Below are 144179 nucleotides of genomic sequence, written 5' to 3' on the forward strand. Positions count from 1 at the left end.
AAAATGAATAAATAAAATCTAAAAAAAAAAGAAACTATAAAAAGTTCAATGTCAGACAGTGCTACCTAATACACAGACAAAATGGGTAGACAGAAAAATGTGACCCAAATGAATCAACAAGACAATTCTTATAAAAAGAACTAAAAGAAATGGAAATAATCAAACTACTAGATGCAGAGTTTAAAATAATGATTTTTAGAATGCTCAAGGATCTTAGATTAACAATTGATGGTCATAATAACATCTAAATAAAAATATAGCAAACATAAAAAAAAACCCCACATTGAAATAATAAAAAAGAACCAGTCAGAAATGACAAATACAATATCAGAAATGAAGGCGGCATTAGAAGGAATCAACAGCAGGCTGGATTGAATCAGCGATTTAGAAGACAAGATAAACATAAGCACAGAAGTAGAGCAGCAAAACAAAGAGATGCAAGAAGACTGAGGATTCTCTAAGAGACCTCTGTGACAACATGAAGAGAAACAACATCCACATTATAGGTGTTCCTGAAGGAGAAAAGAACGAACAAGGGATAGAGAACCTGTTTGAAGAAATCATAGCTGAAAACTTCCTTAAATTGATGAAGGAAAAAGTCACACAAGTTCCAGAAGCACAGAGTGTTCCATTAAAGAGAAACCCAAGGAGGCCTACTTCAAGACACATCATAATTAAAATGCCAAAATTAAGAGACAAAGAAAGAAACTAAAAGCTTCAAGAGAAAAGCAGTTAATTACTTATAGAGGAGCCCCCAGAAGGATGACATCTGACTTCTCAACAGAAACACTTGAGGCCAGAAGGGATTGGCAAGAAACATTCAGAATGATACAAAACAAGGACCTACAACCAAGACTACTCTCTCCAGCAAGGCTATTATTTAAAATAGAAGGAGAAATAAAAAGTTTCCAGGATAAAACAAACAAACAAAAAAACAAAAAAAAAAGTTAAGGAATTCATTACAACCAAACCAGTACTGCAAGAAATGTTAAGGGGCCAGCTATAAAAAAAGCAAAGGAAAAAAAAGAATTTGAGAAAAAGAGGAATGTAGATTTATGAATAAACTGAGAACAAATAAGTACATGTCAATAATAATCTCAAATTTAAATGGATTATATGCTCCAGTTAAAAGACATAGGGTAGCTGCATGGATAAGAAAACAAGAACTGTACATATGCTGTCTAGAAGAGACCCACCTTAGAACAAAAGATACACATAGACTGAAAGTGAAATGATGGAAAAAAAGTATTTCACGCAAATGGAAATGAAAAAAAAGCTGGGGTAGCAATACTTATATCTGACAAAATAGACTTTAAAAAAAAGTAAGGGCTAAAGGAGGTCACTACATAATGACAAATGGAGCAATCCAACAGGAGGATATAACCATTATAAATATTTATGTGCCTAATATAGAATCATTTAAATACAAAAAACAGATTTTGATGAACATAAATGGTGAGATTGACAGCAATACTATAGTAGTAAAGGTTTTTAATGCCCTACTAACATCAATGGATAGATCCAGACAGAAAATTAACAAAGAAACAGTGGCCTTAAATGACACACTAGATCAACAGGATTTAATTGACATCTTCAGAACCTTTCACCCCAAAGCAGCAGAATATACATTCTTTACAAGTGCTCATGGTACATTCTCTAGAATTGACCACATATTAGGACACAAAACGAATCTCAATAAATTGAAGAAGATTGAAATCATATCAAGCATCTATTGTGATCACAATGGCATGAAACTAGAAACCAACTACAATAGAAAAACTAAAAAACATTCAACCACTTGGGGGCTAAATATCATGTTATTAAATAATGAATGGGTTAACAATGAGATCAAGGAAGAAATAAAAAATTCCCTTGAAACAAATGAAAATGAACATAAAACAACTCAAAATTTATGGTACACAGCAAAAGCAGTCCTGGGAGGGAAGTTTATAGCATTACAGGCATACCTTAAGAAGCAAGAAAAAGCTCATATAAACAACTTAACCCTACATCTAAAAGGACTAGAAAAAGAAGAAAAAATAAAGCCCACAGGAAGTAGAAAGAAGGAAATAGCAAAGATCAGAGTGGAAATAAATGACATAGAGGCTAAAAGAACAATAAGGAAGATTAATGAAACCAAGAGCTGGTTCTTTGAAAAGGTAAAGAAGATTGAAGAACCTTTAACCAGACTTATCAAGAGAAAGGATGCAAATAAATAAAATTAGAAATGAAAATGGAGAAGTAATAACTGACACCACAGAAATACAAAGGATTGTAGGAAAATATTATGAAGATCTATATGCCAAAAAATCAGACAATTTAGACAAAATGGATAAATTCTTAGAAACATATTATCTTCTAAAACTCAATCTGGAAGAATCAGAAAACCTAAACAGACCAATTACAACAAACGAAATTGAAACAATTATCAAATACTCCCAGGAAACAAAATCTAGGATCAGATGGATTCATAGGCAAATTTTACCAAATAGTCAAAGAACTAACACCTATCGTTCTCAAGCTATTTCAAAAAATTCAAGAAAAGGGAGGAATTTGAAGCTCCTTTTAAGAGGCAAGCATTGTCTTTATTCCAAAACCAGGTAAAGACACTTCAAAGAAAAAAAGCTATGGGCCTATATTACTGATGAACTTAGATGCTAAAATTCTCAACAAAATATTAGCAAACCAGATCCAGCAATACATGAAAAAAATTGTACATCATGATCAAGTGGATTTTATTCTGGGGAGGCAAGGCTGGTACAATATTTGCAAATCAATAAGTGTGCTTCATCACATAAACAAAAATAAAGACAAAAAAATCACATGATTATATCAATAAATGCAGAAAAGGCATTTGATAAAATCCAGCACCCATTAAGGATCAAAATTCTCAGCAAAGTAGGACTACAGGGAACATACCTCAACATGATAAAGGCCACCTATGACGAACCCACAGTCAATATCAAACTCAATGGGCAAAAATTAAAAGCAATCCCCTCAAGGCAAGGGTACCCCTTTCACCACTCTTTTTTTTTTTTTTTTGTATTTTTCTGAAGCTGGAAATGGGGAGAGACAGTCAGACAGACTCCCGCATGCGCCCGACTGGGATCCACCCGGCACGCCCACCAGGGGCGATACTCTGCCCACCAGGGGGCGATGCTCTGCCCCTCTGGGGCGTCGCTCTGCCGTGACCAGAGCTACTCTAGCGCCTGGGGCAGAGGCCAAGCAACCATCCCCAGCGCCCGGGCCATCTTTGCTCCAATGGAGCCTTGGCTGTGGGAGGGGAAGAGAGAGACAGAGGGGGGGGGTGGAGAAGCAAATGGGCGCTTATCCTATGTGCCCTGGCTGGGAATCAAACCCGGGTCCCCTCGCACGCCAGGCCGACGCTCTACCGCTGAGCCAACCGGCCAGGGCCAATCACCACTCTTATTCAACATAGTTCTGGGAGTCCTAGCCACAGCAATCAGACAAGAAGAAATAAAAGGCATCCAAATTGGAAAAGGAGTAAAAGTATCATTATTTGCTGATGACATGATACTGTATATAGAAAAATCTTAAAGTCTCAGTCAAAATACTACTAGACCTGATAAATAAATTAGGCAAGGTGGCAGGATATAAAATTAATATTCATAAATCAGTGGCATTTTTACACACCAACAATAAACTGTCCGAAAGAGAAATTAAGGAAACAATCCCCTTCATTATTGCAACAACAACAAAAAATAAAGTACCTAGGAGTAAATTTAACCAAAGAGGTAAAAGATTTGTATACGGAAAGTTATAAAACATTGATGAAAGAAATCAAGAAAGATACAAACAAGTGGAAGCATATACTGTGTTCGTGGTTGGGAAGAATGAACATCATTAAAATGTCTATATTATCCAAAACAATCTATGTATTCACTTCAATTCCTATTAAAATACCAATGGCATACTTCAAAGATCTAGAAGAAATATTCCAAAGAAGAACACAAATAGCCTCAGGAATCTTGAAAATGGAGAATAAAGTGGGAGGTATCACACTTCCTGATATCAACTTATACTATAAAGCCATAGTAATAAAGCCGTCAGAATGGCACTCATTAACAAATCAACACACAATAAGTGCTGGTGAGGATGTGGAGAAAAGGGAACCCTCCTGCACTGCTGGTGGGAATGCAGACTTGTGCAGCCACTGTGGAAAACAGTATGGCATTTCCTCAAAAAATTAAAAATGGAATGTTTTTTGACTCAGCTATCCCACTTTTAGGAATATATCCTAAGAATACCAAATCACTGAATCTAAAGAAGATATGCACCCCCATGTTTATTGCAGCATTGTTTACGATAGCCAAGATCTGGAAACAGTCTAAGTATCTGTCAGTGGATTAGTGAATTAAAAAGCATTGTGGATTAAAATACATAATGGAATACTATGCGGCCATGATAAAGAAGGAAATGTTACCTTTTGTGACAGCATGGATGGACCTGGAGATTATTTTGTTAAGTGAAATAAGCCAGGCAGAGAAAGACAAATATCATATGTTCTCACTTATATGTGGAATCTAATGAACAAAGTGAACTGAGGAACAGAATAGAGGCTGAGGCAGAGTCACAGGGACCAGAGGGACAGCAGTCAGAGTAAAGGAGGATGAGGAGATAGGATCAGAGAAGGTGAAGGGATTAGTGAAATTATATACATAGCACAGGGATATAGATAACAGGACAGCAAATCTTAGAGGGAAAGGGGGAAGTAATAGTTAAGGGGAGGGGAGTAAAGGGGTATAAAAAGGGACACAGGATTGTGGGGTGAGGAAGTTATATTGAGTGGAACACTTGAATCCATCTAAATACAATAAATTAAGATCAATAAAAAAAAGACACTAAAAGCTGGAGTATGCCCTGGCCAGGTATCTCAGTTGGTTAGTGTCATCCTGACATGCCAAGGTCGTGAGTTCAATCCCCAGTCAGGGCACATACAAGAATAAAAACAATGAACGTATAAATTCACTGAACAGAAAATCATGTTCTCTTTCTTACTTTTCTCTCTTTCTTCATCTTCTCTCTCTCTCTCTCTCTCTCTGCCTTTTTCTCTAAAATTGATTTTTAAAAAATTAAAATCTGGAGCAGATTTTGCAGCCAGGTTTCTGTTGGCTACTTTGGATTCAGTTCGGAGTGGGCCTTCGAATAAAACATGCAATTTACAAGTGCCTGCTGACTACCTAGGGGCTCCTTGCGGTGGGTCTTATCAAGAAAAATAATTTCCAGAAAAAACACTGACTCAGCTCTTCCCCAGAAAGCAAAAGCAAGGTTAGTAGCACAACCTGAAATTTATATGATTATTAGGGATAATTTGCACTTCAGTGTGAAAATAATTTTTTTACACATTCGGAAATAAACCAAGATATTAAGAACAAAACATAGCCTCATTGCATTTTTGAAGAAATAAAACCAGTTTTTCAAATACTTTGTAGATAATGAACATTCAGGTAATTTTAATTTTAATATGATACCTGCTACCATGTTATATATGATGATAAGAGAGTGAAGTTAATAATAACATAACTACACTGTATTACTCAAGCCAGGAAAATTTCTAGTGCTCACCATAAATTGTGTATGTCCCATCAGTAACCTGGCATAAAAGAATGAATGTCTTTGTCCCATCTCTCCATTTTGCAAGAATATATTTTGATATGTAAAAGGTTATTTTACTTTTGAACAGTGTTTTTAATGAATATTTCTTAAAGAAATACAGCACACAAACATACTCTGCAGGCTGTAAATTACAGTCAATGGCCTGCCTGTGAGTTCATGTGTACTTTCTGAATATATGGGTTTGTCTGATTGGGTGGTTTAAGTACTGTCACCTGTGGCTGTCACAATTTATTACAGTCTTCTTTATTGAACTATGTGTCTTTATCTCCATTTCTGCTCTATTGCCTTCTTTTTGTGAAACTTGAAATAGAAAGTATTTAATTTCACACCGTCCCATACAGAACAGCACAATAACCTTGAAATCCTGATGTCGAATGGGTCACTTTCTCTGCTGAGAGTTTTTGACTGCTGCCCCGTCCTCTTCCAGGTGTTCCAACACACAGTCCTCAGTTTCATTCCCATATAACTTAGACTGTAACACTCAATTCTATATCATCCTAGCTTTTCTACAAAAAGTATTTTATCTTGACCCTCCTAGACGAACAATTTAAGTTATACTGCTGCACCCCAAACATTTGAACATTTAAATATTTGAAAAAGAGAACCAACATTTCAGATAAATTTTTAGTGTAGGGAAGCCTGCTTTCCGCAGGGATTGAAACACTTTATGTTTAATATCCTATTACTTAGGGCAGACTTGAAACAGAGACGATATAAACCATCATGGTTGTGAGGAATTAATTTGAGAATAATTACCTTTTTTAAGTCATAAAGATTCTTGGAAAGATTATCATGGTGCTAACAGCTTAATGACTACAGCCTGAATGAAGAAGCAAGGATCATTCAAATACTGAGTCCCAGAAAATAATACAATAATGGTTAATTGGGTTAATTCTTTTTTAAGCAACTGGCCATAAAAGAAAAATAAATAAATAAGTAAATGAAATTACCAGATCAAGTCAGATTTTTGACAGTGCATAAGAAAATAATTAGCTGGATATTTTACTCTTAAATGGAAAGCTTTGTAGACCTAACTTCAGACATCTATGGGATGCACAGCTTCATTTATTTTTGTTTTGACTCCAAGCTCTGGTCTAAGATTTCCACAGCCTTTGTCTTGAGTAGTTATGTTGGGTCACGTCTCACAGAGACTTGCAACCTTTGGTATATCTAAAATATAATGTTTTATTTTCTTTGAGGAAATCATGGCCTTTGTGAGACATGCTCATAGGGTAATGAGATGCTCTTTGTATTTCTTGTCAATTGGCAGCAAAGTTAATTCCAAAACAGAAGTTCCAAAGAGCATTTTGAATAATGGGGGCTTTGTTGGAAAAGCACGCAGCCTCTGGACATGACTGTCTTGAAGAAAAACCTTTGTTTGTTATTGGATATTCTGATATATCCTGTGGCAAAACCAAGCAGGACAGCAGAAAATCAAGCACACATCTGGTCTCCCATCTATGTCAAGTGCTGTGGGCTCACAGGAAACTGAAGATAATATAGTTTTCTGCAAGATGCTTTGATCAAAGTATTGGGGAAGTGGGCTTGATAACTCTAGTCTAGGCCACTAGTGAGATAAGCCTGCAGCCAATGAGAGGGTCAGTGACCTGAGTGGTCAAGGAGGCTCAGCAAAAAGGTCAGGTAAAAGACCCTGGTTCCTCAAATCTGACTTCAGCTTGGGTTTATAAGGTGAAGTTAAAACGTGGATCCCCAAGAGAACCTCTGTGGTCTACGAACCTGGAGGCAGGAGAGAAGAGATGTGTTGAGGGCAGGAGAGCTGGGAAGTAGAGAGGGAGGGCAGCTCTCCAGGACACTGGCCACCAGTGAGTGTCACCAGCACAGCAGCCAATGTAGACCTGAGCATTGAACTCTGTTGCAATGTGTGATCATGGTTACTCCATCAAGTTCATTTCAAATGGTCAATTCTTTCTCTTTTTCTTTAAATCAGGGAAAAAGGGAAGAATAATGGCTGGATTTTTCACCAGGACTCAGCGTGGAAGGACTGGGCCGTTGGGAGGCATCGCTCACATCCATCTCTGTTTCCCGACCCCCTCGGCTTCCAATCTTCTGTCTTTGAAGGGAGCAAGCCCACAGGAAATCAGGTTTGCCTGTTTCTTCCACTGTCCTTTCTCCCTGAACACCTGAGAGGTGAAGAATGTCAGACGCTGATCCACACCCGAGGCAACCGGGGTGCCTTCTGGCTTTGCTGCTGCTGCCTGCTGCCATGTGTGCTTTTGGGAGGAAGGTTGTGGAATTAGGGGAAAAGGCTCAACTCAGAGGTTGCTGAGGGGTCACCTGGCACAATGCACAACAGAGGCTCCCTTTGTGTGCTTATTAACATGGTTCCTTCTTTTTGAGTCTGAATTCGAAACTGGTGAACGAGCCCAAGAGAGACTTTAAGTTTCAGATCATTTTATTTTTTTCAGCAAGGGGTTCAGTTGACACATTAACTAGGTCTTGAGACTTTTCTTGGAGAAATGGTCCTAAAACCCAGAAGCGGATTACGGCCGGTTGAGGCCCAGGGCACAGAAAACAATATTGGGCCCCTGAAAAAAAAAAAAGAGAGACAGGGAAAATAAAAATATATGTTAAGCATATTTTTAAATAAATAAAAAATATTATGTACTATTAATGTTAAAACTGCACATATGAAACCAAACCTGGTGTCATTAGAAAAAAGTGTCAAGTTGGGGTTTTGCAGGGCCCTTCAGAAGTTGTGGCCCAGGGTGCACGCCTGGTGCACCCGTCATTAAATCCGCCTCTGCTGGAACCCATCTTGGAGTGAATGGTGTGATCCCGCGGCTCTAGGATCCACACGGGGCTCCTGGCTGTGCTGTGATCCTAGACGGGGGCGGAAGCTGAAGTGTGGTCAGAGGACAAGTCCTAGGACCGCCCAGGTAGCACGGGGACAGCGTGGGGGACAGCGTGAGAGGCAGGAGACGCGTTAGTGCTGTCGCTGTTAGGTGTGGGATGTGGACCAGCTCCACCTCGTCCATAAATCCAGGAGCTTAGGATATTTTGGCTTCATGGACTGTCTTTAAATATTTTTCTCTTTCATACACCCACATTCCTAGCAGCATGTTCACAATCACCAAAAGGTTGACAGAACCCAAGTGTTTGCTGACAGATGAACAGAGAGACACAATGTGGGGTCTGCAGACAATGGAATACCACTCAGCTTTCAAAAGGAGGGAAACCCTGTCCCATGTTTCAATGTGACTGAACCTCTCAGACATTATGCTGAGTCAGCAGTCACTAAAAAGGACAACACCTGTGTGATTCCTCTCATATGAGGTTCCTAGAGTGATCGAATTCAAAAGCACAGGAAGTATGTAGAATGGTGGGAGGGGGAGGGGAAATTAGTTGTAACAGGTACAAAAGACAAAAAAAGTTGTAGAGGTAAAAGTTGTGATGCCTGCACAACAATGTGAATGTTCAAAATGCTACTGGACTGGACCTTTAAAAATGGTCAGAAGGGCCTGACCGGGCGGTGGCGCAGTGGATAGACTATCGAACTGGGATGCAGAAGACCCAGGTTCAAGACCCTGAGGTCGCCAGCTTGAGCGAGGGCTTATCTGGTTTGAGCAAAAGCCCACCAGCTTGAGCCCAAGGTCGCTGGCTCAAGCAAGGGGTTACTCGGTCTGCTGAAGGCCCACGGTCAAGGCACGTATGAGAAGGCAATCAATGAACAATTAAGGTTTTGCAATGCGCAATGAAAAACTGATGGTTGATGCTTCTCATCTCTCCATTCCTGTCTGTCTGTCCCTCTCTCTGACTCTCTCTCTGTCTCTGTAAAAAAAAAAATGGTCAGAAGGGGTAAATTTTACCAAATGGTCCACTCACACATGCCTGCTGACCCAAAGCAAGACAGATGCAGCCTGCCTGGAGGAGGGCCAGCTGAGCTCACATAAGAGGGGCAGGCTTCTCTAACTCATCCCTAGTAATGATCTTCCCGTAACAGTAAGTAGACCAGGAACAGACCCAGATCAATGTAAACCTGAGCATCAGGGGAAATCCGTAACATTGAGGTTTGTTGGGAGGAAGTTTTCCTTAGGTTACTGTCGTTTTGTGTGTGTGTGTGTGTGTGTGTGTGTGTGTGTGTGTGTGTGTGTGTGTGTGATTCTGTGATTTTTTTTTTAGAAAATAAAATTTGATGGGGTGACATGAATCAATAAGAGTACATAGGTTTCATGGCATTTGAACTGTTGATTGTGTTGTATACTTATCACCCAAGGTCAAATCATTTTTAATTTTGACATGACTTTTTGTGTTAAACTCAATTTTAAATAAATTGATGTTGTTGGAAATACAAAGTGAAGACCCTGTACTCAAATTTTAGAACCCAGGTCATCTCTGGGAAGCGCTTTGGGGTCTGCCACCCCAGGGTCCACTCCCTGTTACTACACTCTGTTAGACGCCATTGTCTGAATCTTGCCATCTTTATTTCTGTAACCAAGTCAAATGCTTACCCCCTGCTTTCCCTAAACAGAACCTGGAGGGCCCTGGAGCTTGGGCTTTCTGTAGTTGGCTCTTCGTTCAGTTTGGGAAGAAACTAGAAAATGTCTCTATCATAGGCCCACCTGGAAAATGCTGTGCCCTTTCTCTGAAGCACACTTGGCCTGTTTGGAGCAGAGGCACACAGACAGGATGCCCATTTATCTGGCTGTCTCCTTCCTATTCCACGGCTCCCCTCTCCCTGACGGACGGCTGAAGCAATGGCCACCACAGAGGTGTGAGTGTGGGGAGCATGGCTCACGTCTCCAGTCAGTGTCCCACATGGCCAGGTCGTAGGGGAAGCGCTGCTCGATTTAACATGGTACATGCAGCTCGACTTGTGGGCTGCTCTGTGTCAAGAGGAGCAGCTAGTTTGTTTCTATTTATAAAAGGATCCATGTCTTGAGCAGTATACTGAGAAAAGGAAAATATGACGTTAGAAGGTCCAGTGATATCCTAGTAACTTACCTGGGGTCTGAGAAACAAAACCTGTATGCTGAATTAATCTGGGTATTTGTAGTACCTTCCAGTGCTGAGGGGCAGAGAAAGGTAAGATTATCTCCTGTCAGATGGCGGTGCTTGCCAGGGGCTCTCTCCTTTGACTTAGCATTCTCTGTTGAATATAAGATTACTATAGTTTTGGTTAATGCTGCTTCCACCTAGAATTAGGAAAGAGTTGACAAATAAATATGGGGGATATTTACTATAAAGCCATAACAGTTACACAAGTTATACTGTTCAAACCTCCCCCATGCTCTTTGAAAATAGCTATTATTACCAACATTTGAGGAAACGGGTGCTCATGAAGACCAAGGGATTTGTCCGGAATGTGTACCCAGCTGCAGCCCAATGGGGATTGGAACCCAGGTCTCTGGGATGCATCAGAGCAAAGAGGAATGTGGGGTTTGCAAAAAGTAAAAAACACACATAGGTCTATTCCTGTCTGGGTTTGCAAGAGAATTCTGGATGATTAGCACAGTGCCTCCTCCAGGCTAAGGGAGGTGTGAGCTTTGTTCCATTCTGGTGTGCGTCACTTCTCGAGGAGGCCATTACATTCCTGCCCTATTACTGGAATATTCCCCATCCCCTTTCCTTTGGTTTAATATTGTGACTTCTAAACATTTCTCCAGGTTCCTCTCTGATCTAACATATCCAAACATCGACGTTCCTGGGCATCGACATCATGATCTCTTTTGAGCATTTGTGTTGAAGTGAACTGGTGTCAGCCGGAAATAATCTTTGAAAATAATAGTGGGTGGCCACCATTTCACATTGTCTCTTTAAATGAACAGACTCTTTCTGTTTCATACAATCTGGTCCAGGTCAGTGTGTCCCGATATCCCACACATCAAACCCCAGGATCCTGCATAGGAACAGCGCTGCCTTTGTCTTCCAATTAGTGTCTCTGCAAACCAGCAGGTTTGCAGTGGATTCCCTCCAAGGTCTTGGCCAGAAGTGATTTAACTTCTGTCTGATGACTTCCTTGCAGTGTCTCTTAAATTGGTGGAAGAGGCTCAGTTGGAAGCAACTCATGGTTGTTGATTTGTTTTCAAGATTGATTTGAAAAGCACTAGAGGAGAACTCACCTAAAAGTGTAAATTAGAGTGAACAAATTTCAAAGAATTATCTTTGAAAGATGAGCCTTTACCATGCTCTGACCAACAAGGAAGGTCCCCAGGCATCCCCTCCTCTCGGAGTTTGTTTTTCATCACAAAAAACTGCGGCAACGCAAGCAGTTGATGAAAACCCAAGATGTGTTTTTATCTTTTATTTGCCTATATTCCTTTCCCTGGAATCCATTCTTTTGGGGGAAAAAAAAAATAACAGGATGGCATTTCCAGAATTACTGCTTTTCCGGAATGCATCTTTAATATGCTTTCCGAAGTGAGATGAGCAGAGAGGAGGGCAAGGAGCCACAAATTATGCAAACCTTCCCACTGCGACTGAAAAATTTGGCTGTGTATAAAAATTGTCATCGGTAATTGCAGAGTCAGAGTGAATTGTGGCCTGGAGGCACTCAAACAGAAGGTCTAACGAACCTCGTGTCTCACAAAATGGCACAACATACGGCCTGTTAAGTTCAAAAAAAGAAATGCTCAGCTTGCCACCGTGAAGCCGCAGCCATGCTTGGGGGTGATGGGACGTGACCTTGAGGGCTGTGTATGCTGCCTTGCGCCACGTCCACAGTGAATTTAGAAACAAAAGCTGCTGCTATCGGGCACAGCCACTGAGTTCCGTCGTAGACATCTGTTTGGAACTGGAGCGTCACTGGTATCACACAGCTGAATCTGCCTGGCTTAAATGTAAATGACAACTTTGTTTCAAACTGGGCAGAAGTTTGACTTCCACTTCACACCTTGGTTGTCTAGCCTGCCGAGTGGTGGCTAGAATCACTGAAACCTGTTTCAAGCCCGCATACAGCCTCATACACACCCTGAAGTTCAAGATCCTGAGAGCCGCGGAATCAACATTTAGGCTCGTGTAAGAAAGCCGGTTCGGGCCCTGGCCGGTTGGCTCAGCGGTAGAGCGTCGGCCTAGCGTGCGGAGGACCCGGGTTCGATTCCTGGCCAGGGCACACAGGAGAGGCGCCCATTTGCTTCTCCACCCCTCCGCCGCACTTTCCTCTCTGTCTCTCTCTTCCCCTCCCGCAGCCAAGGCTCCATTGGAGCAAAGATGGCCCGGGCGCTGGGGATGGCTCTGTGGCCTCTGCCCCAGGCGCTAGAGTGGCTCTGGTCGCAATATGGCGACGCATCGCCCCCTGATGGGCAGAGCGTCGCCCCATGGTGGGCGTGCCGGGTGGATCCCGGTCGGGCGCATGCGGGAGTCTGTCTGACTGTCTCTCCCCGTTTCCAGCTTCAGAAAAGTGAAAAAAAATAAAAAAAAAGAAAGTCGGTTCGGGTTGTGGTACCAACCTGGCGGGAATTTCTTCTTTATATAACTAGACTAAGCACCAAGCAAAATAACAGTTCTCGACAGCACAGAACAGCAATGTGCGATCCCAGAGAATGTGCCCCGTCGGGTGTGAATTCCGTGAGGGCGGCGTCTTCAGGACTAAGCACAGTGCAGAGCTGTTCCTGCTTCGCCTCTGCTTTTCTGGAAATGAGTTTCCATGCACATTTCTGTTGATTTTCATCCTTTCTACTTCGAAGCAGGGAAAAAGAGACAGCTTAGAGGTATAGTCTTTGAAGGCTGGATGGAGCAGGTGTCTAAGATGTATGCTCAGGCCACTGCCGGCCGAGCTAGGCCACGTCTTAGATGGTAACAATCACGGGCCAAACCCACGTGAAGGAGAGGATGAAGTGGACCCTGAATAAAAGTCCCATCACATTGGCGGAGAAACTCACTTATTTATACAATATTGTTAGTGTCTTTTTAAGCTTGATTCATTATGTTGAAAAAATTTTACAGTTCATCAGAAGACCAGCTGTAGTTTCTGTGTCTTCTCAGTGAATAAAACCACCAACAGATGGAAAGACAAGAGATTAATGCTTATTATTATAAAATATAAGAATTAGCAGCGATTTCTAGGAACCGAGATCTTAACTGTTAAAAAAAAAATCCTAATTACAATGTCCTCTTGACTGCTAGAACTAGAAATGAAGAGTAATGGTGGAGGCAGGGTAAGCTGCCTGGTGTCTGGTGCGTCTTTATGAGGACCCTTGAGTATGAAAGTAATGATTAAGTGAGGCTCGACCGCAATAGCTGTGCTGCACCGCATTCCATTCAAATCACATCTGTCCAAGGCTTTACATTCAAGTATTATCTTCATATCGATTTAACAAGCCTGTCGAAATGACAACTTGTGGTAATTCTGGGTTTTATTTCATTTTATACTTTAGTTGGCTGGTGGGATTTTCGTAAACTTGAAGTATGGATGTGCAGTGTTTTATCCAGGAAGATGCTATTGTCCATTTTAAAGAGACAGTGTCCGGGTAGGATTCTAGGCTCCTTTTTTTTTTAAAGTTCAGATTAGGGGTAAAAGCAGAAAAATGCGGAGGCTCTGTGACCTGAAAGTGCAGAACAATCTTTCTGTGGTTCCTTCCTCCCGTGGCTCTTCTTTTTTTTTTTTTTTTTTTTTGTATTTTTCTGAAGCTGGAAACCGGGAGGCAGTCAGACAGACTCCCGCATGCGCCCAACCAGGATCCACCCCGCATGCCCACCAGGGGGTGATGCTCTGCCCATCTGGGGCGTCGCTCTGTCGCAACCAGAGCCATTCTAGCACCTGAGGCAGAGGCCACAGAGCCATCCTCAGCACCTGGGCCAACTTTGCTCCAATGGAGCCTTGGCTGTGGGAGGGGAAGAGAGAGACAGAGAGGAAGGAGAGGGGGAGAGCTGGAGAAGCAGATGGGTGCTTCTCCTGTGTGCCCTGGCCGGGAATCAAACCCGAGACTCCCGCACGCCAGGCTGACACTCTACCACTGAGCAAACCGGCCAGGGCACGTGGCTCTTCTTATAGATGCTACTCTTTATGTCTGCGCCTAGGGGAGTGGCCAGCACACAACGTGCACACAGTGCTGCCGAGTGAGTGCACGGAAGATAAACACGTGAACACAGTGCCCCACTGCCAGACAGGCTGAGCTGTTAGAATTTCTTACACCGAATTGAAATTCTTCCCTAGATCTCCCCGTCTTGCTGCAAAGAATGACTCTATTCCGCCTCCTGATCAGCAAGCCTGCAAATGCTCAAGCCGATCTTTCCTCCTTGAGGCCACAGACTCTGAGTTCCTCAGACTGTTCCTGCTGGGAACATGTTCAGACATGTTCCAAATCCTGTTCCTTCTCCGTCAACTCACTCAAGTTTTCTTTGTGTCCTCGTAAGTTATTTCAACTCTGTGGGCACTGTGTATGTGGATTGGACCCAGGAAGGCATGGGTTCCAGGCCAAACTTAGCCTTTAATGAGTTGGAAGTGAAGTCTGAGAGGAGAGGACAGACCAGCATTTCCTGAGATCTATTTTTTTTTTAATGCATGAAATTGGGGCAATGATGATTGAAAATTGTGTATGTGGAATCCCTGCAGATGGTCTAGAGTAGCAATTTTCAACCTTTTTCATTTCATGGCACACATGAACTAATTACTAAAATTCTGTGGCATACCAAGAAATAGACTTTTTGCTGATCTGACAAAATAAAATAGGTATAATTTTTGACTCATCCACACTGGATGGCTATTGTTGTATTGTTGGCTGTTGCCATTTTAAGGGAAATGAGGTCTGTGTCCTGGCTAGATAGTCAGCTATTGCATCTTTTAAAAATTCTTGTAGCACACTGCTAGAAAATTGATGGTCTAGAGTAAAATGTGCTCAATTAACTTCTGTCATAGACAGACCTAAAATATAATAGTATTTTTATTATTTGTTCATATAACTGGGCAAGAAGTTCCACATGGGTGGGTGTCCCAGTAGAACCCCATCTCTATGTGCATCAGGAGTCCCAGAAATGATTTCCCTGTGCAGTGGGACACTCCTGCTTAATAGCAGGGCTAGCGGCTTTATTTGAGACTACTCTTGAGGCAGCTATAAGGAATTCTACTTATTAGTACAGAGACCAATTGCCACGGGAGGAAAAACATGATGACACACAGTTAGTTGCAAGAATCACACAGGCAGTTTATTACACACAAATCCTTAAGACGTGCCTGGGTACAGCTTAATGGGGCCCCATCACCATGCTCCTCTCAGCTGTCCTTTGTCAGAGTGGCAAGGAGACAGTCTACATTCAATGTTGGAGACTGTACAACTAACTAGCTGGGGGCCCCTTGGCTTTAGAACCTTTTTCTGGCACATGCCTTCTAACAGGTGTTAATCTATGAGATTATCACATCAAGCCACTTTTTGGAAGTTCCTGGCAGGGAACCCTTTTTAATGTTAATCTACAGATTATCACATCAAGCCATTTTTTTTTTTTTTTTGGTATTTTTCTGAAGTGAGAAGCAGGGAGACAGAGAGATAGACTCCCGCATGTGCCTGACTGGGATCCACCTGGCATGACCACCAGGGGGCGATGCTGTGCCCATCTGGGCTGTTGGTTGCTCCATTGTAATGGGAGCCATTCTAGCACCTGAGGCAGAGATCATGGAGCCATCCTCAGTGCCTAGGCCAACTTTGTTCCAATGGAGCCTTGGGTGTGGGAGGGGAAGAGAAAGACAGAGAAAAAGGAGAGGGAGAAGGGTGGAGGAGCAGATGGGCATTTGTCCTGTGTGCCCTGGCTGGGAATCGAACCCGGGACTTCCACATGCCGGCTCAATGCTCTACTGTTGAACCAACTGGCCAGAGCTCAAGTCACTTTTTATCTATATATAACTTCACACAAACACTAACTGGGTTCTGTGCAAAAGGCATAATATGCCTATCATAACTCTATACACTAGATTATCTCCCACCCAGAGGGTTTAGCCTTATTCAATTGCCTTAATGGCTTTTTTTTTTTTTAAATAAATTTTTATTAATGGTAATGGGATGACATTAATAAATCAGGGTACATATATTCAAAGAAAACATGTCTAGGTTATTTTGTCATTAAATTATGTTGCATACCCCTCGCCCAAAGTCAGATTGTCCTTCGCCACCTTCTATCTAGTTCTCTGAGCCCCTCCCCCTCCCCCTAACTCTCCCCCTGTCCTCCCTCCCCCCACCCCTGGTAACCACCACACACTTGTCCATGTCTCTTAGTCTCATTTTTATGTTCCACCAATGTATGGAATCATGTAGTTCTTGTTTTTTTCTGATTTACTTATTTCACTCCTTATAATGTTATCAAGATCCCACCATTTTGCTGTAAATGATCTGATGTCATCATTTCTTATGGCTGAGTAGTATTCCATAGTGTATATGTGCCACATCTTCTTTATCCAGTCTTCTATTGAAGGGCTTTTTGGTTGTTTCCATGTCTTGGCCACTGTGAACAGTGCTGCAATGAACATGGGGCTACATGTGTCTTCACGTATCAATGTTTCTGAGGTTTTGGGGTATATACCCAGTAGAGGGATTGCTGGGTCATAAGGTAGTTCTATTTGCAGTTTTTTGAGGAACCACCATACTTTCCTCCATAATGGTTGTACTACTTTACATTCCTACCAACAGTGAATGAGGGTTCCTTTTTCTCCACAGCCTCTCCAACATTTGCTATTACCCGTCTTGTTGATAATAGCTAATCTAACAGGGGTGAGGTGGTATCTCATTGTAGTTTTGATTTGCATTTCCCTAATAACTAATGAAGCTGAGCATCTTTTCATATATCTGTTGGCCATTTGTATTTCTTCCTGGGAGAAGTGTCTATTCATGTCCTCTTCCCATTTTTTTATTGGATTGTTTGTTTGTTTGTTGTTGAGTTTTATGAGTTCTTTGTAAATTTTGGAAATTAGGCCCTTATCTGAGCTGTTGTTTGAAAATATCATTTCCCATGCCTTAATGGCTTTTAATACTATATCCTAACTTATTTCTATATATCTTCTATACAGTATTTTTCTATATTTCTATATATTTAATTATTATAACACTATATTACTTTAACAGTGGGGTAGGGTTGTGTGTCTATGAATTGGGTTTGTGTGTTCCCCAAAAATCCGTATGTTGAAACTTAATTCTCATATTACTTGGTGGTATGAGGGAGGAGTACTAGGGAGGTGATTAGGTCAGGAGAATGGAGCTCTTATGGATGGAATTAGTGTCCTTATAACAAGACCCCAGGAGTCCTCACTCCTTCTCTCACGTGAGGATGGGAGAGAAGAGGGCATCTATGAACCAGGAAATGGGTCTTCACCAGACACCAGATCTACCAGAACCTTGGTCTTGAACTTCCAGCTTCCAGAACTCTGAAGAATAAATTTCTATTGTTTAAGCACCCCTGTCTATAGTTTTGTGCAGCCTGAATAGACAAAGACAGAAGCCAAACTCCTACAGAGTTTCAGGGACTGAGGTTGAAGGAACCTGTGCTCTTTAACAGGGGGCCTCCAGGGTCACCAAGGACGACCACCCAGTCAGCAAGGAGGGGATAGAATGGAACAGAAGAACGAGAAAAGGGGACTTTTCTGTGCCAGACGTGGACATCGCATCTGTTGCTTGGAGTCCCGTTCCTGTCTAGGACTCATAGGGCCTTGTGGTGAGACAAGGGAACCAGAGGAAAAGAATGAAATATGATACACCAAAATTTCTAGTTTACCTCAGGGAACTCTATTAAATTAGATAAAAGTCTCACGTTATGTTGTAGTCACATTATTTTTGGACCACGTTAGATTTGTGGACATGTTCACAATCTGAGCGTGTTTTTCTTTTTTTTAATGTTCTCTTCTGAAATTCTGGGCAATAATTTTTAAACTAAAAAGTCTTTATTGTTATCCAACTAAAAAAAAGGAACTCTAATAATTTGAAAAACACATGAAAACCTGCAAAAAAAGCCAACGTCATTCCACTACATAAAGGGGTAAGCTAATAGCTACCTTTGGGATAGCATGAAGATTTTAGATACATGAAAAAAATTGGACCAATTGGTTTCTAGGGTTAGCCATATTTGTCGACATTTTACAGTATAAATATTACGATTATTTTCCTATGCAAATATATACATTTTTACCCAACATGGATCACTGCCTTTGTATTTTGTGTGGTTGGCTTTTAAAATATATTATGAACTTGTTTTTCTGAATTATATTCATTTTCTATGCCAAGCAACAAACTACCATAGCCTCGTAGCTTAAAACAGCAACCGTTTTTATCTGATGGTCTCTGTGGACGCGGAGTCCAGGCGCGGCCTCCTTAGGTTATGGTCTCAGGGACTCAGGCTGGTCTCCCTGGAGCATGTCCTCTCCCAAGTTCATTTGGGCCGTTAGACAACCAGGCTGCTTCTGGCTGTAAGACCGGGGTCCCTGCTTCTTGCTGGCTTTTGTCAGTGGTCTGCCTGAGGTCCCCGCCACTCAGCTGCCTCTCTGGGCAGCTCGTGTCTTCAAAGTCAGCAGACTAATTCCTGTTATGCTTTGAATCTTTAATTTCAGGAAGCTCCTTGTCACTCTGAAGGGCTGAATTGATTAGGTCAGGTCCAGCCTGGAGAACCTGCCGTTTGATAACTTCAAAGTCAATTGATTTGAGACCTCAATTACACCTTTAAAATTCCTTAACCTTGGTCATTTAAAGAAACCTAATCACAGGAGTGAAATCTGTCACACCTACAGGTTCAGGTAACACTGTGGGGTGGGGGGGCCTACACAGTCTTACCTCAGATGGGAGTGGGATACAGGAATCTTGGGGCCATCAGAGAATTCTGCCAACTACAGTCATTAATCTTTTTATGCCATCTGCAATAGCTATCAGTCCTGTTGGCCATAGATCTGTGATGACTCCCCTCCTGGGCACGGGGCATAAACAATGGCAAGTCCTTGTCCTCTTGCTGTGAAGTGTGGCAACCTGAGTTTCTTTGAGCAGAGAAAAGAGAGATGTGTGTTGCTTCAGAATGGAAGACTTAAGTACCAGCGAGGGAGTTAGCAATGTTTCCTTTCTTTCTGGCACAGCGACCAGGAATGACTGAGCGGGGGCTGCGTTGTTCTCAGATCTGCATGACTGACGCGCAGTGGCCTGTCACTGGTCTGTGATGGCATGGACACCAGCAAGAAATGATCTGTGTTGTTTGAAAGCATTAAGTGTTATGTCTGTCACAATAATAAAGTTTTTCCTCTTGTCTTAGATTCACGACACATTTTTAATAACAAGTAGAATTTTACATACATTCTTGCTAACAGTTGCTGTCCTAGTTTTGGTCCAGATTCCAACTTGTCCAAATAATTTTGAATCTGATTCACTCATCATCTTAGCAATGCCTTTAGTTTTGGGTCACCTGAGCATTGGCTAAGTAGCCTTAGATGTCTTATTACAAATAATGAACACAGATATTGATGATGACTGGGTCACTGACTGGGTCTCTGCCATGTCCCTAGGTAGGTGCTCAAATGACAAAGAGCTATTAATCACCAACCCAGGCACCATTATTCAACAGAGCCATGTAAAAGGGCACAACCATGATTTACTGGTTGAAAAAAAAATAATAGCATGTTACTGAAATAAAGATGACCTGATAAAATGAAACCACAGTATTATGTCATGACTTCTAAAAGTATTATTTTTTAATTTATTTTTTTCTTCTTTTTCCAAGTGAGGGAGAGGAGATAGACTCCCGCATGAATCCCGATTGGGATCTTCCTGGCAACCACTGTCTGGGCTGATACTCTGCTCATCTGAGGCCCAAGCTCACAACTGAGCTATTTTTAGCACCTGAAGCAGAGGCTCCATGGAGCTATCCTCGGTGCCTTGGGCCAGTGTGCTGGAAATAGCTTGAGCCATAGCTGCAGGAAGGCAAGAGAGAAAGAGAGAGAAGGGGAAAGGGGAGGGGTGGAGAAGCAGATAGGTGCTTCTTTCATGTTCCCTGACCGGGAATTGAACCCAGGACATCCACACGCCAGGCTGACACTCTATCACTGAACAACTGACCAGGGCTTAAAATTCTTTCTTTTTAAGGTTTTATCAGGGTGTAATTTATATGTCATGAAAATCACTTCTTGTGTCCATTCAGTGTCTTTCATGTCACTCCGCACCTTCTCAGTTCCCTCCCCACCCCCTCAGTTTCCTTCCCACCCCCTTCCAACTTCTTCCAGAAGCTCATTCCCTGTCTCAGCATCACTGAAGGCATCTGTGACCTTCTCACTCCTGGTGCCCATCCTTGGCGTCTTCCCAGCAGACTCTCCCACACTGCATGTCTTCCCAAATCTCTGCTTTCCAAGACATTTCCCACCTCACACATCCTTGAACTTAAGGGTCATTGAATCTATTTTATGAGGCACTTGCATCAGTTCTCCATCGTCAACTACAAGACTCAACATAGCTTTGCTCTTTCCGCTCCCATTGCAGTTGTCCCCGTCCCCAACAACCTGAGATCAAGGTAACATTCATGGAATTATAAAGCTACATTCACCTCCCTCCCTGTCCCTCTCTTTCTATAGGATTTCATATGTATGGTGATCAGCAGTGTGAGATTCCACCAGACATGTGAATACAAACTTAGTAATTGGTTTTCAGACACGCAAATGGTACAACCAGTCAGATGTGAGGTCAGTACATGGTCTCATTTGCCCTGGGCAGTTTGAGTTCATGCCTTTTGTCTCAGGGTGTTAACTTTCCCTCTTTTAGATGACAGTTTGTATGATCACCTTAATCTAGGCCTTAGATTGAACAAGAAAACATCCGCTAATATCACTAAAACATTCAACAAACCCTGCTGCCAAGTTGGAAGCAAGCGGGGAAGTAACTGGACATGGCAGACCTTAGGGTGAGCACACCCCTGAGCAGGATAATACGTGGGGAAAGGTCCAGTTCGGTCGGCGGGACGGGCTCCTTGTGCTTGTCATTCACTGGGGACATACCATGAACAAGTGCCCACATTATCCCACACAGGCTAACTGACACCTGGTGGTGAAGAGAAAGGCTGGAGGGCTCACCAGCTCTGATTTCTAGGGTAAGGTGTGTCGTCTTGTCACACTTGCACACCCAGCCCAGATTAGTTAAACGACTTGTCCCCAGATCCAGCAGCTAATGAGGGGAGATGGGATTTAAACAGATTCCAAACCCTCTCTTTTAACTGGTATGCTGTTCTGAAAAAGGAAACCCATTTATTCTGCGACTTCAAAGGAAAACAAGCTCTGAGCAGTGGATGCCATGGTGAGCCCCTGAGCTCTGATGGGAGAATCTGTAGAGCAGAAAGCTGTCCATAGGCCCTTTGCCCAAGTAGTCAGGCGGGTTTGGCTGAGACATGTCAGGGCGTGGTTGAGCGAAGCAGAGATTTATGGCTAGAGAAAAAATTGACTGTGACCTGAGTGCAAAACTTGAGTGACAGGGAATCAGGTAAGTGGAAGAAGTGCCTGCTCCCCACAGCCATGGGCAGTGGCTTTGGGCGCTTCTGTCCCCACGTTGGCCACTGAATAATACAGTCCCTCTGGAAGGCCTGGTGGCTACCAGGCTGTGGGGAGGGAAATGTCACAGAAAACAACCTGTTACGTGAGTCCACACTTGCTATCCACAGGCAACAACGCAAGGTGTAATTCCATCATCCACCCTAAGTTTAAATGTGAGGATGAATCAGGTTGCATTAATGGATGGGACCAAATGTTTTGCACCAACTCTTCCTTCTGAAAACCATCAGGTCCTGACAAGCTGATATCTATCTGGAATGCTTAGATTCGAGGTTGTCATCTGTAGGGCTCATAGCTGAAAATGCAGATGTAAATAAAGAGGAAGGTATGGCCCTTTAAGCGAGGAAGTCAGTGGACATGGCTTCCATCCTAGGGCATTTACAGCTTCACAAAGCACAGAAGCACAGGCTGACCTGGGAATTGGCAAGTGATTTTTCATCTCGGCATCTTCCTTTCAGGTGGGTTAGAATCTCCACTCAGAGTCTTCTCCTTCTTTTTTATTTGAAAATCCAACGTATTGTAAGCATCAATCAAAAGTCATGCTTTCTGTTGACTTAGCTCCAGTCCAAATATTATATTGACCATGTTTATAAGATTTGATTTTTTTTTCTACCAAATAATAGAATTTCCCATGCCATTATCCATAGTACGTGGCTTAGTATTTTGGTTGATGGATTATTTTTACTTGGAAAATTATCCAGACATATTTAAATGCATTTAATCAAAATTCCCAATACTCAGAAGCACAAGGGGAAAGATCTATTTCTTTCAAACAAAGTGCTTTGGGGAAAAGATGTGAAATTGATTTTACAGGTGACTACCAATGATCTGGATATTTCCTAAGTTGTTTTTAAGAACTTGTCTTTTTTTTTTTTTTAAATCAGTCTTTGAAAAGTCATAAGACAATATGACACCTCTCAGTGTATGAGGTCTTTGAAGAGAGGGAGTGTGTGTACATCAGTGACAGGAAGGTACATAAGAAGTAGGATTTGTTGTGGGGACAGAGAGCCTCTTTCACTAGAACATGTACCTAAATTCTGTAATAGAATATGGATCTTAGCATTAGCTCTGAAACTTAGGGCCTATAGGTCTTTACCTGCATGTAAATCTGCTTTCCAAGGGAATTGTCTTCCTTTTCTCTGAATTACCCCACTAACCTAGAGGTTAAATGACAAAAAATATATATATATATATATATCAATCATACTTTATTCCCGGGTCTCCTCTAGGAAGACACTGACCTGGACCAGAGTCCTGCCATTTCCTGCCCTGACAGTGGGTGTACCTCTGCTCACCGCACCGGGTAAGATTTCTGCTTCAATGTAAAATCAAGTCTACTCTGAGCACATCAAGACCATCTCTAGGCAAATTGGCACAGTTGGAAACTGCACGGTGGGCCAGTGTTTCTGTTGTGTGTGGGGAGTAAGTGCAGTCCAGATGGAGGGCCAGGGAGGAATGGCCCAGGTGCTAGAGAGTCAGGAGATGCTCAGAGGGTCATGTGATACTCTGAGAGTCAGGGCATGCTCAGAGGATGGAGGGATGAGACACCGGGTGCTGCTGCTGTGATCATTCTTCCTAGAGGATGTATGATATCTCAGGATATTGGGAAATATTCGGGCATAGCATGGAGTCCTGGGATGAGAAACACCTGGTCTGCTGTTAAGCGTGGTGTGACAGAGGGCTGATAAACACTTTGTTTCCTGCGTTGGTAACTGTCTTGGTGGTGAGACAATAAGGCATGAAGGAGGAGATAGGAAAAGGTACATCTTAAATTATTATTATTATTATTATTATTATTTTTATAAATAATTTTATTTTTTTAATGGGGTGACATCAATAAATCAGGATACATATATTCAAAGATAACAAGTCCAGGTTATCTTGTCGTTCAGTTACGTTGCATACCCATCACCCAAAGTCAGATTGTCCTCTGTCACCTTCTATCTTGTTTTCTTTGTGCCCATCCCCCTCCCCCTTTCCCTCTCCCTTTCCCCCCTCCCCCACGTAACCACCACACTCTTATCAATGTCTCTTAGTTTCACTTTTATGTCCCACATACGTATGGAATAATGCAGTTCCTGTTTTTTTCTGATTTACTTATTTTGCTTCGTATCATGTTATCAAGATCCCACCATTTTGCTGTAAATGTTCCGATGTCATCATTTCTTATGGCTGAGTAGTATTCCATAGTGTATATGTGCCACATCTTCTTTATCCAGTCATCTATTGACGGGCTTTTTGGTTGTTTCCATGTCCTGGCCACTGTGAACAATGCTGCAATAAACATGGGGCTGCATGTGTCTTTACGTATCAATGTTTCTGAGTTTTTGGGGTATATACCCAGTAGAGGGATTGCTGGGTCATAAGGTAGTTCTATTTTCAGTTTTTTGAGGAAACACCATACTTTCTTCCATAATGGTTGTACTACTTTACATTCCCACCAACAGTGGATGAGGGTTCCTTTTTCTCCACAGCCTCTCCTACATTTGCTATTACCTGTCTTGCTAATAATAGCTAATCAAACAGGTGTGAGGTGGTATCTCATTGCAGTTTTGATTTGCATTTCTCTAATAGCTAAAGAAGATGAGCATCTTTTCATATATCTGTTGGCCATTTGTATTTCTTCCTGGGAGAAGTGTCTGTTCATATCCTCTTCCCATTTTTTTATTGGATTGTTTGTTTGTTTGTTGTTGAGTGTTATGAGTTCTTTGTATATTTTGGATATTAGGCCCTTATCTGAGCTGTTGTTTGAAAATATCATTTCCCATTTAGTTGGCTTTCTGTTTATTTTGTTATCAGTTTCTCTTGCTGAGCAAAAACTTCTTAGTCTGATGTAGTCCCATTCATTAATTTTTGCCTTCACTTCTCTTGCCTGTGGAGTCAAATTCATAAAATACTCTTTAAAACCCAGGTCCATGAGTTGAGTACCTATGTCTTCTTCTATGTACTTAATTGTTTCAGGTCTTATGTTTAGATCTTTGATCCATTTTGAGTTAATTTTAGTACAGGGGGTCAAACTGTAGTCCAGTTTCATTCTTTTGCATGAATGAAAAAGAATTTTTCAGTTTTCCCAGCACCATTTACTGAAGAGGCTTTCTTTTCTCCATTGTGTGTTGTTGGCCCCTTTATCAAAAATTATTTGACTATATATATGTGGCTTTATTTCTGGACTTTCTATTCTGTTCCATTGGTCTGAGTGTCTATTTTTCTGCCAATACCATGCTGTTTTGATTGTCATGGCCCTATAATAGAGTTTGAAGTCAGGTATTGTAATGCCCCCAGCTTCATTCTTTTTCTTTAGGATTGCTTTGGCTATTCGGGTTTTTTTTATAGTTCCATATAAATCTGATGATTTTTTGCTCTATTTCTTTAAAAAATGTCATTGGAAGTTTGATGGGAATTGCATTAAATTTGTATATTGCTTTGGGTAATATAGCCATCTTGATTATATTTATTCTTCCTAGCCAAGAACAAGGTATATTCTTCCATCTCATTATATCTTTTTCGATTTCCCTTAACAATGGTTTATAGTTTTCATTATATAAGTCCTTTACATTCTTTGTTATGTTTATTCCTAAGTATTTTATTTTTTTTGTTGCAATCGTGAAGGGGATTATTCTTTTGAGTTCGTTCTCAATTGTTTCATTGTTGGCATATAGAAAGGCTATTGACTTCTGTATGTTAATTTTATATCCTGTGACCTTACTGTATTGGCTTATTGTTTCTAGTAGTCTTTTTGTGGATTCTTTGGGGTTTTCGATGTATAGGATCATATCATCTGCAAATAGTGATACCTTTACTTCTTCTTTTCCGATATGGATGCCTTTTATTTCTTTGTCTTGTCTGATTGCTCCAGCTAGAACCTCTAGTACCACATTAAATAAGAGTGGAGAGAGTGGACAACCCTGTCTTGTTCCTGATTTAAGAGGAAAAGCCTTCAGTTTAGTGCCATTTAATATGATGTTAGCTGATGGTTTATCATATATGGCCTTTATCATGTTGAGATATTTTCCTTCTATACCCATTTTGTTGAGAGTCTTAAACATAAAATTGTGTTGTATTTTATCAAAAGCCTTTTCTGCATCTATTGATAAGATCATGTGGTTTTTGTTCTTTGTTTTGTTGATATGGTATATTACGTTAACCGTTTTACGTATGTTGAACCATCCTTGAGATTCTGGGATGAATACCACTTGATCATGATGTATTATTTTTTTAATATGTTGTTGTATTCGATTTGCTAGGATTTTGTTTAGTATTTTAGCATCTGTATTCATTAGAGATATTGGTCTGTAGTTTTCTTTTTTTGTGCCATCCTTGCCTGGTTTTGGTATGAGGGTTATGTTGGCCTCATAAAATGTGTTTGGAAGTATTGCTTCTTCAATTTTTTGGAAGACTTTGAGTAGAATAGGAACCAAGTCTTCTTTGAATGTTTGATAAAATTCGCTGGTATAGCCGTCAGGGCCTGGCCTTTTATTTTTGGGGAGGTTTTTAATGGTTTTTTCTATTTCTTCTCTACTAATAGGTCTGTTTAGGCTTTCTGCTTCTTCTTGACTCAGTCTAGGAAGGTTGTATTGTTCTAGGAATTTATCCATTTCTTCTAGGTTGTTGAATTTAGTGGCATAAAGTTTTTCATAGTATTCTACAATAATTCTTTGTATATCTATGGTGTCCGTGGTGATTTCTCCTCTTTCATTTTGGATTTTGTTTATATGAGTTCTTTCTCCTTTTTCCTTGGTAAGTCTTGCCAAGGGTTTGTCAATTTTGTTGATCTTTTCAAAGAACCAGCTCCTTGTTCTATTAATTTTTTCTATAGTTTTTCTGTTCTCTAATTCATTTATTTCTGCTCTGATTTTTATTATCTCCTTTCTTCAGCTGGTTTTGGGTTTTTTTTTTTTTTGTTCTTCTTTTTCTAGTTCCTTAAGGTGTGAAGTTAAGTGGTTCACTTGGGCTCTCTCTTGTTTGTTCATATATGCCTGAAGTGATATGAACTTCCCTCTTATCACTGCTTTTGCTGCATCCCATAGATTCTGATATGTCGTATTGTCATTAAATTATTTTTAATAGAAGGGATTATTTTTTATACCTGCAAAAAATTTAAAAAATAAACACCACAGTACACCTTTATATAGACACACATAGAGTATATTGTTTGGATTTTATTCTATAAAACATTTTGTAATGGTTTTCCTAACATAAAAAGGATGTCTTCATCTCACATGTATGAAGTTTATTTCATAAAGCACAAGTAAGTATACATAATCATTGTCACCTTTTTGTCTATAGTTATGACACATGCCTGTTTTATTTATATGTGAAAATTCCTTTTCAGTCCTTCAAAACTATCATATCAATTTCCTGTAGAATTCCAAAATTTGATTATATGCCCATCATCTCTTAAAAATTATTTTTTGAATTTATTAAAACAGCTTCCTGCTATTTTATAGTTAACCATATTTTTGAAGCGAAACTAAATCTCCAGAGAAATGCACGTAAGTGTTAAACTATAGATGAGAAATATGTGGGATTTGCCTGGCTATCCATATTGTCTTAAAAAGTAGAAAGGATTAAAAAAAACCTACTAAAGAGACATTTATGATTTAATGTGCACATTGTGCGGCCTGCTACAGACTATCACTAAAGACTTCTCCCACACGCTGGAATCACCGGAGGAAGCCGTTTGTGGTGTCACAGAAAGTCTCCCCTTCCTAACACCCATGTAGTTATTACCTGGTGTCTGAGCTTACAAATGGTGAGCCCATGAGAACGTCATTATGGATCCACTTTTCTTTATTCTCTTGACAGAATTGTAACTACTACTGCTAAGGAATCTGTGTGTGTGGAAGAGGGTCTATAAAGGTTTTATACCTGAAGAAGGCAGAGGCATCGGAAGATGGGTTACCCTGCCAGAATCGGAACTCAGTTCCCTGTTCTCAACTTGTTTTCACAGACTCACCTCTGGGTTCATTTCCTGCCATGAATCAGGAGAGTCAGAGTGAGGTCAGCTTATGCTGCGAGAACTTGCAAATTTAGAAGCCAAAGGGAAGAGTTTCAGTGCAGTTAACAGTTTAAGTCATTCTCAGGGTAGTGCTTTTTGTGGAAATGATCATGGTTTTTAATATTGAATGTCTCTGTAAAAACAAGATATTCAAAATTTATCATTTATTTAAAAAAGTAGTAACAATGGTTCTGTTAGACTCCCATCGTAGTGCCTGCTGGCCACCTGAAATGAAGAAGAAACTGTCCCAAGGCCACTGCCCTGTTCAATGCTGGCTGTCTCTTTGAAACTCTGACCTCTGCACTGGTGTCTCTGGCACTTGCTTGGAGCAGGTCTCCAATGCCACAGTGTGGACGTCAGACTCACAGCTCTCGCATGCCTCCTGGACTCCAGCAAGGGGCTGAAGTGCCTGAATTCTCATCAACAAGAAACACTTTTTTTTCTTTCTGTTTTCCAGACTCTGGAGATTTAGATCAACAATGGAATTTTTTTTTTTTTTTTTTGGTATTTTTCCGAAGCCAGAAACAGGGAGGCAGTCAGACAGACTCCCGCATGTGCCCGACCGGGATCCACCGGCATGCCCACCAGGGGGCGATGCTCTCTGCCCATCCGGGGCATCACTCTGTTGTGACCAGAGCCACTCTAGCACCTGAGGCAGAGACCACAGAGCCATCCTCAGCACCCGGGCCAACTTTGCTCCAATGGAGCCTCGGCTGTGGGAGGGGAAGAGAGAGACAGAGAGGAAGGAGAGGGGGAAGGGTGGAGAAGCAGATGGGCACTTCTTCTGTGTGCCCTGGCCGGGAATCAAACCTGGGACTCCTGCACGCCAGGCTGACACTCTACCACTGAGTCAACCGGCCAGGGCCTCAAGAATGGAATTTTGAGAGGTTTTTGTTCCCCCTCTAAATTGAACCCAATGGACTGTTGTAAATCTAACAATGGAAACAATGACATTGATTTCTGGTGAGAAAAACAATGGCCCCAAACATTTTTACAGCACATACAAGGCAGTCATCGTGATTGGCCCATGACTGTGCTTTCCTAGAAACTCATCAATCTGAATGTCCCATGCTCCATATTCTTACTATCCCTGCTTCAATGAACAGTGTGCAATTTAACTTGGACTAGAGACTTTCTAGGAAATATATATACACATACATATTTCCTAAAGTGGGGTCATTTATCTGGACAGATGGGCATGAGATCTGAACACATTTTGCATGAAGGCTGGAGTATAGGGTGGTTTTTTTATATATAAAAAGAGACTTCTTGTAAAAAAATTCACTATATCATGGGGGAAAACACCATCTTTCACCCATGCGTTGCTAAGCTTTCAAAAAATCACTGAGAACAAAGACCAGTGTGCTGATGTATTATCTTTGATTCAAAGGCTCATCGTTCCATAGAGTTGAGTTCAATTCCAGTTAACTTTTTATCTTAGCAATTTGTAACACAAATTTGGAGAAGAGAAAAACAGTATTTATTGAGACTGTGTTTAGGCTGGGATTTGACAGAGGCTAAATCACTTTACTCTTTTGTTTCTCTCTTTCAGAATTACAGTGATCAATATTTCAGTTGGGGAGACAGACACAGAGACAGTGAGTGTGAAGGTTGTGTGATCAGCGCTGTCACATGTGCCTCGTGGTAGCGGCTCAGAACCATAGGTGCTATCCCATTGTGCACGGAGAAATTGCAGACCTCCAGGAGATGATTCTATAGATAGACTGCCATCTGTGTTTTTGTAAATTTTTATCTTAGCCTGACCAGGCAGTGGCACAGTGGAAAGCAGTGGCCTGAGATGTTGAGGACCCAGGTTTAAAACTCTGAGGTCACACGGTTGAGCGCAAACTCCATCTGGCTTAAGCGTGGGCTCACCAGCTTGAGTGCAAGGTAGCCAGCTTGGACATAAGATCATAGACATGACCCCATGGTTGCTGGCTTGAGGCCCAAGGTCACTGGCTTAAGCAAGGGGTCACTGGCTTGGCTAGAGCCCCTCAGTCAAGGCACATATGAGAAAGCAATCAATGAACAATTAAGGTGCCGCAACGAAGAACTGATACTTCTCATCTCTTTCTCCCTTCTTCTCTGTCTGTCCCTGTCTGCCCCTCTTGCTCTCTCTCACTAAAAAAAAAAAAAAATTCTATCCTAGACACTTGGTCTTCAGTTGCACTCTGGACAATGGAGCTTTTTCTGACAATTTTCTGAGCTGCCCTGTTTCTGCTCTTGGTCCATGCTCTTCCCCATCTGAGTTCTCCTTATCACCATTCTCCAGTACACATCCCAGTCTTCCTTTATGGGCCAGGTCAAGGGCCAACTCCCCACCGAAGTTCTTGAATTTCTTCAGGTGGAATTAATGATCCTTCCCAAGATCACAAAATCATTTTCCTTTATTACCCAAAATTCTCTGTTCAGTAAATTGGTGTGTATGTGTCTATATAATTGCTTCTGATGTTATAATTTTGGGGGGAGAAAAATTGCATTTTATTTATATGTAATCTTTGCTTTACCCATTATAATAGCTTACACTCAATAAATGTTTTGAATTAGCTTTCTAGTTGATAGTGTACTGTATTACAGTAAATTAGCTTTTTGTGTTTTCAGAGATATTGGAAATAACTAAGGGCTGATTAATTTAGGGGTACCACAATGGGATATAAAGCATGTGTTCTAGAGAAATCTCTATAGCATTTAGCACATAAATATTGATAATTCTCTATTTTTTATTGAAATATAGTCTTTTATATTAATTTCTAAAAGGCTGCTCCTCACCCAATATTCATTACAACTATTGAAAATCTTAAAATTTCAATAGAAAGTTTTCCTAATTAGGCTAAGGACACATGCCATATTTTAACTCTTTACACAATTCTTACAAAACAAGGTAAGTTCTTTATTTCTGTTATCCCAGACATACCTTTGATCATTTTTAGCCTAATGTTCAGTCATTTAGTCAGAGTGACAATGGCCAGCCATAAAAATAAACTTTGTTCTCCATAGTGGTGATGATTTAATATTGCAAGGATGTGTGAGATCAGATCTGAATCTCAGATCCTCGAGCCTTAAGGATCATCTAGTTGAGGCCTTCTGCGTTTTATAGGTTTACAGGTGCAAGTGCATTGTTTCAGTTTCCATGCCTGATGTTAGCATTTGTTGCTCCCAGCCCTACACTGTTGTGGCTATTGCATATCCTCACACAGTATGGTGACTTCCTGAAATGTCCACAACCACTGAAATCATCCCTTACGCCAGGTCTGTTCCACAGAGACAGATCGACAACATGCATGTCACCAGCATGTGGAAACCAGAACCAAGCACTTCCAATTTCATACACAGTAATCTTCCTGGATGTTATGATCCCTGGGTCATCCTGCCACCTCACAACATGGAAGAAAAGCACAGACAGTGGTGTCCACCTCTCTTTTTCAGTTCCTCCCTCTCTCCTTCCCCCCTGTGACATGCTCTCTTGCTCACTGAAGGGTTGATGAGCATGACACACTAGCCGTTCTGTTTCTAAAAGTGCATACACGCACCAGCAAATCTGTCTGTAATACACAGGGAATCCGAACTGTGTCAAGACCCTCTCTGAAGGGCCTGTGATTTTACCCAAATTTTAAGCTAAGAGGTGAGCCTGCTGCAGTTCATGTGTGTTGATGGAAGACGCAGGCCTCTGAGGATGGAGACCAAGGACTTCATGACTTGCAGCAGAGCAGACACCATGAACTGCATGTCTACATTGGCCCCACGTCCCTTAGGGATGAAATAAGGGAGGCCTAAGAGCAAGTGTGTGCCTGGAGGGTTTGTGTCACCACTGAGGAACTCTGGGTTTAGAAAACTTCATTCTTTCACAGTGGTCACGAGCACACCTGCTCCACTGTGCCCTAGAGAGCAACCACGTCTCTAACCAATAGTTGTTGTCCATACAAGCGTCCTTGAAAACATAGTCCAGAACCAAAGGTGTCACAGGACATGTAGAGATGGGAGAAACCCTTGGGGAATTCCCTCCCATCCAAGAAGGGTGCACATAATCCTGAGAGTTGGTTGGTGCATGCAGCATGGGTTTATTGCCTCTGGCTCATGACTGCATGCTGTTTTCACCTAATGCAAAAATAATTGCTATGCAGAATATAATTACTCTAAAGTGCTATACAAATACAATTGGCAAAGATGACATAGCAATGCCCAGTGTTGGTGAGAGTGTGAGAAACATGCACCTACATGGCTGGTGTTAGTGTAACTAGGCACATTTTTAGCAGGCAAATGTGTCATTAGGCATCAGAAGTCATAGTCTGGATTTGACAAATGCCCTAATATTTTTTTTTTCTCAAAGAAATCAATACAAATGTGAACAAAGACAGAAATATTTATTAGTTATATTTCTTATAAAAAATAGAAACTGCTTAATTATAAATAAAAGGCAATGATTTAAGGAAATTAGAGTTCACTCATATAAGGGATGACTATATAAAATGAAAACTGTGTTATAAAAGAATTCTCATTACCATGGTAAAATATTCATAGTTATGGGCCTAGAGGCTACAAAACAGCATGTACCACAAATCATAATTTTAAAAAAGGAAGTGCATAGCTTTGTGTGCATGTGGGGATATCAATGTGGAGTTACTAAAAAATTGCATCCTAAAATGTCTACATTCATGGTGGTTACAATTGAAAATTGAGACTAGTAATTATTTGCAAATAAATTTGTTTCCTTTAAGTTTTCTGGGTTTTTTAAATCCATTTTCGATGTTATTTTTCTCTTTATTGTGTATGTAACATTTTATAATGAAAATATGCATGTCTTTTCACTTTTAACTCAGACCTTTTGAGTGTAACCTAGAGCCTCTTCCCAGCATAGAGAATAGGACGGGTAATTGTCCCGGATTGCTACATGATCAGTTATGACACACCTGTGAGTCAGATACTGTGCTTACATCACACCTCAGCATCCATCTTGGGGAGAAACATGGTGTTGGACAAAATAAATTAATAAAATAAGCTAATAACAACATAAGCTAAATATAAAAATAAAAATTTATTTCATAAATGTGTTTTCTTCATCAGGGAAATATATAAATTATCTGCTTCTGATTAAATTATTGATAAACATAAAATGTATAGTACTTTAAATTTGAATATTAAGAAGAGAAAATATAGTAACAGTTGTGTATAAGTTTGACTTTCACATTGAGAATAGAGTATTTTTACTTCCGTGGAGTTCTTCTGTGGAGAATGTTTGTCAGTGGTAGCTAAGAACTGTCTCCCTCACCCCATCGCAGAAGTTACAAAAGCAAACTAGTTTAATTTAAACAATGTAAATATTTGAATTTTACATATTAGACAGTTATTAAAAGACTCCTACTTTTCAATATCATGAATTTTAATTTTAATACACATTTCGCCATACCTTTGGCCTGTATACCAAATTCAACATATTATTTCTTTAAAGCTATCCAAAAATTATGTGTACTCTTGAGTAGTTAACTCGAAGTAAATAAAACAGTGTTCATGACTTGGAAATATTAAACTTTGCCCTACAGTACAATTTTTCAAATTAATTTAAAATACCATTTTAATAAAATGATTTATTTAAATAATAACTTTAAATCGCATTTATCTCATGCCCAACAAAAACTGATAACATTATTTTTAAATTCCTTACTTCGTTCAAAAATTCTATATGATTTTGAAAGAAAGATCTCATCATGAATACGAGACAGAGAAGGCAAGTATGTTTGGTGTATAGTGGTTGAATCAATATTTTGAAACAAAACACACATCCCAAGTACAACAAAGCCTCATCTACTAAATCTCCTTGTTGTTTTATGTGTGTGTGGGGGGGGCCGATGTCTTTTCTTTGCCCTCCAGATGCTCACTGGTGCCTTGTTCCCGCACTTTCTGCCCCCGGAATTGGTCCTCTGATGACAGCCTACCTGCACACATGTGATGGTCAGTCCCGCCGTGTGGGAGCATGTATTCCATAGAAACCCAAACATGCTACAGTTGGTAGATTTTTCCCTCTTCGAGCCCTGAGTCAGTAAACATTTACCAGCAAAAGGCCCTAATTCATATCTATAATCAACACTGTTACAGACATTATCAAAAATTATCAAACTACTGTTTGTGTCTGTGTTCTGTGTGTGTGTCCGTGAGTATGTACGTGTGTGTATAAAATTAAGAGGGAGTCGGCCCTGGCCGGTTGGCTCAGTGGTAGAGCGTCGGCCTGGCGTGGGGGAGTCCCGGGTTCGATTCCCGGCCAGGGCACACAGGAGAAGCACCCATCTGCTTCTCTACCCCTCCCCCTCTCCTTCCTCTCTGTCTCTCTCTTCCCCTCCCGCAGCGAGGCTCCATTGGAGCAAGGATGGCCTGGGCGCTGGGGATGGCTCCTTGGCCTCTGCCCCAGGCGCTAGAGTGGCTCTGGTCGCGACAGAGCGACGCCCCGAAGGGGCAGAGCATCGCCCCCTGGTGGGCAGAGCGTTGCCCCTGGTGGGCGTGCCGGGTGGATCCCGGTCTGGCGCATGCGGGAGTCTGTCGGACTGTCTCTCCCCGTTTCCAGCTTCAGAAAAATACAAAAAGAAAAAAAAAATTAAGAGGGAGTCATGGGAACCACCTGCTGTTGAGAATCCTCATCATTCTTCTCCAGGCAGAAAGCAATGTTTGATTGGATGGAGTTAAGCATGCGGAACATTTTCCACAAGTGAAATAACTGATTGTTATTCATCGGTGTATTAACTCAAGTGAACTATGGGGTCAACTGGAAAACAGTGAAAGGAAGGGAGCACTCTTGAATATTTACAGATTTACAGCAGGGAAACCGCGGTGTGGAGGTCACCACATCCATATTTCCTGACTCAAATACAGTTTCCTCTTCCCCCCAATTCAAGAGTTTGAAAGATCTGTACCATTGTATCAATTATTTGAAAGACTATGTAGACTGTGTACAGTTGTTAAACTGTGGAAAAGGACAAGGCAAACATATCCAAATCCAAATCTTATTATTAGTGATTACTATTGAAAATACATACCTAGAACAGAAAGAGGGATGATTCCTTGTTTACCCCATTAACACTGAGGCATTTAAAAAAATTAATATCCTTGAACATAGAACAAACAAGTAGAAACTGCAAGGCTTTTTGAAGTCACAGTAATGTGCTTAACAAATAAAGCCGTAAATCCAGTTCAAGCCTTCCTCCTGGGAGGGGAAGCCGAACGGAGACGGAGCCCAAACAGATGGAGCAGGGGCTGGCAGCGGCTGGATGAGGGGAGGATCATATCACTGAACCAGAATAAATTCCTGCCTAAGCCCGAGGAGGAAACTGCTCGGAGAAAGAGATATAGAGCCAACAGATTGCGATTGGAAACACACAGACGCCTGCTTTCTCTCCACATTACCAGAGGCAGTGGAGGACAAAATTGTGCTGTGAGCTCTGTCAGAGACAAGGGATGGTACCCTGCAGAGCTGCAGGCCATGTGAGGGCCATCCCAGGGAACTGAACAGCTGGGCCACCTTGGAAAGCTTAAATGAAGCCACATCCCGAATTGCACCACGCACCCCGCTGTCCCATGAGCCAGGACAGCCTGACATATGGTGTGTGGGCACGCAGGCCCTTTTATACTGTAGCTCCTTACGCCCAAACTAGGAGGGATGTGGAGCTGAAATGTGTTAATTGTCTTCTGAGCTTGTTCCTTTGGGTGCTAGGAGTGATGTGGGTGAGAAAATGTGTTCGGTTGTGTGCAGGTTTAAATCACACCACATCAATAGACGTTTTGATGGCTGAGGTGTGAGAGACGTATGTTTTTGCATGACTTAGCATACAGCTAAGTTTTTGAACCCCCAAATATACAGAATGTAGATCTGAAGTTTATTTCGGCATGAATGCAACAACTGAACATAACTTGGAACCATTTACTTTCAATTGAAAAACTTTTGGATTCAAAGCATTGAGAAATATGGTCTAATTAAAAAAAAACAAAACAAGAGGCTGTCCTTACCCTGCTAAAATTATGTATTCTGCCATTGACAACTATATCTTAAATAATATTATGATTCTGTTCACTAAAATCCCTGACATTAAAAAAAAAAAAAAAACCAGTATCTTGGTGAACAACAATATATTTAAGACTCTTCCAAGCATATTTGAAAGTGAAAGATGCTGTTAAGTTAGTATTTTTAAAAAAGTATTTTCAAGAAGCAGAGTCTGACAAAATGAATTATGAAACAATTTGTTTTAAGTGTAAGATAGTGAAATAGCCTAAAGATTGGGAAGCCACACCACACAGAGGCATTAATTGACTGCAGTAAATATCATCCGTAAGGTACAGAGCAGTCCATGAGGGGAGTGTCATACACCTATCCGTTAAGTATGATTTTTAATGAAGTACAGCATATACACAGAAATGTACTCAAGTCATCATCACATAGCTCATGCATTTTTCAAAACTGAGAACTCCCACATAACCTGCCCTTGGATCAAGAATTAAAATATTTTGGCCCTGGCTTGTTGGCTTAGTGGTAGAGTGTCTGCCTGGCATGTGGAAGTCCTGGGTTCGATTCCCGGCCAGAGCACACAGGAGAAGTGCTCATCTGCTTCTCCACCCCTCCCCCTCTCCTTCCTCTCTATTTCTTTCTTCACTTCCAGCAGCCAAGGCTCCATTGGGGCAAAGTTACCCCAGGCACTGAGGACGGCCCCATGGCTTCCACCTCAGGTGCTAGAATGGCTCCAGGTTTAACAGAGCAACGCCCAGTTGGACAGAGCATCATCCCTAGTGGGTTTGCCGGGTGGATCCTGGCCAGGCGCATACAGGAGTTTGCTTCTCTGCCTCCCTGCTTCTCACTTCATAAAAACTTAAAAAAAAAAAAAAAAAGAAATAAAATATTTCTAGTTCCAGGAGTTATGCCTTGTGCACTATTTAGACACAATATCCACTTTCTGGGATAGCCTGGACCCTGAATTCTGACACTGTATGTAGGTTCTTCATAAAATCTGCTCCTCCTGGGTTGGCCATTCCTGTGACAGGACACAGTGCCTATCATATGCCCAAACTGGGCATGCCCTGTGCTGTTCCGTCCTTAAAACACCCTGTGAAGTAGAGATCATTATTGTTATCTGCACTTCATAAACAAGAGAACAACGTTTCCAGTATTTAAGGACTACTGTGGCGATGGCAGGAGAGGCTGGAGACTGCCTTTTGCAAGTTGCAGGACCTCACACTAAAGATGGCTCCTTGGGTGTTACTGATTTCCACAAGCATTTCCACTCCTACAGAGCTTTCATTTCTTTGCGAAAAATATTTCTCAAGGTAAGGCACACAAGTTCAAATATTGATTGTCATAGCACCTGCTTTCATAGGTATATAATACATCATGTAATGCTCATCAATTTTATGGCACAGTTGTGTTTGGAAACATGAGAGAATGCATTGGACAAGGGTTCACACATGTTGAATCCCTGTAGCACCAAGTCCCTGTTACCAGTGGTGACATGTATGCACCGGGACATGCAAGACTGGTGGGGAAAGCTCAGTCTCAGAAATGAGAATGATACATTACAGTCCCCTCTGAAATCTGGGGCAGGATTTAAAAAAGTAAAAATGTTGGCCAGCGAAGTGAGTGGTCAGTTCTCTTAGGGAGGATGTGGTTATATTCGGAAAGATTTCAGGGGAAAAAAAAAGAAATTAGTGTTTATTAGTTCTGGAAAGGACAATAGAGTTAAAACAGAGTGCATCTGAGGCAAAGCGATCAGCACCATCAGGCATGGAGCAGCGTGTGGGGAGCTGCAGTGTGAGGTGAGGAGGAGGTATACAGGAGGTCTGCGCTGTGAAAAGGTGGCCCATCTGAACTGAGAGACAGCCATGGCAACAAAACACAACATCTGAACAGATGCAAGTAAAAAACTGGTGACACCTGATAGAAGACTGGAGTTTGGGTCACAGTGATGCACAGATGTTAATCTCTTTGTTTTGACCAACACACCATAGTTTTATCCCGTGTGAAAATTGGGGTGAAGGGTGGGTGAAGGGTAAAAGGAGCTCTGCACTATTTAGGCAACTTTTCTGTAAAACTAAGTTGATTCTCAAGCTAAAGATTTATTAAAAATAAAAAGGAGGCTCAAGTGTCAAAGAGAGAACTTCTCCATCTTGATTCTTGCTCTTTCCATTTCTCCTGGCAAATGTTTGCTCCGGGGCCACTGGAAGGGGAACAGCGGCAGAATGAACCCTTTACTGTCAGGCAACCAGGAGACTTTGCGAAGGAAGCTGCTGGATCCCCATGAGTCTGCCCCTCCCACTTCTCTCAGCCTCTGCCCCAGGAAAGCAAGTCTTGGAAAAGAGCGGGGGAGAGCGGAATGCCACAGACTGCGGTAGGGGTTAGCAATGAGAATATATTTCCCACAGTTCTGGAGACTGAAAGTTCAAGACCAAGAAGCCAGCAGGATTGGCTTCTTGTGAGGGGTCATTGCATTGTCCCCATCTGCCTTTCCTCAGTCTCTCTGGAACCTTAGGGTATGGATCTCATCAGGAGGACTGCATCCCTCATGATTCTCACCTGAGTCCAGTTACCGCCCACAAGCCCCATTTCCAAATACTATCAAGTTGGAGGGCAGGTTTATTACCTGAGTTGAGGGAACACGATTCAGTCCATAGCAAATAGTATAATGCATCTTGAAACCGAGATGAAATGGGTAATATACATGGTGAGGCAAAAGTAGGTTTATAGGTGTAAGTAAACAAAATACAGCGATTACTCTTTTATCATTTTTTATTAATTATTTTATTATTTTCCATACAAAAAGCCTGCTTTTGCCCTAGAAGTTTGCATATTGCCACATGCCATTATGTCTAAGAACTAACAATTATGAAATGTATAATTAATTTAGGTAGCACTCTGGAAAAAAAGCACGAGGGGACTGGATGGCAGAAGGTGAAGGCATTAGCCAAAAGATTTATACACAAAACATATAGACACAGACAACCAAGTGGAGATAGCGAGAAGGAAGGGGGAGTGGAGGTAAGGGGAGGAGGACAAAGGCAAGGGGAGTGGGGACTGGAGGAGATTTTGCTTGGGGCAGAGGGTGCAGAGGCAGGGTCCGCTCTCACTTCTCCTTTCCATGAGGACTGCAATGTGGCAGCCCCTCACGCTGCCACAGGGGCTGTGGGATGCAGCCATGTTGAGTTTGTGGAACCACAGACAGAAGACGCCATTTTACGTGTCTTGGTTAATGGGGCAGGCGAGCACTAAAGAAACCCAATGGAAGAGTCCTGCGTTTTTGTTGTTGAAAAAAGTGAAGGTTTTTCTCCTTTCCTAGAAGCCTAGATTTCATCTAGACTTTTTATGTTAATTAGGATTGATGTGTTACACAACTTACAATCAGAAGCCTAGGAAACCAAGAAAGATGATTTCTATGGTAAATATATTTATTTTAAAAGCAATATATCTAAAAAACAATACTCTTCAACTTTGGTTTCAGAAGAAATAAGCAACAACTAAAGTTGAAATCATAACCATTGATTTGGTATGGTAATAAGAACCTAAGCGCTTACCCTTATATCTCCCCCTTATTAAATCATGAAGACTTTAAAAATAATCTGATGTTTTGTCAGAGATAGGGGAGAAAGAGTACCTCTAAAATGAAATATTTTCTCAACTATTATAAAGTAGTTATAATTTATTAAGAAATTCAAAAGGCTTGTGTACAGTGTGTATGTGTGATGTTGTGCATGCGAGTGTGTGGGCATAAGAGAGATCCAAAACTAGGATTTAAGAAAACATATTTTAATGCTCTAATATACTTAATATTTTTGTGTTTTTAAAAATAGAGCCTCTTCATTCCCCTCCAACAAAGAATGTTGTTTTATAACACATCTTTAGGAAATGAGATGTAAGATTTTACTAAAGAGATTATGTTGGCAAAATTAGAGTTGGGGCACTTCCAAGTTCCCATAGGGAATATAATAAATTCTCAAGAGAGATGACCTTTTCACTTGGAGTCAGCAATTTGGCTACCATGAGAAGTCAGTGGATGAAGAATTACACCAAGAACACATGAAATTTAATAGGCAAAAACTCTACCAGACCATTATGAAATGTCAGTGAAACACTTTCTTCCTTAAATCAATTATTGTAAAAAAAAAAGAAAAGAAAAAAGAAACTCAGTTTTCTTTGCTTTAAAAAGTGTGTCTTAGAGCAAAAAATTGTGTCAGCTTCATATAAAACCTATATTTTTTATAAATACAACGGTTTTTAGGGAGCATATTACTATCAGCTATGATGATAATCTTAATCATGATGTGCTGCGTACTTTGCATGAACTTATGTTAATCTTTCCATCTAACAATTTAGGGAGGCATTATCATCCCCATTTTTTAGATGAGAAAACTAAGGTATACAGAAATTAATTTGACCAGGATCAGACTAGCAGTAAATGTTAAAGAAAGAATTCAAAATCAGGTCTGTCTGATTCTAAATCCAACCTCTTTCTTCTATATCATTGAGATTCAGTTTGGGGTCAATAGTAAAATATAGAGGATCTGAGGAAATCTAGGATATTTAAAGTGAGAAAGGAAATTCTAGATGGAGTAAAATACTGGAGGATTATTTAGCCAATATATAATATATATATATATATAATACATGGAAGTACATTTACTTAATGCTGCCTAAATGTCACTTCTGTTTAACTTTTTATACATTAAACTGTTCATGTTATGTTTTTTGGCTACCAGAAGGCAGTTGCTTATATATTTATATATATAAGCACATAGAATTTTATACGTGTTTTAGTAATTATCTTTGCTCTTTTGATGGAAGCTATATAAATGTTTTTATATGTGTTATTTACACAAACACACTTATAGATATTACATTGTCAGGTGATGCTATTCATCTTCCAGAATCTTATCAAAAGAAAGTGCATTCATTACAAGAGAAAGAAGGCAATAAACATCAGTGTGGACGTGGTTTCAATAGAAAACTCCATTTCTTTGAAGATAGTTCAATCTATACCTTGGGCTAGAGGACATAGCTGAAAGTTAATATATCCACATTATAATAAGATAGGCCATTTAAAGCAATTTGACGCTCCCTGAGTACAGTCAAATGACTGTTAAGATTATGAAACTGGTTTTGTCTTGCCAAGGACAAATGAACAGCCCATGACTCAACCAACTGCACTGTTTCGTTTAAGAATGAACACCTCTCCTCCTGAATCATTAGCTTATAAAACTGAAGACAGTTTTCTTGGCAGAAATTAATTGAGGTTTCAGATGAGCTGGAGTTGATTGGGCTAAACTATTGCAAGGTTTTTGCTTTCCTTAAGAAGGGAGAAAATGCTTAAGACAGGCTCTAATGAGCCAAAAAGCACATTGAAATCTTCAGTATTATGGATATCATATCATGTTATGTTCTTACATAACAGGGTGTGTAACTAAAATGCTCATAAAGGAAGATAAATAGGATGTTAAAAAAACAAAAACAAAAAAACCTTGATTGTTCTAAGAAAAGAAAGAAATGAAAGAGTAATGATTAAAGAACAAGTAGGACAAAATCAAAGCAAGATGGTGGACACAGACCATTGACATGAAAGTAAAGGACCTCTCCTTGCATGCTGGCCTGCTCTAGGACCAAGTAGAGAACATGCAGGTGGGCCTGAACAAAGCCTCCCAAGGATGGGTCTATGTCAAAGGCATGGATCAGGGGTTCCCAAACTTTTTACACAGGGAGTCAGTTTACTGTTCCTCAGACCATTGGAGGGCCGCCACATACAGTGCTCCTCTCACTGACCACCAATGAAAGAGGTGCCCCTTCCAGAAGTGCGGCGGGGGGCCGGATAAATGGCCTCAGGGGGCCACATGTGACCTCTGGGCCATAGTTTGGGGACGCCTGAGAAGGAGCTCCCTAAGGCCAAAGCTGAGACAATCCAACCAACAACAAATGATAAATATTTATGAGACCACTTATTAGTTAATATAAAATAAATAAATAAATAAATAAATAAATGGGAAAGTAAACGAGTCTTTGTTATATGACAATTCCAAATAATTTATAGATGCTCTACCCTCAGGGAGCTGGAGCACAGTCTGTTCTCCTAAAGCAGAGGCTGTGAAGGTGATGTCCTTTCAGAGGGAACACTATGGAAAGGGGTGAGGGAAGGACAGTGACCTCATGGTACAGGAACCCAACTAACAGTACTTGGTGGGGTGATCAAGATTAGCATCAATGCTGATAAATCACGTTGATAGTACTCTTGAGGGATAGCATTTTATCTGCGCAGTCTTCCTCCAAAGAAACATAACCTCAGTATAATCATGAAGAAAAAAGGATGGTCCAGGCCAGTTGCTCAGTGGTACAGTGTCAGCCTGGCATGTGGAAGTTTCAGGTTTGATTCCCGGTCAGGGCACACAGGAGAAGTGACCATTTGCTTCTCCACAGCTTCCCCTCTTCCTTTTCTCTCTTCCTCTCCTGCAAACCAAGGCTCCAACAGTTAGAGCAAGTTGGCTCTGAGCGCTGAGGATGGCTCCATGGCCTTGCCTCAGGCACTAAAAAAGAACTCAGTTGCTGAGCAACAGAGCAACAACTCAGCCTGACAGGGTAGGGGAATTGCCAGGTGGATCCGGTTGGGGTACATGTGGGAGTCTGTCTCTCTGCCTCCCTGCTTCTCACTTAAAAATAAATAAAAAGAAAGGATGAATCCCAATTAAGAAACATTCTACAGAACTGTCAATGTCATAAAAATAAGGGAGCTCAGAGAAACTAACAAATCACAGGAGCCTAAGGAAACATGACTAATGTGATATTGAGAGTCAGAGCACGGGAAAGAAAAAACATTAGGTAAAAATTAAGGAAAGTTGAATATAAAATATAAATGTTAGTTAATACTAATGTACCAATAGTTCATTAATTATATTAAATTCATTTTAATATAAGGTATTAATAATAGAGAAAACTGAATGCAGAGTCTATGTGAACTCTTTATACTACCTTTTCAACTTTTCTACAAATCTACAATTTTAAAACAAAATGTTTATTTAAAAAAATATCTACAGTGCCTAAATAAGAATTCATCAAAAATTATTATGCTCAATAAAATATTTAATGAACAATGTATCACTTATATGGAACCACTTCATATATATATATGAGAAGAAATATATCAAATGCTATTGAACAGAAATCTTGACTGAATGCTTTAATACCATAAAATAAAGAGTGTAAGGATATTTTAGTATCAGAAAACAAAGACGTTAAAAATAAAAAGCTAAAGAGGAATGCTTAAAAATAAAGGCAGTCCTCAACAGGAAGATACAGCAAATCTACATTTGTATGTACCTAGAATCAGAGTTTAAATTTTCAAAATATAAAAACAGTGACAAATTTTCAAAGAAAAAATAGACAAAACCTCAGTCTAAGCTGGGAACTTTAAAACATCTTATTCAGAAACTGATAAAATAGGCCCTGGCTGGTTGGCTCAGCGGTAGAGCGTCGGCCTGGCGTGCGGGGGACCCGGGTTCGATTCCCGGTCAGGGCACATAGGAGAAGCGCCCATTTGCTTCTCCACCCCCCTACCCCCTCCTTCCTCTCTGTCTCTCTCTTCCCCTCCCGCAGCCAAGGCTCCATTGAAGCAAAGATGGCCCGGGCGCTGGGGATGGCTCCTTGGCCTCTGCCCCAGGTGCTAGAGTGGCTCTGGTCGTGGCAGAGCATCGCCCCCTGGTGGGCAGAGCGTCGCCCCTGGTGGGCGTGCCGGGTGGATCCCGGTCGGGCGCATGCGGGAGCCTGTCTGACTGTCTCTCCTCGTTTCCAGCTTCAGAAAGAAAAGAAAAAAAGAAAAGAAAAGAAAAAAAAACAAAAACAAACAAACAGAAACTGATAAAATAGGTGAATAAAATATATATGACTATAAAAATTTGAAAATATACTAATCAATTTTATCTCTCTTACCTGTATATCTATATCTATATCAAGACTTTCACTATACTCAAACAACTAAACACAAATATAAAACAAGCCTTAACCATTTCCAAAGGCTTTAAGTCATACAGAATAAGTTCTATGAACACAGTGGAATTAAGCTAAAAATGACTAAAGGAAAGGTAACTAGAAAAATTCCAAGTGAATCACACTTATAAATAATCCATGAATCTATGTAACCCAACAAAATGCATATCAGAAAATATATTGAGCTAAATGATGTGAAATATTATGTTGGATGAGTTAAAAATAGTGCTTAAAAATAATTTAGAATATATATTTTTTAAAAGGTTGAGAACCAATGATTCATCTCCCTTCTAAAGAAGACAAAAGAAGACCTAATTAAATTCAAAAGAAGAAATAGAAAGTAAATCTTAAAGTGACTGTATGCATCAACAAAACAGAAACTAGTTATACAATAGAGATCTACACAGTCAGAAGGTGATGCTTTAAAAATATTAATTACTAAGCTTCAAAAATATTGTTTAATACAAGAAGAGAGACAAGCTAATTATCAATTTCTGGAATAAAAGAATAAAACAAGGCTACAGATCTTAAAGACAAGAACACTGTATTAAAAAGACTGCATGAGCAACACTTATTTGTAATATATTTGAAAAATTAGATTTAAGTGGCCAGGGGATAACATGAGGAAATAAAACATATAAATACAGGAGAGGAAAAAATAAAAACCCCAGCATACTAATGAGGGTTCAATGCAGGAGCACTCTCTGGTGAGGAACAAGCTCTGTCCAAGGGGAAAGGCTGCCGCCCACCTGATGCCCCTGCCAGTGACCTGATGCTTGGGAAGATCTGAGCTGCCGGGGACATCCTTCTCACCGTCCCACACATGATGGGCTCTAAGCAAAGTGGACTCCACTGTTCTTTAAAACAGGGCTCCTCCCACTCGCAGCTCCTGGTGTTGGGGATGATTTGCATGAATGTGACAGTCTCCTCCGTGGATCACAGGCACTGTGCCTGCTAGATGCAGTCAACTGGAAAATACCTTTCGAGACACTGTGGTGGGCCTCCTGGATGGATATTCCAGCTTTGGGAGCCCTGACCTGTGACACCCTATGTACAAAAACAGTGCTCACAAGGTAACTTTCCAGACATCACTGTACACTAGCAACCAGGTCAGGCCTCCTCTGAGCTCTTCTTGCTGTGGCTGGAATCATGTCCATTTGATCAGGTGCTGTGTTCTCAAAGATCTGCAATGGCAAAGTGCCACAGACTTGAGGCTTAAACAACAGAAATCTGTCTACTCATAGTTCTGGAGGCTGGAAACCCAGGATCCAAGTTTTGGCAGGTGGGTTTTCTCCATAGCCCTTCTGGTTGGCTCACAGATGTCCATTTTGCGCTACTCACACAGCTTTCCCTTGTGTTCATGCAACACTGGTGTCTCTTCCTCTTTTCATATGAGCACCAGTCATGGAGGATGACAGCCTCACCCTCATGACCAAATTTTTCCTTATTCACCTCTCTAAAGTCCCTGTCTCCCATCACACAGGGGAGTAGGGCATCAGCATAGGGATTTTACAGAACACAGTTTAATGCATGATAGGCACCAAGAGCTCTCTGACCACTTCAGTCAGGTCATTTCTGGGATGTGAAAGATGCCAGTCCACCAATGGTCTGTCTCTAAGCGTCTCTGTGCTCTAAGTACAAAAAACAGTCCAAATGACCATCAAACAGTTTTGTTTTTAGAGACAGGACTTGGTTGTAGATGGGAAAGGAAAAAAGTACTACCACACCCAGTTATGAAGAATACAGACTTTAAACACTCTACTAAAAATCCACTTGGCAGAATGAAGTAAAATTTAGAACTTTGCATGCTTTTTAAGTCAAAATGATAATTACATTTCCAAGAATTAATACAACTCTCTTCAAATGAACACAATCAGGGATATATGTATTAATTATCTACTACTTTCCTATAGACAACATAAAGATTGATAATAAATTATATGTAGGAATATATTTTGGTAAGCACATTGTTATATATATTATATATTTCACTCTGGAATATCCTCATTTGCAATTTGTTAATATATATAATAATGGTTTGTGGGGGAGGGAAGTGAAAGAAACAGTGTGTTTAAAGCAGTGTTGTAATATGAACTAAGAAGTCAACACATTTAAGAAAATGCATTTCAGAGAAGAAGTGTTTGCATTACACAGTGTCCATAGAGAAGAATTTTTTGTTGTTGTGTTGTTGTTTTTAAGGAAGTGAACTAATAAGTGTGGCAAATGTAAGTCTAAAGATCAGAAAATCAATTACTTTTAACAGAGACATCCATTGTTTTAGAAAAATTATCAAGATAGTTACGAAAAAGTAGAATAACCACCCACCTGACTTAGAACAATAACTTTCAATGTAGATACCATGGAAGAAGATGTATTGTATAATGCAAATGGTATTTATCTTTAGCCTAACTACGGCTTTATAGAATTAGGGGAAATACACTCCTCAGTATTTAGAATTTGAATTGCTTTCCCCACATGATTTTATTTCAGAACACAAGATTTCAGGACAAGTATTGTAAACTAGGGGAATTACATTGTTTAAGCCAAAAAAAAAAAAAAAAGTCTGAGCACATCCTGTGGATATGGGTGGGCGTTTCTCCTGAAGGAAGTGGTCCTTCTCACTGGCCTTCCTGCCCGGAAAAGAACTGGTGTTTTAGGAATATAGGGAGAGAAAAAATACCCTTTCTGAGACCAAAAGGTTGAGAGCTTCATGGTGCAGAATCTCTTAGTCATATGTGGGCACAATAACAGCTGATGCTCTGACACATGGAAGCCATCAGGAGAGCACGGTTTAGGTCAAGATCCTGTGAGTCATCACTGCTTCGCTGATGAAATGCCCCTCTTACTGGTGAGCAAGGTCAAGTCTCCTGCTCAGATGGACACTCCTTTCCCTGCCTGCTGTTACTGAGGGGGCTGGTGAATGTCTTACAGCCCACTCTGAGGGTAAGATGGGAGCCTTCATGTGTAGTATTTGCCACTTGCAATTCCCACCACGGCCAAGTTTAATGCTAAGCTCCATGTTGAGAAGGGGAGCAGCTGGCAGCCAGCAAGAGCCTACTGGTTTCTAGGCACAAGAAGCCAGAAGTGATGGAGCAGCCACAGCTGACCGAGAGTGTGAACACAGCTGAGACCCCTGGAGAGGCACCTGCTCTCTGAGAACCATGATCTCTAGACCCCAGAACTGAATTTACAGGAACAAGCTGTGGCTGGTTTTCTCAGTGGTAAAGCATCAGCCCAGCAAATGGATATTCTGTGTTTGATTCCTGGTCAGGGTACACAGGAGAAACACTCATCTGCTTCTCTACCTCTCTCCCTTCTCCCTTTCTCTCTATTCACCTCCCATAGCCATGGCTTGACTGGTTCCAGCAAGTTGGCCCCAGGTGCTGAGGATTGCTTTGTGGCTTCTTCCACAGGCACTAAAAAAAATGGCTTGGTTGCTGAGTAATAGAGCAATGGCCCCAGGTGGCAAAGCATCATCTCCTAGTGGGCTTTCCAGGTGGCTTTCCAGGGTACATGTGGGAGTTTGTCTCTCTGCCTCCCTTCCTCTCACTAAAATAGAAAAAAGAAAAAGAATTTTCAGGGACAAATTTCCTGAGTGAGTCCCAGAATGAGGTAATATGGGCTGCTCCTACCTGTGCTCCTTGGTTCCTAGACCTGTGTGTTCTACCTTGGGGGATATGGCACCAGGTCATTTTTATGATTTAGAGTGCATACAGCATCCTAGCAAATGGGTTCCTATTTCTGCAGTCTTATCTCCAAGTCTGTACTGTAGGGGTGCTTTCAAAGCATTGACCTATCATGCCGTCTATTTGGTAGAACCAGTGGGTCCCTTGGGCATGTGCCCATTGCTGCATCCCCTTTGCTGCATAGGGGTGACCAAGAGGGCCCAGCTGTCCCTTTCAGCTTGACTAAAACTCTTTTTTTTTAGGTGAGAGGAGGGGAGATAGTGGGCAGACTCCAGCATGTGCCTGACTGCAAGGTACCTGGCAACCTCATTTGGGACCGATGCTCAAGCACAGAGCTATTTTTAGCACCTGAGGCTGATGAGCTCCCATGGAGCTGTCTTCAGCACCTGGGGCCAATGCTTGAACCAGTTGAGCCACTGGCTATGGGAGGGGAAAAGAGAGAAAAGGGGAGGGGGGAGAAGCAGATGGTTGCTTCTCCTGTGTGCCCTGACTGGGAATTGAACCCAGGATGTCCATATGCTTGGCTGATGCTGTATCCACTGAGCCACTGGCCAGGGCTGACTAAAGCTTTAGACAGGCTCTAGGCCCTCACCTCTCTTTTCTTAGAGCACTTACTTTAGAAGACTTGTAGTTAAAAATTCTTTCTCAGTTCCTTTGACATGTAAATGTTTTTTAAATTTTTTCTTGAAAGTTTTATACCCCAAGGATGTCTTTCTAAAAGACCTGGAGCCATTCTTTTGAAAGGTCATCACCCAGGATGTTAGAGCCCTGTCTCCCAGGCTGTGGGAGAGCAGGGGCCCAACTTCTAGGAAGGTCACTTAGCAAATATAGCTGTTTAAATGCAGAGGGAAACGTTAGCAAACTCAGGAAAAACTCAATGTGTCTGACACAGCGCTAACCAACCTCCCCACTAAATATCCCCCGAGTCCTTCCCCACGAGCTCAGTGCAGCCCTTAGAAACTCCCGTCCTGTTTCAACACAGCTGAGTTCTGACAGAGCTTGTCTTCTTTCCTCTGTTGCAATGGACTTGGAAAATTCTTCCTTGGCTGTTTAACTGTGTTCAGTGCAATGTTTGCTTCCAAGCCCATCTTCTGGGAAACACTCTGTAAGTGAACCTAACTGTGAACTTTTGGATATTGGAGCCAGCTGAGGTCCTTGAGGCAGAAGAAACCTATCGTACTTGGGATAAAGGGATCCTTGATCCTTCCAGGGTAGGATGAGTCTCTTTGTAGCACAAGGGAAGCTCTTATTTATTTTTTAAAAATTCTTTATGCTTTTAATTTTTGTTTTCCTGAACTTCTAAAATGAGCTTCTTATCATTTCTAGTTTTACTGGTGAATAAGCATTGTTTCAAAAAATGGACGCATGAACCATAGTATCTTAAAGTGGAAGGAAATGCAAGATTGCGGAGATGAATGCAATAACAGTATGTACAGAAAAACAAGCAAACCAAATATTGAGTGATTTCTAAGTTGATTTCCTGAATCCCTGATGCTGGCTGGTTCCCACAACCTCCAGTTGTAAATTAAACATGACGTGATGTGCTTTCCACCGTTCTCTGGCTTTCTGAAGATCTCTTTCTTCTTATTAAAGAAGGGTAACAATTGTGTAATAAAGCAGATCATTAGTAGATTATTTCCATAATCAGTTTCATATATATATATATATATATATATATATATATATATATATATATATATATATATTCTGAAATGATGTGCTGGTTTTTCTCCAAAGTGAATTGTTATTAAAAATTCAGAAATAGATGAAAAGTCTGGAAAGCTCTTATTCCCACCAACTCGTTTTCCATCGGTTTCCTGAGGGGAGGATCCAGCCTGTGGAAGGTGTGGGCTGAGTGTTTCATGGGAGAACTCCGACATCCTCTGAGGTCAACATATTATTGCCATTTTCAGAATCACAAAAGTATGTCTTATGAAAGGAGGAAACGGTCGGGCTCTCCTGGCGGGAAAGAATGACTGTCTCTCCACACTTTCTAGGCCTAGGCTTCATTCCAAGCTTTGCCATCCCCGTCAGGGTGCTTGTAGGCATGCACTTAGTTGTACAGCTGCTGTTTGCCCACCTAGTAAGCTGTTACACTCTTGTTTGCTGTTGCAACCTATTGGGTGAATCTTCCCTGAGGCTCTTGCAGCACCCTCTTCCTGCCTTCAGACAACACTTGGTCGTCTAGGTCCTGTTCCTCACACAACCAGCGCTTGTCTTGAAAAAAAATCCTCCATAATCCTTCCGTATGCCTCTTCATATGTTGCCTCCACCTCCCTAGGCCATCAGCAATGTGGGATGGACCGAGTGAACAGTAAAACTGCAAGTACTGGGTTTTCTTCAGTGGAGGGGCATGGAGCCTCTGGTGAGTGAGTGAACAGGCTTCCCCTGAAATCCTCCTCAGCCAATTTACCTGAACCCAAACCGGAATACAGGTAGTGTTTCGGGAAATTTATTTAACCTTCCATAATGTATATCTAAAGTTCTATGCAGAGAGAGGAAAAATCACCTGTTGTGTCTAGTCAAAATTATTATTAAAATTATCTATTAAATAGATAAATGTTTGCCCATAAATCTACTAAATGGATAACTCTGATCTTGCCTAATCTTCCTTATTGGAGAATAAAGAGAGGAATGAGGTAGGTAAGAAATTTTCCCAAGATCCCATGAGGATGTTGTGGGCAAACAAATGTAGAACCTAGTAGGCCTATTGATTCCTTTCGCTGTCAGAAAAACCTAGACAAATTCTTCCTCTTAAAATGAAAGATGGAAATAACATGTACAGTAATTATTTGGTCATCGACTTATTGTTTTTATGAAACTCTTCATATCCTTTAAAAGGAACACTAGAAAAAATTACTACCTACAAAGCTATTTCGAATGGCTATTGTAATCACTCGTCATCTTAAATAGAGAGCATGATGTTACCCAGAATGCCTAATGACAGGTATTCTCAAGTGTTGACCTAGAAGTGAACCTCATCCCTCTACAGTTTCTGTAACAAGAATTCTAATTTCTAAAGCCTGGTATTCAGGTGGCAAAGATGAAAACATAAGTTAGATTTGGTGTAGACTTCCTTGAAAGTAGAAGTTAAATTATTCTTATGTGGAAAATTCTATATCCATTAACTCCCCTTTGGTTTTATAAAGGTTCCATTTGATTTTATATATTATTTGGAACTCCTTAATAATCTATCAATACTATAATATTCAGCATTGCAAAAAGATTCATCTAATAATGTAAGGATCTTCTCACCACATTGGTTCCCAAAGGCTTCTGGTGGAAGTGTCTTATTGTTTGTTACATAGGCTACTATGGAGTGGTCTAGCTTGGATTTAGTGGTGGTTATAAGCGCAATTATCAAATGAAGATAAATGTTCCACTCCAACTGGTGAAACATTTAGAAGAGAAAGTCAATGAGAATCAAAATTATTTTAGGCATAATAAATATTTTTCAAGTTAAGGACAGAGCAGGAAAATAAAACTCTCTTATTTTTAATCCATACCTGAATTAAAACATATCTTTGTTGATCATATACTGTAAGAAAGGCCATTGAGCTAAGTGTGGTAGGGTGTTCAAAAATTTGTGACAATCGATCATCATTTCCAAGAAGAGAAAAAACACTGAAATGTACATTGGAAGGCTGAATGTTACTATAGTGCCCCTCATAGTGATAAGCAATGAACTGAGCTGTGCCTTATCGACAAATTGTCCCAGTAACAAAAAGTTAATTTTAAAAGAATCTGTGATGAGGTAAACAAAAATGATTAAAAATGAACCAGTTAAAGTCAATTCAACTCAATTTAAAAATTTATTTATTTTTAACACAGTTGATGTAATTAAAAAAACCCCACCTCCCTCCCACCTTGAGGCAGGGATTTCATTAAAATTCTAACGGACATTTTTCTGTTTTAAGCAGAGATCCAGGCTTTATCTGCAGTTGGTAGGGTCCTGTTTGCTATTTTGCCAATGTGGCTCTTTTCACATGCAAATCATTGCTAACATTTCTAGTTTCATTACCAGAAAAGATAAATTCTTTGAGGTAGTAGATGAGATGCAGATAGGATTAACATTCTAGCTTTCATCTTGTAGGGTCAAACCCTGCAAATTCCTAGGTTAGACAAGCAGGCAGGACCTCGCATTGTAATGAGGACAGAAATCAATCCCACATGCCTGGGACAAGAGCGGCCAGTTTTGGACTCAAAGAACAGGGGAAGGCTTCAAAGGCTGTAATCTCCAGAGCACTTTTAGCTTCCTAATGACTTTATTGAACTTTCTACTTCCTTCTTAAGTAAGGATTGTTTCTCCTTACAAATGGCTTTCACTAGGGGACGTATCCTTTTTACCCTCTGTTCTTGGGAGAAACAACTAGTATTCTAAGTGAATTGTCAGGAGAGAAACCTTGGAAAACTGTCACACAGGCGGCTAAGTTGAGCCCTTAGCTTTGGCGTGGCTGATTTACTTTGGTACCTGAAACAGTACAAGAGCCTTTAATCATTGGTTTCAGTTACCATTCATTACCGAAATTCTGCTTGCGCTCAGCTTTATTTGTAACCGTTCATAATCATGACATTCCAGCGTCCCCTTCCTTCTGGCTTACTGCTAATTTTAACTTCTCATATATTTTAATGGAAGGGGAAGAAAAACAATCATGCTGTCCTGTGTTCCCATGGCAATGTGTCAGACATGGAAGAATAAAGAGGATAGTATGATATTTAAGAAACATGATTGCTGCTTGACCAGGTGGTGGTGCAGTGGATAGAGCATTGGACTGGGACAAGGGAGGACCCAGGTACAAAACCCAGAGGTTGCCGGCTTGATCACGGGCTCATCTGGTTTGAGCGAGTCTCACCAGCTTGAGCCCAAGGTCGCTGGCTTGAGCAAGGGGTCACTCGCTCTGCTGTAGCCCCCCCAGTCAAGGCACATATGAGAAAGCAGTCAATGAACAACTAAGGTGCTGCAACAAAGAATTGATGTTTTTCATCTCTCTCCCTTCTGTCTATCTGTCCCTCTCTCTGTCTCTGTCACAAAAAAAAAAAAAAAAAAAAGAAAGAAAAGGAACATGATTGCTCATTTGTGTAAGAGGGATGTCATGTTAAGCTTCTCTTTAGATAAAAAACTTTTGTGCAAAGTAAACTCATAGGAACACAACAGGACGAGCTGATGGAGAAGATATTTGGGAATTGGGAGCATGACTTTCCCTAGCCACACCCTGCCCCTAACCGTCCTCTCCACCTCACACTCACGATGGGGCAACGGCATGCTGGCAGGCAGGCTGTCCTGACATCAGTCATTAGCCGTCTTTAGATCCCTGCAAGCCCAGGCCCTTTGGTGAAACGTCACATTTGCATGGCAGGTGCTCTGGGTGGACTGTCCCCTTCTCTGTCAGTGTGGTGATGCTACTTGTAAAGGGACAATGGCCTGCTGAAGTCTCAGTCCACTGTCTCCTACCTTCACCCACAAATACATGCATCTGAGATGCGCATTCTTCCTTCTTTACAACACTTCCATGATTTCCTTTCCTCGTTCAAATTTTTAAATCTTACAGTGTTGCTGGGTCTGACCTGGCCACTGACTGCCTCCCTGAATTTCTCCTAAGCCCCTCATTGCCGTGTCACTTCACTGAGTTGATTGACGGACAGGAAAGGCACACACAGAAAGGTTACAATCTGACACCTGTGACACTGTCACCATCCCAAGACAGTAAGCTTCTAAGTAAGATCATCTCTGAAGCTTTGCACCATCCTCCTAGCTTCAGTCCTTCCCTGGGAGACCCATGACAAGCTGTCTGTCATACAGGTTAGTTTGTGCATGCCAGAGTGTCATAGGAATGGATCGCTACAGTGTGTAGTCTTCCTTCTCTCACTCCTTCAGCATAACTATTATGAGAACCACCCTTGTTCTTAAGTGAATAAAAGATTCCTTTCTTGTGATCTCTGGATGGGATTCCATTGTAGCAATATGCCACAAGTCTTTATCTATTCACTTGCTAATGGACAATTTGGTTATTTCTAACTTTTGACTATTTCAAATAAAAGTGCTACAAATATTTGTACAGAAGTTTTTATATAGACATATCTTTCTTCCTGGCAGAATACCAAGGAGTCAAATGGGAAGACAATTCATTAGAAGTGAGCTTGGCATTTTAAGCTGGTCACCTGTTTTCTGGAGGGGTCATTCCATTCCTTAGGTGTGCATGAGAGGCCACATTCTCACCAACACTTGGCACGGTCTATGAGGTAAATTTAGACATTGTCATAGGTGTGTTGTGGAATCTTATGGCTTTAATATATTTTTGCACTAATGATGCTCAGCAACCTTCCATGTGCTTCTTTCAAATCTAATATATATTCTTTGACAACATGTCTGTTCAAATTTTTGGCCATTTTTCCCCCTTGTTTATGGTTTGGTTTCAAGTGTTCTCTATATATTCTAGATGCAAGTCCTTTATCATATCTACACTTTGTAAGTAATTTTTCTCAGTTTGTGGTTTACATTTTCATTCTTCTACTCATGCCTTTCAAAGGGCAGATAATTTTTAACTTTAATGAGGTCCAGTTTATTCTTTTCTTTTATACATTTTGTTTTTGACATTATATAAAATATATAAGAAATCTTTGCCTAATCAAAGGTCTGGAAGATGTTCTCCTATACTTTCTTCTGAAAGTTTCATAGTTTTAGGTTTTCTATGTAGGTCTAGGATCAATTTTGAGTTAACTTATACACCTGGTGCAAGGAATTAATTAAATTTCACTTTTGCATATGGATATTCAATTGTTTCAGTATCACCTATTGGAACAGTATCCTTTCTCCACTGAATTGCCTTTGTATGTTGTTCAAAATAATTTGTCTATATGTAATTGTACCTATTTTTAGACTCTATTCATTTCTATCAATCTATCTATCGATGCAAATACCATGTATATTGATTATTATTATTATTTTTTTTTACAGAGACAGAGAGAAAGAAAGAGGGATAGACAGGGACAGACAGACAGGAATGGAGAAATGATAAGCATCAATCCTCAGTTTTTCGTTGTGACATCTTAATTGTTCATTGATTGCTTTCTCATATGTGCCTTGGCCATGGGCCTTCAGCAGACCGAGTAACCCCCTGCTCGAGCCAGCGACCTTGGGTCCAAGCTGGTGAGCTTTTGCTCAAACCAGATGAGCCTGCGCTCAAGCTGGCGGCCTTGGGGTCTCAAACCTGGGTTTTCTGCATCCCAGTCCAATGCTCTATCTACTGATAGAGCACCACCTGGTCAGGCAATTATTGTAGTTTTATTTTGTCTTAAAATCAGGTAGTATTAGCCTTCACAGCTTCAGACATTGTTCTTTTTCCAAGTCGGTTTGCTTATTCTAGGTCTTTTAAATTTCACTATGAATTTTAAAACCAGCTTTTAAATTGCTAAAAAAAATGCTGCCGCTTTTAAACAGTTTTATTGCATTACAATTTACAAGGCATAAAATTCACACGTGTCATGTGTGCAATTAAAAGATTTTAAATAAGTTTATACAGTTGGACAACTATCAAATTTAGTTTAAAAACATGTTCATCACCCCAAAATATCCCTCTTATCTCTTTGCCATGAACTTCCTTTCCCACCCAGCCCTAAGCAAGCACTAATTTTTTTCTTTCTCTCTGCATTTGCCTTTTCTGGATAATTTATATAAATGGAGTCCTACAATGTACAGTATTACATCTAACTGCTTTTGCTTAGTATGATATCTTGAGGTTATTCCATGTTGAAATACGTGTCCATATTTCATTCTTTTTTATTTCTTGATAGTTTCTATTCTATGGATGGCCAGATTTAGCTTACCCACTAGCCTACTGATGAACACCTGGGTTGGTCCCGTGTTTTGGCATCTAGGAAACGATGCTGCTGTAAACATGTGCATGAAAGTCTGTGTGTAGATGCATACTGCCATATCTCCTGGGCAGAGTCCTAGAAAAGCAATTGATAGGTCATATGCTAAAGATCTGTTCAACATTTAAAAACATAGATTTTATTTGTTTATTTATTTATTGTGACAGAGACAGAGAGAGAGACAGACAGAGGTACAGATAGAGACAGATAGACAGGAAAGGAAAGAGATGAGAAGCATCAATTCTTTGTTGCGGCTCCTTAGTTGTTCATTGATTGCTTTTCCATATGTACCTTGACCGGTGGAGAGGGGCTGGGGGGGCTACAGCACAGTGAATGACCCCTTATTCAAACCAGCGATCTTTGGGCTCAAGCCAGTGACCATGAGGTCATGTCCATGATCCCATGTTCAAGCCAGTGATCCTGCGCTCAAGCTGGATCAGCCTGCGCTCAAGCCGGCAACCTTGGGGTTTTGAATCAGGGTTCTCTGCATTCCAGTCCAGTGCTCCATCCACTGCACCACTGCCTGGTCAAGGCATAGATTTTACTTTTAAGAGCAGTTTTACGTTCACAGCTAAATTCAGCAAAAAGCAGAACGTTCCTATAAATTCCCTCCCTGTACACATGCACAACCTCCCCACCATCAACATCTCCCACCACAATGGTACATTAGTTATAATCAATGAGCCTACATTAATACATCCTCGTCATCATCATCCAAAGTCCACAGTTTAAGTGTGAGTAGTGTGTTCTGTGGTTCTGAGAAATGCACAAGGACGTGTCTCTACACTTATATTGATTGTCATACGGAGTATGTTCACTGCCTTGGAGTCCTCTATGCTCCACCTGCTCAGCACTCCCTCTTTTTCAGCTCCTGACAACCACTCATCTTTTTCCTGTCATCATGGTTTCTCTTTTTCAGAATGCCATAGAGTTGGAATTATACAGCATGTAGCTTTTGAGGCTGGCTTCTTTCACTTAGTAGATGCATTTCAGAGTTTTCTTAGTCTTTCTAGGCTTGATAGCTCATTTTTTTTTATCCCTGAATAATATTCCATTGTCTGAATGAACCATAGTTTAGTTACCCATTCAGTTACTGAAGGACATCTTGGTTGCTTCCACATTCTGGCAACTATGAATAAAGCTGCTATAAACATCTGTGTGCAGGTTTTTTGTACAGACACCAGTTTTGAACTCATTTGGGTAAGTGCCAAATAGTGTGACAGCTTTGATTGTACAGTGGTATGTTTAGTTTTGTAAGAAATCACTCAACTGTCTTCCAGAGCGACTGTACCATTCACATTTCCAGCAGCTGTGAATGAGAGTTCCTGTTGGTCCATGTCCTCATCAGCACTTTGTGTTTCCTAAGATCTGGATTTTGGCTATTCTGATGGGTGTGCAGTGGTATCTCATCATTGGTTTAATTTTCATTCCCTGATGACCTATGATGTGGAGCATTCTTTTATAAGCTTTTCCCATCTGTACATCTTTTGTGGTCAGATGTCTGTTCTGGTCTTGTGTCCATTTTTAAAATCAGGTTTTTAATTTTTTTTGTTGTCAAGTTTCAAGTTCTTTGCATATGTTGGATAAGACTTTAATCAGATGTGTTTTTTGCAAATATTTTCTCTTAGGCAGTGGTTTGTCTTGTGATTCTCCTGATAGTGTCACCTAACAGAGCAGATAAAAAAAATTTAATAGTGCTCAGTTTGTCAATTATTTCTTTCATGAAAATAAGCAACTCGACTGTTTTAGCCAAAAAATCATTGTATAGTCAAGGTTACTTAGATTTTCTCCCCTCTGATCTCTAGATGTTTTGTGGTTCTGTATTTTAAATTTAAGTCTGTGATTCATTTTGAGTTTAGTTTAGGGACACGTGTAGATTTGTATGCCGACACCTGCCTTTAAGCCAGGAAAGAAGGTCACACCAAAGCCCGACCCCAGCATCCTGACCTCAGACTGGCAGAGAATAAGTGTCTTTTGTGTAATTCACTCTGTGTCCAAGTCCACACTAAAACACCATACACTTATGAGGCATTATCATCCCATCATCAGAGAAAGAACCTCATGATTAAACTCATGGTCCACTATACCATCCTGTTTCTGTTTCTATTAACCAGGATCCACTTGGTTCTTACAGACAGAAATTCAATTGAAAAGAAAGAAAGAAAGAAGAAAGAAAGAAAAAAAAGAAAAGGAAGGAAGGAAGGAAGGAAGGAAGGAAGGAAGGAAGAAAGAAAGAAAGAAAGAAAGAAAGAAAGAAAGAAAGAAAGAAAGAAAGAAAGAAAGAAAGAAAGAAAGAAAGACTTAAAGCAATAAAGAAACCAATTGGCTTAGGTAACCAGAAGCCTATGGGAAGGCTGAATTGTGGGGTTTGAAAATCCTGTTAGAATTCCATGTTTCAGGCCCTGGCCGGTTGGCTCAGCGGTAGAGCGTCGGCCTAGCGTGCGGAGGACCCGGGTTCGATTCCCGGCCAGGGCACACAGGAGAAGCGCCCATTTGCTTCTCCACCCCTCCGCCGCGCTTTCCTCTCTGTCTCTCTCTTCCCCTCCCGCAGCCAAGGCTCCATTGGAGCAAAGATGGCCCGGGCGCTGGGGATGGCTCTGTGGCCTATACCTCAGGCGCTAGAGTGGCTCTGGTCGCAACATGGCGACGCCCAGGATGGGCAGAGCATCGCCCCCTGGTGGGCAGAGCGTCGCCCCTGGTGGGCGTGCCGGGTGGATCCCGGTCGGGCGCATGCGGGAGTCTGTCTGACTGTCTCTCCCTGTTTCCAAGCTTCAGAAAAATGAAAAAAAAGAAAAAAAAAAAAAAAAAAAAAAAAAAAAAGAATTCCATGTTTCAGCTCTGTGTCACTGATGACCCATGCCTGCAGAGGCCAGGTGGGCACAGAGTAGCCTTGCCTGCCAACCTCCCAATGTCTTCTACAGCCTTCCCCACATCACAGGAAATGCCTGAGCACTGCACTTTCCTGAGCTCCTTGTCAGTGGCTTCCTATCTGGTTCTTACAACCAGTAGCACAGTTTCAGCAGATTTCAAAGGACTAAGAGAAGAAGAACCCCCATGCCCCTGCTGTAGGCAGATGTATGGCAGAGAAAGTCTGCAGACGTGGGCTTTGCTGTCAGTGTTCACGTGGCCCGTCAGATAAGCTTCATTGTGGCCACTCCCAGCATCTGAGAGCACCAGATAGCTTCCTGCAGATCCCACATTTCTTATTTCCTGAAATTGAGCAAGGACTGTCTCTGACCTGTGCTCTCTAGCCCTTCTGAAGGTGCCGCCAGCCCCTGATAACATGCCAGGGACACTGCCGCTTGGGAGGCCAAAGAAAATTCCTTTCCCTGATAGAACACTGAGGATTGCAATCGAACAATAAGCCCCTTACAGCTGGTCTAAAAAAAATAACAAAAGAACATTTATTTAGCATCTGCATCAATTTCCCCAAATAAGCATCAACTTGCTTAGGTCATTTGCCCACGTCTGAAAAAAATCACTGTGTTTGGCCTTAATCTTGGGAAGTTCCCAACAGATACAGGATGGATGGTAGGGACCCCAGACTGTCAGACCATAGAATCACAAACAATGGGAGGGAGGTATTTCCACAAGAAAGAACTAGAAGTGAGATCAGAAGAGAAAAACGTCGACAATGCTGTTCTCCTCATCAACACAGAATAACTATCCTGCAAAGATTCTTGGTTTGACGTTTTATGAAAAATGGAATCAATTGCCTTGCCCAATGAAAGTGTGTGCTACTTATTGGGGGGGCAGAGATTGCAAATTCTGTTAGCATTTTCTTTAACAAATAGCAGTTATGTTCTCCTTTAGTTTATTATATCTGCCTATCAATTCACTGAGAGGACAAGGAAGGGAAAGGATATCATACTGTACCAGTTAGAAATAAAGAGTATAATCTTCTGTCTCTCCAACAGGATGTAAAATTTCTTTTTCATCTTAGCAGTTAATCAATTAAAAATTTCACATCAACTAGTTATCACAAAACAGTCACAGTCATGTAAAGTACAGCACAAGGGATATAGTCAATAATATTGTGATAACTGTGGGTGCAGTGCCAGATTAGGTGCTGGAATTATCAGGGGGTTGCTTTGTAAAGTATATGATTGTCTACCAGCTGAAACTAATACAGTACAAAATAATGTTAAATGTATACTGTAACTGAAAAATACAATTTAAAAAAATCAATCACTCATATAAATTTTATATATAGAAATTAGGTACCTATTATAAATATGTTTTCTTATATGTTTCTTCTATGAATTTTGAATTTTTTTTTTTTTTTTTCATTTTTCTGAAGCTGGAAACAGGGAGAGACAGTCAGACAGACTCCCGCATGCGCCCGACCGGGATCCACCCGGCACGCCCACCAGGGGCGACGCTCTGCCCACCAGGGGGCGATGCTCTGCCCATCCTGGGCGTCGCCATGTTGCGACCAGAGCCACTCCAGCGCCTGAGGCAGAGGCCACAGAGTCATGCCCAGCGCCCGGGCCATCTTTGCTCCAGTGGAGCCTCGGCTGCGGGAGGGGAAGAGAGAGACAGAGAGGAAAGCGTGGCGGAGGGGTGGAGAAGCAAATGGGCGCTTCTCCTGTGTGCCCTGGCCGGGAATCGAACCCGGGTCCTCCGCACGCTAGGCCGACGCTCTACCGCTGAGCCAACCGGCCAGGGCGAATTTTGAATTTTTAAAGTTTGATATATTGAATTACAAGAAACTAAAGAATAACAGAATGTCATATGTGCTATTGCTCTTCTTAAAGACATTTAAAATGCACTGAGAATGTTTTAGGTAGTACAAGAGCTGGAATTGTTAGACATGAAAATAGACAATATAAGCAAGACAGATGTTTTGCCCTCTTCTCTTACTGTTATGATTACAAAGCAGCTATGACCCCCTGGCAGGCAGTTCTCCTTGACATCATTCAGAAGGTGCCCACATTCCCATATTTGGTGTATCCTTCACGTTGTATGGGATTGTCCCCAAACTCCAGTTATGAAGCTGGGTCAGTGGCATGTGTTGGCTGAAACTCATTGTAACAGAAAGGACAGGTGGACCACGGGGGGGCCATGCCTGCCTTGTTGGTGCTAAGACCCCAACACACGCTCTTCAGTGACCAGGCCTTGGACCCATGGCTGCCCCTCACTGCCCGGAGTGTGGTGGCTACATTCTACCCATTTGTCTGGCTGAAATATACCTGTTAGGAGAGGAGGATTGAGGGACACAGGCAGCCCCAGTCCTGGTAGGAAGTGTCAGAGCGTGAACACCCATCTAACAGTAGCTTCATTCCTCAACCTGAAATGTGCGAGGTTACTTGTGCCTTCGCACCCAGCTCTGACTCATGCTTTTTATCCCTGCATAGAATATCACTATCTCAAATACACACACTTTATCCACTTGTTTCAGTATTGTGTTATTTAAAAGTGCTGCCATAAATGATTTTACGACTCTTTGTAAGTGTCAAACATTTTCCTGGAATCTGTGCATATCTGACGTTTGTGTGTGTATGTATGAGTGTGAGTATCTATGTATCTGTGTATATGTGTTTATGTGTGTCTGAGTTTGTGTGCACGTGTGAGTGTGTGCCTATGTGTCTTTGTGTGTTTGTGTATATCTTTGTATGTGTGTTTATGTGTCTGTATTTGTGAATGCATCTGTAAGTGTATGTCTATGTGTGCATCTGTGTATGTGTGTAAATTCTGAACATACTATAAGATTTAAATGCATTAAACTTAATTAAATACAGGTCTTTAAATCTAAAAGTCTAGGGTGTAGATATGGTTGGGATTTCAATTTTTAATTTTGATATTAGAAAGATAATTTGTTACACACACTGTATCCTACACATCAGTAGCAGGGACGCTTGGGCCAGTTTATAACAAACACGCACACATGCACAAAGACGCACACACAAGTATGACTGCAGTGAAGTTGTTTCTGCACCTGTAACATTTCCAGCAACATCTGTCCTTGACAGCATTCTCTAAGATGCTAGGAGCTCTCTCTACAGCTCTCTTTTCTGAGTTCTCAGCAGAATTACCTTAACGTCCATACTTCTGTCAACAGTCTTGCCAAGACAACCTAGGCTTTTCTATCATGTGCCTCAGGACTGTCCCAGATGGACCGTTACCCAATTCCACAACCACATCTGCATTTCTAGGTATTTGTCTCAGCAGCTGTGACGACCATCCTCTTACTCGGACATGATTACAGACCCACTCTACCCCAGTATGGTACCATGGGAATTAATTACTTCAGCACCAACTCCATTTCCAAATAAGTTCCCTTTCTGAAACAGTGGAGCTTGGGCGTTAACACCTCTACTAGGATGAACACAGTTCAACCACTAACAATATCTATCAATGAACTCATATTCAGCATATATAAAGAACTTTGACAGCACAATATTAAAAAGATAATAACCTATATAAAATGGGCAAAGAACTAGAAAAAACACCTCTTCAAAGATGATAGATAGACAAATCACCAATATGTGCATAGCAATATGCTCGTATCATTAATTAACAGGAAAGTGGAAACAAAGACCACAGTGAGATATCACTACATTCCTACAGGGGTGACTGTAATAATAGTAATAAAATTAATGAAATGATTTCTTATATTGCCAGAGTATGTCGAACCCTCTGACATTACTGGAGGGAATGTAAAATTGTGCTACCCTTGAAAAACAGTATTGAAGTTCCTCAAAATGTTAAGAAAAATTACCATAGGATCCAGAAATCCCAATCTGTATTACATGTAGCCAACAGAAAAGAAAATGTATCTCCACACAAAAACTGGTGCAAGAGGGTTCATGGCAGCAATCTTCATAACAGCCGAAAAGTTGGGAAAAATCCCCCACCCAAATGTCCATGAACTGATGAGCAGATAAATGAAATATGGAACACCTACATGATAGAAAATTGTATTGTCATCAAAGGACATGAAATTCTAATGCAGGCTACGACGTGGACAGTCCTCGAAAACATGATGCTAAAAGAAGGACACCTGTCAGAAAACACCACATGCTGTGTGAGTCTGTTGAGGTGAAATGTCCCAGAGGAGACAAAGCTTTAGACTAGCAGAAAGGAGTGGTGGTAGCTGCAACTCACTTGGTGAATGTACTAACCCCATGATGGCGAACCTATGACATGCATGTCAGCACTGACACGTGTAGCCATTTTCAATGACATGCGGCTGCATGCGGCCGCATACCAGAGAAGTATGGGGCCACATGCTGAGAAGGACGTTTCATCCTCCGCTCCTGCACAGCCAGGTGCAGTAGCCGAGGATAAAACATTTGCTGTAGTGTAGACACTCTGTGCCGGAGGTCTGTAGGCCAAAGCAACAGAACTCCTAGTTCTGGGACTTCCGGTTAGGCCGTTAGGGGATCTTTGACCTCACTTCTGGCTGGTGGAGCAGGGAGCAGCGGAATGCCACAGGGGACATCTCTGGGGGCCCTGTGATTGCCATTACCAGCAACCACATAACCACAGCAACCATCATCCAATCTACTGTTCTGGGGTGTCGGAGATTTCTAATTGACCATCATTACTGAGATAAGTGAGGGGGAGGCTGGGAGAGGCGAGGGCCTGTGCTATGGGTGCCATTTCCCACCATTAGAAATAGCGGCAGCCATCTTAATTTACATAGGATGCAACTTGCAGAATTTCAAGACAGCATCTGGGCTCAGGTGTTTGTTGATTTGAGGTGAAAGCTTGAGAATCTGGAAAGCTTGAGAATGCTGCTTGGAGAATCAAGAGGAGTGCCACTACCAACAGGAAATTTGGAGTGCCTGGAACCAATTACCCGCACTTTTAGCATCCTGAAAAATATAGCAATGGCTTTGCTCACAATTTTTCCCTCTATGTACTTTTGTGAGACCTTATTCTCAGCGTTAAATAATATCAAAACCAACAAAAGAAACAGATTGACAGATGAAGTTAGTAACGCTTGCTTGGGCTTGAAGTGTACAAAATACCAACCTTCAATTGAAGATTTAGCCAACAAAATTCAGCAACAAAAAAAGTCACTAATAGGTAGGTTAGTTAAAGAATTTCCCCTCTCCCTCACTTATCTTAGTTCACAGCACCCCACACAAGTTAAGTAATATCAAGACCAACAAAAGAAACCAACTGACAGATGAACAAAGAAGTCACTAAGCAGGTAAGTTAAATAATTAGTTTTTGGTTTATTAAATACAGTTATATATTACAATTATACATTTTTGTTATTTAGACTATAAATATCACAAAATTATGTTTTTTTTCTCGAAGTGACACACCACCCGAGTTATGCTCAGTTTTTTGGCAAATGTTGACACACCAAGCTCAAAAGATTGCCCATCACTGTACTAACCGTTAGTGGTCTGGGGACCCCGCATGGATGAGTTTCATGGAATGGAAATCACATTGAAGTAAAGATTTGAAAAAAAAATGAATGAGAAAAATAAATCTGTTCTTTAAACCATAGTGAAAATTTTCAGAACATATTCTTTGAAAGCATTTAAGTTACAAATTATCAGGTATATATGCTGCAATTGTTTTGCCTTAGTAAAATTTTAGTGAAGTGAAATGAAACTTTAAAAGGTGCTAATAAAAAGAAGCTCCAATACTTAGAATGAAACCAAGGATTGTCCTTGAAAATGAGGTTGCATTTTACCTGTATATTGAAAGTATATTAAAAATCGGAAAGTGTAAAAACTTGGACTTAGAAGTGACTGGCACTGTCACACAGGTCCTCTGACTCTTAATGTATTACACATAGTCAACTGTGGTAACATATTTGCTATATTTATGCACCAGAATGTGCCCTCTTCCTGTGCTTTTTTGGAGGAGAAAGTGAATAAAAAAGTAATATAAAGAGCTTTGGGAAATATAATTTAATGCTAAGGAGTCGTGACTTCTTTCGGGTCCTCTAACTTCAGGTTGAACTGTTCCTTTTTTCTTTGATATTGTCAGATCTGAGGTGACACTCTACCTCTGTTCACCATTCCCCCTCAAGGTGACTCCCACCGGCGTCCTTACGGGGCATGTCAAGATGGTGGTGGAAGGAATCACCTGTGGGACTGAAAGGATCAAAGGGCTGAGAGTGAGCTGAAAAATAAGAGGTCTGTCAAAGAATAAATTCATTCAAAGGTAAAATAGTAATCTCCTATCAATATAAAATAACGGTATGTCAAAGACCTTATTTAATTGACTGCTTGATGAAAGAATCAGTGAGATGCTCCAACCTTGCCAAGGACCTCACGTGTTTGGGTGGCAGAGACTGTGGTGTGCATCTACAATCAGACACTCTCTGACTTATCCACAAGGCACGTAACTGCACTACACCAGGCATTCTTTTGCATTTCTGGGGATAATGTTTATTTTTGTTACTGGTTTCCTACCACTTGCAGAGCTGTAAATTAGCTCAAAGACCATGGAAGTTGAGGCAAAGAGAATGGATGAATTATAGGGCATCCAGTAATGATTTTTTTTTTTTTTTGCCTATTTCAAAGTATTTCTCAATTTTTTTTCTGACAATGCAGATTTCTAATAGAGATGCTTCCTGTTTATGAGGGGGGATGTTGGGAAAATGAGAGAGTTGATATAGTTAAAGCATGGAATCTAGAAGAATAAATTAATTCTAGAAACCTGTCTCCCTAAATCATATGCAATTGCTTAAACCTGAAGTGAAGTTACATGGCAGGTTCTTAGAGGGGTTTTCTTAAACGATACTTCAGTAATGTCTCTTCTAAAATTAGTCATGCAATCAATTAGTCAATGCATTTATCAATCTATCTGTTTGCTTGTCTATCATCTATCTATCTATCATCTATCTATCTATTTATCTATCATCTATCTATTCATCTATCCACTCATTTATTTACTGGTTTATGTATAACCATTTTTACATTTATAATTAGGGGCCTGAATTCTAGGATTATCTATCTATCTATCTATCTATCTATCTATCTATCTATCTATCTATCTATTTTAGAGATGCAAGGAGGAGAGAGAAAGAGAAAGAGAGAGAGAAGGATGGGAGAGGAGTTAGAAGCATCAACTCTCACATGTGCCCTGACCAGGCAAGTCCGGGGTTTTGAGCTGGTGACCTCGGCATTCCAGGTTGGCACTTTATTCACTGTGGCACCACAGTCAGGTTAGGATTACTTCTATTTTTATCAGGTGTGAATGCAATCTGACAGAAATAATAAACATTGTAAATGCTGATTCCTTGGCAATGTGAATTAGTGATTGTCTTAGCAATAGCAGAGGGCACATGCCTCTTCCCTGGAAACGGCCTCATAGCCACATGCTGAGGTGCACAGCAGCAGTTCTTCAGGATTCCTAGTGAGGGTGGTCTGGGCTCTGTACGGATAGTCCTCGGTAGTGGTACAGGATGGCCTGCAGGTCACCCAGAAGGCCCTTGGCAGTACTCAGAGCTTTCCCACTGCCGTCCCACTCAGCATACAGATAGGCACAGCTGGCTGCTCCTGACTTATCTGCCAGTGCTGACACACGCCTGAACTACTTCAGGGTGGGGGGCTCTGTAAGGCATGGGCTGATGTGATTTTCTATCTATTGCAAACATGATCCCTTTGATAACTTCTGGGGCTCCAGAAGTACCATTTGTGAAGAAGCAAGTTTGCAGTGGTGTTGGAGTGAGACCTGCTCACTGCTCTTTCCATCATTGAACTTGATTTAGAACACAATGCTTGGGGTCCCCTGAAGAGAGCAAATGTTTAGAGTTTTTGTGTGAAAATGGCTGGGTATGCTTTATCGCCTGCCCCCCCCCCCAGTACCTCATTCAGTAGTGCCTGAAATGTCCATTGTACTCCTTTGTCTGAATTAAAATTACTCTGCCAATAAGAGAATCATTATTTTAGCTATCAACACCTGGCTAAAAATAGTGTACCAATTAGTGAGGTCCTGACAGAATGGCATGGCATGTGAACCAGATAAAATCTGGTTGGAAAAAAGGAAAGAAAAGCCAAGAGAAACCCTTGAAGCCGTGACAGATACACCCACACAGTAAGGAAGAAGAAGACATCTGCTGGGGCAGGAAAGTGTCCACAAGGCCTGATGTCATTCGTGATTTTACACAATGCTTGGGTTGCTCATGCCACACTTCCATTTTTCTTTCTTCTTCTTAGTGCTTAAGGTCCCCTTTCTTGTTGTTTGTCTTTCAAATCAACTTATTGAGGCTTTTTGACATGTAAAAAGCTGTACATAGGTAATGTGTACAACTCACTGAATTTGGGGATAAGTATACACCCATGAAACCATCACCATGGTCAAGGCCATAGGTCTATCCATCATGTCCCAAAGTCTTCTCCCACTCCCTATATTAGTCTTATTGTGTGTGAGAGAGAAATAGAGCACAATGTAAGACCTCCTCTATTAGCATGTCTGTCTTAAGCATACAGTGCACTATTGCTAGCTACAGGCACTCTGCTGCATAGATCTCCAGAACTCACGTATATTGCAAAACCCAAATCTGTATACTGACCATCATCTCCTCATTCCCACCTCCTCACCTCTGTCAACCACCATTCTACTCTCGGCTTCTATAGGTTTGACTCGTTCAGATCTGCCATACATGTGAAATGATAGTCTTTGTCTTCCTGTGACCTGTGTATTTCACATGAACATAATGTCCCCTGTGTCCATCTGTGGAGTCACAATTGGCAGAACCTCTCTCTTTCTAAGGCTGAGTATTATTCCACTGCATGTACAGGCCACATCTTTATCCATTCCTCCACAGACGGACACTTAGGTCATTGCCATGTCCCTACGATTATGGACAGAGCCTCAGTACAGAGAGGGGAGTCCTGGTCTCTTCTGGATAGTGATCTCATCTCACTGGATAAATACCCAGCTGTAAAATTGCTGGGTTGATCACAGGGTAGCTCTATTTTTGGTATTCTGATGAAACTTCATGCTGCTTTCCACGGCGGCTGCACTAAAGTGCAATCCCACTAACAGGGCATGAGTGTTCTTCGTTCCTCCGCATCCTCGCCAACACTTGTTGTTTACTTTTATTTTTTACTAATAGCTGTTTGATAGGTCGTTGTTTGTTTATTTCTATGTTGATGATCTGTGCTTTTGGTGTCACATCCAAAAAAAACCATCGGCAAGTCCAATGTCAAGGAGCTTTGCCCCCTATTCTCCCCTAGGAGTTTTAAGGCTTCAGGTCTCACATCTGAGTCTTTAATCCAGGTAGAGTTGCTGCTCTGTGTATGATGTAAGAGAAGGGTCCAAGTTCATTCTTCTGCCTTTGAATAGTGAGTTTTCCTGGGAAATTATTTCTTCATTTTGTAGTTTTGGTGTGCTTGTTGAAGGTTAGCTGACCGCATACATATGGGTTTATTTCTGGGTTCTGTTCTGTTCCATGTTGGTCCATCTTTATGTTTTCTCCCTCATATGGCATGTCCTACAGAGTAGTATCATATTTTAGTTATTGTATCAGTTCAGGAATTCTTCATATGAAGCTTCCCCTGTTAAATCACTGAGAAGTTCTAGCACTGATTGGACCCAGTGCAAGGTTACACGATTCCTCACACCCTGCCCCCCCCAAATAGAGATTATTAATGGGTGGCTTGGGTATTCAGCAAATTCTTTTAAGTGCATGAGTGGGAGATGCTCAAGGGGTATCCAGAACCTCCCCTGATTTGCATGTATTCTCTTAGAGGTGGAGATCATAGCTTTCAATTATTTCTTATGAATGTCATTTATCAATATAAGACTAAGGACCATTATTCTAGTCAAGAAAGTGAGTCTCAGACCAGAGAGCCTTTTGGAATCACCTGTGGAGTCTTTAACACTACCTCTGCCCCGGCCCTTCCCAAAACGAAGTCAGAACTTCTGGCGGTGGGGCACAGGTATTGGTAATGTTGAAGCACCCCAGAGAATGTGGACGTGCAGCCGGTTGGGTCACTGCTCCGATGCCCGCGGCCTTTTGGTTCCTCTCAACCACTCACGATCATCGTACTTGCCTGTCTATAATGGAGGACTGTGTATGGGACAGAAAGCAGCCCCTTCCAGGGTTTCAAAGTGCTCTGACAGCGACTTAACATCCCAGTGTCTAACTCATTTCCCTAACTGTTCAATTCCTCTACATGAATAGTCACTCCTCAGTAATGAGCAGGGGTGGGTTAAGACAAAAAATAAAATAAAACAAATTATACTCTTTTTTTTTTTTTTTAGTGGAAGTCAAAAGGCCCTCTAGCAGGTAAATAATGCCCTGTGGAGTATGACACAGAAATATTCGCAAGATAAAAATGACCTTTCAAGTGGTAGAAAGTGACCTTTTAGAGGAAATTTCCCAAGCACTGTTGAGAGGGCTCATTTAGAAAATGCCACCTAACCACGAAGTAAAGGCATGTTCTGAACAAAATGATTGTATATTTAGCTTGAACTTTATACAAGCGATTTCGCTGTTCCTGACATAGCGCATTGACAAGGAAGGAGAGATCACCATTCTTTCTAAGCGTGGAAGCAAAAACTGACTAAATATGCCAATTCTAAGTCAATATAACTTTTCAAATAGTGTCATAATAAACTCTGTGATACTCTTTATTTCTGCCACAAAGAGATGAAAATTTGTTTTTTATAGGAAACCTTACACATGACATAGCATAAATTATGTTATATAAATAAAGGTGAATGCAAAATATACCCTACATCCGTTCTTGGTTTTCTGGAAATACTCTTTTTTTTTTTTTTTTACAGAGACAGAGTGTCAGAGAGAGAGAGACAGACAGACAGGAACAGAGAGAGATGAGAAGCATCAATCATCAGTTTTTCGTTGAGACACCTTAGTTGTTCATTGATTGCTTTCTCATATGTGCCTTGACCATGGGCCTTCAGCAGACTGAGTAATCCCTTGCTCGAGCCAGCGACCATGGGTCTAAGATGGTGAGCTTTTGCTCAAACCAGATGAGCCCATGCTCAAGCTGGCAACTTTGGGGTCTCGAACCTGGGTCCTCCGCATCCCAGTCCGATGCTCCATCCACTGCACCACCACCTGATCAGGCTCTGGAAATATTCTTAACAAAATCTTATTTGTGCTGTGCTCCTGAATCCCTTTGTATTTGTCATGGTAACTGCTGTGGACTGACTGTGCCTCCAGGATGTCTATGATGCAATTCTAACCCCCATGGGGATGGGATTAGTAGGCGGGGCGATTGGGAGACAGGTGTCACTCATTGGCAGGGGCCCTTGTGAATGGGCTAGGACCCTTACCAAAGATACCCAAGAGAGTTTCCTGTTCCTTCTGTCATGGGAGGACACAGTGAGAAGACAGCTGTTTTTGAACAAGGAAGCTGGTCCTCACTGTGCACTGAATCTGCCGGCACCTGGACCTTGGATTTCCAGCTGCCAAGACAGTGAGAAACAAAGGTCTGTTGTAGACAAGCCTCCTAGCCCGTGGTGTGTTATTAGAGTGGTCTAAATGGTCTAAGACAGGAAATTATTGAAGTAAGGAAGTCAGGTTCTTCATTTCCAGCTAATTTTCTCATCTTGTCTGACAGATTACTGGTTAAATAAATGGTCCTTCTGCTGCGATCTGAAGGCCAGCGGTCTACGCAGCAGATGAGAGGAGAAAACTATCTTACAGTGTATGACTGACCATGGAAGGCCCTGTGCCCTGTGCCCTGTGCCATGAGCCTGAGCAGTTTGACTGAGGAGCCATGAATTGGGATCCAGAGTGGACCTGATACTGACAGAAATGGAACCATGAATCCACGGATTCTTCTGGATCTGAGTTACGACCATGATTTTCCCTTGTGGATGGTGCAGGCTACATTTTAGAAAACATGCTAAGAAGATTGGAGGGAAAGTATTGATTACAATATTAGAAAAAATTCAAGGAATTTAGCTTGTGACTGACTTTATCACTGCTGATTAGAACAGAGTGACACACAGATTTACCTTGTTTAGAAAAACCTGCTTTTACAAACTAGAGTTCAGCATGCCTTAGAACTGGGTGGGGGAGGGTGTCAAACATTGGTACCAGGGCACTGTAGTCACTAAGATAATCTTGCAGATGTAGTGAAAACACAGACAAGTCCTGGGAAAAGTGCTTATGAATGACATTGCATGACAACTCCACACTCACTGGCGGGCTGGTGCCTAATGTCCCCTATAAAGGGAATGACAGTGTGCCCACTTCATCGTGCATCACATGAACTATCGTACAGAAGACACACACATACACACATAGAATTACACCTAGAATATTCTGTATTTCTAAAGGAAACAGAAACAGCATGTCCTGATTTCAGTTTTTTGGTATGGAAATCCTTGTTAGTCTTCTTATTTTCCTTTTATTTAGTTTTCTCTGATACAATGGATATAGGTTTGTAAGAAACAAAAACAAAACAATTTAATTTTTAAAATGCCACAGTGACTTTGAACCATTTTAACAAAAACAACAGTGGAGAGGCAAGGCCTTCTGAGCATGAAGAAGACACACCCAGCTCCATCGCTTCGAAGATGTCCTCTGTTCTCCAGCTTTGCTCTGTGTCCTGGAATGAGCTGGCACACTTCTCACCAGTTCCAGGCATAAATGACAGAAGGGGTGAAAGACAGCGGAGTCACTGCTTCCTGCCGGGCAGGTGGAGGTGTCTCTAATTTGCAAGGCTGTGTATCTGGGAGTCAGAGGAAGCCTGTGGTCGGAGCAGCGACTTGGGCCCTGGTAACAGCGGCCTCTGGAATCATGAAAAAGGGGACAGGAAGTGAAGTCATGTGGCCCTTATTTCACTTTTTCTTGCATCAGTAACAAAATATGAGTGTCCCTTCATTATTCCTGCCCAAAACTGGAAAGGGGAAGCTCAGAGTGCTAGACAGGCTCATGAAGTCAACAACAGTGCTGCTAACACCCGAACTTAACAGCACAGATCTCAGCCATGAGGGTCAGAACTCGGCAAAGGGACTGAGACCAGTTTCACCCACAGCAGCTTCCTCATCACGATGCTGTTTCCTAGATGTTCAGTGAGCAGCTACACAGCATGATTTTAGCGTGGTTTTCCTCAGAGGGCTCCCTGCTCTGCAGGGACTCATTCTCAGAGCAGTGACCTTCACCGGGCAGAAAAAGTCAGCATAAGGGAGTGTCCTTTAAGTTTAGTATGGGCTAGAATAGTCCAATTGTGATGAGAACTCTTATTATAGAACCAACAACTTCCAGTTTGGGTTGGGGGAATCCTGGAAGTCAGGACATAACCTCTGATCCTTGGCGAATTTATAAAGAACAAATGTCCAATGAAAGGGACCTGCTCCCTGTATGCACTAGCGTGGAGCTTCTCAGCTCAGTCACATTGGTCTAGGTTTGCAGTATCTTGGAGGAATCAATCGTCTGGCAAACAGGTTGTATACAAAGATCTTTTATGACTTCTCCCCTAGGTGCTACTAAAGTAGGAAAGAAAAAGCAAAGATTGTCTCTTTTGTCCATTAGCAACGGATGCTCAGCTTTATGACATAAAGGATTTAAGGTGGTGTGTGAGTGTATCACTGAGAATCTCTATTCCCTAGTGTGACTTCTCAATATTCAGTGAGTCTAAGGTCCTGTGGAACCAGCAGAGCAGTCTTAATCTTTCGGGTCACTGTAGATGCTTCTGCAAGTTAATACTGATGGTGCTATTTTGGCAATGACTTTACAGGTATAAAATACAGGGTTACACTTGTAGAAAAAAAAAATCTATTTCAGTGGAAAGCTATGTGTATCTTCTGACATCGGCTCTAAGGCAAAGGCTCGGTTAGGTCCAGAATGGAAATAACAGAGTGAAGAGCACAATGGGGAAAGGACACTTTTTTTTTTTGTCTTGCACTAATACTTAAGTTTTAAAAGCTATGGAATATTATAAACTTCTAGCAAAATGTGCCCAACTTTGGGAGACTTGTTTTCTTGGTGTATTTTTTATTGCCATTACCAGTAACATGAAATATTATTCATATGTGTTTTTCTGTATAATATGCTCTGATAGTAAACATTTTGTGCCTTACTAGAATAACCTTCTATGTTTTATGTTGACTTTCTGATGCCCTTGATTATTTAAGACAACAAAAATTCCTCACTTAGGAGAGAGCTAAGGTTCTTTATTCTTGTGTCACCTTTGATCTTTAATTTTCAAATATTTTATTGTCACTTTGAAATGAGTAGCAATATTTATTTTTCTCTTGGGCACACTGATCTGTTTCCTATTGGAAGTGTTAAAAATCTCTTCATAACTTTTGATTTGTTTACATTTTTCCAAATCAAATTTTAAGTATAAAATCAAATCATATAACATTTAGGCTATCACATGCCTAAAACTACCTCTGAAATTTCCCAGACAGGTCCTGGAAAATCACAACAATTTACAAGGTCTTCAGCCTTGTAAAAAGAGAGGAAATAATAAGATTTATCTAATAGATTCCTCTTGATGAGCTGTATGGGGAGAGTTGCTGAATCAGCAGAGATGCTCTGATTGGTTTAGGTAAATGTTAGCTGTATGAATATTTCAGAATGGGCACTTCCTGGCAACCTGCTGCTATCCTCACTGTCCACAGTGTGTTTCTATTTCCTGTTGTCTTGGCGCCCCTTTGACTGTCATTAGGCCTCATCTGTGTATTGCGTCAGCCACAATTTCAGTTATATTTTAAAATGTTAATGTCATTGCATCATTACCTCTTTAATTTGAATATAGCATCTTCTAAGATAGAGGCTTTCAACCGGGGATTCACAGTAATTGCCTATCTAGTTTAATAGTGTGCAGCTGTTGACACCCACAGCGGACGCACTGACTCTCCACCTGACATCCTCACTGTCTTCTCAGTCTGCTCTTCTGTGTGCTCCGTATAATCATGACATCATGTGTCAAGGTTGCTATTTTTATATCAAGACACTTTTCTGTAAAGATTAAGTCACTCAGGTTTAAAAATTGAAATAAAACTGACTTCTTTGAAAATAGAATTTGTTTATAATTGTTTTGTCTGAAGCCTTTTTTGGGGAATGGATTGACATTATATCTTGTTTTGTTTCCCTATTGGGCTGCGTCTGTCTCTTCATGAATCCTCATTAAACCTCTTGCTTTGAAAACAATTAGTAGGAGTGAGTCTTGTCATCTACTGACAGTGTTGTTGCTGTTTCACCCTCCGATACTTCCCTGGGAGTCTACAACTTGATCAACAGGCTTCGTCCTCGACAGAGGACTCTCCAAGGGCCCACTGAACAGGATGTGGCCCAAGACCTTTGGGTCCAGGCTTCTGATGGCCTCACTGAAGCAAACTCGGAGACCATACCAGTGGAGCTGGGTCAAGAGTCGCAGAATTTTAGTCATGGAATAGATGAGGTCGTGAGACTGCTCACCCAAGGCCCAGTGAAACAGAATCACACAGGACTGAATTAACCGGTGAGGAGGATGCTAAGTTTTATTGGGAATACTGTTTAATGTTTTAATGTCCTGTTTTCTGGATATATAAGGAAACGCTTTCTCTTTCTTCTTAAACTGTCTATAGCTCATAATAACTTAGTAGACTCTGCTTTAGTAAGCGGAAATACACAAAACGTATGTAAATGATATCTTACCTTGCTGAGCCCTCCAGAATCTGGAAACTCTTACAGCATAGTCTTATTTTCACAGTGATATATATAGCTAATGGAAGAGGCAACGACAGTTTGTCCTCCTGCTAGGACATCACTGGGAACCTTGGTTATACCAACCTCGGCATGCAAGGTCATATTTAAGATAGAAGCACATTTAGGTAGGTCTCAGCAGACACTTTGAAGAAGCTATGATTGATTTGATGGGACCACTCTTATAGGAAAGTAGAGGTTACTTCCCAGGAAGTCCAGAAAGCAAGATATTCTGAAAACCTTGAAAAAAGAGAAATTCACCCAAATAAACAGGTACCGCAGGTGACATGAAATGCTGAGCTCCTGGCTTGGCTTCTGAGCCTCAGGAGGCTTTTAAGGTCCCATCTGAGCTTTCTCATGAAAACACTCAGTAAAAATCTTAAGAAGGCCCACATGGCACATTAACACATTTGCTGCACCTATGTAAATAATCAGGCCAAGTCTAATAAGACATCAAGATTTCTTTAAATTTTTATGAAAAGAGGAGAAGCTGTGGGGAGAAAACTGTTTGAGCAGAAAACTATTGTCCTCTGTAGTCCGCCTCTCCAGGTTTTCATATTCTAGCTCTGCTTACCGTCTCTGAGCTATTTTGCAATTTTTGTAAAGTTGTAGGTACTTGATGATATGCAAATTCTGTCCGTCAGTTAATGACTTTAATTAACTTCCTTCCAGTGTGGAAAACACATTTGCATTTCATCTCGACATCCCCTTACTCCATGCAAATGCATACTATTTTCTCTTCTCCTCTGAACCAGTAATCACGTCTGCCTGGTTTCCATATATTCACACGCGGTGATTTTGGCACCTGTATGTGAATCGTAATCTTACTTTTTTTTTCTAAAAATTATCTTTTAATATTTTCCTTTAGGTATACTCACAATGAATCGAAAATACCACAACTGAAGAGAGTTTAGAAGTTGCCGTAACTACTGTATGGATCATGATACTACCAACAGTGTCACAACATGTCCTTTCTGATGTGTTAAGTACTTAAAAGTGTTGTAAAATATGGGTCTATTAATAAAAAGAAAAAAATGATTATTCTTGCCATAGTAGAGCTATTTCTTTGCCCATTTGTAGCAATAAGCAAAGTTGCCTTAACTGTAGGTCAGCAAAGTTACAAAGTGGAGACTAAAGCTAAGTAATCCTGGGGACCAGCTAGTTCTCTGTTGGTAGTTTGGGGCCGTCATTCTCCTACAGTCTCATTAAACCGGGTATTGAGATTACTTTAGACCAGGAGTAGTCAACCTTTTTATACCTACTGCCCACTTATCTATCTCTGTTAGTAGTAAAATTTTCTAACCGCCCACCGGTTCCACAGGAATGGTGATTTATAAAGTAGGGAAGTAACTTTACTTTATAAAATTTATAAAGCAGATTTACAGCAAGTTAAAGCATATAATAATAATTCCTTACCAAGTACTTTATGTCGGATTTTTGCTAAGTTTGGCAGAATAAATCTTTATAAAGCAAATTACTATAGTTAAATCTATCTTTTTATTTATACTTTGGTTGCTCCGCTACCGCCCACCATGAAAGCTGGAATGCCCACTAGTGGGTGGTAGGGACCAGGTTGACTACCACTGCTTTAGATAGCTGTTGGCTCTTGGCTGGCTTGGCCCTCTCAGGACCCATGCATGTAATAAATGTGGCTTCATCGACTCCAGAGTCTCTGCCTTCTATAAGAAAAATAAATAATTTTTTTTTACTTCTGTAAAGAATGAGCATAGACATTGAATTTCTCCCTCTCTCTTTTCTCTTTTTTATTCACAGAAATGAGAAGAGTATAAAGATTTAGACTCTCCCTGACATGTTTATGCCACAGCTCTTAGAAGGTCAACATGGCAGCTTCATCTTAAGTAGGAACTTCTAACATATCAATACCGTGGTCACACTAATCTAAAAAGTCATTACCCTTTAACATTTTATAGCCTAACAGAGATCATGCAAGGGGAAAAAACTTTTAAAATTGGACTATCTATTATTTTGATATTATTATTATTATTATTATTATTCTCTTGTAGTCAAAGGTTTACCATGAGTTTTTCATATACCTTAAATTCAATTAGGATCTGAAAATCATAGGACTCAGGTATCAGATAAGGCAGAGGTTTTTGTAATGAGTTCATTGAATTTCAAGGAAAAAAATGGCCAAGTACCCTAGGACTCTGCATTCTAGAGACATGGATTCAAAACAGGGCCCATGACAGTGCTCCCTGGGCATGATGAACACGGGACACATTACCTTATTTATGGGTCCATAGGGACGCCTTCATAAAATGATGATCACTTAAAATCGAATGATACCATACATCTCTGTCCCCTTTGGCAATGATTTCTACTAATCGTGCAGTTTGTCCTTGTGGAAATTTCCTGTTTCAGCATTTACAAATAAGTAATATTGACACTCTACAACCATCATGATTTCTTTTCCTGTCTTACTTTTAATTTCTTTTTTCCCCAAATTTCTTTTGCCATCTTTCCTCCTTGACTAATTTCATCCTGATATTAGTATATATTTTCTAGAAGAACAAATGGTAGCTACTTTCTAGAAAGCTAAACATGAAGAAGTGTAGCTCTATTTTAAAAAACAGGAAATGAAGAAGTGGTTGACATAAATAAATTCAAATGGATCTTGTTTTTTTATTTTCTTTTTTCTTTTTTAGGTGAGAGGAAGGGAGATACTGAGGCAGACTTCTGCATGTGCTCAGACCGGGATCCACCCAGCAACCCCACCTAGGGCTGATGCTTGAGTACTGAGCTATTGTCAGCATCAAAGTGCTTTAGTGGAGCTTTCCTCAGCACCCAGGGCCACTCTCGAACCATTTAAGCCACTGGCTACAGGAGGTGAAAGGGAGAAAAAGGGGAGAGGGAGGGGGAGAGAAGCAGATGGTCATTTTCCCTATATGTGCTCTGACTGGGAATTGAACCTGGCATATCCATACACCAGACTGATGCTCTATTCACTGAGCCACTGGCCAGGGCAAAATGTATCTCATTATAATAGACAAAAAATTGTACTGCTAAACTCAAAAGAGGTGAGATTGTTATTAAAAACATGTATTGTTTTAGCATTTTAAATGATGAATGAAAAAATTAGAGAAATTTCAGAAGATGGTAAAGCATTTTACATTTTGGAAAGAAGGGGAAAGGGTGAGCGTAATGTCATGACCTTCCAAAGAAGAGAGTTTAAGTGTATTAAAGAGGTTGGTAAAATTTTCTTCCATATTTATTAAGAAATAAGCTTAAAGCCATCTGTACAATTTTAGGCAATAAATTGATACATAACAAGAGGAAATAAATATAACAATTAATTGAGTTAGAGCTTAAAGAATGTTAGACAAGATTCTCTCAGATTAATATTGATCCATTTATTGCCTTTTCTTTTATATATATCAGGCTTGTTTGTTTCAAGTTCATGCCATGCTCATTTCTTAGATTATACTTATTCATCCTTTTAAGGAAGGTAAAAATAACAATAATTTTAAATTTATTTTCTGATAGATTTTTTTTAAAGTTTTTTCTCAGCCTGACCAGGTAGTGGTGTAGTAAATAGAGCGTCAGCCTGGGACCCAGAGGACCCAGGTTTGAAACCCCGAGGTCGCTGGCTTGAGCAAGAGGTCACTCAATCTGCTGTAGTGCCCCCCCCCAATCAAGGCACAACTGAGAAAGCAGTCAATGAACAACTAAGGTGCTGCAACAAAGAATTGATGCTTCTCATCTCTCTCCCTTCCTGTCTGTCTGTCCCCATCTGTCCCTCTCTGTCTTTGTCACACAAAAAAAGTTTTTTCTCATGATTTTTTTTTAACAAGAGAGACAAAGAGAGGGACAGATAGGGACAGACAGACAAGAAGGGAGAGAGATGAGAAGGGAAAGAGAGAGACAAGAAGGGGAGAGAAATCATAGTTGTGGCACTTGATTGCTTTCTCATATATGCCTTGACCAGGGAGTTCCAGGCGAGCCCATGACCTTTTGATCAAGCCAGTGAACTTGGATTCAAGCCAGTGACTTAGGGCTTCAAACCAGTGACCTTTGGGCCCAAGCCAGCGACCATGGGGTCATGTCATGATCATCCGCTCAAGCTGGCAATCCCAAGCCCAAGCTGATGAACCTACACTCAAACATGAATGAGCCCGCGCTCAAGCCGGTGAGCTCAGGGTCTCACACCCAGGTCCTCAGCATCCCAAGTTCATGTTCTATCCACAGTGCTACTGCCTGGTCAGGCTCTTCTAGTTCTTACCATCTGGATTTCTATGAATAAGACTACATTTTAAAAAATACCTCTGTGAACAACTGATGATGGTGCCTAACAGAGTCAATGACACTTAGTATGATTCTTCGGCAGGATCGCTGTAGTAATGGTCCATATTTCAGGTTGTAATAGCATGCTGGGAAGCCATGTGTATGTAAATCTTGATGCTCAATACCATAAAAATACCCATGAGCAGAGCTCACTGAGGGACCATGAAGCAGAAGACCACACAGGGAAGCCTCCAGCCTCAGCAAGTTTTTGAAAACAGCCAGGGCCACTCTATGTCAATGTGGTGCTGCATCCTTTAGTGGTAATTTCTTCTTAAAATGGTTTGGAACATTTCTCAGCATTCTGAAACATCATCTGACACATCTACAATGTGGGGCAAACATCTGTGGGTTTCTCACATCTTTTATACATGCAAGGACCATTTCCTCCTGGGGAAAGGGGTGTTCTGTGAGGCCTGGAATGTTATAGCATCACTGGTACCTAATTGGAAATGATTAACTCCTTTGGCTTGTACACCAGGGAGCTGGAAACTTCATTATCTAAGACAAATACAGCGCTGATGTGTTATCCTGGACCTACATGTAAATTCTCAGTCTGTTAATTTCACAAGGAGCCGAGGAGTGTTCAGTTACCACTTGTCCATAAAGACATTAAAGCTGGATGAACTCAGATGCATGTAACAGCCTCTTTCAGCTCTGCTGTGGTATTGTGAAACACAGTCCTCTAATTCCATTTAAAATGTTGGTGAAAGTGAAGGGAAAGTAAGGAAAATGGAATGTAGACTTTAAGTGAGCTCCTCAGAAAATCAACCTTCTTACTCTAGAAAAATATATACATATTTACTGTGAAATGTCAGGCAATTAGGACAGAACTGATTCCTGAAATAGATGCGAACCGGCTCAGTTATAAAACACCAGAACTCACATCTTCTCTCTGGTTTCCTTTCAATAGACAGAAGGATGGAGACCTGTTAATTTTACAGATGTGTACATTACAATTAACTTGGCACGACCAAAGTGCAAACCAAAATAGACATACTATCTGATAATGGGAAATACCAAAAGCTAGAGTATATGCACCCTTATGTTCATTGCAGCATTACTTATGATAGCCAAGATTTGAAAGCAGCCCAAGTACTCATCAGTGGATGAGTGGATAAAAAAGCTCCAGTATATTTACACAATGGAATACTATGTGGCCATAAAAAAAGAAGAAAATTTTACCTTTTGCAATAGCACGGATGAACTTGGAGATTATTATGCTAGTGAAATATGCCAGTCAGAGAAAGATAAGTACCATATGAGTTCATTCCTATGTGGAATCTAATAAACAAAATGAACTAAAAGCAAAATAGAAACAGACTCAGATATAGAGGCCAGGCTGACAGCTGCTGGGGGTGGGGAATAGGGTGTTGAGTGAAGGAAGTGTAAGGATAGAGCAAAAAAAGAAAAAAAGAAAAAAAGAAAAAACTCATGGACACAAACAACAGTGTGGTGATTGCTGGCGGGGAGGAGAGGAGGAAGGAGGGAGGGGAGGGTCTCTAGGGGGATAAGTGGTGATGGATGAAGACTTGACTTGTGATGTGAACACATAATATATTGCACAGAGATGTGCTGTAGAATTGGGCAGCTGTGAAACCTGTATAATATGTTAACCAGTGTCACCCCAATAATTCAATTAAAAATTATTGATTATTATAGTATTCTTGTGAGAAATCACTGAATATTACTAAAATAATTATCTGTTATATGAATGTTTTTGAAGACTATAACAATTTTCCTAAGAATGTATTGACTGATTCTCCAAAATTATTATCTATGTGGACTCTAGACAAAGAGTATTGAGGAGATTCCTAAACTGTGTCAACCATTATTGTCTCAGGTGGGGACAGCTATTGATGACCTCTCCAATTTCAAGGCTGTCAAATGCAGGACAAGGCACTGTGATTGAGTGCTTGTCCAATGGCATGCTACCATCTGTTTAATTGGCAACCTATGATCTTTCGAAAAAAATGTAGACCTTGAACATCTGATATGATAAAAGCAGTGTACCTATGATAGACAGAGCTTCTTCATGTGTAACCATTTTGAGTTGTGTGAACATTTCATAGAAATTGGCCCTGAGAAATCACGTAAGTGCTGACAGCTGGCCACGTTCATTATATTCATCAATGTTTTAAATTTTAACCATCAGTGTGTATATACATATATACTTGTTTATAGAAAACTAATATATTTTTCATATAGTCCATTAAGTTGTATTTTTACTTAACTTTTACAGTATATTGCTTTCAAATTTCTCTTGAACATTTCATGCTAGCTGACTGGAAATTTGGCAACAAAATGTTAACTTGAAGTTTCTAGCAAAGATCATCAGCTTCACATAAATGGATAGTTTAGCTTCACACATTTAGATTTTGCAAATTTTCTAATATCTGTACATTGTAATTTGAGCAGAGTCTGTTGCGCTCCACTCACGAGAAGGCAGTAACGGCACATTCTCACAGATGCATAGAGGGGCCTCATAGGATAGACATTCTCCACGAGTTAGACCTGCAGTCTCCTGACATGTTGAAAGTAAACTGACTCACTCTATCTGGTGATGAAGTACCTAGATCAGATGAAAGGAAAGAAGGACGGAAGAAAAAAAGGAAGGAAGGAAGGAAGGAAGGAAGGAAGGAAGGAAGGAAGGAAGGAAGGAAGGAAGGAAGGAAAGAAAGAAGGAGAGAAAGAGAAAGAAAGAGAAAGAAAGAGAGAGAGAGGAGAAAGAAAGAAAGAATGAAAGGAAGGAAGGAAGGAAGGAAGGAAGGAAGGAAGGAAGGAAGGAAGGAAGGAAGGAAGGAAGGAAGGGAGGAAGGGAGAGAAAGAAAGAAAAATTCAGAATCTCATTCTGGAAATGGAAATTCTAGGTTCCAATTTGCAGAATGGCAGTCACCTTCTGTTTTCAGCCTTTAAAGGTGTGTTTGATTGGTTGCTTTTTTTTCTCCAAGGCTTTCTTTGTGACCTCACAGTTTATTCATTGTGTTCTGGAATCACTTCTAAAAATTTGAACTGGGCTTAGTCAAGAGAAACCATAGGGAAATCTTTGCTACTTATGTCATCAGGTTATCTTATATTTTAAATGTAATATTTGAAGAAGATAGAGAAAGGATGTAAAGGAAATCTCCAAGGCAGAGTGGGTTAGTGGTTCTTCACAACCAGGAGTTACCTGCCCGTTTCTCTTCCCTCCTTCCTTCATGTATCCAATAAGTTCTTACTAGACACTCAGGTATAAAACAGTGATGGACCATGAGAAATTGTAGGTAAAAGGACTTGAAAGTCCTCAGTGCAGGAGGAGGTGGGCTATTGTGAAAATGCACTCAAGAATGTGTTACAGCTTTCACACAGATTCATGTACATTTTAAACTCCATGTAAACAATTAAGATACAAGTGTTTCCAGGGTTGGGGAAAGGCTAATGAGTGTAGAAAGACAAAATGCATTACTCCCAAGTTAAAATAATTGGAATTATCTTCATGAAAGGTAGAATTTAAATTGAGGCTTTTTTTTTTTTGGTATGTATGTGAAGAAAGAGTGAAGACAGGGAACATATAAAATGGAGTCACTTTACTGAGCTGCTAAAATTATGAACATGATGAAAGTTGAGGTAGGAAGAAAGATAATTCTTGTTCTAACTAGGCTGGAAACTTTTTTTAACTTTCCAGTTCCGTGGTCAATGCTTAGATATACATCTGGACCTCCAGATAGCCCTCTAATTACCCCCTGAAGGGCTTATGTTTCCAGGTCACCTGGTCACTCTGAGGGACCCACATATACATCCATCCAACCAACATCCATTATCCAGAGCACAGGGACTGACCAGACTTCATGGCTTCCATCGCCCTGATGGCCTGCCATCTGACTATAACCATCCTGGATCAATACTAGGGTTAAGAATGCAGGATTGAGAATTCTCAACAAAGTATTTGTTGCTATAAGATCTTTTAACTTTTCTTTCTTTTTGGGTATACTTCTGGGTGTTTGCCTAGCTGTGTTTCCAGGGTGCAAACTCCCAGACCCTTGAATAAATCTCTATCATTTATTTCTAGCAAAGCCTCCTTACTCTTTTTGAGTTCATTCAACATATGGTATGGGTATTGGAATACTGGAGTTTATCTGGAGAGCTAAATCACAAATAAAGAAGTTCAAGGCTTATATATGAAACAATAAATGATTCATTTTGGCCAAATGTCAGAGTGTTCGGAAAATGTTAGAAATGAAATATTCTATGTTCCCTTACTTTCTGCAAGCATGTCCTTGACCTCAGCTGTCCAGAGAGACTATGGAAAGCTATAAGATACAGGAGGTTCTTTGGTAGGAAAAGCTGCTAGGAATCACTGTCTTTTCTGGTCCAAAATACCCCAAATCTAATCATTTCTCCCAATTCCCTAAGTATCTGTCTGTCACCATGGCTCCTCCTTCTGTATTTAACTTGTTTAAATCTGGCATTGCAAGTCTGACCTCCACCTGGTCGCCCACACAGAGCTCAACCAAAGAGCTTCCTTTGGCCTCTGTTTGGCACCAAAGTCCACCTACAACTGTGTTGCCCATTCCCCCCATTATCTGCCCTCTTGGAGAAAAAGAAACTCGTACCTGCCCTTTTGGAGAAAAAGAAACTCGTGAAAGAACTCTTGTGAGGGTGAGCTTGAGGGGCACATCAAAAAGGACTGTCATCCTGACTGGAGTCAGTGAGACTAGACAACTGTATTAACCACGACAGCGACATGAGCAAACATAGGAGATTTGCAAAGAAGTTCTGAGCTAGTAATGGATGTAAGATTTGAAAAATTGGTTCAAGAAGAGATAGCAATGCCCGATATTCAGTAGAGTTTTAACAAATAAATGAATGAATGATAGCCGATCCCAGGCTAAACCACTTTGGGGAGCTTCCCATATTTCAGTGCCTATGAAATAAATATAAAGAAGCAGATATCACTGTCTTTGCAAGTATCTGCCATGTCCCCATCTAAGGGCAGAACCTGTCCACATGAGGCTGGTTTTATGTTGCTTCGTGGCCACGGCACCTACAGCTGTCTGCTCTGACTCACACAGAGAAGGAAGGTGCCACATTGAAGTCCCATATGAGAAACACATGACAGGGAAGGGAATAAAGTTTGTGCCCATATCTCAGAACTACTCTGCTCTCAGACTCGATGGCTAATGGAGGATATGGCAGATTAGGTTGTGGTGGAGGGTCAAGTCTTTGAGTGAGGGAGGAAGTGGGATGTCATAGGTAAACCAAAATCAACTGGCAAGTGGTCACCGGCAATGCTCTTCCAAATATAATCATATCCCCGGGTTTAGGAAGTGCTCACTCATAGAATGGCCCATATGGTGTCACCACTTGGGTCTCTCATCAATGGCCACCATAGTGTTTGTTTCTGGGGACGGAAACAAGGCTCCTTGAAGCTAAAATTTCCTTCACAGGCACCACTGGAGAGAAAACTATGTCCTTGTTTTTTCTTTATTTTTCCTTTCTGTGGGGTTGATCTTTTTTCCTTTTGCTCTTAAAAGAAAAAATGGTGACATTTTGATTTCTGGTTTACATGCCTGTGGATTATAGTCTCAAATAACAAATTTAAAAATACATACTCATGAAGTTACAATGGCATATACCCATGTATCATCTACATCTGTTTGCTTTAGGCTACACTTTACAATTCACATTTTCTAGACAAAAGGAAAATGTCAAGTCAAAATTATTTTATTATTTGTGAAGGAAAATTCTCCAAAGAGTGTTGGTAATTGCAAAAAAAAAAAAAAAGTTCACTGGAAATTTCAATAATTTTGTTCAAAATAAGCACTGTATCATTGTAGCTTTATCAGCTTTGAAACCTTTTTTGGTTGGTTTCCTAGAGGAAAATTATGATGTTCATGTATGTAATGGGGTTCATTTTTATCCATATAATGATGAAGCTGATTGACAATTATTTCCTAAAATCCAGCAGAGAACTGTTCATTTTAAAAGAAGTCATGCCAATGTATCTGGAAGGCCCTCAGGGTCAGGATGGGGTTGAGAGTGATGGTATTCTCCAGATTGTTCTAAACTCATGGAAAGTCATATTAGTAAGTAAGGAAAAAGGACCACTGTATAAAGTCTCTACGATCTTACTGGACGGGAGACTGAGGAGGTAATCAACCCATATTCGATGTTCCTGAGTTATCCCATGGGACAAACACTTTACCCATCTCTAATAAATTAGTAGTGAGTGTGGTTAATCTCATACTGTGTCTGCCTCACTGGGCCATTGTTGGCCACTTAACCCCCTCCCCATCATTACATGGTTATTCGTTTCTATAATCTTGCATTTCATGAAGGGTTTTCCTATGTTTGCTTCTCCATGTGGCAACCTTCTACTCCTCTGTGATGGTCCAGCTCAAATGCCCCTCCATGGTCCGGGACTTTGCGATCACCCCTGTGTGTTGCTCTGTTTGTGTCTCTAACATAGTGGCTACACCCTGGTAGACAATTTGCCCATGTGGGCTCCAACCTCTACTGTCTTTAGGATGCCCTACCCCTTCAGACCAACAGGACAACTTGTCCCTTTTGATATCACAGATGTTTAGGCATGGACTAGACGACATCAAAGCCTGACTCATGGGGTGAGCACCATTCAGGTGCAGTCAGAGGGTTGCATGATGAGGAAGGAGAGAGACCCAAAGCACTACGGACTTGAAAAACAACCTTAATTAACCTCATGTGGAACCATTTTCAAGTCACTACCCTCTTCCCCAAGGTCACTGTTCTAATGGTTTCTAACATCATAGATTAACTGTCATGTATACACACTTGACACAAATGAAACTGTATGATATATGTATATATACACATTTTCTCATGTGATTTCTTTTGCTCAACACAATGCTTATGAGATCCACCCATGTTTCTCTATGTATAAATTCTATTGTCTCAGAGTGAGAGTCAGAGAGAAGGATAGATAGGGACAGACAGACAGGAATGGAGAGAGATAAGAAGCATCAAACATTAGTTTTTCGTTGGGACACCTTAGTTGTTCATTGATTGCTTTCTCATATGTGCCTTGACCGTGGGGCTCCAGCAGACTGAGTAACCCCTTGCTCAAGCCATCGACCTTGGGTCCAAGCTGGTGAGCCTTGCTCAAACCAGATGAGCCCGCACTCGAGCTGGCGACCTCGGGGTCTGGAACCTGAGTCCTCCGCATCCCAGTCCGACGCTCTATCCACTGCACCACTGCCTGGTCAGGCTCTATTGTCTTCTTAACACACTAATGTCATGGTGTGTTCAATCTCTTTGAGACTCAATTTCACACAAGGAGGAGCAAGTCTTTCTGTGTGTCATATACTGTATAGTGTCACTACCTTAAACATAACAAGTGGTGAGTAAAGCCTTGAAACTGTAGGTGTCTTGAAAATAAAAGTATACTACAACTACGAATTGGGTGGTTAACCTTTGCTAGGGACTCAGTTTCCCTATTATGTCTCCATTTGGATCATGATTGGCCATTTTATATACAAATCAACTTTCTCTTAGTTTTGTATGAATTGTTATATGTGAGACAGCCATCACTTTAGCTAATCCTGTACTGCAAAAGATAAAAAATTTAGGTATTTTAATTCCTGTTATGCATCTGAGAATTACTCCTTATAAAATTTTGTGAGTTTTGGTGTCCAGCAAAAAGAGCCATTTTTACTGCAACTGGGCAGCACAGTATGCTCTGCACCAAACTGATGTAGAGCTCACCAAGTCCTGGGGAAGGCAGTCCAGTTCCTCAGTGCCGATGGCTGAAAAGTTCATCAAAGCACTTCACTGCTCAGAGGTGTACTTCCCACCATATCCAAACCTAATAGATATGGATAACATATATTAGGAAATCTGGTTGAAAAACAGCCTGTCACTGCAGGTGTGACTGGGACATGGATTGTGTAATGGTGAAAAGTTATGTGTTTATAAGAAATGGGGGGACTCCTGGACCCCAAGCCCCAAGTCCAATACATAGTATGTAACCAGAGGAAGTAATTATCAAGGGTGTTGAAAGAAATCCCAATATTTAGAATGGTTAATTGCATGTGATTTCCATAATATTATCAAAATATGGTAAAATATTTTACAAATGGGAAGTCAAAAGACACTAAATAAAATGTATTGACTATATTTCACTTTGGGAATATGTATAAACCTAAAGGATAAAGCCCAATTTGATGGCCACTTCTCTCTACAAAGTGATGACCTTTGCCAAAGCAGCATCAGAGAGTGGAGATGCTGAACAGAGCGTCAGACACAGACTGCGGGGACTCTCTTGCAGGTAGGCCAAGATCCATAAAAAAGTATGAGTTCCAATGACCATTGCAGGCTTTCAGGAACACTCCAAAAGGTTTCAATGTGAGGAATAATGGACATAAAACAGACCAACCCAGCTTTGAATATTTTCAGTCAAATGAACGGCATCTGAGATGGCTATTAGCTCTTGCATAGATTTCAAAAAGAAAACAAAATACAATAGAAAATAAAACAAAAGCCCACTTATGTCTGCAGGAAGATACTAGAGCTCCTAATTAACTTTAAAATTTTTCATATATAATGTCCATTTATTAAATAATGACCAGGCAGATTAGAAGACAAGGTAGAACTGAAAAGTGAGAGGAAAAAATAGAAATTAGAAGCAACCCAAAAGGAGATACAAATAATGAAATTTTGAGTCATGGCATTTAAAGTAAATGACCAGATGCCTTCAAAAATTAAATAACAAGTTTGATAAATTGGAAAAGAAATGGAAAGTGAAAAAAGAGAACAGGTTGGGAATTTTATCTATAGATAAAAAAACCAATTACAGGTGGTAAAATTAATATCAGATTAGATATAACAGAACAGAGAAACACTGATTTAGAAGATAAAAGTCTGTGATGAAAAAGTAATGAAAAAAACACAGAAAAAGAATACAAGAAATATACAAAAAATTGAATAGCAGATTAAAAATGTCATTTGAAAAATCCAATGGCTAAGAAAGACTATACCAGATGATCTTAAAGAAGAAAAATAATTGTGAAAGCAAACTCTATCCAATGTGAAGATTTATTATAAAGATATAGTAACATAAAAGAGTGATGTAAGTAAGTGAAACAGATTAATTAGTCCAGATTTAGACTCTATCTATATAAACATCTTATTTATGACAAATTTAGCATTATAGAGCAGTTGTGAAAAGATAACTCAACAAAAAAAATTCAATCTTGGCCCTGGTTGGTTGGCTCAGTGGTAGAGCACTTGGCTCAGCAGGTGGAAGTCCTGGGTTTGATTCCCATGCAGGGCACATAGGCCCATCTATTTCTTCACCATTCCCCTTGTCCTTTATCTCTCTCTTCCCCTCCCGCAGCCAAGGCTTCATTGGAGCAAAGTTGCCCCTAGGCGCTGAGGATGGCTCCATGATCTCTGCTTCAGGTGCTAGAATGGCTCCGGCCACAAAAGAGCAACACCCCAGATGGGCAGAGCATCACCCCCTAATGGGCTTGCTGGGTGGGTTCTAGTCGGGCGCATACAAGAGTCTGTCTCTCTGCCTCTCACTTCTCACTTCAGAAAAATATAAATAAAAAAAGAAAAAAAAAAGATTTGGTCTTGATTAGTTATTCCTATGGAAAAAATATGAAATAATCTCTACTTCACACCACATATAAAACTCAATTTCAGTTGGATTGTAGATCTAAATGTGAAATAGAAACAATGATTCTAAAATAAAACTTACACATATGTTTGTGAATCTGAGTTGGACTAATTTTTCTTAAGGGATAGAAGAACCAGAAACCATGAGCAAAAGAGTAAGGAATTGAACTATATACAATTTAAAAACTTCTGCTTATCAAAAAATTAGAGTAAAAAGGCAAACTTCCAAATGGGAAAGTATAATTGTAACAATAGATAACCCATAAAAGGCTTACAAGTAGAATATATACACACAGACTACCGTGATTCAATAAGAAAAAAAGTCAAGCCAATTTTAGAAAAAAAATCGGCAGGAAATTTCAACAATCGTATTTAAATATAGAATATTCAAGTGGCCAATGAGCATAGGATACTGTACTCAACCTCATTAGTAATCATAATTAAGAGACTTAAGATCACAATGAACTATGATTATTCATTTAAGAGTTATTGGAAACATTAAAAATATAAACAATATCAAATGATTCTAAGGATGTGCAACCAGTGGACCTTGTATGCACTGCAGGAAGAAACGTAAATGCACACAGCCACTTTAGAAAATGCCAACGAATTTCAACATGCACATACGGTATGACCCAGCACACACACACACACACACATTCAGTAGAAACCCATAAATATATGTGCACCAAAAACCATGTCAAAAATGTAAACAACATTTTTTTGTAATTGCTCCAACCTGAAACCCACTTTCTCATCAACAGTAGAATAAATAAAACCTGCATATTCACCAATAAAAAATAATATACAACAATAAAAATAAACAACTACAGTACAGGTCAGAAAGTTGACTAAAAATTTACAGATATAATGTTAAGTGAAAGAAACTAGAAAAGTAATTTATAATTTATAAATCTGTTCATATAAAATCAAATATAGGCGAACTACACAACAGTGTCATTAATTCAACATAATTTGAACTTTGGGAAGCAGAAGAGAGTAGTGATTAAAACCGATCAGGACAGGGGTTTCTGAGGTGATGATAATCACAAGGTAGCACCACTTTTCTGTCTCAAGTATCCCTTGAACAACATGATTTTGTGTCATGGCAACAATGAAGTACTTGGAGAACTGGTAAAATGCTCTAAGGGTCCGAGGAAGACAACAGCCGCGGTCAGCAGACTGAAGGACTGAAGTGTCATCCCTAGCCTTACTTAGATATTTATTAGCCAGTATGAAGAACTCAAGGAAACAGACAGAAGAAGTCCTCAGGGGGCTGAAGTAAAGGACAAGGAACATGCTGACTTCCAATTTCTGTTCTGAGAGCCTAAACATGTCTTGTTGCTGAACTGATCCTGTTTTGCTGTTTCCAGCACGCATTGTTTCCAGTGTGGGTCAGAGAGGCTCCTGGACTCTCATCCCTCAGGGCTTTTGCTCTAGAGTGCCACACTGTCTCTAATTGTCCACAGCATATTCCTACAGTTTTAGATTGTGTGGGTCCATTAATATGTGGAATATATATATATATATATATATATATATACATTTATATATTCATATATATATATATTAGAAAACTTTTTAGAGATTTGTCACCATTTGAAAAAATTTAGAGGCAAACCTTAAATTTTTCTTAATGATGTTTTCTTTTGGCTTGATTATTTTACAGTGCATAATACCTATTACATTGAAGTCTTACCAGTAAGGCTTTGAGTCAATGGTAGGCAGTTACTAGTTAAGTTTTCAGGGAGTCAGATATTACATATGAACTTTTTTACTGCACAGGGGATTGGTGCCCATCTTTGTTCAAGAGTAGACTGTACTGATTGTCAGGAAGATATTTGGAAGTTCCTGGAAAAACATCCTATCAAAGGTTTCCCAAAGCCGACATCTTGACAACTTTTCTTCCAACTTATCAATTTGTTGTGACCACCTTTGGCATGTGTTGAACTAATCTTATAAACTGCTGCTAGGGATTCTGGGAAATTAGTTCCTCATCTTCCAGGCTCCATAAGAGAAAAAAAGGGATTGCAGTGGGGGGAGGGGGGAGGGGTAGGAATTCCAGAAAGAAAACCCAGAAAACCAGATAATACATTTCGTTTAGAAATACAAAGCAGGCACTTATGCCAGATGGAAGGTTGAGCGTTTATGCAGAAATAAGCAGGAAGGGCTAGGGCATGCTGTGGAGACTAGTTTGCACAAATGAGGAAACAGTTACATCCTTTGACTGTCGTGCCATATGCTCACGTAGTCACCCAAAAACTTATCTTTCTCCTCTACAGAAGTTCATAGTCTAGCAATGCTACTAAAAAAACTCCAAAAAGCAAAAAACAACAACAAAACCCCCTGACATAGGTAGGTACTGAGCCACTTGTTTCAATTTAAGCACATTTTAAACCATGTTAAACGTGTGCTTGTGTGCACGTGCTCACTCAGACATGTGGTGTCTACAACAGCATGTGGTAAGCTTTTAATAAACCTATGTGCAATGAAAGCATATGTAATTCACAGTGCACGTGTTGCTAGGTATTCTCTAGGCTCACAAAATAGAATTAAAGACAAAGACCACCCCGATGGGTAAAAGGAAAGGATGAAAAGGTTTGCTGTTACTGTTCCCAGAATCAATGAACAGGAAGATGAGGCGAAAGAAAATAATGTGTTAACTGATCTCTATTCGTTTTTCTTGTTTTCCAGGCTTTGAGACTTCACATTATCAATACTGTGTGTGTATGTTTTATAATCAATAATCTTACTGAGCCGGTGGCTGAAGCAACAACAGAAATCAAGTGTTTTCAGTAGTGAAGTGCTACCGACTTCCCCTGCGTAGGCTACCTGTGACTTCTGCCAGACAGGATTCTGTCCAGATGGTCGAGTAACACAGATGAACAAGGCAGGTTTTTCCATAAACTGCTTTATACACAATGGCAAAGTGGCCTTTCAATCACTTTTATAGGAAGCACATTATGTCTTAAATTTGCACAGTGAAATATTAACGGCCTTCCCTTTTACATTTTTTTTTTTTTTTTAGCTTGCAAGGTGATATCATTTATGGGTTAATTTATGATGACGCGCTCAAAGACGTTTTGTAGTTGCCTCATATTTTTCTACTTCTGGGTAATGATAAAAGTTTAACAGTGATTAAATCTCCTTTTTCTGTGACTGTCAGATTGTGTGCATCGGAATGTCAATCTAATAGAGTGATCTCAAGTTGAATTATTTCTAACAGAGCATTGAAGAAAACTCACCATCAATTGGACACTCATTGAACTTTAGTCCTCTGTCAGACCCTGGGAATTCAGAGATAAAGACTGTCTTTGGCCCTTCAAGAACTTCCACACAAGTAACTTTAAGTATTTTTCTAGACTTCTTTTCAAATGTTTGCCCCCAAAAGCCTAAATTACCTTTAATTGGTTTAGTAGCAACGGAAGGAACAAGCTTTGTTTGGGAAACACGTTTAAAAGAAATGAACACATTTTATCAACTTACAGAAGTTGTTTGCTCTATTAAAATGAGTAGTATAATTTTTGTCTTGTAGGTTTTCTCTGTTTTGAAATCCCCATGTGTCCTTACATTACAGCAGTAACTGCCACCAAACAACAACAACAAAAAGACAGAAAACAAGGCCCTGGCTGGGTGGCCCAGTGGATAAAGCCTCATCCTTAGGCACTGAGGTCATGAATTCAATCCCTGGTCAGGCTATGAGAAGCAAGCAATGAGTGTACAACTAAACAACATAGCTAAGTAGAACGAGTTGATGCTTCTTTCTCTTTTTCTCTCTCTTTTCCTCTTATATCAATGAAAAATATATTTTGATAAGTGAGAAAATAAGATCTCAGATCTCACACATCTACAAAGGCCATGCCTCCGACTTCTCAGAGGAGAAGCAGTAAGATGTGTGTCTGTTCCCTGCACTGTGGGGCATGACTGTCTATGCCGAGCCGGTCCCCTCCAGCCCTGGGTCCTGGCTCGAGCTCCAGCGGGACCTTGGGAAGTCGTCTGAGTTTTCAGTGTGCAGGGGCCAACTGAACATTGCCCAAATTCAGTGCAGTAACCAAGAGCAGGGACCATCGTTATCTGAATGCCTGCAGGATTAAGGATTTCAGTTCCTTTAATTCAAATGTCGAATAATTTCTTGAAGTGGAAAAAATTATCCCCATTTTATTGTTAAGGAACCTAATGATTAAGTTTGTTATAGGCCAGTTTGTGTCTGACACGGCCTCCACGATAGCGCTATCTGGGACCTTCGTCCACAGAGTTCTTCCCACTCCATTGCGCTGCCTCCCTGCCCCCAGTCAGGTGTCACCTGGAAATATATTGGGTGTGTAGCACTTCTACTGACTTACTACAATTATTCTTCTCAGAAAAACAATTTTTGAGGCTCTATATCAAAATGGATTTTTTTTAGTGACTTAGTTACATTATCTACACTTCTCACAAAAATTAGGGAATATTTGATCACTTCCTATTCATTTTGAAATATCCTCTAATTTTTGTGAGCAGTATATTTGTAATCACAGAGAACAGGCTGACATTCTGTCCTAAAATCATCCTGTCAATTACTATTTCAGAGAGGGTCTGTCTGCTTCTGAAAACCTGATTGAAGATGAATTCTGAAAGATTTTCAATCCAAATCATAAAGTTCACTGGAAAGGGTAGTTCAAATTCGACACCCTGTGCTACAGGGTGAATTGTGGGCCATCCTCATTCCCCCTAAATTTATATGCTGAGATCCTAGCCCCCTTGGACCTCAGAGTGAGACTATATTTGGAGACAGGGTCTTTCATGAGGTCATGAAGTAAAAATGAGGTCATATTACTGGGTCTTAATGCAATAGAACTTTGTCTTATGAGGAAAGGTGAGGACACTGACACACACACAGAGAAGACCAGGTAAATACGGTTGTCTACAAGCTGAGGACGGAGGCCACAGTACAGCTAACCCTGCCAGCACCTTGAGTTCAGATTCCTAGCCTCCATAATTAAGGGGAAAGATGTGTCTTCGTTCAAACTGCCCAGTTTGTGTACCTTGTCTCGGCAGCTCTTCCGCACTGATGAATTGTCTCACCCAATACTCTAGGGACTGAGTTTTTCTGCCTCCTATCTTCAAAAAGTACAACTTAGGGGTTATTTATAAGATACAGAAAGAACTATAATAACCCAACATATTAAGTTGTTTGTAATGGTAGTAGAGAGACTGAATGGGATGAGAGCTTAGAGTCTCTCAATATTTAGGTTATTGAATAACAAATCTGTGGGCTATGTTGTCAAGAACAGGAAGTATGATGTTAAGAGCATTAATTATAAGCCTGATATTATATGTTGCTTGTTAGATGTCTAGAAGATTTGATGTGTCAATAGTGAAAAACTACTTTCACCTTAAGATATCTCACCAGTAGGCCAACAAAAGTGTTTAACACTATTGGGCTCACCACTTCTTAGAGTTAGGCCATTAAAAAAGTCTGTTAATAAATAAATATGTCACCTAGGTGAAACAGTCAATTAGGGCTTTAATTATTATTGATATGATAGTGTAAATTAATATAATAGATAGCATAGCCAATCACAGCCTGTTCCTGTAGCACATAGACATGGCAGTTTGGTGGAGGATGGTTGAAGGCTGACCCAAGCACAGTCATTACTGTGGGAGGTACAGGTGGAAGGAAAGGAGGGAAATACTGAAAGAAGAATTGAGGCACCACTCTGGCCAGGTAGCTCAGTTGGATGGAGAATCATCCTTATACACCAAGGTTGTGGGTTCAATCCCCCGGTTGAGGGCACTTACAAGGATCAAGCAATGAATGTATAAATAAGTGGAAGAACAGATTGATGTTTCTCTCTCTGTGTGTGTTTCTTCCTTTCTCTCTCTCTAAAAAAAAATAATAAACAATAATAGGAAAAAACAGGCACTAAAGAGAGACAAAGCCACAGGCAGAGAAAGACTACTTGCTTTAGTCTGAACCCACTGTCACACAAAAGCACAACAGAAACTGTGGGCAAATCCTTACAGATGAACAGTGATTTCAGGCAGGTGCCCGTGGTGGCTGACGTCTCTTGTCACATATTGGGTAGTGAAGTCACAGCTCTGAGCCTCCCACCATGTGCACCTGATCTAGCTCTGACAGGCTGAGAACTGAGCATGGCTCAAAGGACACAGAACGCATCCCAGTCTCCAGTGCAGTCTCTGTGTCTTCCTCTTGTTTCCTGGTATGCATAGTGTGAACAGAATGAAACTGCCAGTATTGGACTATTTTGACACTCAACATAACTTGTTAGATCTAGAAATGTATGGCCTTGTTGAAGCACACATGTGTGCACACATACACACACACTTGTACTCACGCTCACACTCACACTAGTGAGGTGGAGCCCAAGATAAGAGCCTACTTCTTCCACCACAAAATATGAGACAAGTAATAAGAAAATGTTTTTGTAAATTTATGTTGCAAAGACCATCATCTTAGCTTGCAGCTTTTAAATCCCTCTTAATCTTTATCCACCTTTTTGGAGGGAGAAACTGAAACTGTTTTAAATGAAAAGATAAATTGCACTATGTCCACAATAAAGACTGATCCTATTTTGCACATAAGGGAAGCACCAAGATTGCATCCCCTTCCCCCTCCTGGTAGGGCTGCTCCCAACTCAATTCTGAAGACATAGGGCCGTCTCCGAGGACCATGGCACTGGCTCGGGATAATGAACTTGGCCAGATGGCTAGCAGCCGAAAACAATTACGCAGCAATGCACACACGGCCTCTCATAAGGAGAATTGAAACTCGCCTGACAAAATGAGATCATTTTACAATCATAGTAAATAACCACTACTGCCCCTCAGCTACCTACTGTCCCTGATTTACAACGATCAATAATTTAAACCCCAGCGGCTGCAATGAAGTGATCACATGTCAGTGAACCTGCATCTGTGTCTACTCCTGTAGTTACCTGATTCTCTCTCTGCATTTGTTCTTGGTCCTGTGCTTACCATCTACTAAGTCAGCAAGGCCAGGAAACTACCTCTGGGTCTCGGTGAATGTGGACACGTCTCTGCCTCACTGTTGCTAAAGGTTCAGTCAGCCTCCCTTCTGAAGGGCAGCCATGTGCTTCTCATCCGCTCACATTGGGCTGCTGAAAAGGACAAGGCCATGACCAGGTTGACGGCTTCTCTCCGTGGCATGGGAGACTCAGAACCATGAGAAATGCAGAAATCTGGCATCTGCAAAGAAACTGCTCACATACAGCCATCCCGGTGTGTGTGTGCGCGCGCGCGCGCACGCGCATGCACGGAGACTTTAATTGCCTGTTTTTAAAGCAAGCCTACCTTTTACTAAACAGTTGGCTAAAAATCCCTGTGGGCCTTCCTGTTCCATTCAAATGTGAGTCACCGAACTGATTAAGCTCATCAGTTCAAGCTTTCGTTTTTATTGACTTGCTCTATAGTGTGAAGCCATCTTCTATGAACAGCCCTGTGAATCCTGAAAGTGGATATGATGCACTCATCACCTCTCAGCCACCCTCCCATTTCTGATGACACACAAGCGGCATCTCAAATCCAGAACCCTGAACAGTTCACCCTCCTGCACGGTCAGAATCTGGCCTGGAGTCTCATGACTAGGCTCTCAAAAGTTATTTGTTTGTGTGAGCAGATGACGTAATTTCCTTCCAAAATGCAATGACAATTACAAATGACCTTTAAGTAATGAAATCACTGGGTTCTGTGAAGTCCACTGGGGATTGAACTCTAGCCCATCTCACAGTGATTTCAGGTACAGGATATAACAATGAAACAGGCAAAAATCACAATGCATGTAATTAAAAATGTGCAATTTATACTTCTATACGAGGAAAAAGCCTAAAACACTAGCAGGGACCCCCAAACTTTTTACACAGGGGGCCAGTTCACTGTCCTTCAGATGGTTGGAGGGCCGCCACATACAGTGCTCCTATCACTGACCACCAATGAAAGAGGTGCCCCTCCCAGAAGTGCGGTGGGGCCAGATAAATGGCCTCAGGGGGCCGTATGCGGCCCACAGACCTTAGTTTGGGGACACCTGCACTACACTATAAAACAAGGGCCATGGGAGAAGGAGAGACATCAGGTACAGCTGCGGTGTGGACCGTGTTCATCCTCACCCTCTCATCTGAGGGCACGGACTACCTTCACGCCTCTTAGCATCTTCTTCATTTTCAGAAGGCTCCCCACACTATGCTCAGATCCCCCTCCAGAAAGCCCCCTGAGGTTGCTCTTGCCTTCTTTCGTCTTTAATTAATTGACCCAGGTATCCAACATGTATTCTTACCTGAGAGTCCCTTCTGTGCCTGGCAGGTGCCAGGAGATGCTGAGAAGAAAAATGGCATCGTCCCTCCAAGCTGGGAGCCTCCAATCTTGTGGTGACGCCAATGTGCAACCAGAAGGTGGGAAATACCTGAGACCCAGGCACTCAGACAGTGGGTGTCCAGGGCACAGTTGCTCAGCAGGCTGGTAGGCAGGTGTGGTGATTTCACAGGGATGAAGGCAGACGTAAGCGGTCTCTCCTGCCTCCTAGCTCTTGCATTTTGGCCAGTACCGTACCCATCTGATAGTCCACTGCCTACCTGTCAATGGGAAACAAAGACACCTGTCTCAGTGTTCTGCTGTAAGGACTGGACAAAATGCAGGTGAAGCACCTTGAACCAAATGCTGAGAACCTACGTGGGCTAGTTCATGGCCAGGGGAAGCCTGGCAGCTACGTCAGACCAATTCTCAATGTTCCTTTAAACATTTCAAAGCAGCAGAATGACAGGGTCAGATGATGCTTTAGAAAGGTGAGTTTGTCAACAGTGACCAAGAGGGATGGGAAGAAGAGCCTGAAGCAGGAGACAGGAGGCTGAAAATAGTTCACACACGAAATTAAAGGACTGGGAAGCAGAGGGTACAGGCATCCCGGCTGACCAGGCTGATAAAAATGGGGGAGATCCCACGAGGGAAAGAAGTGGCCCTCAGTCTCTAGAACGTAGAGACTGTCCCTCAGGGACAGCAGTGGGTATCTGTACCTCGAGCTGTCCCAGGAGACTGGACATCTCAGGCGTCTTGACTCACTCAGCTGTCCGAACAACACCATGATTTCTGCGCTGTTCCCTCCTTTTTAGATGAGGAAACATCAGGAAGTTTAATCAACCTGCCCAAGTGCTGGAGAAAGAGCCACATTCTGGCCCTTTGCTGCTGGATTATGTGAGCCTAGCCTGCTTATCACTACTCTCCGTCTACCTGAGGATGTAACCATGACTCTTACATTGAGAAGGGATGGCGACAGATCGATCAAAAGCATATCAGGGGAGAAGGTGTTTGGGGTGCAGAAGGCAACAGTCACGTCCTCCTCCACTGACCCATCCTATTTCCATAGGTGGGAACATAAAGATCAGCGCATGGCTGGGTCTGTTCGTGCCTCTCCCTGGGGCTCCACTCCAAGGACACATGGGGCCTGGATCCTCTCGTCCATGTATTCTGTGAGGAGCATGGGTAAGGGGCACAGAGTTGAAAACTCATCCAGTTTCCTCTCAATTGTCATTCACTGTTAAAGTTTATGATGCTACTGATATTGATGGGTTGGTCTCAGGCACTGCTCCTTATCAATATCATTGTCTTTTTTTGCACAAGCTTTTTCTTTTACTCACAGTTTTGCATGTAATTATTGCTTTTTCATTCCTTAGACCTTAAAAAGTATTTTGGTTAAAAAGTAATGCAAAAACCTTGACACTCTGACAATCTGTTGAGTCAAAACAAGAGGTGGACTGCATTGTGACGAGGGCTAAAATAAACGGGAGTGCCCACCATCTGATCACCCACTTTTGTTTTCTGTCTGACTCAACTCTTGAAGAGAGCTTTAGTGTCCACAGTGGGAGCTGCTGACCACAGGGTGTCTGAGTCAAGTTCACATTTAGAAATAACAGGCGGAAGAACTCATGACCACAGTGAGAAAAGCAAAGAGAAAAGGTTACGTATTAAATTGAAAAAATATCTAACATTTAGGGCAACAACAGCAAAGCTTACTTATCCATAAAATATTGATCAGAGATACAAGCTCACCATGTTGGCTTGGTGTTTGTATAATTCTCCCAGCTGCTATAAAGAAAGAAATCACCTAACCAGAGAACAGGGACCTTTTATCAAATTTCAGAGAGAGCAGAGTAAAGCATCACCTCATTTCCATATAATGTTTCACCATTTAGATACCATCCTAACAAAACTCTGAGAAAACTCAATGTTTTCTGTTTGTTTTTCAAGGAGACAGAAATTTTAAAGAAATAAAAATAAAAAATGAGGTTGATACACTGAAGTGATACGGGGTCATTTATTTATCTTGTTTTAATTATTTATCCTGTAGGACTGTATCTGTACCATCCCAGACAGATAGAATTGTGTCCTGGATGTATTGACTTTCGTATGGAACTACATCACATAGCCTCCCTGTATTAAGGAAGGAAAAGACATTATCATGCTAGTCTAAATTGCCTCTATAATTTGGGTGCACTTCTTCCTTGTTCGCCTGGTCTCCGCTTTTATGTAACAACTGTTACATGGTTAATGGCAAGTGACCTTTAGTATGTGATGGGTTATCTTTAACACAGCATGTGCTCACAGGTCAGGAAGGTGGCCATGTGTGGAGGCACACACAGATCTTTCTAGAACAATTATTAAAGTCCTTTCTGTTTCTTTTCTACTCCTAAAGCAATAAGGTTGCCTTTTATTTTGTAGGTACTATGACATATTATTTACAATGAAGCATTTTTTCCGTTTCTCGCTTTTTAGGGTTTGTGAGATAAAACTTCTCATTACTTAATAGTTCTCCCTTAAGGTAGTCTGATCCTAGCTCAAAGAAAACTTTTAAAGGAGACTTTTGCTGACAAAACAGTTGTTTATGTTCATTCCTGAGTCATGGTTGAGAATTTATGTGGGAAAATGCCCTTGAGGGGTGAGGAGGAATAAGGAAAGGGATGGGTAGTCAGTTTTTATTTTTATTTATTTATTTATTTATTTATTTATTTATTTTTTCATTTTCCTGAAGTGAGAAGTGGGGAGAATCCTGCATGCGCCTGACCAGGATCCACCCGGCATGCCCACTAGGGAACAATGCTCTGCCCACCTGGGGCATTGACTCATTGCAATCAGAACCATTCTAGCACCTGAGGTGGAGGCCATGGAGCCATCCTCACTGCTCGGGCAACTTTGCTCCAATGGAGCCTTGACTGTGGGAGGAAAAGAGTGAGATAGAGAAGAAGGAGACGGGGAAGGTGGTGAAGCTGATGAGTGCCTCTCCTGTGTTCCCTGGCCGGGAATCGAACCTGGGACTTCCACATGCTAGGCTGATGCTCTACCACTGAGCCAGCCAGCCAGGGCTGGGTAGTCAGTTTTGAGATGTTTTGATGTAATTCTCAGGGGCTTTCTCAACAAAATTTGATGCATCCCCGAAGAGAAACAAGCTTAAAATTGAATGTCAATCTCCCAAAACAGAAATATCTGGAAACTATGCTGCTGCAGACACGGACCCAGCACTATGAAGCATAGCACATACTAGCCCTACATCCTAGATGATATGGTATGCCTCAACATTTTCATTCATCTCCCATTTATCTGTGGGGTAATATTCAGTGTTCCCAATTTTTGAAATCAGTCCTGAGTTCCAGTCCCGTCTCATCAGTAGCATACATGCTCAGCACCTCTTCCTCCCTCCCAGGCAAGCATACGGATATAACTGAAATAATGGCATGTCAAACAACAAATATTTAGCAACATAGCTCAGAAAGTTATAATAGTTCACTATAAATTGTTATGATGTCATTTAAACATCAGTTTTGATGGTCAATACTAAGACATGTTTACTACATGATTTGGGGGATAAGAACAAAAGGTTGGACTTACATTGCAATTACTATTTTTCTATTTAAAAGTCATAGGTATATAAAAAATAGCAGCTATACTACTTCCATATTCAAATATGGGTATGCTTAACTCATTTCCAATAACATAAGCAGTTTGTAATAAAAACTAAGAGAAAATAAAGGCTTGTTGATGAGAATTAAAATTAGTTTCTTTCCTCTGCATCTTAAAATTTATTTGAATTCATTTTATTTTTATTTATTTATTCACTAATCTTTACTTATTTTTATTTATTTAGTAATACATAAATATTTAATAATAAATAAATAAACTCATTTTAAAGGTTTACTTGTATTCACTGATCTTTCATTAGTAAAGTTCAATCTTTTTAACTGCCTTTAAAGTATACAACTCATTAAAGAAAATATAGATGAAGTTGAATTTATACTATCTTAATTATGAATCATGTCATCCATTTTCAAACCTAGGTCCCATGAACTAATTCTATTAAAACCACATAAAAAATTGCTTAAAGTTTTTCTTGACTAAGCTTGCATTTCCAAAGATATTTCTCAAGAGCCAGCTCAATGATTTGAAAGCCATCTGTTCTATAGACTGAAATTATATAGCTAAAGCAAGGAATGGAGAAAAATTCCTGTATTCCCCCTACAGGGAAGAGAAAAATGAAAAAAATGTAATGGAATTCCCTTGGAAATGTTGAGAACCTTCCTTCTGACAGAGAATCTAACTGGAGAAGCACTTTTAACATATGTGTCTACAACCACATACATTAATCAACGTATCATTTCCAGGTTGAGTTTAATATGAGTAACTTGTACTCTCTTTGACCTAATATGTTTATTTTACCAATGTCAAGAAAGAGTAGGTTTAAAAGACACAATAAAAAAACCTTTTGATCATATAGGTCAAATAATTTTGAAAACCATATGTATGGTTAATGAACACTTTCATTTGTAGACCTCATTGTTTAATTATTTTCTGATCGTTAATAAGTAATAATCTTTTAGAATGAAACAGACCTGAGAAAATGAAAACCTGTTTAAAAAATAATAATCATATGCTATTAAAAGAATGAGTGGTTTTTCAAGAATGAAGGAAGTCTAAAGGACTGTCAGAGGAAAAGAGATTTCTCAGAGGATTCAAGTGCCTTTCATCACCCTCAGTTTGCTAATGTGATGAATTATTATTCAGTACTAAAGCTAAGCAAATTACATCAGAGAATGTTTGGGTAATTTACCTAGTCTTGATCTCGGCCCCAAATGCCAAGAAGCAAAGAGAATGTTCAAATAATTTATGTTACTTAAGAGAATGCTTTTCTGAACAGTCAGCAGAAGACTACTCTAAATGCATGTGTGAAATTAATGACAACATTCTATGTGCACACAGCAAATTGATTCATTAGTTCAGTAAGTGACTAAGGGAGTGGCTATTACGTCTCAGATACTGTTCTAGACACCCCCAAGTGTGGTCATAAGCTAGATCTCTCTGATGGAGGTCTACACTCCACTGAGAGGGTGGAGACTGATAATGAGCAAACAAGTACATCAATATAATAACTTCCGAACCAGTAAGTACAGGAATAAATTAGATAGAGGTGAGGTATTACTGGATGGGAGGATGGGAAAAGCTTGCCAGGAAAATCTCTGAGCAAAGGTCACTTCCAAAAATAGTTAAGAAATGGAGTAGTGCTCGCTTCGGCAGCACATATACTAAAAAGAAATGGAGTAAACAAACAAATAAATAAAACCTGGGTGACTAAATGTTAGGTATAAAGAACAGGGTTGGCACTGAAGTTTCCATCTTACGTAATAGGGTAGAACGTTGTGTCATATGTAAAGTTAGAAAATTTGTGTAGCAGAATAGATGTAGAGGAAGATATTAAGTTGGGCTGTGGATATAAAGAATTTCAGAACACCCTTACATTTTTAGCACCTGTGGCAAGAGTGCAAACGGAGGACCACATCTACACAGGGCGTTCCTCTTCTTCATAGGTCCATTCTATTTTATTCAGAGTGGATTTCCAGTGCACAGCCCTTCACTGAAGGTCAATCAATAACACAGTTTCTAATGGCTGATGAGTATGGCGGAAGTCCTCCATCATTGCAACATCAGGTCAGGATTGTATAAGTACAAATATGGGATAGCTGGTCCCAGCAAAATTTCTACATCTGCACAATTGTTCAAAAATTCATACACTTTGGGCAGGACATTTCCCCCCAAAATGGTATTTCCTGTTTTTGATTGAGCTAAAAATATCAACAGGAGAATTTTCTTGATAGTTTTGTAGAAAGATTTTATTTCACAGGTTGCGACAGAAGCCAAATGAAAATTTTAAAAATATGGAGACAGAGGAAAATAATAAAACCCATGCTCACATCTTGCTGCATTGGAGGTTTTTAAAATTTATGTCTCCTAACCACCATTTCCATTTTTATTTTTCAAAGATTTTCTGTAACTTTTTGCTATTACGTTTATTTCTCAGGGCAGTATGCGTGCTTACCTCGTCACCTGCCCAGTTTTAATAATATGTGTAAAATACATCATGTCATACTTGAATTATGTCAGCCCTTTAATAAGAGATGCTCATCTATTTGTTGGAACTCCCCCTCTCTGTATTTCCTTAACATCTTTGTGGAAAAATACACTGCTCACAAAAATTAGGGGATCAGGGGATGTACAGATACTCCAGTACTCTCAGCCTTTTGTTATTTTTTTATTATTATTTTTTAAATTTTATTAATTTTTTTTTGTATTTTTCTGAAGCCGGAAATGGGGAGGCAGTCAGACAGACTCCTGCATGTGCCCGAACGGGATCCACCCGGCATGCCCACCAGGGGGTGATGCTCTGCCCATCTGGGGGTCGCTCTGCCGCAATCAGAGCCGTTCTAGTGCCTGAGGCAGAGGCCACAGAGCCATCCTCAGTGCCCGGGCAAACTTTGCTCCAATGGAGCCTTGGCTGCGGGAGGGGAAGAGAGAGACAGAGAGGAAAGAGAGGGGGAAGGGTGGAGAAGCAGATGGGTGTTTCTCCTGTGTGCCCTGGCTGGGAATCGAACCTGGGACTCCTGCAAGCCAGGCCAACGCTCTTCCACTGAGCCAACTGGACAGGGTCTTCTCAGCCTTTTGTATAGTGCATTTTCACCAATGAAATAAAAGTTGGTTTTGCACCTCATTTGCATAATCGAATAACTTTCTTTGACTTGATTGCTTTTCTGATGTTCTTGCTTAATAAAAAAAAAATCAAATGTTTCTTATCACTTCATATTCATTTTGAAGTATCCCTTAATTTTTGTGAGCAGTATATTTGCTTATATATTATGTTAAATAAACCAAGTGTTGAGAAACATAAAATAGAGTCATGAGTGTAAAAATTACTCTCAAAAGATTAAGTGTACTTCAGCAATATAAACACCTTTATGTAGAATTCAGTGATGCAATGCTTTATCTTTAATCACATTCGTCATTCAATTACCCATTCGTTCAACAAAGAAAATATTCTCAAGCATCTGATGAGAGTACAAACTAGTATGTATAATTCACATCACATAGATATTCCATATTCAGAGTGACACTGCTTGAAAGCTGGGGAAACTTCTCCAAAAACATCTTTTCCAAATACAGATAACCCAGACATGCTTGCCTCAGCAAAACACCAAGAACCAGGCACACACAACTTTTATTTTTTTAATAAAAGTGCATGAGGAAAGGTAGAATTTCAGTCTTGTCTATGTCCAAAAAGAAATGTGTGTTTATCAGTGAAATTTTAATTTTTTAACACTTGATCTCTCTGAATAACAGGACTTATAATAAAAAAAGGAATTGCGTACCTCTTTAGTGTAAGACAAAACAAAATTACAGAAAAAAAATGATTTACTCCAATTTAATTAAGGTTTCACATTAATATTAGCATAAGTCATTATTTTTCCAGGACAATTCATGAATTAAATTAATTTTATATTTACCAAGAGGATAGTGTCAATAGCACTTGAAATTATTTTATTGAAATATATCTTCTTTGACTATAGTTTAATGAGATATTTCTGTTAGAAAACTGAGAATTTATTTTTTAGGTTATATTAAGTAAAAAGAGTATATAGTGGAAATAATACTCTGAATAAAATAAAATGGGTGCATAAAGATTTTGAAGAGACAAAGGTACAGTACAGATACTGTAACATATAATCTTAACAACGATCATGAGAATATGCCTGGTTGGCAGGTGTCCACAAATCTGTAAGCCAAATAGCAGACAGGCCAATGGTGTGTGAATTGGGACACGAAGAGACAGGACAGCTACATACAAAATCCTGAGAGGTGCACACATTCACTGCTAAGGACTTACTGCCAAACTTCACAAATGGAAGGTGTAGGAAAATGAAGATCGCACTCGGGTTTTAAATAGAATAATTAATTAAAAATTAATTTAAAAAGCAGTAGTCGTACCTCCATAGTCTCTCCTCTTGCGGCCACAGTTCAGGTAGCTCTTCCCTTCCCAAGAAAAAGACAGCAAGTGTGCTCTCGGTGGACCTGAGCGGAGAGATTCTACGTCTCTGGACAACAGTCATGGGTAGGTGGGACAGTGCCATACTGAAATTCCAGAAAACAGGTAAGACCCACCAACCCTTTTCCATATGTGTCTCAGAGGACACAGCAGCCAAGGTTATCTGGAGACCTGAGGATTCCTTTCTGGGAACACTGACCAGACAAGGAAAACGGCCGACAAGTGGTGACAGACACGACCTGCCCTGGCTTCTTTCCCTGTAATAAAGTCCACCCTTGAAAGTCTCTGTCCAAGCACAGGACATGCCCATGAACGTTTTTGTCCTTTACTATTAATCATAAATGAAGGGTCAAGGGTCATCCCTCATTGAGGAAAGCCTCCAATATTAAATAAACAAACAAGCAAACAAATAAAAACAGATCTCAACAAACCAAAAGGAATGTGAAAAACACAACTACAATGAGGAGAACAGAAGAACACTTACAAAAGTTGTAACTGATATCCTCAGAAGAGAGGACATAATGCATATTATATCAAAGAACTAGAGGCTATAAAAAAGAGTAAGAAATAAAGATAAAGAAAGGTTCGCTGAAATTAAAATACAAGATATTTTAAAATCCAGTTGAAACATTAGAACATAAAGTGAAGATACCTCAGAGGAAATAAAACCAGAACAGAAAGATGAAAACTACAAAAAAAAAAAAAAAGATTTTTTTAAAATGAGAGAAGCAGCTGTGAAGTTTTAGCATATAAATTATAACAAAAATGGGACCTCAAAGAGGATGGAAGGAGAGAGGAGGAGGAGGGCAAGGGGGAGTAAGAAATTTCTTTTCTTTCTTTTTTTTTTAATTTTAATTTTTCCAAAGTGAGAAGCAAGGGGCGGCAGACAGACAGACTCTGGCATGTGCTGGATGGGGATCCACTTGGCATGCCCACCAGGGGGTGATGCTCGGCCCATATGGGACGTTTCTCCGCTGCAACTGGAGCCATTCTAGCACCTGAGGCAGAGGCCACGGAGCTCTCCTCAGCGTGGGGCCCAACTTTGCGCCAATGGAGCCTTGGTTGTGGTAAGGGAAGAGAGAGACAGAGAGAAAGGAGAGGGGGAAAGGTGGAGAAGCAGACCGACACTTCTTTGTGTCCTGGCCAGGAATCGAATCCGGAATGTCCACTTCTGGGCCGATGCTCTACCACTGAGCCAACCAGCCAGGGCTAGGGAGTAGGAAATTTCTTAGCACAGAGGACATAAGTTTGAAGAATAAAAGAACTCCTCAAGTGACCAGGATTGATTGAACATAATCATGATATTTTAGACCACTGGGTTTAATTAACACACTATAAAAGCTTCCAGAGATGGGCAAACAAATAAATAAACAACAAGTCACATAAAAAAATCAGGAGACAGAGCAACATTGTATTATCGGTGGCAATACTGTAATCTTAAACGGACGCAACACTTTGCAAAATCTGAGGGCGAACTTTCAGTCTAGAACTCTAAGCCTGGTTGTATTTGTCTTCTATTGCTCCATAACCAATTACCACAGCTCATTGGCCTTTAGCAACATTATGTTCCATACACCAGGAGTCTGTCTCATCACCTCTGCTCTGGGCTTCACCAGGCTGAAGTACAAGTGTCAGCTCAGGGTCGTGATCTCATCTGAGGCTCAGGGTCCCCTCAAGGTCACTTATTGTTGTTCGAATGAAGTCCTTATGATTATAGGGCTGAAGTCCTCACTTTCTGACTGTCAACCAAACTGCTTTCTGCTCCTAGGGACTACCACTGTTACCTGCATTGTGGCCTCCCTACAACAGGGTAATTTGGTCCTTTGAGGCCAGCAGAAGACTGTCCCTCATTTCAAACCTCTCAGACCTCTTTAAGAGGATCACTTAATACAAGTCAGCTCCATACAGGATGATATCCTTTCTGATGAACTCAAAGCCACTGACTAGATTTTAAAACATCTATAAAACCCCCTTTTCTGTATAATGTAACTCAATCATGGGGTCATATTCACAAGCCTCTCTCACCTTCAAGGGGAGAGGATTTGACAGGTTGTGTGCACCTGGAACAGATGTCTCAGGAACCATCTTAGAATTCTCCTGCTATGCTGGCTAATATATTTGTCAAGGTAGCAAGCATTTATGTAATCTTTAGCATGCATGTTATTCAAATGATCTCTCATATACCCTTTCTTGAAAGCTATGGAGGAATGTGTAGGTAACTAACAAAAAGGACTGTATGGGAATATCCAAAGAGAGGAGAACTCAGAGAACACCAAGAGTGACAGTGGAGGGAAATCCTAGGATGAAAGACGGATGGGTCCGGCGGGGGATGCTGTCATGAAAAATGAAACCACCACATCCATGCACAAAGAGAATCACACTGAGAATTTGGGAGTGAATTAGTCATAAGTACATTGTAAACTAAGAAAGCAGACAAAAATAGTGAGAGACTTCCAGGGATTTTTTTTTTAAAGTACAAGATACAAAAAATTCATGTTTTATTATCGCCTAATGATATCTGTGTGGATATTGACTACTGAGTTAACTCAAAATTATAATTTAGTTCAATCGGGAGAATGGGAGGCAGTAGGCACCCTTGCCTTTGTCTGAAGTTAATGAGAAAAATGTTTGAACTTTTTCTTTCATTGTAGGAAATTAAGAACAAGTTCTACAAATGAAAAGTCAGTAAATAGGAATTAAATGAATTGGTTTGAAACACAGAGATAGACTTCTAGTACAAACGTGCCAATGTAAATCAACATTTATCTCTTGTCCTCCTCTTAGAAGTTATTTGGAAACAAAAACTATTAAAACTCTGTGTTCAGCAAAAGAGCAGAGCATCTAATCCCCTGGTTTGTCTGAGAGGTGAAGGCTTCTGGCAGAGCTGAAATTAGGCAGACGCTATGCAGGAAGAAATAGAGCCCAGAAGCCGTGGGGAGAAACCCCAGCGCAGGGACTAACCCGGAGCAGTGCATCTCACACAGTCCTAGCACCGAGACAGCATGTTGCAAATGAAGGTCTCCCTGGAAGGTACAGAATCTGTCCTTGAGCTTCCTAACATCAGGGTGAACCCCAGGGTGAGCTGAGCTGGCATAAGATGGTCTTGGGACACAACATGATTTTGAGATGTTGAGGGTGTGAGGCTATAATAGGATCACCGGGACAAACGTGTGTGTGTGTGTGTGTGTGTGTGTGTGTGTGTGTGTGTGTGTGTAAGTGTGCGATAGAACTTCAGCCTATTAGAAAAAAAGATAGAAAAAGAGTACCTTTGTGCTAGCCTGAATTGCCCACTTGGTTAGACCCCTTTTTTCCCTCCTCCAAACCCCTTGCAAAAGGGTGGTTCAGGAAGACCCTAATCACTCATGGGGAAGGAAATAAAAATAATATAGAGCAGCAAAGTTATAAAAATAATGTAAAAATTAAAAAAAAGAGAGCGAGACGTTACTAATAAGATATTGGAGAGAAAAAAATAAACATGTTGTCTGTGAGCAAATGAAAATCATGTCCAGGTAAGCTGTCATGATGAGGAAATCAAAAAACTTAGCAAAACAACTGCACCTTAAAACAAATCTATGAAACATAAGTGCAAGACACAGCAAAAAGATGTTATAATAGTAGGGAGTGATAAGCGAACTGGCAAAATTCACAATCAAAAAGTAAATCAAAGAAATGAAGAAAGTGAAGGAAGCATTTGGAAGATCAGACATTGCAGCAACCCTCGTCAAGAATACAGAGGAAGGAGTAAGACAACTGAGAAAAACAAAATGACATGAGAAATACTAAAAATAGTGAGAAGAAAATAATAGCTAAAATGATAGGCAAGAGACAGCTATCAGATGCATAACTATCATCTCTAAAAAATAAAAAATAGAATAAAATAAATGTCCAGACTAACACACTGAATTTAATTTTGCAAAAATCTGAAAATAACTCATGCCTTTTAAGTAGGTGTTTAAATGGCATACTAAATGTCAGAGGGGAAAGCGACTTAAAATGATCAGCGTAAACATCTTCTAGTAACATTACAAGTCTTCAAGTATATAAAAATAATACTTTAGGAAGCAAGGAAAAATACCAAGCCATGTAATAGTGAAAAATGTCTGGATGGGTTCATATTTCTATCAAAATTTTTGGTGTTAAAAGTTCCAGGTAGGGAAAAATAAGGAGAAGATGAAGAGGAGGAAATGACAGGTGACTGTCAGTGTTGCTCTGAGTAGGAAGATAAGAGCTACTGCCTATGAAGATAAAGGATTTAGAGAAGTGATTAAAGGGGTAAGTTTTCATTACAAAGGAAACTCCAAAATAAAAAAGGCAATCCATCCAAAGTATTAGAATAGGTTAATGCAAAAAACACATCACATAGTAAAGACTTCCAATTAGAAAAATATGTATGTAATATGAAGGAAATAAGAACAAAAGAGTTGCCATACCAAAAAATGTGAATGGTTTTATTTCATCTATTGAAATAAAGAGTTTTAGACTGGATCACAAAACAAAAAGCCAACTCTGTTATGCAAAACAGATGAACCTAAAACAACATGAGTTTTAAAAGTTGAATTTAGCCCTGGCCAGATAGCTAGGTTAGTTAGAGCATTGTCCCAAAGCGTATAGGTTGCTTGTTTAATCCCTGGTCAGGGCACATATGGGAACAGATCGATGTTCCTGTCTCTCTCTCTCTCTCTCTTTAAAATCAACAAAATAAACATTTTTTTAAAAAGTTGAATTTAAATCATAGCAGGAAAATTTGATAGCAAAGGAAGAGGAGGGGAGGGGTAAATGGAGGAGAGACTAGAAGGGGAGAAAAAAAGAGAGAGCAAGAAGAAAAAGCAATAAAGGAAATATATGGTTTACAATATCGGACACAGTAAGATTTAGGCTTTAATTAAGCAGAAGACAGATTTTGTCTGAACAGGAATAGCCAGAATATTGTGAAAGAAATTCAAGAATTTTTATTTTCCTATCTTTTGTCTTTTTTTCTCTTGATTATCTTGTTTCTTTTTTTAAAGGGTATAAGCAGCTTTTACTTTTTAAAAGCCACATAATGAAATATCATTGGCAAATACACAATTGGCTGTGTTATATAACGTGGATTCCAGTGGTAAGTGACTAGAGCTGGGGAGACAGCAGCAACTCCAGATTCTGGCCAGAGTGTAGGTTACTCCGGCCTTAACCAACGCAGTATCAGTGGAAATGGAAAGTGGGCTGGAACTGCTTCCCTTCGTGCCTTGAGATTTCTGATGGTCTGTATGTGGGTGTCTATCTGTAGGGCCGTCATACATGGGAATGTGTACATTATATGTTTCCTTTTTTTCACAGAGAATCACAAATCCAAATATTATGGCAATTTTATACTGTTTATGGTTGTTTTGTTTCACCAGTTTGCTTCTTAGATCTGTTTTTCCCCCTGGTCTTTTGCTTACTGCTTCATTCTTATTTAACAATATAAGTTGTTTTTTAATACAGAAAAAAAAACAGAATAAGAGCAAAAACATATTATAACCAAATTAGGAAATCATACAACGTTAAAATTAATTAGAATATTAAAGATATCAAATATTGATACCAAAGCTAAAAATGAGATCCCCCAAAAAGTGAAAGTATAGTTGATAATGATTCATATGATTTTAACACTAAAAAGAAATAAAAGCAGAAGCAAGGACAATTCTTTAAATAAATACAGCTATAAAATATTAATTCTAAAGAAGAATAAAGCTGTTAAGTCAATAAAATGATAAACTACTGAATGACATAGACTTATAAGAGTAATTTAAAAGTAAGAATGAAAGTTAATTTAATGCTAAAAAGAATCAAATAGTCTTCAAAAGTAAGGACAAGAGGGGCTTAGATATGCAGGAGCTAATATAGTTTGAGAATGCCAAGAGTCAATGCTGGAAGTCCTTGAGTTTGCAGTTCATGGAGCCATCATGAAGCTGGGCAGGTAAGGGATCTTGAGTTCCTAGCTGAGGCTGTGAACACATGTCCTCAGAGGTTCACAGATGAGGGCAAACGACTGCTTCAGAGTAAACGATCAAGTATTTCAAGCTCAATCCTTATCAAGCAGAGAAAAATCAAGAGTTGCATTTTAATAGATTTCAATCCTATCAGTCAAAACTCTTATGTTTCTTTAAGTCACTACCAGACATAAAATGCTTAGGGTGTTAAGGAACAGATATGTTTATTTGGGCTAATAAATTATAATATTTTTTCTTCACTATCTCCAATTCTTTTGAAAGTAATGGATGAACTTACCGAATTTTTCTCACTGAGTATTTGTGTCCTGACTAATCAGTGGGCCACAGTATGCACGCTCAGAGAACCACAGCTGAGCCTGTTTGGGCCACTGGGACACACACTCTCCTTACCTATGGTGTTACTACACCCCATAGTGTTTCCACAGTGCATTTGGGTGGTTTTACGACTTATGCCTGCTGATTGACTGGCTTGTGACAGCTGTATAAAGTTATCCAGATTCTGCTTAGAAACATTCTAAAAATGATGACCTTTTTCTCAGAATAGGTTAAATCGTCACAGATCCAAGTTCATAACAATGATTAAAATGTTGGTTGCTGCTGGCTCTTTTGTACCAGATCACCCCAACCTGTCCTCCTATCTTCTGGACCGTAACTCCCGTAAGTGGAAGCGACAAAGCTACTTTGTCATCAGTTCAGCCTCAAGCACAACTTCTAGCACATAGTAAGTACTTAAATAACTGAAACATTTATCAATAAACCATTAGAAATGCCACATTTAAAATCTTAGCATTGCCTAACCAGGCGGTGGCACAGTAGATAGAGCGTCAGACTAGGACGCGGAGGACCCAGGTTCGAAACCCCAAGGTCACCAGCTTGAGTTGCAGGCTTGTCTAGTTTGAGCAAGGCTCACCAGCTTGAGCCCAAGGTCGCTGGCTTGAGCAAGGGGTCACTCGCTCTGCTGTAGCCCCCCCCCGTCCCCGTCAAGGCACATATGAGAAAGCAATCAATGAGAAACTAAGGTGCTGCAACAAAGAATTGATGCTTCTCATCTCTCTCTCCATTCCAGTCTGTCTGTCCCTCTCTCTCTCTGTCACAAAAAAGTAAAAAAATAAAAAAAATCTTAGCATCTATTGTTGATGCTAATTGGAAGCCAATAACTACATTGCCTAATTATTTTCTAGTGATGAAATCCTTTTAAAAAGTACAGTTGCATTTTCTTTAAAAAACAACAACAAACAAACACATTAGCTTTGTATTATTCCTACCAAAGAAACTGTTACACTGAAGATGTTATACTTCAATGACCCAATCTGCAATTAACAAGGGTGCAGGGCAGGGAGAATGAAGCTGGTATCAAATTTGTGTTTGAAGTTTCTGTTGTGACACAAGACACTGATTTTGGGAAGAATTCAGTGTCTTTAAACTTAGAAATGAGAATAAGTAACAGCCCTAACTTCCCTTAGCAACACAGATGAAAGGCTGAATGGTGGTTTAACTGTGGCCTGTCCACCAGGACCCGGGTGAGACCACGATCTGCTGTGTAGTTGTGTAGTTTTGAGCCAGAAAAACAAACTATCTTGGCTCTGTCTCTCCTCTGTCTAAATGAAGGTTTATAAAATGTGCATATTTACCAAAGTACGGGGGTTTGAATAAATGCATACGATTGGCAGATTGACAATGCTTAAAGATTTTAAGCATTAGAAACAATAAATGGGAGAATTGTTAGTGTTGACTGACAGTGGTGACTATAAATTGAGCCCATCATCGGCAGGATAGAGTCCATGTTCAAAATAGCCAGACTGATCAACAACATGGGGAAGGAGTGAAAATCTGCAAAACAAAGTGTAAGAAAACGGGTTAATGAATTGTTAAACAAAGTTTATGTATTATTTACAGCAACATAATATATAATGTCTTAATGTGCATCACTAGGCTCTATCTTCCCTTCTCTTTATCTTCGTTACTTTCTGTGTCTGACAACGTTTTGTTAACACTTTACAGAATTATGCACTTTGCTCCTTTTCTGTAGGTTCCTTTTCCTCACTTGCTTAAATATTTCAAAACAAAAGTGCCTTGAACCCATGAGACTTAACAAAGTAGTGTTCACTAGGGTATGTTCCTACCAGTCTGCTTTCCCTCCTCTGTCTCCTACTACGCAGTACTTTAATACCTGGCAAACACTTGCCAAAAACACATGCATCTGCACATAATTTTTGATATTTGGAAATATGGTTTTGTTTGTTTGTTTGTTTTGCTGAAAAACACATTCCCCAGACCCTTTAAAAAGGAGTTTGGAGACTCCCCATCATTTTCATCTTCAGGGAGATTCATGCAATAGACCCGCTGCTTCCAGGTTATGGAATATGGCCGGAAAAGTGACTTCCACATTAAAGATCCTGTTACCACACCCCTTTCTACATAGAATGGCAAGACTCTGTGTGTGTATAAAAGAGTTATATTTTGAAAATATCTTTCTTTAGAACATTTCAGTTCTACTCTCTTCAAAAATGTCCACCATATAATAGTGTTGTCCACTAGTCACCCTGGAATACATCAGATCCTCGGGTGTCATCCATTTATAACTGCAGTCTGTTCCCTTTAACCTCTCCCTAGTCCCCAACTCCTTGGCTGCTAGCAACCATGTTTTCACTTCCTGTTTCTAGGACTTTGACTCTTTTTTGAGATTCCACATGTACGTGATGCCATGCAGCACTGCTTTTCACTGTGTTTTATTTCACTCAACATAATACCCTCCAGACTCATTCGTGTTGTTGCAAATGGCAAGACTTCTCTTTTTTTAAGGCTGAATAGTATGCCATTGTGTGTGTGCGTGTGTGTGTGTGTGTATCACGTTTTCTTTCTCCATGTATCCATCGGCAGACATTTAGGTTGTTACTATACCTTGGCTGTTGTGAATAGTGTTGCTATTAAATGAGAGTCCAACTATCTCTGAGATGATGATTTCATTGCTTTTGGATGTATACCTAGAACGAGGATTGCTGGATCACATGATAATTCTATTTTCTCCACAAGCTCACTTTATCTCTTATAATTTTGATGACAGCCATACTGACAGATGTGAGGTGACATCTCACAGTGATGTTGATTTTCATTTCCCCCATGATTAGTGATATTGAGCACCTGTTCAGGTACCTGTTGGTCATTTGTATGTTAACTTTGAACAGACATCTATTCAGGCCTTTTGCTCGAGACTTCTTGAAAGCAAGCTAACTGTGAAAACCCAAATTACTAATATGTAGTGCATTTCTGTCCTATCATGGATTTTCAAACAGGTAAAGCCAGCATAAAAATTCAAAATCCCAATAAACAGAGTTGTTATGATGATATCTGTAATATATATATACACATATAAATATATATAAAATATACATTATATATATTTTCCTATGTAATTAGCTGGAGTAAGGCTTTCTTTTTTTAATTTTTATTAATTTCAATTTATTGTGTTAACATGGATTAAAGTGTCCCACTGAATATAAATCCCTCACCATCACCCTCATGTCCCTATTTATAGCAGCTTTACCCCCTCCACCTATCTCCCTCCCCACTTCCTTCTGGGATTTGCTGTTTTGTTATCTGTATCGATGTGTTATGTATATATAATTTCATGAATCCTTTCACCTTCTCTGACGCCATCCCCTCATCCCCCTTCCTTCTGACCACTGTCCCACTGCTCCCTGTGACCTGGCTCTGCCTCTATTCCATTCCTCAGTTCACTTTGTTCATTAGATTCTACATATAAGTGAGATCATATGATATTTGTCTTTCTCTATGTGGCTTATTTTACTTAGCATAATAAACTCCAGGTCCATCCATGCCATCCCAAAAGGTAAGATTTCCTTCTTTTTCACAGCTGCATACTATTCCGTTGTGTGTATGTACCACAGCTTTTTAATCCACTTTTATATTGATGGACATGGGGGCTATTTCCAGATCTTGGCTATTGTGAACAATGCTGCAATAAACATGGGGGTGCATATCTTTTGAATCAGTGATTTGGTTTTCTTAGGAATGTATTCCTAAAAGTTGAATATCTGTGGCAAAAGGCAGTTCCATTTTTAACTCTTTGAGGAAACTCTGTACTGTTCTCCACAGTGGCTGTACAAGTCTGCATTCCCACCTGCAGTGCAGAAGGGTTCTCTTTTCTCCACACCCTCACCAGCACTTATTGTTTGTTGATTTGTTAATGAGCACCATTCGACAGGTATGAGGTGGTATCTCTTTGTGGTTTTAATTTGCATTTCTCTGATGATTAGTAACATTGAACTTTTTTCATATGCCTATTGGCCATCTGTATGTCCTCTTTGGAGAAGTGTCTATTCAGTTCTTTTGCCCATTTCTTAATTGGATTGTTAACCTTCCTGGTGCTGAGTTTTAGAAGTTCTTTAGAAATTTTGGTTATTAAATCCTTATCAGACTTACTGGCAAATATGTTCTCCCATTGTGTGGGTTGTCTTTTAATTTTGTTCATGGTGTCCTTTGCTGTGCAAAAGCTTTTTAGTTTGATATAGTCCTGTTTGTTTATTTTGTCCCTTATTTCACTTGCCCATGGAGATAAATAAGCAAAAATATTGCTATGAGAAATATCAGAGAGTTTACTGTCTATGAATTTTTCCAAGATGTATATAGCTTCATGACTTACATTTAAGTATTTACCCATTTTGAGTTTATTTTAGTGAATGGTATGGGTTGGTAGTCTAGTTCAATTTTTTTGCATGTACCTTTCCAATTTTCCCAACATCATTTATTAAAGAGATTGTCTTTACTCCATTGCTGGCTCTTACCTCCTTTGTCAAGTATTATTTGACCATAAAGATGTAGGTTTATTTCTGGGTTCTCTGCTCTGTTCTATTGATCTGTATGCCTGCTCTTATGCCAGTACCAAGCTGCTTTGATTACAATGGTCTTATAGTATAACTTGATATCAGGAAGTGTGATACCTCCCACTTTATTCTTCATTTTCAAGATTGCTGATGCTATTCTTGTTCTTTTTTGGTTCCATATAAATTTTTGGAATATTTTTTCTATCTCTTTGAAGTATGTCATTGGTATTTTAATAGGATCTTCATTAAATTTATAGATTGCTTAGGGTAGTATAGACATTTTAATGATGTTTATTCTTCCTATGAACATGGTATATGCTTCCATATGTTTGTATCTTCCTTTATTTTTTCAATGTCTTATAATTTTCTCAGTACAATTCTTTTACCTTCTTGGTTAAATTTACCTAGGTACTTTATTTGTTGTTGTTGTTACAATAGTGAAGGAAATAGTTTTCTTAATTTCTTTTTGAGACAGTTTATTGTTGGTGTATAAAAATGTCACTGATTTCTGAATATTAATTTTATATCCTGCTCCCTCACTGAATTCATTTATAAGATCTAATAGTTTTTTGACTGAGACTTTAGGGTTTTCTATGTACAATATTATGTCATCCTCAAATAATGATACTTTTACTCCTTCTCTTCCAATTTGGATGACATTTATTTCTCCTTCTTGTCTGATTGCTGCGGCTAGGACTTCCAGAATTCTGTTGAACAAGAGTAGTGAAAGGGGGCACCCCTGCCTTGTTCTTGATCTTAAGGGCATTGCTTTCCATTTTTGCCCACTGAGTATAAGGTTGGCTGTTGGTTTGTCATAGATGGCCTTTATTATGTTGTGGTATGTTCCCTGTATTCTCTGCTGAGAGTTTTGATTATAAATAGGTGCTAAATTTTATCAAATGCTTTTTCTACATCTATTGATACAATCATGTGATTTTTATCCTTACTTTCGCTTATGTGATAAATCACATTGATTGATTTGCAAATATTGTGCCAGCCTTGCCTCCCCAGAATAAATACCACTTGATCATAATGTATAATTATTAAAAATATATTGCTGGATTTGGTTTTCTAATATTTTGTTGAGAATCTTAACGTCTATATTCATCAGAGATATTGGTGTATAGTTTTCTTTCTTTGCAATGTCTTTACCTGGTTTTGGAATAAGAATTATGCTTGCCTCATAGAAGGAGCTTGGAAGTCTTCCTTTCTCTTGAATTTTTTGAAATAGCTTGAAAAGAATATGTGTTAGTTCTTGAACGTTTGATAAAATTTGCCTGTGAAGATATCTGGTCCAGGACTTTTGTTTGCTGAGAGTTTTTTGATAACTGTTTAAATTTGATTTGTTTTATTGGTCTGTTTAGGTTTTCTGATTTTTCCAGATTGGGTTTTAGAAAATTGAATGTTTTTAGGAATTTATCCATTTCATCTAAGTTGTCCAATATTTTGGCATATAGATCTCCATAGTATTTTCTTACAATCCTTTATATTTCCATGATGTAAGTTTTTGCTTCTGCACTTTCATTTCTAATTTTACTCATTTGAGTCCTCTCTCTTTTTCTCTGATGAGTCTGGTTAAAGGTTTGTCAATTTTGTTTACCTTCTCAAAGAACCAATTCTTATTTTTATTGATCTTTGTATTGGTTTTTTAGCCTCTATGTCATCTATTTCCACTTTGATCTTTATTATTTTCTTTCTTCTACTTCTTCTGGGTTTTAATTGTTGTTCTTTTTCTAGTTCTTTTAGGCACTGGATTAGGTTGTTTATTTGAGCTTTTTCTTGTTTCTAAAGGTATGCCTGTAATGCTAAGAACTTCTCTCTCAGGATTGCTTTTGCTGTGTCACATAAATTTTGAGTTGTTTTATGTTCATTTTAATTTTTTAAAGAAAATTGTTGATTTCTACTTGCTCTCATTGTTAACCCATTCATTATTTAATTACATGCTATTTAGCCTTCAAGTGTTTGAATGTGTTTGTTTTTCTATTGTAGTTGATTTCCAGTTTCATGCCATTCTGAACAGAAAAGATGCTTGATATGATTTCAATATTTTTAAATTTATTGAGACTGTTTTGTGTCCTAACATGTGGTCAATTCTAGAGATGTATCATGAGCACTTAAAAGAATGTATATTCTACTGCTTTGGGGTGAAAGTTTCTGAAGATATCAATTAAATCCAGTTGATCAGGTGTGTCATTTAAGGTTGCTGTTTCTTTGTTAACTTCCTGTCTGGAGGATCTATCTATTGATGCTAGTGGGGTATTAAAATCCCCTACTGTTATAGTGTTGCTGTTGATATTGCCCTTTATGTCCATCAAAATCTGCTTTATAGATTTATATGCTCTTATATTAGTTGCATAAATATTTACAATGGTTATATTCTTCTTTGCATTGTTCACTTTATCATTATGTAGTGATCTTCTTTATCCCTTATTACAGCCTTTGTTTAAAAGGCTGTTTTGTCAGATATAAGTATTGCTGCCGCAGCTTTTTTTTTTCCTTGCATAAAACTTCTTCTCTTCATCCCTTCACTTTCAATCTATGTATGTTTTTTGTTCTGAGGTGGGTCTCTTGTAGATGGCATGTGTATAGGTCTTGTTTTCTTATCCATGCAGCTACCTTATGTCTTTTGATTAGAGCATTTACTCCATTTATATTTAAGGTTATTATTCATATGTACTTATATATTGCCATTTTATTTTTTAAATATATAATTCTCTTTCTCTTTATTTCTTTTGTTCTTTTTATAGTAGGCCCCTTAACATTTCTGCAGTGCTGGTTTGGTTTTAAGGAATTCTTAAGAGTCTTTCTTGGTCTTGGAAGGTTTTTATTTCTCTTTCCATTTTAAATGATAGCCTTGCTGGATAAAGTAGTCTTGGTTGTAGTTGTTTGTTTTGCTTCACTTTAAATATTTCTAACCTATCCCTCTGGCCTTGAGTGTTTCTATGATTTCTTCAAACAGCTTCTCTATCCCTTGTTTGTTCCCTTCTCCATCAGGAGCCCCTATGATGCAGATGTTGTTTCTCTTTATGTTGTCGTAGAGCTTTCATAGAGTTTCCTCAGTGTTTTTGCACCTCTTTCCTTTTAACTGTTCTGCTTCTCTGCTTTCATTTATCTTGTCCTCTAAATTTCTGATTTGATCCTATGCTTCATCCAGCCTCCTGTTGATTCCTTCTAGTGCAGTCTTCATTTCTAATATTGTATTCATCCTTTCTGACTGATTCTTTTTTATGGTTTCAATGTTCTTTTTGCTGCTTGTTATCTCTTTATTTAGGTATTCATTATGACCATCTACTGTTGCTCTAAGATTCTTGATCATCCTAAAAATTATTATTTTAAACTCTGTATCTGGTAGTTCGCTTAGTTATTTTTCTGGGGATTTCTCTTGTTGATTTATTTGGGTCATATTTCTTTGTCCATTTTGTCTGTGTATTAGCACTATCTGACTTTCAAATTTTTTGTGGTGTCTTTATGAGGAAGATGACTTCAGTGATACTTATATCCAGCCACCTGATTTTCTTGCTCTAGGAATACTTCTTGAGCATAGTATTTTCCCTCCTGCTGTATATGAGTATTGAATGAAGTAGGTCTTTTTGTGGGTGCTTTTATACTTCAAACTGGCTTGCTCTAAGGGTCAACTTTGATCATATGTATTAGGCATTCTGCAGTGTCTCTCCTGTTGGCATATTTACTCTTTACTTTGTCTGGTGCCTGCTGTACTCCACCTTTGGGTTGTGCTGCTTGTGTAGGTAGCTGAGACTAATAATGTTGCTGCTGTCTGCCATCTACTACCAGTTGTGTTGGCTCTAGATATTCTTGGGTTGGCATCAGCCAGTGTTTGTAACCTGCCATGGGCTACCTGTCTGGAGCTACTGCACTGTTCACTGTTTGTGTCTGTGTTTTCTGTACATGAGTAGAGTGGGAGGGGCAGAACTGTGTATAAAGTTCATCTTCCTCCTGCTTAGAGATGAGAGCTGCTCCGTAAAAGCCGCAGGTTCAATAAGATCTGCCTCCACTTTTTAGCTGCTCCCCATCTTCTTGCAGCTGCCTGGTCTTCCCACACAGTCTTCTGTAGTAAGATTGTAGTGTGAGCTCAGACTGGCCACACCCAAACTTTGCCTCTACAGGTTGCAAGCTTGTTGGGTTAGGGCAGCTGAGGATGAGAATACAACATTAATGGGATCCTCTACTTTAGGGGTCTCTTGGTCAGTTGGTCAGTAGCTCAGTATGGAGAATGTGGAGATTAGGCTCTTACGTCAGTGTCTAATCCCTCAGCCACCACTTGATTCTTAAATTTTATTTCTCACTCACAAGATAAGCCGTAGGTTCAGATCAAATGTGGCCAACAGTTCTCTCTATAGATCTTCTTATAGCTTTTGATGCTCAGGTCTCAGGGAGGAAGACTGAGAGAGTCTTCTTCTGTGGTTGACTGTGCCCCCTTCAAAAAGTGGCTAAGCCCCTCGACCAGATCCAACAATAAGCTCACAGGGACTCTCACATTAAATGTCCATATTCTAAGCATCCCTCCCTTCCCCTGTGGAATCTGGCTCTACAGAGCAGGATATATAACACCCAGGCCAGCTGACTGTGAAGCTCCACCCTATCCAATGCACAAGAGCCACTATACCGGGGCTGATCACAGTAGGCAGAACTTACCTCAGCTGGGCCAGCTGGGATGAGCCCTTTCTTAGGATACCACTCTAGCAAGGGTTGTTAGGTTCTGAACCGATGCTTTCCGCAGTTGACCATTGAATGTGCCTGTGCTTGGCCTCCCTGATAGGATCCCAGTGCAGACCAGTGGGGGACACTTTCCGTGACTGGCCCTCAGCAACCTACTTGGAGCTACAAGCAACCCAGAGTTTGTGGCTGCCTCTGCTGAGCCCAGGAACCCATGGAAATACCAAGTTGCACACTTATGCTGGCTTGTACCCACACTGTGTCTGGGTGAAGGTCTACTTAAAAGGCCAAGGTTCCTGAGCTTGACCAGGTGGTTATGCAGTGGATAGAGTATTGGACTGCAAAGCCGAGAACTCAGGTTTGAAACCTCGAGGTTGCTGGCTTGAGCATAGGCTCATCTGGATTGATCAAGGTTTACCAGATTAAGCCCAGGGTTGCTGGCTTGAGCAAGCGGTACTATGTCTGTTGTACCCCTCTGGTCAAGGCACATATGAGAAAACAATCAATGAACAACTAAGGTGCCACAATAAAGAATTGGTGCTTCTTATTTCTCTCCCTTCCTGTCTGTTCCTATCTGTCCTTCTCTCTCTGTCTGTCTCTGTCACAAAAACAATAAAAAGTCCAATGTTTGCTGAGTCTCACCTCCTGCAGCCTATGTCTGCAGGCTGCTTGTTGGACTTGGCCATTGAAAAAACCTCTGGTAGGGTCTAGAACTTGTAGCAATTCAGGGATTAGGAAGGGTAGTGGGTGTGGCTCCAAACCTCGGCCCCAGTTGTTAGTCTGTTTAGACTTTTTTCACAGACCTCAGTAAGGTGTGGCCGCAGGAGTCTGGTGGGCATGGCCTCTGACACCCAGAGGTGTGATCTGTGCTCACTCCAGACAATTTCTACTGAGTCTTTCATAAGGCTGAATCACCAGTCTTAGAATCAGGAGCATGTAGGGAAAAGCTCTGGCCTCAACACCAGAAAACCAAATTGCTGACATGCTCCCTGTTTCCTGGCTTCTCAGCAGGACCCTCTGGCCATGACTGGGCCTGGAGAGATTCCAGAGGGTGGGACAGTTGGTTTTCCCCAGGTTGATGCTGCTCTAGAGGGGATTACTCCACCCAAGAAAGATGGTGACTGCAGTATTGGAGAATGAGTCAGCACACATCTCCTACAGTGTCTCTCCCTGGGCCTCCAACTTTACACTCTACTCATGCAACTCTAGTCCTCTCAGCTCTCCCTCCACCAGAGCCTCAGGTAAGTGGCTGTGAACAAGATTTTCTGTGCAGGCCCTTTAAAATGGACCTGTGTCTCTGAGAGCTTTGTCTCTTTCTCGCAGACAGAAATCCAGCTCTTTTTACCTCCAAATACTGTGTGTATGCCTCTTCTAGACTCTGATGCTCTAGGCTGGGACTCTGGGCCTGGGGTTGAGCACCAGAGTGACCCTGCTTGCAGTGAGAGTCCTTCCGGACCCTTAGCCACCACTAGCTCCTGGGAGGAAGGCAGCCCTTTCCATATCTCCACCCTTCCTACCAGTCTCAGTGTGGCTTCTTCTGTGATCCTTGGTTATAGACTCCTCTTCATTTAGTCCAAAGTTGGTTATTCAAGATGATTTTTCTTAAATTTAGCCCAATTTGGTCCTGGGAGGTGACGGCTGGAACGTCTGCTTACTCCATCGCCATCTTGGAATCTTCTGATATCTGTAATATTAATTTAAACCACGAAAGGAGAAAAATTGTCCTTTTTCTTGTTTGTGAGTATATAGGTCAAGCACTGTCTAGTTCTGTCATTTGAAAGTTTGAGTCACTCTTCTTCAGCAGAGAAGTTGTTTATGTCTTCCTTGAAAAAAGGATAAGGCCTCTGTGAGGGAAGGAAATTCTCTGTTGTTTAAGTAAAATGCTCTCAGCATTTGAGTGGCAGGCCCCTGGATTAGTCTTGCTTGGCTCTGACTCCAAGAAAACATTCATAGATCAAAGCATGTGTTAGCTCTAAGCTACCATGTATGATTTATGATTTTAATTTCAAATTCTCCAGATGCGGAAAAAAATACAGTAGAAAACTTGCTTGCTCTAGGGTCTAAATCTGGGACACAGGTTTTGCCTGGGTCATGGCACATGACGTTATTTACATTCCAGGAAGAGTGTCCTCTTACTTGATTCTTAAGTTCAGTGTTCCTTTCAGTTACATTAGAAGGCACTGCTCACTTTACATCATGGTTACTTTGACCTCCTGTAGAAAAATGGAGGTAAACCTGTTTTAAAAGGAAGAGAGACTAATCAAACTTCAACCCTCTAGTTTTGTACCTTGAAGTAACTTTCATTAACAGAGGAATGGAAGCCCTGGTTTTCACACCATTCCCTCCTCTGACGGAAACTACAACAGTCAGCCTCCTTTGGTTCCAGGTGCCCTGTGTTTGCAGGTGAGATTATCTGTGAAATCCTATTATATTATTATGTTTCTAAAACAAAGGTTAGATTACAATTTACAACTATGACATGTATCTTTAAAAACACACGGATCATGTAATTGAAATGTATTGAGCTTAGCCATTAGAAACAAATCAAATTTTGTTTCTATGAATAAATAAATGTGATAGCAGTGGGGGTGAGGAGAATGTACAATAGCCTTCCACGCTGTCAGTCATGAACTGTGACTCTTTCATGTGCACTTGAAAGTGAACTGGCGACAGTTGTTCTTTCCCTGGATGCCCACTAGGATAACATCTTCTTGTTACCAGTCAAAGAATATTCCAAAACCCTCACTGATCTATTTTTAGTCACTAAATTAAATTTTTTTGAGAAAATATAGGCTGATATAAAAGAAGCAATTCCTATCTTTTCAAGTTTGTATTTTTGGGGGTGACTTGGCAATGGTCATAAGTTCACATACATACAGCTCAGCATGTCCCCCTGAAAAAGATGTGGTCAACAAGTAAATGTTGGTATTATATTCTATATGTGATAGTATACTAGTCAACTCTAAATCTTTTTTTCTCACTAAACGCTGCTGTCATGCAGGAAATTCCAGGGCAGATATTAGATTATTATGGAAAACAAAAGATCTTCCTATTGTCATGTGGCTACTTGTGTAAAAATAACTTTCAAAGTTCAAACAGCAAATACCAGTATGTTATGTGAATGGTTTTAATCTATGAGTGACTGATTTTTCAGAATTTTTTTTCTTGATTTATAGTCTTGACTTATTATACTATGTTATATATATATATATATATATAACATAGTATAATATATATTATATATATATTATATATAGTATTTCCCTATGTATAAGATGTTCCCATGTATAAGACACATCTTAATTTTGGAGCATGAAATTTGAAAGAAAAATGTAGTAGATAAAGTTATTGAACTCAAGTTTTATTCATCATACAACTCCTCATCACTGTCAAAACTCCCTTCCATTAGCTTGTCCTCATCTGTGTCTGATGATGAATCACTGTCTTCAACAATGAGCACAAAAACAAGTGCAAAAAAGCAGGAAATGCAAGTAAAAAAATTCTATAACCACTGTGTAAGACACACCCAATTTTTAGATCCCAAATTTTTGGAAAAGGTGTGCATCTTATACATAGGGGAAATACAGTATTTTTAAAACATAACCTGATTGGTGATGGTGCAGTGGATAAAGTATTGACCTAGAACACTGTGGTCTCTGGTTCAAAACCCTGAGGTCACTGGCTTTGGGCGTGGGCTCATCAGCCCAAGGTCCAATCCCAGGTCAAGGCACTAAAGTGAAAGTAACTATGAATTGATGCTTCTCATTCTCTCTGCTCCTTCTCTTTCCTTGTCTCTCTCTCTCCTGTCTCTGCCTCTATCTTTCTAAAAATAAAAAATAACACATAAATCTTCCTATAAGTACAAAATAATAAATCTTGCTACGTAAAGTATTTAAATCCCCTGATTTAGATTATAAAAGACTACCACAGGGCTTTGCTAAGTTATACAAAATAAGGTTTCAATCATTAGATGTGATGTTCAGGGTTAAAGCTTTTACTTTAATATGTCAAATAACTTCATGTATCAATTCTAGCAAAAATATGACTGAATAGAGATACCTTGTTTGGTAATTTTACTAGATCTGTTTATGATAAATTTATTATCAAGGTTCTGTTTCCATATAAAAATATGAAGGGTCAAACATGATAGATTCTGGATTATCTGTAATTGCTGCCTCCACAATGAGACTGTTGGGGTTAGAAACTACTAAGCTCGCAGGGCTTAGAAAATACCTCAAGTTCCACCAAATAGTCAAGAAACATGAAACACAACCCATAAACTCAAGGTGATCATGTAGTAATTTGACACCAGAGCAAAACTTAATATAGAAACCAGAATATCTACCATGTATCATTAAAATGTCCAATTCACAAACAAAAATTGCTAGATATGTGTCTGTTTGGTCTTTATGTTAGGGAAAGCTTCATGAGGACAGCACTATATCCCAACAGTAAAACAAACCCAAATAATTGACAAAATCATAATTTTGGAAACTATTAGAGATATTAGATCTCATAGGAACTGAATTCCAAAGAGTAACATGCACCTACGAAGACCATCCATAAAGCAGATAAGGAAAAAAGCAAATGAATTTTTAAAAAGCCTTAAAAGTAAAGTATGAACTAGTGTGATATTTCAGAATCTGGGAGCTATAGGCATAGTAGCTTTCTGCACCTAAGGATGCTCTCATCAGAAAGGCCCAGGGAAGAGAGCCCACCAGGGAGAGGGTCCCTTGGTGGTGAAACCCTGCTCACTTCCTAGACCCTTCTTCCACAGACTGCAAAAGTCATCACCCCACTGGGTTAAGGGTCCATTATAAGCCTGGCTAGCTCTGTCTCACTATACACCCAGATCCTTCACCTACATATTCCATCAACATATAGACTTGACCAAAGTGCAATCCCCACACTATCGTGTGTCAAAGCTTTTTTTCCCCTTGCTTAATCACATCACTTTTTTCACCCAGTCCTCTAGCCCCTAGCCCTTCTGACAGCTGTCAGTCTGTTCTCTGTATATCTGAGTCTGTTTCTATTTTGTTTGTTAGGTTCTACATATGATTGAAATCACATACTTGTCTTTCTCTGGCTGATTTACTTCACTTAGAATAATAATCTCCAGGACCTTCCGTGCTACCCCAAAAGGTAATATTTCCTTCTTTTTACTGCTAAGAAGTATTTCATTGTGTAAATGTAACAACGCATTTTTAACCACTCGTTTACTGATGGGCACTTGGGCTGTTTCCAAGTCTTGTTTATTATAAATAATACTGCAATGAACATAGGAGTGCATATATTCTTTTGAATTCATGTTTCAGATTTCTTTGGACATATTCCCAAAAGTGAACTTGCTGAGCCATAAAGCAGCTCCATTTTTAATTTTTTTGAGAAATCTCCATTCTGCTTTCCAAAGTGACTGCACCAATCTACATTCCCACCAACAATGTACAAGGGTTCCCTTTTCTCCACATCCTCACCAACGTTTGTTGTTTGTTGACTTATTGATGATAGCCATTCTGACAGGTGTGAGTGATAGTTCACTGTAGTTTTAATGTGCATTTCTCTGATTAGTGACATTGAGCATCTTCATATGTCTATCTGCCATCCGTATGTCTTTTTTGGAGAAGTGTCTACGCCAGTTCTTTGCTCAGTTCTTATTTGAACTATTGTGTTTTTGGTGTTGATTTTTATAAGTTCCTTGTAAATTTTGGATCTTAAGCCCTTATCAGATGTATCAGTAAGTGTGTTCTTCCATTAATAAAAAAAAGATGAAAAATAATTGAATGTTTCTTAAACCTTTCTTTTATTAAAGGTTCATATTTCACATGTTAATCTATGATACTATCCACAACTCTCCATGAGAAAATGAGGTTTACATATTTTAGTCAATTTATTACTTGATTACAGACAAAATATGAACATTTTCTTTTTCTTGTTACTTTAATGAAAATTTGACCCTCTTTTGATATATTTACAACATGAATTTATCATCTTCAATTCAAGGTCTTTTTGATGTTTTCTTTTGTAAAGTAAAATAATACTTCTCTAAAAAAGAAAACATACAGTGTAAGCTAAGGATTACTATAAAGCTTATACCATGGGACTTAGTTATTGAACCCAGAATGGAAGAATGCAAGTTCAGTGGGTTGACTTGGTCAAGGTCATTAAATTTGCCAATGTACCTCTTATATATCCTTACCACCTTTATCAGTGTTTTGGACTCTACTATTCTGAACTGTACTTACTTACATGCAACTGAGTAGAGATTCCAGATAAAATCTCTTTATATTTTGAAGAGATTAAAAATTTCTCTGTCCTGCCTGATCAGGTGATTGCATATGGATGGAGTGTCAGACTGGGACTCAGAGAACACAGGTTTGAAACCCCAAGGTTGCTGACTTGAGCATGGGCTCACCAGCTTGAGCACAGGGTTGCTGGCTTGAGTGTGGGATCATAGACATGACTCCATGGTCGCTGTCTAGAGCCCTAAGGTCGCTGATTTGAAGCTCAAGGTTGCTGGCTTGAGCCTAATGTTGCTGGCTTGAGCAAGGGGTCACTGGCTCAGGTGGAGAGCCCCAGTTGAAGCACATAATAAGAAAACAATCAATGAACAACTAAGGAGTTGCAATGAAGAATTGGTGCTTCTCATCTCTCTCCCTTCCTGTCTATATCTATCTGCCCCTCTCTCTGTCTCTCTATCTGTCTGTATCATTAAAAAAAATCTGTCTCCCTCTCCAAAATGTTTTAAAATTAGTCAATCATTTAAATTCACATTGCAATATGCTTACATAACATATATTATCTTGCAGGAAATTAATATTATACAGTGTAATATGCATGAGAACAATGTGTATGATTTTTTTCATTTGGATAATCAACAGATAAATCCCTTTAAACATCATATAACTGAGGGATGGTTTAAACAAATTTCCTAAAACTACTGAGCTCAACCAAAGGCCAGTGGGGAAAGTTGTGATTTATTTGAGTCCTACATCAAAGCCTCTAGTTTTCATTAAAGAAATGCCCTGCAGGGGTTTTAGAATTGGGATATGCTGAAAGGATTGCATAAAATTATTTCTCTGGCATCGATTTCATGAGGAACTTTAGTTATCCTAAGTAGAAGTTGGCTTCCTGGACTGCCCATGGCCATTGCTTTAACATGCTCTTGCTGAGTGTTTGAGGACAGGCATGGAGGTGTTCCCAGTGCACTGCCTCTGCTTGGGCTTGACTAGATGTTGCAACAATTCCACATTCTCAGTGCTTATACTGAGCATCCAAGGTATTAATGTAACAGGAAATACAGAAAAACTGGCTTGACAAAACTGTTTATGTAAGGAAAAGCATCCATCTTAACTAAGTATTGGATAAGTGAGAGATTGAAAAACTTAATTGTGATCACGATTATTTTCTATATCATAGATTAATTCTCTTGCAATCTCTTCCATTTTTTAGTAGATTCAATAATATATTTTGGTAAATTACAATGAAACATTGCTCCATTAGGAATTATAAGAATTTACTTTATAAAAATTATTCATCTATCTAGCTATGTATCTATCTATGTATCTCTGTATCTATCAAGACCTTAGTTTTTAAAGAGCAGTTTTAGGTTTACAACAAAATTGAGTGTGATATAGAGATTTTCCATCTATTCCCTGTCCTCACATACACACAGCCTTCCTCAATCAACATCACTGCCTAGATGGTACCTTTATTTTTTCTTTACCAAGGATGGATCTCTATTAACACATTATAATCACTTGAAGTCCACAGTTTACCTTAGTATTCTCTCCTGGTTTTGACAGTCTGTGGGTTTAGATGAATGTATAATAACATGCATCATCATTACCGTATCATATGGAGTATGTTCACTGCCTTAGAAGTCCTCTGTGCTCCACTTGCTTATCCCTCCCTAACCCCTGGCATGCACTGATCTTTTCTGTCTCTACAGTTGTGCCTGTGCCAGAATATCAGGTAGCTGGAACTATACACCATATCTTTTCATAGTGTGAAAGCTTATCTCTCTTTATCACTAAATAATATTCCATTGTGTAGATGTACCACATTTTAGTTGAGTTAAATACGAACATCATGTCGATAAAGCTAAATGCACACATCAGTCAACATCTTCCACTTTTTAGCTGGGTGTTTGTTTCTCATTTGGTGTTGATGTTGATATTGGTATTGGTAAAATCGGGAAAGGAATACAAAATGTAGGCAGCTGTTCAGAGAGAAATGAGAGACAGGACTTCACAACCACCAATTAGAACTGTGCACGAACTCCTTGTGCCGCCTCTTCCTTCCTCTGTCACAGAACAGTCCCTTCCACAGGACGAAGCTCTCAAAACACCCAGCTCAGCGTTCTGAAACCCATTTCATCCTTTCCAGATGAAAAATAACGCTGATCACTTTCCTCTCCTTACAGAGCCTTCTAAATAATTTATGACTTTGTTTCTGAACTTGAAGCCACTGCACTTTGTCTCTAAACCCATCAGAAACTTCTCATTGGGTTGCCAAGTAGTCAGAGAATTACTATGACTTAATCTTCTGAAATACCACTGGCTATTTTTCTTTTCAGAATGTGCCATGCTAATAAATACCCAGCAATTTACCTGAAAATAAGTCACTGATGACTAGTACAGACTTATGCTGGACCAATAATTCACTTCTGAAATTTGATACCGTTCATCAAGTCCTGTCTGGACAACAAAGGCGATTCATTAGTGAGCACTGAGGATACCCAGGGCACTCGGCCATGACAACGGAGTGAACCAAAGGCATGTAAAAAATGTCCAAACAACATGTCAGGTCCCATGAAAGCATTTGAAATTACTGAAGGCAAATCTTTAACTCACAACTGTAGGATTTATATTAACAGCTACACAAATAAAACCACGCAGATAGTCCAATGATGTTGAATCCTTCTATGCCTTACAATCAGGACAATGTTCATGTATGAGAGAACACAGATTCCAAAGTGGTTGGGGTGAGGTGAAGCTGTATAGTGACGCTAACTCTGGACCATAACCCAAGACAAAATCAGAGCAGCAGCCTTGTAAAGACAAATCATTCAGAAAAGCATGCTTTTAGATGGAGCAGGCTGGTAATAAGCATGGCCCTTAATTTAGAGTCAGGGAGGCCAGCTTTTGGATCCAGGATTCATATGTCTCCTAAACAATCACAGACAAATAATTAACTTAAAATCCTCATCTAAAGAAAAGAAAGGAAGAGGTTGATACAGAACCATAAATGGGTTGTGATATAAACATGACATAACCACTTTTCCTTCCTAAGTGAGAAATATTTGTTATTTAAATGATCTCAGATATCCTAATTTTCTCTATAGAGTGTATCATATAAAATCTACTGTCGAGGTAAAACAAAAGTGCTTTTTGCCCCAGCCAGGTAGCTAAGTTGCTTGAAGCATCATCCAGATAGACTGTGGTTGTGGGTTTGATTCCTAGTCAGGGCACATACAAGAACCAACCAATGAATGCATGAATGAGTGGAACAACAAGTAAATATCTCTCTCTATCTCTCTCTCTCTCTTTCTCAAATCAATCAATCAATAAAAGTTAAAAAAGAATGAAAGCATTTTAGATAAAAATGGTATTCATATTTAGTCCTTATAGCTAAAGATGGTGTAGATAATAAAATCCAAATTCACAAATGCTGCCTGACCTGTTATTCTCAGAAATTCGACATTCACACCAGGCATATATCTCTGAGCCTCAGAGATTACAGAGATTAAGCACACCCAGATCAGCTGAGGTACATGCATGGTGTTTCCCATGATCACAGAGACTGGAATCAATACCGACATCTTTATCTGGTCAAGCCCCAAAAAAGTGCTCCTCCAAGTCTAGCATACGAGGTACCTGGTCAGTACTACATGGTTTTTGTGATTCTTATTTAAAATGCAGAGTCGCTGAAACTGAGGCAGATCATCTAAATCGATTAAGAGGTTCCCTGGTTATTTTTGTGGATACTAAAATAAAGTGGACAACCTCTGAGAAACATAAACAGCTTTCACAAACACAATCGAGGTCAATGCAACCAATTAAGTTACACGTAAAAAGGGTCCATCTGACCAATAAGTGGTTGTACAAGTATTTTAGAACTGCTGAATTTCTAATACCAGTGATGGCATCCTCAGAGCTGGCTACCTATGCTGTGGGCCCTGTAGCATGTTTCTGTAGTGTAACCACCAAGTATATCTATACCTTCTCCAAACATCATGACCGGGTCTGGCTACATCTCAGAACTGAAACACCTATGATATCGTAGACTTGGAGACACTACACCAACTGCTCCTCTTCTCTCTGACTCTCATTCCCGTATTCACACCACATTTTGTTCTCTGGTCACAGAGGTCCCCTGTGCAGGACTTCAACCGCTCCATTTCTTCACTCTACAATCCCTTTGCACCGTGAAATTTGTACCCCACTTCATTAGAACACCCCTAAAGCCCAAAGTGCTATTAATTACCCAATTTCCTCTGTACTAATGTATTAATTGAAAATTCATTATATGCCAGACACTAAAGTAAGCATTATGTCTAATCTGCACGATTACTCTGTAGGGTGGATTTTACTTAACAGATGAAGATATTAAGACTGTAGGAGACTGAATCATTCTCGAAGACTGCATCATACAGGGCACGCTCTTCAATCAGAGGCGTGTGCTGGTGTCATCTCTCCTAGTCACAGTCCAAATCGATCGCTGACTAGGCTCACAAAATGATACCATTTGATCAACCCTCCTTTGTTGATGAACTGTTTGCTTCTATAAAGAGAAACCTCCCCTGTTCTTACTCAGTGGTACAGCTTAGATGAGACAAGAAGGTAGGAAAGCTGCCTGAGTCTTTCCCTCCATTTACCAGATTCAAACCAAGTGTCATTCTGATCCCCCAAGCAAACTTCCTGTCAAGACATTTCTTCTTACTGTTCTGTTTTCACCCATTAACGTTGGAAGATGACTCAAGAAAACACAATCACCATCTGTAGAAGGGTGGAACTCTGGGAAATTATATCCATATTTCTGGGAAAGTGAGACCAGAAAGAATTATTTGTCATGAGGAACTGGAGAGGCTGGAATACTTCCAACTTCCTAAAATGACATTTTAAGTAACATTTAAGAGTAATACAGAAATTAGAATGCAAATCTAACCAGTCTACCTTATTTAGTTACTTTAAAAGTGCTATTAACTCGGGTCTTAGGTTAAAAGAAGTCATAATTTAAGACGACCTATGAGTCAAAACAGGTTTTAACCATTTTTCCTATAATGACAGTAACAAATTCAAAGGCCTGAAAATTGTTTTTCTGGTTTTACATATTAGAAATGCAAGTGTTGCCTTTTTAAATTGAAGTAAATTTAGATGCTTAGAGAGGAGCCACCCATGTTAATCCAAGTCTCTTAAGGAAATATCAAATGCTATGTTGATATTGTGATCGATCCCTACTTGTAATGTGTGTGTGTGTGTGTGTGTGTGTGTGTGTGAAGTATCTGAAGGCAGAGTGGCTGCCGGCCACATGACGCACCAGAACAGAATGGGACAAAAGTAACCACCTAGATTTCCCATTATAGTTTCATGTGGTGAAACCGAATTTATGGAACATTTTATCTTGTACAGGATGACAAAATTGCTTTGCAATAACAGACTTTTGTTGTTGTTGAGAAAGCAGTTGGCACAAACCACAGAGCCTCAGGGGAGCGGAGAGCTCAGCTTCAGTGTACACACTTGGTGTATCCCTCAACACACCTGTGGATTTCAAGTAACCCCCCCAAGCTAGAAGTTCCATTTTTCACACTTCCTTTTTCAAAAACTCATATTTTTATATAGGGTGTAGGGATTCAAGATGAGTCACCGCAAGATGTGCCTCTGGTGTGTGAATTATTTTTGAGACAAAGGCAACTGACACCCTGATGGTATAAGAGAAACTTCTGGCCCCTCCCCTCACCTAGAAGAATCTGAATTAGGGGCCATGTCCATAGTAAAAGTCATCACTTATTCAGTAACTCTTTCTACCCTGTGTATAGGGCAGGATAAACACCTACTTGCTGAGCATCTGCTTGTCTTACCATCCTGTAATGACCTACTCCCCTCCGAAGCCCAGGTGTGGTTTCCCATACGTCCATATGCAATTAAATTTGGTCACTCTGTCTTGTTTCTATGTCTCCTGCAGATTTAATTATCAAACTTAGAAAAAATAACCTGGAGGGTAGAGGGAATTTCTTCATTCCCCACATGGGAACTATAGGTAGACACTCTTCCTGAAGGTCTTTTGAGACTTTGTTTTCATTTGATAATGGTGTCTTCATACGGCACATCAGCCCAGTGACTTACTGAAAGATTTTCCATCATGGTCTTTTCCCATTAAAAGTGTATGAAAAGGTTTTGTCAGTAGTCTGTGCTGTTGTGCTCATAAGTGTCACAAGAAAACAGAACAGCGCCATGATCTAATTCCGGAATACAGGTTACGAGCAGCTGACCTACATTGTCATCATGAATTCCTGCTGCTCCAAGACGATTGCATCCCCTGAACAATTTCTCAGTGATCATCTTTCCTTCCTTGGTGCTGGCTAACCCCAGAAAACTCATGTCTTACCAACCAGGACACCTTGGAAGTTCTAAAGTTGTCTCAATTATAACAGCAACAGGTATTACTCATTGACTATTTTAAGTGTCTTTGGAAAAAGGAAATGATTTGTTGCTTCAAATAAAATATCCCGATTTCTTTCCATTCTCTGCCTTTGAAATGATGCTTTTCCAAAGAAAGAGTCCATATGGCGCTTAATGGTCGCTGCCTTCGCACAGCTAATGTGTAAAGGCTGTTAACCGTTCAGTCGGAATGCTTAAATCATTTTTAGTGTGCTCATAGTCACAGATTTTATCGCTTTCTTCAGTAACCTACTCCACACTAATAATCTACCAAATAAGGAGTGTTGCTCTAACTTCCCAAGGTTCCTCTTTCCTTAGTTTAGAGCAAGGTTTTTATTTTTCATCATCCAATTTTGTGACATTCATTTTCTGGGATTTTCGAATACTTTCATCGCCTACTTTTCTTTTAAGGCAAAAGAGACATTCAATTCACCTCACCTTTCAGAAGTGGCTGTAATTTTTTATTAGTTTAGAGGCTCCTTGCAAGATCTGACTAACAATAAATACTCATGCAATAGATACAGTGACAAGTGTCCACATTGTCTTGTCTAGTGTTATCACATTTCTCATTTGCAAAATGTTGCTCAGTATCACACATGTTAAGGACTCAGCAGCAATATAATGAAGACCATTGTTAAATGCCATAAAATTTCACTAGGGGATATGTAAAAATTTCATTCCCCCGTCATTTAGGCCGAATTACACTGTTTCAGAAGCCCGCTCTCAGGAAGCAGAAAGGGGTGACCCAGCACACCCTGTCTCAGCAGTTTCCCCACCTCCCAGGTCAGTCTCCTCACCAGCATTCTGTCTTAACACTGTCCAGATGAAAAATTTAAAAACACTGAAATTCCTCCTGACCTTACATTTCTCTTCCCACATTTCTTTGTACTTACTCTCCGTGTCTCAGCTCCCTTTCAAAGAACCTCCTTGAAGGAATTGTCTGCATAGACTTCTCACCCCCTCTGCTCCTCAGCCGCCGGGTCAGGCTACCCTTCCTCCGCCGTCCTCGACGTTCTCGCCACAGACCTGCTTCTTGCCAAGCAAACTGTCATGTCCTGTCCCTTTCTTATTTCTCATCGTTGGGAGTTGGACAGTCTGACTGTTCCCAGCGTTTTGAAATACATGATTTCATCTCTAGACTCAGTTAGTTTTCTCTCTACTTTGCGGGCTTTTCCAACGCTACTCTTCTTTCAGGGCTTTGACCTTGGTTCTCCTGTTACCTGTATTTACGTTCTCCCCTTGGGTGAGTTCATTCTGTATCCTCGCTTCAAACCCTCTGATGTGCTGAGTCTGTCCCTGCTGCTTGTATTTTCTGCCTGAGTCTGCTCCTTCTCTCTCAACATCTTCACTTGGATGTTCGGATACATCTGAAATGTCACATTTCCAAAATGGAACATTTAATTTCCAACACCCAAATCTGCTATCTCCGAAGCATTCCTATTTCTGTCCTACTCAGTTCACCAGGAAAGCTGTCCAGGGAGTAGCTAACTATTCTGTCATGGCTCTTTCTGACATCTCCTGTCCAGTTCATGGAGCAAGTAAGTCCTTTTTGGTTCTGACATTAGTATCTAGCCCGATCTGACTATATCTTTTCATACCCACTGTTGCTGCGCTAAGACAAGTTCATTACCTGTCACTTAGGCAACGGCAATAGCCTCCTAATTTAGAGTCTGCCCCAAATCTTACCTTTGACAGTCCATTCTCAACTCAGCAGCCAGAGTGATAAATCATCTTTATACCTGAGACACTTCACTAATATCCAACATTCTTAGACTAAAAGCAAGTATCTTGCCACGGATGAATATATTCAAAATGATCTGGTATCTGTGAAACAACGCATTGAACACATATTCCATTCTTTTATACCATGTTATTCTCTGTGTGTAGAATGTCCTTTCTTCTTTTTAGTTCCAGGATAACATTGCAAAGGTGACAAGCCCTGCATGCATTTCTGTCTAGGTACCACACTTCTTCCTCACTCTTCCCTACCTCTCCCCACCTCACCTGCACATCTTTATTCAAGCAACTAAGCCATCTGCATCCATTGACCATTGACGAAAACCAATGATATGAAAGAGCAGTAATGAGATCCCACCCTAATCCCACTAGACTAAGAGTAGGGAACTCCATGGAGAAGAACGGGGAGGACCAAAGGAGGGGAGAGCAATAAGAATGGCAAGGACCAGGAGGACAGAGCTGGACAGGGGCCATTATTTCATCAGGTTACAAATGAACATTTTAACCCTCAAATAACCTGAGGGTCTCTTCACACCCTGTCTTTTCTAATCCACAGGGGCACTTGGAACAATGATTTTGCTTAAGTTCAGTCTCTGACTTCCAGCCTCCCTTCCCCCGAACAACACAGCCAGTCCTACTTAGGGTGTAACTTGATCTAACCACACCACCACAGTGGCAGAAAGAGAACAAACTATAAAAAATACACCACTAAGAAGAAGAAAAATCATCAAGGCCCAATAACACTTACACTTTCATATCTCCTTTCTCAGTTTCATGAATACTCCTGTCCCAGCTAGCCTGACGCCCTAATGGGAAATGTTCCCCGGGAAGGTAGCATCATGGTGGAACTGAAAAGACGAGCCCATTTTCCTCTAGAGGGCAGAGTGCATTGTCCAACAGACACGTTCACAGGGTCTTCCCCCGGAATCACAAGAACTACCATACCTGAGTATTCCAATATCCTGCTAGTATTTTTTTTCCCATTCATTGCCCTGCATCCTAAAAGGCCTCCAACCAAGGAAAATGAAACAACTAGTTTTGTTCATGTCATCACAAATAAATAAATAAATACCTAGTCCCTTCGGCTCACATGGTCTGCTGAGATAGTTTTCACACATAATTGTTTCAAAAACCCGTTTGCTCTACTCTCCCATCACCACTGGTTTACCATTGCGAAGACGTATCTTCCCCTGAACCTGGGTTCTCTCGTCTGTACACTAAGGAAAGTAATGATACAAATAGGATATGGATTCAATGAGATCATAAATGTCATTGATTGGTAGAATGCGTGGCTAAACTAGGCACTGAATGGGCAGAGGCGGATTTAACGGCAGGCACACTGGGCGCGCACCCTGGGCCCTGACTTCCGAAGGGCCCTGCAAAACCCTAAATTTACACTTCTTTCTAATGACACCAGGTTTGGTTCCATAAGTGCAATTTTAACATTATTAGTACATAATACAGCTAGTGCTCGACTTATGACCACAATTGATTCTGACAGACCGGTCATAACACGATTTGGTCATAAGTTGAGTAGGCTATATGTACAGTACTGTGAAATGATGTTATAAAAATCTTTAAGTCATATTTTATAATTTTCTTTCATTATTGTTATATATCATCATTTTCTTTGTTCATTTTATGCCATTTGTATCATCTCTACACCATTTTGTTTCTTATTTTTACATTCGTCAGGTTTAAGTAAAACACTGCATTACCGGCACAAATGGTTTAATATTTGCAAAGACAATTTCCTCTTGGTAGACATCTTGGGAGGGGTTTGATGAAAAATATCCAAGACACAAAACACAAATTGCTGTACCGAGTCCGGGATAACAGTTGAAATGGTGCACACGGAGATGGTAGTGCTGCCGGAAGCTGGTCTGCACCGTCCTATGCCCAGCTGGGCAACGCTTGCGCTTCCAGACACGAAGCAGTCATGGCTAGCGATTGTGGTTGTAAAGTTGAATGGACGTAAGTTGCATAGGTCGTAAGTCGATCAATGTTTGTATTTTTTATTTATTTAAAAATATGGTTAACATGTATTTTTATTTTCTCTGTCTCTCTCTTTTTTTCTAGGGGCCCAATATTTTCTTCTGGACTCAGAGCCTCAACTGACCTTAATCTGCCTCTGGGAATGGGTGTTGGCCACTTTTACTTTTATGAGTTGTACATGTGTCTCTGGAAATTCTTCCCAGATTTGTCTGTGGATTCCCCTTCCTTTCTGCCCCTCTTCCATGTCAGCATGTTTAAAGTATATGTTTAATACTTTGAGCTGACATTGTCAGACCAACAGGAAGGTGATGAAGACCCAGCCCTGACCTCTCTTCTAGCAGGTGCATAGATACAGGTACTTTCTGCTTCTCCCCAACGGGGTGCAGCAGCTGCTCTAAACTCAGCCTGCCCTGTGTGAGTTAAGATCCTCTAAAATCTTGTCTTCCAGATTCCAATGCAGTACTCAACAATGTCCCTCTGTCCCTGGGGCTTCCCCTGTCTCTTATTTCTCACTTCACATAAACCACCAAACACCTTTGTTCTCCCACACTACCATGATACAGGACATGCTCTGACCTGTTCTATGGCAGTTGATGCCTACCTGGAACCCTGGTCTTAGGAGGACAACCTGTAATGCAGTCTCCATACTGACACCAGAGGTGTGTCAAAATATGTCTGGGCTCATAGTTGTCCAGAAAAGCCGCAACAGCTCTTAAGAAGAAATCAGAACCCTAGCTCTGCCTGTCATACCTACTCATGCTCTCCTGGTTCCCCCACTGCCCGCCGACACACCACCATCTGCTATTCCATGCTTCCATTCCTCGTCATATCCCCGAAGTCCTTTCTCCTGCCTTGTCTGCCTGGAAAACACTCCGTCCAAATCCACTTTGGGCTTGTCTCCCTTGACGAGTGTCCTGGAAAGACCACTTTGTCACCAGCATTCTCTCTGTGACCCTGCACAGAGGAACCTCACTCCTGGTGTCCCCAAGTGGATTATGGGCTCCTCCTCTTTGCGAATCAGTCCTGTGGCTGCTGATTGGGGATCTGGCACCAATGAAGAGCCTTCCTCTTTGGCCAGTGGCTGTTTCAAAGGAAGTCTGGCCAAAGATATTTAGAGACTTTGAAATTGAGAATGGGAATTTCTCAGGTTTTAAATATTTCTCAATGTTAATTTCTAACACACTAAATATTATAGATACAGCTAGTGCTGTGCGGTTAACTATTTAAAAATGAAATATAGAAACCAATTTTTGTGTCACAGCCTGACTCACAGTATGTGCTGATGTCCCGTAATGGCCGATGTCATGCCATCAGGTGAGGTCCCTGAGTACAGTGTAGAATGGTCCCCCACAATCAGCCCTGCAGGCCAGTGTGTCCCTGGATGCAACCCAAACACCCAAGAGGTCCTGGGACGGAGAAATGCACGACCCACTGGTCTGCCATTGATCTCGGGACTGGTGCAGGTGGAGTTTCCTCAGACACAGCAGTCGACCACTTCATAAGTCTGTTTTCCTCTTTGAACTGCAATCCTCCACCAAAATCTGCACATTTAATTTTTAAAAACTAACAACTTTTGGAATCACATAAATTGACTCTCTATTGGAAGCACATGTGGACACTGACATAAAATTTGTATTATATACACAGCAATAACTTCATAATTTTTACAGGTGTAAGTAAAGAAACAAAATTAATCTTCAAAACTATCACTTCAGCTAAATGAAAATCCTACTTTACAGACTACTATTAAACATGAATTCTGTAGCTGCACATACAGCCTCACCTTCAGAAATCATCTTCCTCAAGTATTTACTCCCTTTTTTATGAGGTGATAATACACCTGTAAATTCTGTCTTCTTGTGAGTTGTAAAAACACTGTGTCTCTTTTTGCAACTTACTATATGTTACATGTGATAAACAATGACAAGCAGTTTACGCTAATTACATGTCATTACCAGTGTTTTTAGAAAAAAAAAGTTCTGGATTTCTTAAAACATACTATGCACTTTTTAGGCTCATAGTTGCATAAACATTTGATTTGATTGCAAAAAAAAAGTGCTAATTATAAACAGAATACATTTTAGATTTTAGGCATGGAGTCAATGAGAATAAATTTGCAGAAGATCTGAGGTGTTCACTTTTCTTAGTGTTTCGTGTTGAAGAATGTTTGATTGGCAATTCTTGAAGAGGAGGTGTCGGCTGTGAGGCTAAGCCTGGACCAGACCAGAAGAGTGGTCCCGGCTGTCTCCTGCAGGCTTCCCACTTAACTGTCTTACCCTGAGCACAGTTGTGGCATGCTCATCTCACAGTACAGAGAAATGTGCAGAAACTGGGTGGACACACGGAGACTCCTCCAGGGCGTTTGGGAGGTGCACAGCTAACAGGCTGGTCTGCAACCTCTATTTCCTCAAAGTGGGGGAGGCATCCTCAAGGGAGAAGGAAGCTGACTCTGTTCACTCTCCTTGTAAACATGGTCACCGTCCCACTGGCAACCAAAATAATGGTTTTCTCTGGAGAGACTTTATCTTTGGAATGATTTTAGCTGCATGCGCCCCATCTATCTGGGGTGGCTCGTGATAAACTAACCTGGAATCTACAGCTTTATGAGCTACAGCCCCTGAGAAATGTCAGAGAAGACACACACTCACACTCGTATAAGGATAGATGGGGGTGTTTCCTGACCCAAACGGCTCTTTGTGGGTAGGACGCTGTGTATTTGGTGCCAAGTGCTTCCTGCAACCTCAGAGGACAACAGGGAGCTGCCCCAGGAAGCCAGGTCTGTCCTCTGTGCCAGGGTCCGCGGGTGCTCGGCCCAGTCCTGTCATCAGTGAATCTCTACACGAAGTAAAATCTCAAGTTTATGTCGGTCTTATTGAAAAATCCAGTCCTTTATGCTATCACACTACCTCAGAACATTATTTTGCAACTATTAATCATTACACTTCCTTACAATGAAAACCTGGGAAAAGTGCTCGCCTGGACGGGGCAGTGTGAGAGCAGGTGTAGCAGACAGTCTCCTACTCACCCATGCCGAGCGCAGTCTCTGAGGGAGCCTGGTTTCCAGGATTGAAACCCACCACCTGCTCCACAGCAAACTCTGACACTCTGCGCCTCGGGGCTGCCCACAGAGAGGTGTTCCTCTTCCTGGACCCGACCTGTCCCTCTGCAGAGGGCAAACTGACTGGCTTTGGTCTCAGTTTCACTGTCTGTTTTCACCCTTGAGTAGATCATGAATCCAATTTCATGAGTATCAATAGTATTTATTTAAAGTAATAAAATAAAATGGAGTAGCATAGAATAGATAAAAAACAGAAACTAAAAGGGGAGCTAAGGATTTTTAGAAAAGATGTGAGCTCATAGAACTCGAAAATATATACACATGTATTAAAAGAGAAAAAAAAATTATTTCTCTCTCTCTCTCTCTTTTTTGGAGAATGACCAACTCTCCACCAAGTCCCTGTGATTAATTTACAGTGATGACAGCTCACTCTTCTTGCTGGTCCCTGAGTGAGTCCCAACTGCACCGGGGTGGAGGAGAGGAGGACCTCGTTCACATTGCCATCGGCCTCCTCTCACTGGTCCTCATGGGAACAGAGAGTTTCGGGAACAGGCAGAGAAAAGACACTAAGTTGCATTCTCACAGGGTGCCATTTCATTTAGGAAAATTCACCAACATCTCAAAAGAATAGTATTAAAAAACAAACAAACAAACAAACAAAAAACATATGCTAGACACCATCTGCAAATCTGGAGACTGTCAATATTGAATTTTCAACAAAGGAGAGAGAATGGTTGCAAACATTTGTGAACTCCTGTCCCTTCTTCAACCACAGTTCTTTCTCTCTTGGTTTAGTGATTTGCATAGATGTCTTTTTAAAACACCCTATACTAAAACATGTGCTCTATTGATGAATCTTTAGGAATAGCCAAGAAATTTCAGATATATCCCAGTTTTTCTGAGATGTAGCAGGCAGATGTGCTATAAGAGCATTCTTCCCTGTGGCCTTGGGGATGTGTGTGTGTGCATGGAAACACAACAGCATTCTGGACTTCCAACCTCAAACATTTCTGTTGTGCTAAGATGTCAAGTTTGTGGGAATCTGTTATGGTCATTCTAAGACATCAATACACACACATCCAAACCCCTACTTCCATGATCTGTTACTAAGGAGTATCACATTGCAAGCTCATTTCCTCTTACTCAGGACACACACTGCCCACCTTAAACTTCTAGTCTGCCTTTCTCCAAGAGGCCACCAACAGCAACTCCAAACGTTCTCAGAGTAGCACAATTACACCCTGGTTTCTGAACCTCAAAGGCTTGTAGTTTGTCAGAACCTTATTAAAACATCACAGCCAGAACCAAACATATTCCAGATGTGGGATCTCCAAGGCAATGTAAAATATGTCCGAGTTTAATCTCTGAACAGAGCAATTCTATTATTTTCATGTAATAATTGTGTGAGCCTCTTAATAGTGTCAATACAGTGTTGAAACCTATTAAATTTGTAATCTACTAAAACTTCCAAATCTTTTTCCTATGAACATTATTAAATTCTAGTCCAATCCAGCTTACAAGTGAACATAGATTTATTGGACCAATAAAAGGTATTATATGTGCCTCTAAAATTGCTATCAGTTTGAGGCTGTACTTTTTAGCTATGCTGCCTATTTCTAATTTGGGTTTTTGGATGTCAGTGCATAAAATAAATCCTCTAGTTTGCATTGCTTGAGAATTGGGTAAGCATGCTATCAATATTTTCATCAAAGTTGGTGATAGAAATGCTAAGCAGGTTAAGATAAATTGCATTAAAATATGATCAAAAATAGAGTTCAGTGGTGAAGCAATATAAACTTCCTCCAACCAAGCATCTAAATCAGTTGATATTTTTAGGACACTATTCAATCAGAAAGGAACCCTTTAGAACAGGGGTAGTCAACCTTTTTATACCTACCACTCACTTTTGTATCTCTGTTAGTAGTAAAATTTTCTAACCACCCACTGGTTCCATAGTAATGGTGATTTATAAAGTAGGGAAGTAACTTTATAAAATTTATAAAGCAGAGTTACAGCATATAATAATAATTACTTACCAAGTACTTTATGTCAGATTTTCGCTAAGTTTGGCAGAATAAATCTTTATAAAACAACTTACTATAGTTAAATCTATCTTTTCATTTATACTTTGGCTGCTCCGCTACCGCGCACCATGAAAGCTGGAATGCCCCGCAGTGGGCGGTAGGGACCAGCTTGACCACCACTGCTTTAGAATATCAACATCAACCCACATTTTATCATATAGCTCACTAGAAGAAGATTAGTTATCCGGTGTAGCTTATGTTAGCAAAAACTTAGCAATACTTTTATATTACATTAATTTTTTTCTAATAAATAAAAATTAAAAAAATGAAATCAAGTTATTTTTTCATGATTCATTTGTGGAGAAATTTTACTGTTTTAAGTGTTTACCAATCATTTACAAACCTTCTGTTTAATATGATATTCCAGATTCTTCTCTTAGGAATTCAGATTTGCTTCCAAGTTTGTGGTTTCTGGAATCAACCCTTTGTCTCTTCTTAAAAATGGACCCTGCCTTAAAAGTGTTGATTTATCAGCAATTTAATTTTTACAGTATTAGTAGTTTTACCACACATTCCCCCCTCCTCTCATGGTGTTCCAGTTTTCTGTTTATGGTGTTTTCTCTGAGCATTCCTGCTGATGACTGGCTTCCTTAGAGGAAAATGCTGAAGCAAAGGACACTGAGTGGGTTTTCCTGGAGCGTTAACATTACCCCTGGGCAAGAACTCCATCCAGCCTTGTTTGTTTTGCTGAGGACATGGCAGAGTCGGCAGAACCCTCATTCTAAAGGCTTCAAGGAGATAGCGTCTTCAGGAAATTCTTATAACACTTGTCTTCATGGTACTTGCATTCCCAGCATTTGAGTTAATCTCTCATGAGAAGACTCTGTTTTCAAAAGTCACCCAAGAAATGCAAATTTTACATTTCTGTGTGATACGTGTTCTGTAATAAGACGATTTCCTAAACTATGCTGTGTGGGTCATTAGTGTTCTGAAAGATATTCAATAAATTATTAGAAGAAAATTAAAGTTTCTGTATATAAATATATTTGGGAAATAGCCACTCTCTAACTTTCCTCTTAGCGTTTTATTCTATAGTAGATAATACATCAACAGTAATAAGAATGATAAATCCGGCCCTGGGCGGTAGGCTCAGTGGTAGAGAGTTGGCCTGGCGTGCAGAAGTCCCGGGTTTGATTCCCGTCCAGGGCACACAGGAGAAGCACCCATCTGCTTCTCCACCCCTCCTCCTCTCCTTCCTCTCTGTCTCTCTCTTCCCCTCCCGCAGCCGAGGCTCCATTGGAGCAAAAATGGCCTGGGCGCTGGGGATGGCTCCTTGGCCTCTGCCTCAGGTGCTAGAGTGGCTCTGGTCACAACAGAGCGACACCCCAGAGGGGCAGAGCATCGCCCCCTGGTGGGCAGAGCATCGCCCCCTGGTGGGCGTGCTGGGTGGATCTCGGTCGGGGGCATGCGGGAGTCTGTCTGACTGTCTTTCCCCATTTCCAGCTTCAGAAAAAAAAAATGATAAATCCTGCAAGAAAAGGAACCTCTTTAACTTTGTGTGACATGGAGTTTCATAGAATAATTGAACACAAGACATTGTTTTCTCCAGAACACCTCTTAACACCTATTCCAAGCAGTACACTGGATGAGAAAGCACTAAATTAAGTCATTAGCCCGAGAACTTCAACATGAATTACTATATCCCCTGTTAAAGAAAGACTTCTGCTCACCAGTGGGTAAAGCAGTGGATGCTCTCAGAGCAGGTAGGTGCACATGGGTCCTCAGCCCCGGGGACTCTGCCTGTGACTGAGCAAGGCAGGCTGGGCGGCTCTGGTCATTTAGGCTGAATGAGGGGCAGCATCTCAGAGCCTCCCCCTGGGCTCGCCCAAGGCTTTGTGGAGTCTTCATTTCAATTCAGCTCTCTCCGAATCACCTAATTCCTCCACTTCTTCTCACATGCTAATCCCACCTCTTACCTCCCCCCACCCCCCAGTCTCTGTCTCGGCATCTGCTTCTTGAAAACTTCTGTGATAATTGGAAAGCAAAAAGTAAATTAAAAAAAAAAAGGCTTTGATCCCCCCCCTTTTTTTTTTTGACAAATAATGTTAGTGAGAGGTGGGAGGTCAAGGCCAGTTTGGAACAGAGGCATGTCAGAGTGAAGCCGCCTGGAGAGCCAGCATGAGCAGGACACGTGAACAGGGAGTCCGTCCGTGAACTCCAGAAGTGTCAGGGCAGGGGAGGGAGGGGGGCTAAGGAAAATGAAGAACTCCAAGGGCAGATAGAGCTGCAATTTAACTACATTCTTTTGGTTGATCTAATGATAGGTCTAAAATGAACAATGTTCCTATGGTCTCGGGGCCAAGGGCAAAACTGACCTTAATTTTAAACAAGACTATAAATTAGGGTCTGGGCTGGAATGTCAGTCCGTTTCATTATCTTGCCTAATTCCAAACCTCTGCTGAAGCTAGCGTCATGGCTGCAGGAAGTGGCGAGGCTGACACGGCAGAAACATTTTTTGGACCGAGACTTATCGAAGAGTCAATTCAGGGGAAAATAACACAGCCTTATTTAAACACAGACAACAGTGCGGTGGTGACCAGATCAAAGGGGGTGGCGGGTAGCCAAGGAGAGAGGGGCCAGATTTACGGTGATAGAAAGGGAGTGGACTTTGGGTCATGGGCACACCATGCAATATACAGACCAT

The sequence above is a fragment of the Saccopteryx leptura genome, chromosome 3, assembly GCF_036850995.1.
Source record: "Saccopteryx leptura isolate mSacLep1 chromosome 3, mSacLep1_pri_phased_curated, whole genome shotgun sequence".
In the NCBI taxonomy this organism is placed as follows: domain Eukaryota; kingdom Metazoa; phylum Chordata; class Mammalia; order Chiroptera; family Emballonuridae; genus Saccopteryx; species Saccopteryx leptura.